We start from the raw sequence: 102570 nt of genomic DNA on the forward strand, positions 1-102570 counted from the left end.
AACCCCTATCCGTTATTAGGGGGCATTTTTCTCGAAAAAATACCCATTTTACAAAAATTTGAAAAAACGGACCCATTTTTAATGGTATTTTTGTTAAAAGTGGGCCCCATATAATATATGTTTAGGGATTTTTTGTGAAAAAGTCACCCATTAGAGCGGCACACCCCCGTATGGCCTAATATGTAAATACCCGACCCCCCCCCCCCCCCCTGGGTCGGTGTGCCTGGTTTGCCTATTTACCCGGCATGGCAGATAAGGAGAGAGGAAATGAGGAAGAGTGAGAGAGGGAGAGAGAGAGGGTGGAGAGAGAGGGGGATCGAAGGGAGATAGAGAAAAGGAGGGAAGGAGAGAGAGAGAGAGAGAGAGAGAGAGGGGGGGGGTAGAAGGGGAGAAGAAGAAGAAGAAGATAGGAAGAGGAAGAAGAAGAGGAAGAGGAAGAATGAAGAAGAAGAAGAAGAAAAGAAAAAAGACAAAAAGAAGAGAGAACGGAGAACGGAGAGGGGAAAGGGGAGAATTCGAGTTCAAGACGAAGTGGGGGCGAAAGAGAAGCATTGGTACCGGGACTGGTACAAACAGGAATCACACCTTATGTTTACCCATTCATGTTTGTATAGGGCCTATATTAAACGAATGGCTTCTAATCGATCATGACTTGAAAAAGTGTTATAGAAATCTGTAACATAACAAGTTTTATGATGAATTATGATTCAATAATACATCGATTTTTTTTCTTGGTAAACATACCTACTCTGCACTCAACATCACCTTATTTTCTATTAATTGCCTCAACCCCCCCCCCCCCCTCTCTCTCTCTCTTCTCTCTCATAATACTAAAATTCATATGAAGAAGATCTAATACAATTTTTGAAAATGAAGGTTCGTCATTTTAAAACCAATTGAAGTCACGAAGAGATATGTCCAAACATGATCCTAAATGAGAAGAGTAACAAAAGTCAAATATATTTCAGGATTGTGGTCGGATGTACGTATTCTTGCCAACCAAAATATTGACAATGACGGATCCTAAGTTTGACCAAATTAACCAACATAATTTGTCATTTAGATCAAAGATCCTGATTAGACACACTTCTATTAATGGCAAAGGACAGAATTAATATAATTAATTCTTAACATTGTACAATAACTCAGTTTTTCTTTTGTTTGTTTTGGTTGTTAACGAATTCAGGAGCTAAACCAAAAATTACAATTTTCTTCTCTTTGCTCTAAACATTCTTTAGTCAATTACTAAAATCTGCTCAAATTTAAAGCTTTGATATTCAAGCTGATAATTCACCCCCCCCCCCCCCCAAAAAAAAAAATCCATCAAAATTTAACTTTTGCAATTCACACCCTCTTGTCAACACATCCATGCTACAGAATGAAGAAGGTAACAAAAATAACAGAGACTGCCACCCTTTATACTACATGTATAATACAATTGTTAGGGCGTTTTAAAAAGGGCATTTTCAATACCCAATGTATTTCCCATCAAAATCAAGTTTGGATAATATGTGAGATATCATTGTGAAGGTTTTACTTTTCAAAAGGGGTGATGCATTAGACCCTTCCAATTGCCAATAGGTCGTTTTTTAAGTCTTTGTGTTTTCTTTTGAATTACAGATTTAGAATAGTTGCAGTATTTGCAATTTCATACTTTATTAATACTATCATTTTTGTAATTAACTACTGCATTAAGGTTTCTTTTGGGAGAATTTAGGGTACCTATAAGGATATAAGTGAAATCAATTTCCCTTTTCTTCCTTTTTAAGTGGCCTACGGTATACATATATTGCATTAACATTTGTTAAAACCTTTCTCATTGCGCATGTCATATTATCATATTTTGTATGGGACCTATTCTTCACAAGCTTTGCATTTCATCAAGTTTCGTCAGCTTCCACTAAGGGCGTGTTTATGCTTAACTATACGTATACGTATACGTATGGTATTGGAGAATATGTAAAAATCAATTGCACATACAGATTAGAAATACATGTATACACAAACAAATCAACATCAGACACCATGTATAAAATATGTACACAAATCTTTATTTACAATGAGTTTGTTAGCTGGCAGAACTACAGCTAATAAGGCTGACATAAATAATTACAGCACTTTGAAAGCACATACATTTACATAATCACATGGATCATTATCACTTTCACTTTATCACTGGCATTCAATCATATATTTTTTTGGCCCAAGTTTCAGTTTTATCTAACTTCACGGATTGTAACATAACATGTATATCGTTGTGCCGCTGGCAGATGGTCCGAGCGCATTGCGTCATTCTGCGAAACGTGCAGGTGACTATTGCATTAAATAAAAGGCTGTTAGCATTAAAGTGCCTGTAACTCCATAATTATGTGCTCGAAAGTACCACAAAAAAACTTCTCAAATTAGTTAGTTACAATACATTCTGGCTTTTTTCTTTGTCAATAAACACAAAATTCCTGTCATGTTTAAATAAAATGGTACAAGAAGTATAGAGCCATCAATATTTTAGAAGCAAAGCAGAAATTTGCTTTATAACAGAGTCAACAGACATGTGTGCTAACGACATTCTGCTAGTTGCATGCAGATATTACATTGCAAAAATCTATTCTAATTTGCCTCCAATGCACTTAAATGAAATTCCACTGATAATAAGTTATTGAGTTTTCTTTGTGACCAAATGGATCGTAGAGAAATGTAGGCCAATTTGAAGCATTTTACTATAGACAAGGTGCATTGTACATCATGCCACAAGATAAATGTTTTATCTATGATAGGTAATCAATTTAAGTATTGTTGTAATCATGCATGCAACTCTGATCACGAGAAAATACAAGTGACACTGAACAACTCTCCAAATTGCGTACAACTTTTAGGCCTGTAATGAGTTATAATAAGATGAACATTAGGAAAGATTCATGCATTTTTAAAAGAAGACAGTAAGAAATCTGGGGCAATGTTGTTTTCTAGAGCTACATCATGACATACATGTTTATGTATCAAAATATTGTATATAACCATCAAGTGCAAATTTTCAATCTTGCTATTGAACCAGTTTCATATTTCAAAATTATTATCAATACTGTATTATCAACACTCAATATCATATACATTGTACATGAATATGTTAGAATTACTACAAGATACAAGTATATGTAGGTAACATTTGATCTCTTTTCACAGGAAAGTTATAAAATATGACTTTACATGAGTACATCACTGCATGTCAGCGAAGAATCCTCCATGTTCAACAGTGGAATGGCAGACATATCAACTCAATTTCTACCAAACTACACCAAATAAGTTAGATCTAAAAAGATACCTTATTACATGATCGATTTTATCATCTTTTTTTATTTGCTTGTGACATCAGTTAGATTTAGGGGCAGTGAAGATGGATTTAATGCCAGAGAAAATGTTTTCAACTGATGTTCTGAATATGCTCTTGCTATGATGTTAACAATGAAACCGTTGAAGCAAAACATTTTAGAAGAATTATTTAAGTTATAGAATTCATAAATATAGAATTTGATCAAAGAATAGGGGGGGATGATAAAATTAAATCATTAATCGATAGAAAATTGTGACTTTATTCTATCGTAAAGGAATATGTGAACCTAATATAGATTGTGCTTATATGTGATTTAAACATTGACAATATATAAAACACAACAAAATAGTTGGACAAAACTTCAATGCATGATATTCGATTGTACATATTAAAGACTGGGCATGAACATACTAACATACTTTGGGTCATCCTCATTGGTATACATTTGAACAATTTTCACAGAAAATATTTCTCCAAAAATGTCAATGAGCCAGCATTAAAACATAAATATTTTCTTTCAATTTATATTCAGACAACCTGCAATGTATCTAAAATAAAAAAAATCATTGTAATAAATGTATCACATAACGTAGCAAAAAACTTCCCAAGTCATACAAGAAGATGATTATTTTGCATTTGGTAATGTGTTGCCAAGTTTAGGAATTGAATGGTTAGTTGGTTTCTAGAACTATACAGTGTAACCTCAGCTCTTGTCTCTAATGCATGGTGTGTAATTTGTTGTAATAAAAAATTACATCACCGTAAAGAGGTCTTCTTTTTGTATTAAGAAGTTCAAGCAACACAAACACATCTTCAATGAATGGTTATGAGAATGAAAGTATTGATCGTCTATTCACTTGAGAAACACTCATTAGAACACCCCGCAAACTACCATATCATACAGGTATGTCGAGAGATATAAAGGCTTGCTCATGACATCTCACAAAGTGCCCTTCCAAACTAACATTTCTGACAGGGGTCTGGATTGCAATATTTTTGGTCTGTATGCATGAGCCCCCCGTGACATTTTCAGAATTTGGGGGTCTATCGAAATTCGGGACCATTCGGGACCAAAAAAATGCCCTTCCCGCTCGCTCTCAGGATACGGTACATCATGTATCAAGGTGGGCAAGACTGATGAAACAGTGATAGATGGAAATGACGAAGTGGATGGAGGGATAGAAGAAAGAGAGAACAGGTAGAGAAGAAGAGTAGAGGATGGATATCAACCCGATAGATCACTAGAATCAAATCTTTCTTGGTCATAGATCTCTCCTCGTACCATCCTGCCTCCGAACCATCTGCTGTTGAGCGAATCAGCTGCTTGCTCGGCTTCTGTTGGGCAGAAAAAGGAAATAAAACAAGAACCGATGAGATACAGTAAAGCTGATGAAATCTTGGAGTTAAGAGGGTAACTAAAAGCCCCACCGTACTACTTATATCTACATGTGCCCTCTATATAGCAACAATGCCGTATTTTTTTATTTTATTTTAATAGAGAGCTTATTTGATTACATAACAACCTGTCAGTGACCCATGCAGGGAGGTCTAAGCCCTCCTGGCCAAATTAGTGCGGTGGGGCTTTCAATAACTTTCCAAGTTATTTAAAGCCCCACCGCACTAATTTGGAAAAAAGCCTCTCATGAAACAGTAAACGATATCTTATGAGAACAAAATAAGATCAAGTTATTTGGATAGATTTCATGTCTGCAGGAGAAACCAAAATTGAAAACACAAAGATTCCAATCATTACTCGGAAGTGTTCAAAATCAAATTAATATTATAAATATCTTGTGTTCCTACTAACCTTATTAGTTGAATTGGTGCTAATTTCATCCTTTTTTTCCATCCATGTTTAAAAATGGAACTAAGATTACGTATTTATAGTAAACTAAGATAATATATCTCTTCTTTTCATTATTAGGACTACGATTAGATTTGTGGCACAGATATGAGCAGAGAATATAAGAAGGCAATCAAAGTTATGGAGGAACAATATCCTTTATTGATTTTTTATTTCTGTATAATTATGCCACTGGATATGAATTTCGAAGCAATATCAACAATGTATGTTGGAAACAACATGTGGTGACCAAACTGTTTAGATTTAAGCAGTTTTACTATACACAACAAACACCACACATCAAGTCGGTCAGATAATGTGTGGTCAATCTTTGTTTTGGTACAAGGGTCACTATTTTCTACATCGCTCGCTTTATCTTGTTCAAACACGACTAGGAAGTTTAGTCATGGTCACCGGGTAACACTAAAGGACACTGCGGAACTGATAGCACACAGGGGGATCTGACGCAATGTTTACAAACAAACTGAAACCTACATACATTATCAATGGAAGTGTATGTGTAGTATTATGATAACTTATTAAGTGCATTCCACAGGGGCATGCATTCTCAAAGTGACCCTGTTCTTAAAGGAAAACAAACCAGGGCAGGTGAAGACATCTGATAAAGTAATGCCGTTTGATGAAGTAGGACAGTTCAACAGAGCTAAGTCAAATATCAACTCCAAAATGACTATACAAAATTTGATCAAAAGAGAACCTTTGTTATGCAAATGTTCTTCAATCTTTATAAAAACATTGACAACTTGTTCATAATAATCTAACACATTTCCGAAGCAGAAAACAATGCAGTGACGAGGGGGGGGGGGGGTCGAGAAACAGAGAATGTAATAGGGAAGGGGCTGGAATATCTTTTTGAACTTGGAGATAGGGCACACCTGTTCCATCAGTGGGGCATGTTAGGGGCATGTCCACAGGATTATCCTCTCTTTTAGGTTTGTTGATACTCATACCACATGGTGTAAAACAGTCTATTCTTAGATGCTATCTAATCTTCCGCAGCCATTGGCAAACACTAGTAACTCACTGGTAAATATCACTGCTAACATGCAAATGTTTGCATAGGGAGTGTTATTGATTCAGTCCAAAGAACAAAGATAATAACTAACTGATTAAGTGAAGTCCATTCATAAACTTTAAATCTCCCTGTATATAATATTTTGGTTCAGTCAATATTTCTATTTTGGGGTGAGAACCTCCAGAAGGTAGATGAAGTCATTGACCTTTGTACCCGACAATCTATTACAATTGCTTACTAATTTAGGTTTGCAAGTTAATCGTATAATAAAGGCAATAAGCACCAAAGCTGCAGTTAATATCTTCTTTGTTTGTTTCTTTTTAATGTCAAACCCTTGTTTAGTTTTTGCAAGCCCTGCAATAGTTTTTCTTTGCATATTCCTTTCATTTCGATAGATTGCAAGACAATGATGATTTTAAGCTGCAGGGGAGATTTTCCCCCTTCACTTAAATATCATATTAATGAAAGTTGAAAACATGTTCAAACATCTGGGCCCCGTCTTACAAAGAGTTACTACATCAATCGGAAGTCCTCTAATCAATCGCAAGTCTGCAGTCTCCTATCTCTTATGTACATAGTTGCGATTGATATTAACTCTTTGACAAAAAATCCAGAGTTTTCCTTCATGTTTAATACCAACTGTTGCATCTTTGCAAAGCGGATTTCAAGTGAATATCTTCTTGTAATTTTCTGTGTCCTAAACAAATTGAGGTTATACTTGATTTTTCATGTTTTTTTAATACTTACCATTACTTTATATAGGCTATGAAACATCCTTTCAATATTAGTATAAGCACAAAGCTCAGACAAAAAGCCATTTTGATATCAAAGATACACTCATCAGGTGTCCTAAGTAAAGCTAAGTCATCATAGCTGTGCAAAACCAATATGTTGTGAAGGTGTCATGGTTCATTCAATTGGCTCTCAATCCAAGGGGTGAGGTTTCAAATCCCAGCCCGGCACTAATGTCCTTTTGCAAGATATTAATCCAAATTTGCCACTTTCCACCCGGATGTTAAATAGTACCCAGTAGGATGTGAAAGTCATTGAAATTTGCTCAGTATTGTGAGCATCTGTAAAATGGCACCTTACTGGAATGCTAACAAGGGAGTGGAGAATGTGTATAGATTGTGAACAGGCAAGCCTGGATCCGATGACCTTGGTAAAAATCTATCTGTAAAGCGTTTAGAGACACGTAAAGACCATTTTCCTTGTCTCCCTTCAGGGGTCTTTATCAGGAGTGATAGTAAGGACAAAAAAAAAAAAGTTTTTTTCTTTTTCACAACCATCCCCCCCCCCCCCCTTTCGAGGGAGGAAATTGGGAAAAAATCAGGACAAATCAGGAAAATAGGGGTAAAATCAGGAAGAAAATAAATAAATGGGGTAATTATCAGGCCTTCTTCATAAACAGGTTTCACTTTAAAACTAAAAAAAGAAACTAAGATCACCCTATTCTTACCCGCTGGATCTGAGAATTCCACAAAGATTTTAACGATGACCTCTGCATCTTCCTCCTCTCCTTGCCTCTCCTGGTAGATGACCACCCTGTTGACTGTTCCAAATTTTCCACATTCTTCCGTCACCTCTCCTTCTAGTTCATCGTCTAGGTCCTCCACACCGACCATGTTGCGCAATACCATCACATGTGACTGCAATTAGAATACGTACAATGTTACTTAACTTTAACTTAAGTGACTCAGTGACATTGCCTCAGATTCTGAAACAGAATCCTGGATTCAGCTTATGCTGCAATCATAATTATAAACCTTTAGGTCAGTCAGGAATCCTATGACTTTTTACAAGTTGTCTGATTATCAAGATATTTATGATTGGAAATCAAAATTTCATTTTTCGTTTTCCTAACGATTTTTATAACACTACAGTCTATTGGGGAAAATGAGTATGTCAAAACCGGTCACTGAAAGATTTTTACTTTTTTTGAGGCACTTCATGATCATTTTGTTTAGGGCTTCAATATCACACCATATCACAGACACTGGTAACACGTAGGGCCATGCATCTCAGATTTAACATTGGTAAACGATGCCTTTAATCGTTTTAGCTTAAAGTAATAATTAATACTAATTTTCTACAGGTCTTTCATAAATCCAGCCAAAGGGTGTAAGCAGATTGCTCAGACAAAAAGCCATTTTCATATCAAAGATACACTCATAGGTGTCCTAAGTAAAGCTAAGTCATCATAGCACTGTACACCATTACCGGGGGGGGGGGGGGGGGGGGGGGGGAGGGGGTTTCAAAAAGATCATAAGTCGAACTTAAAGATAAAGCCCAGTTGTGGTAATGCGATTGCATTGTGAAAGAAAAGGTGTGGAATGGATCAGAAACAGTTGATCATGTAGCATGTAAGTATTGGTGTGCACTGCAAGGTTCTGGAGTCGTCAAAATCATAATAAATTTGGCCGAGTCTTGGTAAAGTAACAAGCACTGTACACAGAAAGCTATATATGGGACAACACACATGGTGTTGGGGCTAGTACTACCTTGATTTCCTTGTCATTCTATGCTCATTAGTCAGCCAGTATACATTTTCTTCCAAAATTGTTTGGCACATTTCATTTATTTGTAATTTTGAACATTCAGTGTAAGTTTCGTTTGATTCTGTGAGAATTAATTTTCTTTTTTTTTACCAGAACTGGAGTTTATCTTTAACTCTAATTTGTAGTCTTAAAATGAAATACATTCAAAAGCAAAAATTCAATTATTTTAAACTTTACATGAATTCCACATCAAGAACATAAAATCTCCTCGATAATAGAAATATGAATGATTTAAATCAACATTTTATGCCTTTTAAAATAACTTTTACAAAATATTTTCAGAGATACTAACAGCTTTCCATAATTGCCAAGTCCAAATTAGAGATAAGTTCAACTTAGGACCTTTTATACTCCCCTGAACTGCCTCTGTACAATCATCTGGGTGTATGAGAAATAATTCAGAGGAGTTAATTAATTTGAGACCTAAATTGCTACTTACATCTGATTTTCTGAGTAATTTCTGCATGACCATGTGCCTTGCGTTGCTGCCTGATATCGTCATGTTCTCCTGCTCGCTGATGGTCTGTGGAAGCTCCACGTCTTTGATCTCTGCCGGTTCCTCCTTGACTTGTTCAGCGATACCTGCTGCTGCGGCTGCTACAGCGGCCATCGCCGGAGCCATCAGGCCAGCCGTCAAGCCTGCCGTCATCCCAGGGGCGGTCGTGAGGACACCTGGAGCTGCTGTGGAGATAGGGAGCGTAGCAATTTGTGGTCTGACAGGTGTCACTCCTGAGAGGGAAATGCATATCACATGGATACAATATATTGATAGACTACGGAGACATGTTTTGGTAGCTGTCGTTTGAGTGCGCTAACCCTTTCGTGAAGAATAGCTTTATTTCTCCTTTTGTTTGCAACAGTGGCATAAGAAGATATAAAAGGGCAATAGACGTGTAGATGATTATCAAATCTACAGCATTTCTAATGCTTGTTTTCTCTATTACTCTGCAAAAGAGGGTCCTCAAAGGGAATCAGTTATTCAAAAGTTAACTATAGTATTTACCTTCAATAAGTGAGCAAATACTTTAAGAATGTTCCCTCACTCACCTCCACAATCCACTAGCCTCCAAACTCTCTTTCTCCCTCAACTTATCCCTTTTATACACCCTCCATCTTTTGTCTTTTTCCTGCCTCCCTCTCCCTCCTGCTTGTTCCCTTGATCACTCACTCTTCCCCCTCCCCCTTTCTCTCTCTCTCATCTTTTAATCCTTTCCTTTCCTATCCCTTGCTCAGCATATCAAAAGTTACCCAGGAGACCCTATGGTTCTTTTCACTGGATGATATTTAGAGGATTATTGTCATGCCACAGCGGAATCACAGAGATTATAAGACCCAGCACACTGCTTTAACGGTGCCTAGCCATCAGCTGTTTAAGTCCCCCCTAGGATGCAGATTGCTCAGACTCAAAGCCATTTTCATATCAAAGATACACTCATCGGTGTCCTAAGTAAAGCTAAGTCATCATAGCACACCGTAAAGCATGAACAACCATACTATTAATGCAATTACTGCTCGAAGTAGGCTCTCATAACATAATTTCCACTCACTGGTGCTAAACAAAAGCTAGGGTTCAACAATGACTGACATTCATAGGGTCTGATTATTATCATATCATATTTCATTCATTATCATCTATTTATTTATCCTTTTTTTTGGGGGGGGGGGGGGTGGGTCTAGAACTAAAATTGGGCAGGACATTTGCTCCAAGCCCTTAATAAAACAATTATTCCACTTCTTAATCAACCAGACACCTACATTTGCAATCAAACAATCTTAAAGGCTAGTTAGAGCTTGATTAATAATCAAAAGGTCAAACTCACCAGTGATAACTCCAGCCGCTGAACTAGCCATGACAGCATGGGGCATGCCGAGGATACCGACTTGAGGTGTGGCCAGTAGCCCTGGAGCTGCTGTCAAGGTGGTAGGGTTGATGAGGCTGGTAGGGGCTACACTCACCATGTTCATGTTCATGGCTGCTGGTGCAGTCACAGCGTCTAGGGCCTAATGCAGTCATCAAGAGAGGGAAATTACAAGTTATACGGGTAAAAAATAACCAGAATTAAATTAAAGCCCCTCCAAAGTGTTGGGAGCCCGAATTTGATGGCAAAATATCACTCAAATTGTATCATAATGGGCAAAAGGATGTCATTTAAGACACATTTCTGCAAAGATTTCCGCCAAAAAATATGTTTGAAGACAAATATTGATAAAAGAATTCATATGTGTGGGGCTCCCAACACTTTAGAGAGGCTTTAAATGTAGACAGCTGTACGGCATGGTCTTGAAATAAGCCACACAGTTTTTTTTTCTCAACAAAAAAGGCTCATGACTACCTCTTAATACATAGGATTCAGTTTACTTCAACACATATTTACAATGTGCTTGAACCCAAGTAATCACATCATTTTTACACTGTCTTTGATGGATCAAATTTTAACAGAATAGAATAGAATTCAATTGAGTTAAAAATACATTTTCAAATCATTGAATTGTCAATCTCTGAAACTTTCTTTACTAGAATCAACTTTCATCAAAAATTGGGCTACATTTTTTCCTTTCCAGTAGCACAGTATTAAATTCATCACTGAATTAAATTGCTTAGATATTTCCTGATCTAAAAGTACTAGCTTTTGTTTCATATCTATGCTATGATAATGCAAATGATGGTGTATGCACATTGCTCAGAAACAAAGCTTTTTTTCATATCAAAGATACACTCATAAGGTGTCCTAAGTAATAGCTAAGTCATCATAGCAGTGCATTACGACTCCCAACCATAATCCTTATTGTCCAAAAGATACAAATGTGGTTTTAAGGACAGGTGGCCTTCATGCACAGGTTGTTGCTAAAGCTACTATTAATGTATCATCCACATTACCTGTATCTTAGCTGTAGCAGCAGCTGCAGCAACGGCAGCAGCTGGAGGAAGACCAGAGCCCCCAAGTATCGTAGGAAAACCTGTCATCGTTGAAGGGGTAATAGCCTGTCAAAGAGAAGGATGAGCTCTTTTAGAGGTGAAAAATAATGAGCTTTCTCGTTCTTTTCACTCCCATGAGGATGAATACCAAAGAAGCACTTACCTATGAATAGACTTGCTCTTAAAGAACTTTCATATTTCAAGTGATAAGAAATTTGTTGACGACTTGAGATCAAATTCGGAGGCACATGTTCATGTAATCCCACATTAATTAACAGTTTTAGCTCAAAGTAATAATTAATACTAATTTTTTACAGGTCTTTGATAAATCTAGCCAAAGGGTGTACGCAGATTGCTCAGACAAAAAGCCATTTTCATATCAAAGATACACTCATAGGTGTCCTAAGTAAAGCTAAGTCATCATAGCACTGTACTGCATTACCAGAACTGCCTCTGTACTCATGCCTATTATGTTTACCTTTCCCCCAAAAAAATTGATTTGTCTTTTCTTCATATGATTCTGTTTTATCTTTTGTTTGTATTATAATTTGTGTGTTTTATTCAGTTCACAGACTTTCTGAAAAACAGCCCTGTAGGCTGAAGCAAGTTACCATGATTAAATAAATAAATGAAATGAAAGGAAACTAGATGGAATTCGACTGCGCGCAGTCGAAAATGATGCCTCCGTTATAGAGCAACTTTACAAACCAAAACAGAAAAAAAAAATTGAATTCACGTTCAATGGTAATCCATTGACAGGTTCTCAGAATATTGTGATTACAAGCAATTTCTCATATACATATATGACCCTTTGATCTTTGACCTCATGACCATAAAATCTACTCAGTTCATTGGCTCTGCAAGATGTTCTGAGTTAAATAGTAATCCATCTGTCAGTTCTAATGAGAATGCGTTCACAAGCTATTTTTGCATACATAATGGGCCCATGACCTTTGACCTTTGACCTTATGAACCAAGAATCTACTCAGTTCATTGGCTCTGCAAGTAACAAACATGACCTAATTTTGGCATGAATCCATCAATCGGTTCTTGAGATAACGCGATCACAAGCTGTTTTTGCATTCATAATGTGCGCTGTGGCCTTTGACCTTTGACCTACGTGCTCCAAAATCTAATCAGATTGTCTTCCTATGGTGATACACACTATCATTAAGTTTGAAGTTTAAATCTCCAGTGGTTCTTGAGATATTATGATAACAATCTCAATGTATGGAATTTCATAAGTTGACCTCTGTGACCCTTGACCTTTGACCTACGTGCTCCAAAATCTAATCAGATCGTCTTCCTATGGTGATACACACTATCACTAAGTTTGAAGTTTAAATCTCCAGTGGTTCTTGAGATATCATGATAACAATCTCAATGTATGGAATTTCATAAGTTGACCTCTGTGACCCTTGACCTTTGACATACGTGCTCCAAAATCTAATCAGATCGTCTTCCTATGGTGATACATACTATCCTTAAGTTTGAAGTTTAAATCTCAAATGGTTCTTGAGATATCGCGCTAACAAACTCAATACAAGGAATTTCATAAGTTGACCTCTGTGACCTGTGACCTTTGACCTACGTACTCCAAAATCTAATCAGATGGTCTTCCTATGGTGATAAATACTATTCCCGAGTCTTAAGTTTAAATCTTAAATGGTTCTTGAGATATTGTGATAACGGTCAAACGGGACGGACGGACGTACGGACGGACAACCCGAAAACATGATGCCTCCGGCACCACCTTCGGTGGCGGAGGCATAAAAACGAATTGGAACCCTAACCTCAATCCTCTGGCTTTGATAAAATAATACCCAGAGCAATTGTAGCTGGAGCAAATGGAAGAGCACCCACCCATCCAAAATAGGCTACATCATCAATTCTCAATTCCAATGGGCACTTACCCTTCCGACTCTGAGGAATTGGCCACCCAGATCAAAGAGGTTCATCGACGAGATGGCATCTGACGCTGACTGCATACTATCATATTCAATTATTCCATGACCCCTAAAGGAAGAGAGGAAGATGAAGGTGAAAATAACACTTAACACATTGCCTGGTGTCCCATGTATTAAGCCTATGGAAATGAATCCTTCAGTAGTTAAAGTATTGAAGGGATTGGGTATCTTTGCCTCAGATTCTAGACAAAACCTGGATTTAGCTCATGCTGCAATCATAATTATAAACTTTTAGGTCAGTCAGGAATCCCATGACTTTTACAAGCCGATTTTCTGAATGATTATGAAGATATATGTGATTGGAAATCGAAATTTAAAAAACACTAGTCTACAGGGGAAAATGAGTATGGTAAAACCGGTCACTCAAAGGTTTTTTAAAACTTTTTTGAGGCACTCCATGCTCACTTTGAAGCACAATTTTTTTAAGGCTTCAATATTACACCATTTCAGAGACACTGATAACACGTAGGGCCATGCATCTCAGATTTGTAACACTGGAAACATTGTTTAACGATGCCTTCAACCCTATTTTAACCGGGCTATTTCAGACCAGGTTTCACAGCCGATCGCCGCCAAAATTTGCATGCATGTCAAGTGAAGTGTATAGAATGCTGTGGTAATTTCATTTTTTTTGAAAAATTCACTCATTTGTGCAAATAAGGTCATAAAGTTCACAATTTTACCCATAAATCATATATTATTCATATTCAAGCATTCTTTTTCACAATATGTATTCGTTAGTCCATTTGGAATAATGCTACGACAAACAAAATTGGAAGAGTTAGGTTATCCCTTAGGTTATCTCTTGTTTTGATGTTTTATCTCTTTTTAGGGAAAATGATATTTCCATATGTTTTGTACACAAGTCACAAAAATGAGCGATTTCGGGCTGGCATGCAAAGACAAAATGTCACGTGACTTTGTAACTATACGACCGATTAAAATTGTTTTAAAAGATGAGAAAGACTCGAAAGAAAAAAGTCATGAAAGGAAAACTTGATATCTGCCGTGGTTCCAGAGAAGTCCAGAGAAGCTAAATTACAGGGGGCAAATTGACCCCCCCCCCCCCCCCCCCCCCCCCCCCCCGGTTAACATAAGGTTAAATGGCTTCCCCTGAATGCATCTTACACTATTCAGAAAAGGCAAGAGGATATTTCAATAACTCTGGTTGACACAAACTTATAAGTTACATTAGTGAATCCATATATTTCTGAAATTGTTATACACCAAGAAGGGGGAAGGTGTGAAATGATGGCATTAAATTAATGGTCTAGTTTGTCTGTAGGTCTAAAAGGAATGAAACATAAAACATCCATCAGCTAATTTATTGATAATCTGAAGAACATGAATACTTGAATAATTTAGTCAAAATCTGCTAATGATGCACGCTAAACAAAAATGTATTAAGTAAATACATATAAACCTGTTTATTATAATACATTGAAAAGAAGAGAGAAAGAAAGGGACTTACTTATGTTTTCCTCCTACAGAGTCTGATGGTAGACTACAGGATATAATTTTACCAAAGGCTTCAAATACACTGTACAAGAAAAAGGAGAGAAAATTGTTTCATTATGAGTTGATCAAAATTAAGAAAGTTCAGAACTGGGTGAAGGCTAATTTCCTCTAGTTCTTATTTCTAGGACTATAAAACATACCGGTAGACATGATAGTCAAAGCTTACAGAACAGCTTGGACCTAGGCATGTTCAAGCTTCATTACAACCCAAAATTGTACCTTCTTAATAATTCAATTCAATTCAATTCTCCACAAATGCAAAACATAGGGAGATACAAAAAATAAAATACATGCATACAATACAATAATAGAACATGTACATCATATATAAAACCACTCTAGTTGGAGCAATGTATGTTTTAAAAAGAAAAAAAAGGGGTAGTCAAAAATAAAAAAATGATTTATCGAGGACTATCTCTAATAATACAAAAAAAAATTAAAATTAAAACTTAAAAGTAAATATTAAGTAAAATTATGAGGTGGTACCAATAACAAGAAAGAAGAGGGAGAAAAAAAATAAAAGACAGGGAAAAAAATAATCAATGCAACAATTAACAAATTCCCCGAGTGCAAACATTAGCTCAAGAAAACTGAAGCACTTGGAAACAGTACTTTAATTAAGTAGTGCCTTTTCAGGCAGCCTTGCACATCGGAAATTGTATATTCTTTGCTTGCATATTCTTCTATGTCTGTTGTCATCACTTCCATTCTTTATAGTGCTGTGAATTTTGTAATGGAGGTTGGAGAATAAAGGAAAATATTGACAAGGGAGAACAACAAACCTTTTGATGTCCTCAGACGAGAGATCTGAATGAATGGATGTAATAAATATCCTAGGTTGGTGTTTGGCCTCTTCCATGATTGCATCTACAACCGGCTGTGCTTGAGGCATGTTGCTGGGTCGACCCACCTACAAAGACAAACAACCAAGATAACTGTTAGAGTCAATGGAGCAGTAGTAGGTTTCGGTACTTGGGATTATATTCATCATGGAGAATTTCTTGGACATTGGTTCACTTCATACGACTACTCTGCACAAGAGGGTCCTCAAAGGGAATCAGTTATTCAAAAGTAAACTAAAGTATTGACCTTCAATAAGTGAGCAAATACTTTAAGAACGTTTTCTCACAATCCCCTAGCCCCCGCCTCCTTCTCCCTCGTGCTTGTTCGCTTGCTGACTCACACTCTTCCCCTCTCCCTCTTTCTCTATCTCTCTCATCATTTAAGCTCTTTTCTTTCCTATCACATTGAAAGCTTCACAGGATGATATTTAAAGGATTATTGTCGGAATCACAGAGCTTATAAGACCCAGCACACCGCTTAACGGTGCCTCGCCATCAGCTGTTCTAAGTCCCCTCCTGGATGTAGATTGCTCAGACTCAAAGCCATTTTCATATCAAAGATACACTCATAGGTGTCCTAAGTAAAGCTAAGTCATCATAGCACACTGTAAAGCATTAACAACCATACTATAAATGCATTTTGTAATTTGTTGACAATTTTGTAGTTCTACTACCAAATGCAGATAAATCTAGTAAATTTAGTAAATATACTTGGTCTTGGCCAGTTTAGTACCATTGCCTCAGGGCCTGTGCCCCTTGGGAAAGTGTGCTACAGTCATCTCAACCCTATAGATTAAAATAGAGTCTCTCGCGAAAGTGCTGGTTTAATGCTTTTACATATTCTAAAGCAAATATAATTTTTGTTTGGCCTATAAAATTACATACAAAAGATAGTTTTAAAAGGGGAGGGGGGCATTTTTCCAAGGTGGATTGCGTTACTTCAATTGGTCCTCAAACCGTTACCTTGATGTTCCTGCCACCGATCATGACGCCATTCATCTGCTCCAGGGCCAGCTGGGCAGCCTCAGGCAGGTCGTACTCCACGAAAGCAAAGCCCTTGTGTTTCATGGTGATGGGATCCCAGGACATGTTAATGCTCTTGATAGGACCGAAGGGGTGGAAGGCTTGGCGGATCGTGTCCTCCTTGAGCTCAAAGCTGATGGAACCCACGTACACCCGGCACATCAGGGCAATGGCGCGCTGCCTCTGGGCCTGCATCTGAAGGTTCGACATTTGCTGCGGGATAAAGGAGAAAAGAAACAATAGAGTTTTATTTTATATTCAGAAGATAATATATTTTATATTTTAGATATTATATTAAAGATAAAGACCAGTTATGGTCATACGATTGCATTGTGAAAGAAACGTTATGAAATCGATCAGAAAAAGTTTATCATCTAGCATAGATGTACTGCAAGGTTCTGGAATCATCAAAATGATAAGAAATTTGGCCCAGTCTTCATAAAGTTACAAGCACTGTACACAGAAAGATGTATATGGGACTACACACACGTGCGCGACACATGCGTTTTTATCTCACACACACTAATAGATAAACTAATTTATCAAATATATCAATTAGAAGGCGGTTTCCCGGCAAAATTTTTATCATGTAACAATTCAAAACATGTTCTTTCACATGATTGGTAATAAGAGCTTCCATTTCATTTTTTGAAATTGGGCTGTTTCCAATACTGGTCTTTACCTTTAAGAGCAAGCACCATAAGCAAGTAGCCATCATCATTACAATCATAACTATATTTCTTTACCATTGATCCACACTGATTTAACTTTGCCTTGCAGGGTTATAGAGGTCTAATTTGTATGGCTAAGCAAGGGCAAAGGGCAAAGTGAAATTTTCCCTTTGCTGTTTCTTCTCTGAAGTTCCTTTCACTTAGCACATGTACCTCTAGCATAATTTAATGTTATAAAATATTTACAAAGCGGTTAGGTTTGAAGTTAGTTTAAGGGATAGGTATAATGATAGGTCCAGGGCTGTAGTGAAGGTCAATAATCATTGCTAGAATTGACCACCAAGCAATCATGATTCTTACCTGTTGCTGGTGCGCTAATGTCTGTTTGACCAGCACGCTCTTGATGCTCTGCTCCATGGCATACTTCTTAGACTTCATGACAGCCTCCTGCTGCTCCGCGCTCAGCTTGGGTAGCCCCATCATGGACGGCATCCCGGGCAACGCCAGCAGGGTCTCCTTCTTTGCACCAGGGCCAGCGAGCACCGGCCCCGTCTGCTCTGCAAACTGGAACTCAAAGCTCTGCAGCGATGGTGGTGGAGGCGGCGTGGAGGACTCCTCTTCGACTGCGAGGTCCATGAGGGAAGCTTCACCATGGAGGGAAAGGGATAACAGGAGAGTGTTAGAGACCTTCTTGTGAAGGAGAACATGATAGTATGCACTGTGTGGACATGCTTGCCACACCACTGCACACCATCAAGGGGTCATGCCCTTAAAAAAAAATCTACCCCCTCCCCCCTTTTTTTTTCTTCTTTCAAATTCAGCAAATTATTAGAATAGAATGAATCTTTTATCAAGTGTGAGAAAACTTAAAGGCTGAATGATATTTATCCGTTTTTCAGATGCAAACATAACTGGGTTTGAATATTCTATTCCCTTTCGTTTCTGCTTGGCAAAAATACACAAAATACTAATGAACAATCATTTCATTATTTAAATAGTTTTTCATCTCACAATTCATTTACGACCAAATTAGCTTCTCTATACATTGTTAGAGAGATAGAGCTTGCTTATCTAAAATTTCTCAATTAACCTTTGAACAACCAGTGATTATACCAAAAACAAAGAAATCCCATCTATTCAACAGAAAGAGGTCACAGCAGACAAAATACAGTAAAGGAAGTCATTTCAAATGCTTCTTTCATACCGACGCTTGCCACAAAGAAATGAAAGAGAGAACAATGGCATAGAGAACCGTGGCAAACGTCTATATGTAATCCACCATTCTATACAAACAGCACCGTTTGTTTACCACTAGAGTAGCGTTAAGGGGTGGTTGGAATCGATAGCTGAATGATGGGTTGCGGTGCAGCATCGGGTCGATATTTTTTTTTACATGGGATCGGTCGGACGGTCCGAAGAGCGCAGAGGTCAGCGACCTCACTGGCCATGGTGGATTGCTTGTGGGTCGGCCAAGGTCAGAGGTCATATGTTTACATACAACCTCATCACCTCCTTTTCACACATGCTGCTCTAGCTGAAGCTACATGGCATAAAATAAAGAATAAAAATGCAAAGAAAAAAATACAAAAGACAGGGAAGAAAAACCTTGAGTCAAATCCAACATCAGCAAAAGACAAAATATTTGCAGGAAAAGGGGATAATGCTTCCTATGTTTGGCTTGTATGGCTGGGCTTACAAAATGTCAAGGGGTCCAATTTTCAGTGATGGCACTTACATGTTAATGGACCAAGCACTTACAAATTCAAGAATCACCAATGCTACTCTTCATGGTACCTAATGTTTATTTATTTGCTAATTAGAAATTTTTACTGATCCAGTAATGGTAACATTCAAAATATGTTCTATGTGACATCTACATTCTGGTACAAATTCCAAATTAAGGTTCTCTGGTTTCTCAGAAAGTAAAATTGTATACAAATTTTGTCAATCTACATGCAGAAGGAATATGACAGCAATGTCAGATAACAAATGTATCATTTCTAAGAGTGGCTATTTGGGACTCGCAGATTGAACTGCTTCTTTCATTAAGTCTATCGGAAATCTCTTAAAAATTTGACCAGGGAACAGTGAGGCATATTAAACTGTAAGGGGATTCAAGATAATAAGCATCTTTGTTGCAAGTTCTGCTATCAAAGCAATTTCTATTGAGGGGGGATGTGGGAGAGGAGGAATAAAGAGAGTAAAAATGTGATGATGAGACATCTCGGTCGCTCAGTTCTGTTAGCTGCTCAGAAAGACAATGCGTCACTCCTTGCTGGTTTTGCTTTTATATGCAAATAAAAAAATGACCAAAAAACAAGAGAAGAAACACATAGGTTACGATACATAGGGCCTTTAAGCAGGCCAATAACCTTTCTTTAATTCACCTTCCACATCAACACACATTAGCTTCGAGATTAAGTAGAGATTTCTTACAAATGATGTTCCCGACATTAAAATGTTGGGAATAATTCCGACTTTACTGCCAATTTATATCCTGATTTTACGTCAACAAAGAGGTGTTTCTCCATCATATTGAACAACAATTGATGCACTTATAACATATCACATCATAGTATTCTCCAAACACTAATAATAGTGAAATCCTTAAAACTTAATTCAATTATCTTTTCCCCTCACTACAACTTTCAGATAATCCTTTGCAACTATGATTGTATAAATATATGACCTATAATATCTGAACATGCAGCAATAAAAACAAAGAAAAGTTGTGATAGCTTTTCTCCCTACTCTATCAAAATAGTTGTTTTACTTTTCATTTTCTTTAATGCACACATTTCAGAGTGCCTCATCGCACAGCCGCCTGCGTCAAGTGCACGGGAATAGCTGCAAACCTGGAAGAATAACGAACAAGGAAAGAAAAAAGAGAGAGAGAAAGAGCAGAGCATTTACAGTGGTCTAACATCCATTCATGCCATTTTCTTTCAAATCATTGGCATACTAACGTGTAGGTTTTACCTTTCATTAATCTGCATATACATGTAAGGGTGTGTGGGACAGTACAAGTTTATTATTTCAGGAGACACTTATCGAAATTGTTAAAAGTGAAGGAAGGGATGAATGAATTATGAAGGGTCTGCAGAAGAGGATAAAGCAAATAGAAAGACTGTGATAAATGGAGTATTCTACATGAAAGGAGAATGGATGGGCAATCTGTCCATGAAAAATACATATTGCCGCCCCACTATAACATTTTTTTTTTAAATAAAAAATAATAAATAATAAAAAAAATCAATTAAATAATTTTCAAGGAAACAATTTGAGAACTGGGATGCAAACACAAATAATGTTGGACTAACATGAGAAACAGGAGGGGTTATATCTATCAATTCAAATCTACATTGTTTCCTAACCTTATTCATGCACCATTCCCAAGTTTTTAAGAGGATGTGAGTGATTTTTTTTATCATAAAGTAAGTAAATCTGCCACCTTACAGCATTCCTAACAACAGTTATTTATACTACATGAGATTCTTGTATTCCACGATGTCGTTTCTGAGAATAAAACCCATTCAGTTCTGCTGCCATGACGATGCTTTACCAAAGCCTACGAAGAAGAAAACTCAAAAACAAAGAGAAACAAAACAAAAGACAAATATCAGAAGCGATTGAAATGATCGTATGAACATCAGATGTGTTTATGGTTAGCTAAGGAGTACTGGTCAAATGCAAGATGGAAAAATGTACGAAATCTTAGGAAGATGAAGTTTGCAAAAGCTTTCAAGGTGGTTCATGTCACATTTTGACCTCTACTACTGTACATGTAGTTGTTCCAACATAAAAGTTTCATCCTATCACATTAATGAGTTCTGTCTCCTGAATTTTTGCGCCACATGGTCGCACCAAAAAAACGATTAAAACTTTTAGTTCTAATTTTCAACATTTCGTTGATACAGTCTTTTTTTTAAGGGGTTGTCTACACACCAGTATTGAGCCACACATACACACACAGTCATACAACAGCAGAAAACGTTCAGAAAACGTTTGAAAGCAAAACTGAACCAAATGGTAAACAAAGAATTTCTCACCATCAGAACATGTTCTTTCATGACAGCACAACCAATGCACCTTGGAGTCATTGCTTTGATTTTCCATGTTCTTGTTAAAGCTATTAATCTCTCATTTTAACAGAAATAATATAACTTGGCATTCTGGTGGGTTAGCTACATTACTCAGAAATTTCTTGATGATAATCCCAGCTTTCAGATGGTGAAAAATTGCATGTTTACCACCCCATGTTTGCAAATTGACATGAAAAGTCACAATTTCATATGATCAGTTGCAACATTCAGAATAAACAATTACATGTGTAATGAAAAAAACTCGGCTTAAACTTTTGCAGAATGCAATGGATCAATCATTTAAGTGTAACATGGCAACAAAACTTGATATAACATTTCTTCCATAGAATTCATTATATCAATATTACAGTGTCGACTAATCCAGGAAATATATGTATAGAATGAAAGAGCAGTACAAATTAAATTCACTCAGTACTAGGCACGTGCACAACACACTCCATATCACTCCTGTAAACCCCTACACGTTTTTGGATTATTTTTCTCTGAGGACAAGTTTTCAGTGGAGTATACCTAGCCTCGTTTCAGATTTTGCAAACTTCATGTTCCTGCATATCAGGCAGAATATACCCACCAGGTTGTGTCTCCAATTCCAGCTTGATCTTCTTGGGGGATGGTTCTTGCATTTGGATCTCTTCCACATGGTTCTCTTCCATCAGGGCAACTGGCTCCTGTCAAAATAGAAATAATCAAAATAGATAAAAAGTTATAAGAAATAAATAGCCTTGAATTTAAATCAACCTCAAGAATCTATTTTATCAACAACAAAAATTGATCAAAGATGAAAGAACATTTATCCATTAAAGCCTGTCTGCACTAGTTTGGCCAGGGGGATTAGACCTCTCTGCAAGGTCGCTGACAGGTGGTTATCTCATCAAATCAGCTCTCAATTAACATAAGAAAAGGGGATCATGGGGACCAACAGGCACTGATTAGGCATTGTTTGCTATATAGAGGGCGCAAGTAGCTGTAAGTAGTCTAGTGCACTGGGGCTTTAAAAAGGCAATGTTTACTTTTCATTTAGCCTTAGGATAGGCGCGTGCTGGCGATGCGAAAAACGGATTCTGCGTAATAAAATATCCCTAATTCACCGTCTACTTTATGGGTTGTCCGTCTTCCCGAGGATTTATCGCTCCTAAACCAGTATGGTACCTGGTGAGGGAATGAGGATGGGGATGAATGAGGACAAATTGTGTCCACAAAAATAAGGATCGTCTGCATTTTTGTGGACTTTTTTTTTCATCAGCGCTCTGCAGGTTTTGGGTTTCCGACCACGCGCTGGCAATGCAAAAAAAGGATTCTGTGTAAGAAAATAACCCCAGTTCACCGTCTACTTTTATGGGTTGTCTGTCTTCATGAGGTTTTTTCGCCTAAATATGAAAAGTCTCTGTACAAAGTCAATCACGGAATCCGTTTCTCGCATCGCTACGCACGGATCGGAAATCAGAATCGTCCGCGTTTACGAAGACGATCCTTATTCTCGGGCCAGCCTATTCCCTCAACATGCAAATTCCAATTATGATTCCCCTTGTTTGTTCAATTTTCAAAGCACTTTCTCGATTCAAACCTGCTTGCATTTGCTGCAGCCGTCTGCAACCTGCCTTGGCCTGGATTGGGCCAGCATGCTGCACGCCAGTACCCACATGATGCACAGACACAGTCAGCACACTACACACACACACAGCGTTAGCCGTTTATACATTCACTCACAATGCCAAATCAATGGTAGTCCACGTATTTGAGAGAAATCGAAGACTCGACTCTCTCTACTCTAGTTAAATTCTTCTCATTTTCTTTCCTTTCCAAGGACTAATTTCCCTATTAAACCATCCTATGTTTATCTACATATTACGAAATATATATTTCAGGTCGATACTTACAGCATCTCCATTAGTTTCTGCCATTATGGTAGTCGTTCCCTCTTCGGTTTTGCATGAAATATGAACTGTACATCAAATTTATCGGGTACCCATTCGCTCGTCTAGCTGCATGCGTTATGCGTTCGTTCAGCTATCTAGCTTGGAATTAGTTTGGAAGCAGCGAATTTTCGTCTTTTAATTAATTGAATAGCGCCATCTCTTTGACCTCTGCTTTTAGGATTCTGTGTTGACGAATTTTGGCATTGCAAGTGACAAAGTCCGGGATTACTTATGGCAAATTCACAGGCAAGTATAATTTATTAATTATGTAAAATTGGCATACGTTCCTGTCTTTCCTGTGAAGGTACAAAGATCAACTTTATTAGAATATAAACAGGCTTGGGTGTCATTTCTTTAGGGTAAAATAGTTGTTGGACAAGTACCATTCGCCGGTTTATTTCGTTTGGTGCGTAGAAATCTATACCCGCAGTCCATGTACACGTTCAATGCCTGCATCTGTGACTGTGTGATAAGTGAGTGAAGTGCGATTGTGAATAAATGAATCGTGATAGATTGTGTAGTTAGACGGAGAGGAAGAATTGGACAGTTGAATTTTTTATTGCATTGACTGTGGCCTGGCTGGATAACTGTTACGCATTTGCACTTGTTCTGGAATGTTGCAAAAAGAAGGAGAAGTACTCCGAATTCCGAAGAGAAAAAAAAACCAGCAAAATTCCTTTTAATTAATCAGGGTCGCTGGTCCGAGAATGATGATCGTCCGCATAAACGAGGACATCATTGTAAACGTGGACAAATTGCGTCCTAAAAAATAGGGACCGTTCACATTTTTCGTGAACGTTTTTTTCTTCATCGACGCTCGTTGACGATCAGCCATGCACAAGAAGACGAAAGACTTGATGCATGGCTGATCATCAATGAAACGAAGTTAAGCCTTTTGTCCACTCTGTTTGTTGCTACAGCAGGCAGCCAGTGAAAAACAAATTTGTTTAATCAAATTATGGAAATGCAAGCATTACTTTAAACAAACAGAACTTTGTTATTCCTGGCTCATTTCTCCTGATTGAGGTGTCATATGAAAGGGCAGAAATGAACTTTCTAGAAATGTGATTTTCTCTTTGAAATTCAGATACCACCCACCAAGTGACTTTTTGGTACCCTCTCTTCAAATTGTATGTTATCTTTCATGCTCGAAATATGCATCATATGAGTTGCATCAAATGAAAGAGGAGGATCTAAGCTTTACAAATATGTGTCATTCATTAATTATAATTGTGATTAAGTTATGATAAAACATCAATAATTCTCGGTTTAGTTTTTCTGGGAGGCACTGTATAGGGCACATTCATACAGACTCTCAAAAGTTCAATCCGGACCGCCATCTATTCTACCATTATTCACCCTTCTCTCAAACTGTTCTTTTTATTTTCCCCCTTTTATTTAGGGTATAGCAATGGAGAACATCACCAGGCAACTCCAAGGCAAGGTCTTCATCCAGAGAGACTACTCAGAAGGCACAGGAGTCAAGTTCCAAACAAAGCTTCCTCAAGAACTCACAGATCGGGTAAGTACCATGTAAACCTGGGGGGTGTTTCACATAACTTGTCGTCAGTGACAAATGACAGTTTGTGTTATAAGCTACTGAAGTCCTTGCTTCTGATTGGTCATCAGCAGATTTGTCACTGATTTTTGTCATTTGTCATTGAAAACAGGCTGTGTGAAACAGGTCCCTGTTGTATGACATGTAGGCTCTGGCAACGATTACTTCGCGGTCAATATCCCACACTGCAAACTGAAGTCCCAACAGTGGACCGAATGCTATATCTCCTGTATCCTTAACCTTAACCCTAACCTTAACCCTAACCAAAAACTCAATTGCAAGTTGAGAATCTGTACTTCAGATATACGTGTATGTTTGTACTTTCATGGGAATTTGACACCATTCGCGTGACTACACAATAACGAGTGTTGTCAATTACCAGGATTAGCATTCAGATTTATGACCAACTGAACATGGTGACTGACTACAATCTCCCTTTAAATGTAAACCTTGCTTATGAATGACAATTCAAGTAGCAATTAGGAATAAGTGGATTGAAAAGGACCACTTTGAAAAAGTGTCAGGAATTGTTATTCACATATTTGAGACAAAATACTGGATACGTGCTTATGAAAGTTATGTAATCATTAATCATTTATGCACAAGCAGCGCACTCCATGATACACAGGTAGAAGTATGCTTTGAAAAGGGGAAACAAAGGCTATTTATGTAGCACCTCCATCGCTATAGGATTGATTATTTCAAAATGTACAAAGTGGGACCTCTTCATGTTTTGAAGATCTGTGGATATTCGGGGTCATTTGGGACATGTGCTAACCGTGAACTGGTCTAATTACCTATACTTTATTTTCTCCTTCCAACTCTCTAGATTGATCAAGCAAGATTTGAGTTCACGGTCAACAAACTGAATGAGTTTTACGCTGAGGCCGAGAGGTTAGGGGCCAGGACGTACTGTGAAAGCTGCCTAGCATGTTTGACTGCGTATACAGTACTGGTCTGTATGACTACACATTATGACAAGGTACAGTCTGAAATAAATCTTATCAATTTAATAATTTTGAAGCAGAAATTGCAGCATTTAGACAGGAATTGAGCAAGTTTGGGGAATGTTAATTTGTTTTTAAAACAATTTTTCTATTTCTCTTGTTATACAGCATCAAGTGTTCTTTCTTTTTTCTTATGAATACTTAGTTTTAATATTTTGTATGTGTATATGGTAGAATCCCCCCAAAAGAAAAGTTGATTTAAAAAAAAAATTAAAAAATGGATTTTGTACATGTAGGAGCGCTTATTGACATTTTCGTCTATTTGTAGCTTCAGGCCAACATGGTTATACAATAGAATGCATTCAGAGAAGAAACAAAATAGTAAACACCCAGGCTTCCCATGCACTGAATGAAATGTAAAATGTTAGTTTATTTTTTATAACCTAAAAAGTGTTTATTTTAATACAGTTCACATGTTTAAAGCTTAGCATTGCCTACTGCATGTAATTGCTACAATTTATTAACATTCCATTCAATATTTTATTTTTTCCTCTTGCAGTGTGTTAAAAAAGCAGGTCTGTTCATTCAGCAGCAGAACGATGAAATATATGCTCCACGAGGGTTGGTCATCACAGACCCGTTTACGAGGGGTCTCAGAGTTGTATCCTTTAAAGATTATTAAGTATATATATATATATAACATCATCTGCTAAGAGCCAGAAGGATGTTATCTCATATACTTTTGCAAAGAGTTGTGCCCTTCTGGCTCTCAGCATATATGTATAGGCCTCACCAACATATCAAATAACATGTTTAACAATATTTCATCGTGACTGTACCATGGACCAGTGATGGCCTGCAAGGCCTGATGGTAAAGTTGTTGCCAAGCAGTAGATGGCAGGTTCCAATCCCGCTGGTTAAAACAAATTATCCTGACTGGTTTTTAAATTATAGGAACAAGCACACGATCATTATTTACTGGGTAAAGACCAACTATTTCTTTAAAATTGAAATTACTCCCAGGAAGCCTAGCATTCAAATGTTTTTCTGTACTGGTTGTTAACAAATTGTAGTACATGTAGTTTCTTGAAAGAGGAAGTCTACTCGAGTATCATGTTAGCTTTGACAAAACCATAAAATAAGAAAGTTTGAGGAATATGTGATTAAGGATAAGATAGTTATGAAGTTATTATTGATTTAAAAAAAACAAGGAAGAGATTCTCTCTCTCTTAAAGATAGTTGTCAAATCGACTTTTAGAGCTATAGAGCCAGTAAGTAATAGTCTGATTTTCAGACCATTGTACTGAATGGTTGTACGTTTTATGCTGCGCAAAGTTTCAATCAGTTTAATTTTGGCTATTACAAGAAGTGGGTTATTGATGTAGACAAATGCTCATGTACTCTTTACAGCTCATTTTATGTATGTTATTACCAAAGAATAAAAAAAGCCAGTCAGTCGCTCAATAGTGTCTGACAATGAAGTCTAGCAAGTAAAAGGGTTTCCTTGCATAATTTGATGACATATTGACATATTCATAATTCCTGCAAAGTTCTACAGAATTTGATGTTGGCTGCAAAAGGGACATAGTATCTTTAAGAGTTCTTTTTCCTTAACTCATCTAATCCACTTCAGGTTGAGATCACAGTGTATGCGACCGACACATGATCACGGCACAGCCATGATGGTTCATGGTTTAATATCTCTTCCTGTGGGATGATCGTCATACAGGGCACAGAATACCAACATCTCTCGTGTATATAGCTCGACCAAGAAATTTTCATACACCTTTTTTTATGTAAATATAAATATGAATATAAATATAAATATCAGTAATGTTTGATCTCATTTGTGTGATAATGCTTTCAATATTTATTAATGCTTCAAATTTTTAAAACTATAGTCACTATAGTTTAATGGCCAAATCTGAATTTCAGTCAATGTAGGTCATATCGCTTGGTTTCTAGCATAATAATTTGTATTAGTGACATTCATAGTTTTACACCTGTAGAAAATTTGAAGTTAATCAGCCTTTTTGTAAAAAGGGGTGGGGGTGGTGTCATATCTTTTCATGATTACCGGTACTCTCAATATTCTAATATTCGAAAATTTTCAATGTACCTTTTAAACATGCCAGCTTAAATATGATAGAACTTCAAAGAAATTGATTTTTCTGAATTTCAGAAGGGTGCTCAATATAAGCTTTATTGCATGTACTCCCACTTTACAAACAAGTGAATGAAGACACCAATATCTGATAAAAACATACGTTCGCTGATATACCATTAACTTTAAGTGATGACATTTTTCAGATTTAAACTTTCTTGGTATATATCCTGTTACAGTCAGGACTCACTCATGTTCATAATGTTTAGGTATTTTTGCACTCTACAATGTATCGAGTATATCATTGATATCAATGTTGTCCACCATTGTCCTTTGTGTTTGTGTCTTTATCTTGTTTGTTTTGATTGAAATGTCTGTCTTTGTTTTCAGACATTTTACTTCTGTATATCTCAGCTGCTGCTTGTTTGTATGTGTACAAATTCTATTCTAATATATTTCCTTGTAAATTTAAATTAAAACTATGAATATACTGTTTAAGCCTCGGTCACAAATGCCATTACGAACTGCTACGAACGCCGTACCGACGATTTTCAGACAATGGAAATTCGGGAAGACAATGTAAAAACGGAGATTCATACGAAATTATCGTCCGTACGAACCTTTGTGACCATAGCATTACATAATTGTCTCATCATTGGCCATGTACATGTAGAAGTTTGATTAAAAAAAATATTAACATCCATGCATTTGCATACTTACTCTTTTCAATACCTCTACCAAGGCATAATCATAAGGTCAAAACTAAAGCATGTCATGTTCATGTAAATTCCTGGGTAGCCAGCCATTGTCATTAGACTTTTGAAATATGCTCCGTTTTGTTTTTCGCCACTTCAATGAAGCTAATAATAAAAATAATGATGATAATGTATGAGATTTGTAAGATGCCAATTCCACTTGAAAGCAGATGTCCAAGGCACATTAGCGAAAAAAGAAGAAAGAAAAAAATCCCTTTAAAATGATAGACTGCCATAAAATTGTACTGCTCAATGGTCCATAATTTTTGTTTTGCCTTGTTTTGTTTGTTTGTTTGCACGTCTGTTTTGTCATGAGAGAGCTAAATATTAGATATCCACTGAATTGTAGAGTTTTATTGATTATGGTTGGTTACGTTTTAAACTGCTCCTTTTGCTGTATGTTAGGGCAACACTTTGGTACAGGGTTCTGTAAATTTCATCAAAATGACTATGAAATGCTGTATGTATTTCTTATTCAAATTTTGTGACCTTCTTCAGAACTCTGCTGAAACCAAATTCTTATGAAGTCGTGTTTTGTAATGAAGAGTCACCAAGAGAAAATGTAATATGAAATTGACATCATGAATAATGTAATGTTTATAATACATGTATTTGGTAAACACTCAGTATTATTGGTTGGTTTGTTGCTTGACGTGACTACTAAGAAAGCATGTGTATGCTTGTATTAATTAAAGAATTATTGTATTAAAGTAAGCAACCAGGGGACCCACAGCTTCAAGTCCTCTCCAAGGCACTTAGTAATGAGGAATAATGCTTTATCAAATGTCACAATAACATCAAATTGGTTAGAACCTGCGACCCCCAGTTACGAGACCACTGCTTTACTGCTGTCTGTGCATTTTACTCAGATTTCTTTTTTCAGATTGCTGGCTTGTATCGTGTTATATTTTTGTAATTATTTTGTTCGTTCTTTGTATCTTGATGTTTTTGCAATTTGTGACCTTGACCATGAAAAACGTTTGTTTGATATTGATGAAAAGCAATTATAAAATATTGAGGGCCATAACTAAAAACTGTGATATTTTTATTTATTTATTTTTATTTATTTAAAATGGTTTATTTCATTAAAAAACATTCGCGGCCCGAGAGCCGAATTGCAGTTTCTTTTACAAGGTATACATCATTTCTTTTACAAGGTATACATATCTAATACATGCATGCATTTTGCATGCTTATGGTGATTTTTGCTACTTGCTGCATACTCTTCATAATTACATGTATCAATAGATTATTTTCATAATGTAACCAAATTCAATGCATGTTCATCTTTGTGAAGTTTCTCGATACAAATTATTTCATTTATCTGTTACCAATAATTGTATCTCAATATTTAGAATGCAATTTTCATACATTAGTTGTTGCTAGATGAGACAAACATTATGGCTTACCACACCTAACAACATGTGATATATATGCAATTTGCATTCTGACAACTGAGAAACAAATATTCTTAACAGGTGAATGAAATAATTCGTATTTAGGCACTTCACAAAGACGGTTGCAATTAAATTGGGTTACATTATGAAAGTGACCTGTTCATGGAAAGAGCTAGTAAAAGCTAAATACTGACTTTTGAAGAGTAAAAATAAGAATTTCCTTGGAGCTCTATCAATAGGTTAAATAACATTTTGTGAGGCACAAATGTTTTCCTAGACTGCCATTTTTCCATTGTATCATCTATTGAGGGCCAGAAGCATATTAACACTGTATATTGATATAAATTAATGCCCCTTCGGCTCTCGGCAGACTATTTTTACTGACAGTATTTGATGGTCTTTCCATTTTTGTACATAAAAAATTGCTAGAATATCATGTAAGTTCAAATAGATATGGACCCACATGTGTACCACCAGCACCCTCAAACCAGTATGGATACTGGATATGGTCACATTGAGTTTCAGATTTAACTCATGTTAAATTTAAAACGCTTTTAAAATGCTGTCAATGTGGGAGTTATGTTTCATTTTCTTCCTAAGATTTTTTGTGTGATTCCATAGGAGGTGAATAACGATTTTTAATTAATATTTTTTGTTTTGAACAAAAAGTCATGCAAAAAATTGAAAGGTGATGAAATGAAATTATGTGTATTGTGGATCAGATCAAGCCTATTTTGTAAAAGAGATATTATTTGTGTTTATATTGCTATAATCAAGTTCATGCGAATGTATTTATGATATAGTTTTTATGTCAAAAACAATAAAGATATCTAACAACACTGAAATCAAACGTTTTCCTATTCAATATATCATTTCATTTGTGGAATTTTATTTAGAAAAACAATTTAAATCATCATTCTCCAATGAAGGAAGCACACCTTAAGAAAAAACACTGTGATTTTCTGTGTGGATTTCAATTGGATGACAATAATACTAAAATGATACTTTGTATTTCCCCCATAACGCACCCCTAATCATATGGCTACTTGCCTATCAAAATGACCTGTTATAGTAGCTCCGTATGCATGAGTCATCGGCAAGTCGTGTCCTAAAAATAGAGCATTGCAAAGCATTTGATGCCTCTGTGTAATGACTCGTGATGCATACATGTAACATGATATTGATTCTTTGATGGGCTAGTGTGCTAGGATGAAAACCAAATTGTTGAGGTTGTAAATGATACTTTTAAATATCTGTTTCTCTCGCTCTCTCTCTTTCAGTCTCTTTTCATCTGTCTCCCTGTCCTCTCCTCTCCCTTTGTTCTCTCACTCTCTCTCTCTCTCTCTCTCTCTCTCACTCTCTCTCTCTCTCTTTCTCTCTCTCTCTCTCTTCTCCCCTAGCTACAGGGTATATGTATGCCATAACTTTTTTTTTTTCTTTCTTTCGTTCTTTATGTAAAAATGATAAAGATATAGGAGAACCCTTATCCTTTCGTGACACTGATAAAAAAGTGAAGGCAAAGTAAAAATGTAAAATTAATCGGGTAGAACCCCCCACCCCTTGCTCTATCTGTCTATTAAAATAAGATGCAATTGGTTTTTTTTTTTTACAGCCCCTATTAGGGATTTGCTCTCAAAAAAATGATTGCAGAATTTATCTGAAGCAGCAAGATGATTTATGAAAGTATGTCCAAAATTACCGATCAAAAGACTCTCATTTCATACACAACAATTGAGGTGTATAAAACACTGCCAGTTGCAAAATTCAAATTTTGAAGAAAAAAAAAATTAGTCATTTTGCTAATAATTAATATTTTGCCCCATACTTTTAGGAAAGTTTTCAATTTATAACTTTTTACAACATTTCAGCCCTTTTACAAGTTTTGACCCCATGCAAATCCCTGCAATGTCCTTTCAAATGAATCATTTCATTTTATATCCACAAAAATTGCATGCTACAAAAATATGGCAAATTTTGATAGAAAAAAAAAAATTGAATTTCAACCTCAACGTGTTGGCAATTAAGTATTTTAAAGCAAATTTTTCTTTTTTGAATTCCTAGAATCATACGCAATATCAAATGGATGGAATGTGTGCAGAAAGTTTTGCTCTTTCTACACATGCATCTGGCATATTGTTTTAGGGCCCTGAATTAAAAGTTATTTAGCCAAACAACAAACTGTGAAATGACGGTCGCAAAAGGGTTAACACCACATTTTCTGCTTCCCCCAAATAATATTTGTCACTGGAATATATAAGAAATCTGCATATAAAGACCACCTGCCTAAAGAGATCTCTTTTCATGTCTCCCTTGAGTGGTCTTTATAGACAGGTTTCACTGTATCATAGTTGATTCAGCACTAAAACAGTACGACAATACACCTGACGGTGGCCTGTACTGCAACTGAAGAAGAAGAATATGGTCTTACCTCGGTGTACCTTTGATAGCCTAGATAACATAGATAAATAAGAAGAAGCACTGTACTCCTTTTGAATTTCACTTGATCAATGATTTAATGTTCTTCCATAAATAATCAACTTCAATTTGTATCTACATTGGGGTCATGATAAATGTTCAAATTCACAACATTATTACGCACAAGAATAACATGACACATCACATACAGGTGAATGTACTACTGTAGTTCAAGAATCATCTTTGGAAACATGTATAAATCTAATCACATTCCACTGTCCTGGTAATTCATGATTTGCATTCTAAAATTTACTGACATTTCTCTTGCATGGTTTGAAACGATGACGACAAGCTTGCGATTTCAGGGCCCCTTGCAGAAATTTTTTTTTACCATTGATGGTAACTTTACCGCCAATATTAGCTACCATGGCAACATTACTCAACAGCTAATCAAATCAAAGTTTCCATGGAAGTTACCATCAATGGCAAGTTTGATGCCACAGGGCCCTGGAGATGGCAAGTTTTTGTCAATGCTACCTAAGCCTAAATTAACCCACATGTCTATTGAATGATATATGTGACAAAATTGGATGATTGTTTTACTAGACTGCTATTAAAGAAAGCATATGCCATAATGCCAGGTATATGCTTGTAAGTAAGCAGCCAGGGGACCAACGGCTTTAAGTCCTCTCCGAGAGACTTGGTAATGAGGATTAATGCCTCAATCAAAGGGCACAAGCTCATTGACTCGGTTTTGAGCCCGGAGCCTCCTAGTTAGGAGACTACTGCTCTACCAATTAGCCATCGTGCCTATTCTTTGGAATTTATCAAACCCCAATCCTAACCCCAACTTTAATGCATAAAATGTTGAACACAATAATTTGATTTAAAAGTATCTCTTTAAATTTCAATATCAACCATAGGATGAATTAGATTAAGTTAATATTTCTATTTTTTTTTAAATGTACATGTATAAACACATTTGGCTTCACTTTGAGTGCTTACATCAACTCCATGTATTGTGTTTGAGCATATACAACAAAAATTCATACATACAGTGAGTTCAAAGATATTTCACAACAAATTTGACTCCTGAAAATATAGGTTTAGTGATACCGCAAGTTTATAATGACCATGAAAGTGACATCCTAGATAAATGTTATTATTTATATGTATAATAAATAAATAAAGAGCTACAATGGGTCACACACGTTTCTTCTTAAATATATATACCAATTTTTAAGGAGAGCAACATCTTTTTTAAATATACATGTATTTATTAAATCTTAAGGAGAACAACATTTACAGTGTAAGATATTAAAAACTATGTATACTAATTAAGTAGTTAATTAAAACAGTAACAGCATATGCTTTAACAAAAATGACAAGTGAAGGACGTAAATGATCGATGACAAGCACAATCATAATAATCATTTTTGGTGTGGCTGTTTTAACAAATTTCAAATCACCTACGAAACAGATAAATAAAAAGTTTAACATGTATTTGAAGGAATTGCAACTTCTAATTAAAATATGTGTTTCTATATAACCTTCTTAACTTGATGTACAAAACATTTAACAAATATCAACCTAAAAGTTCTTAAAATGTTATATTCTTTATTTTAAGCTGATTAAAATGGACTGAATTATTAAATGTTGTAAGATGAACTCATGAAGAGGTATTGGAAATTCAAATACTGCGAAGTTCAACATGTTTGTTTATTTTTTTTTATTATCATAGTTTCTTTTTCTGCTCAGCAGAAACGAATTGGCAGCATTGAGAGGCATTCCTACAACTACATGTTTGCAACTGGCAAGACTAAAATGACAAGATAAAATCACAAACTTTTTCTTGTTTATTCACTAAATGCTTGAAATAACAAGACTTAGATAAACGGCACACAAGAGCATTTTTGTATACGTCTCTACCATACTCAGTACTGAATCAGCTTTCTGTATTTCACTTGGCTCTGGGTGACTTGAATACTTGAGTTTACTGTTAATACATTTCATCTGAATTTCTGCCTTATACATGTACTTGTACTTGTGCGAACAATCATAAAAGCAGTAGTTGTGCATAAATATATAATGTACAATTAACAACTAAATTATTCATACCCTTACCAAGTTTTTGTAATTGTTTAAGTATATGAAAATTGTATTTGTCCTGGGGGGTGTTTCATAAAGATGTTCGTAAGTTACGCACGACTTTACGCACGACTGGAACATGTTCTTGGGTGCTAATCAGATTCTCAATCATTTACATGTAGCACAAGAACATATCACCAGTCGTGCGTAAAGTCATGCGTAACTTACGAACAGCTTTATGAAACACCCCCCAGATTATGCTTCTGGAGAATTCAAGCTGACATCTAAAAGGTCCTAATTTAACCTTTCTAGCTTTCATTCTTGAGTTTAATACAAAAAACACCAGCAAACATCAAATTTACAAGGGGTATGAATAATTTAGTTGTTGACTTTAAATATAAATACATTCTTTAAAAAGATGGTTAAAATATTTCTTATGAATGATGTATAAAGTGCCATTCAAAATGATCCTGGGCAGCGTTTTAACTAACCGTCAAAAGTACAAACTGGTACAACAGTATAATAGTTTCCTCCCGAACAATGTAAGGGTACAGCCAACTCACAAAAAGAAATAATACGAAAATACTAACAAAAGAATGAAATAGCATATCTTCTGTCTAGATTAGCAACACGCCAAAAGTTTTCTGCAAATTTACCTGACAGAAATTAAGCAATGTCAAAATTTTGGCAATAGTCATGAAAGTCTAAGAGAATTTTGAGCTTTTTTTTTTTTAATAGCTGACATCTTTTGGGGGGACTTTCACATTTCATATATTTTCAAATATATTGCCTAGTCTATAGTATGTGATCACAACAGTGGTGTTTCCATGTGTTAGTATAAAGGGGAGGCCCTTCTGGGCAGTCAAACAACAAGGATATGCCAGCTTAAATCTATATATATGGTGGATAGGCTACTCATACATGATTGATAATTCAAAGTAACCTTTACTTTTTAACTGTATTTAGTTTACCGTAAAATTTTCTTCATTATTCATTTCCAGTCATTCAAATAACTGTTACGACTAATATACCGTATTGGTAATTGATGCCTTCATGTCTAGATTAAATATGCTTACGATAACCAGAAGATTCCACAGATTACCTAAAACTTTCTAAAAATCACTTTTTAACATCTCTATAAATCTTCCACATCCTTCATATACATTTTAACATGATACAAGTACAACATGTACACCAAATGTGAACTGCCACTCTATAAAAGACATTAAATGCATAATATTATGTTTCACTATGTACATGTATAGGATGTACAATTGTGTATTAATTTTTCTCCAAAATATATATCCTCTTGAACATAAACACATTAAAAAAATTGTATATTTAAAATCTGTAATTGGAGTCAAATCTTTGAAAGAGCATTATAATACATTCATTCTATTCTAGATTAAGTAATCTTTCTATACATAAAACAAGAAACAAATTCCACATATACAGTTAAGCTGATTTCTTTTTGCATAAAAATGGGGATTAATAGCAACAATTTTGATTTCCTACAATGTAGGTTTCCATAAAACTAGGTAGACCAATCATTCAACATCTAAAACTGACCCTACACTGATTGGTAAACAGTTCACTACATTTTAGAGATACAAAATATTACTTTTAGAGTTTTAGAAAATGTACATGAGAACATTATCCCCAAAATGGACATAACCTGCATAGGTTTCCTTTAAAAAAAACAAAAAACATTAATTTCTCTAATTAAATATTCAGCGGTAGTAATCATACATGTATGGTGTCAAATGAAGCTAACACTAATTGAAACATGATATACCATTTGTAATGAACATGAAGGGTGCTTACTAATACACATTAACACAGAGTTAAATTCCTTCTTGCTCTGAACAGACGATTCATTGAAATAGAGAGAGAGAGAGAGACTTGGCTTGACAAATGTTAAATTCCAACAACTCATTTACCAACTGTCACAATTATGCTAATAAAATGGATAAAACAACAAAGGCAACAAATCATTATTGCTTCAATGGCAAGAGTTATATTGTTACTGGTTGTAGAGAGTCAAAAACTCATTCACAAAGACAGAGTTGCAAGATTTAAAAAAAAAGTCTGATCTAAAAACAACTTTGCTATAAACATGTATACTGGATGATAAAATGATTAAAGAAACCACTTTTCAGATCAACTGGAAGGAATTTATGAAATAGAATTGAGAAATGTAGCCAAATAGCGATTTGTCCAATTACAAAAATTACAGTCAAGGCCCCTCGGCCCAGCGGTGGCAAGAAGAGGAACAGGAAAAGGAAGAAGATTCTACGATTCCAACGATTCCAACAGCCTATCATTCTTAAAATATCTGCTTACAGCACACCTTTATAGCATTACTCCTCACCAAATATCTGAAAAGCCATTATATCTTCCACTTTTTGTGCTACAGTTAGAACATATTCCAAAGTTATTACAAACAAATGTGCAGCAATTGAATGCATACATGTATCAGTCAGTGAGATGATTGGTAATTATAGATGTGCATCAATTGAATGCATACCAGTCAGTGAAATGATTGGTGATTATAGATGTGCATCAATTGAATGCATACCAGTCAGTGAAATGATTGGTGATTACAGATGTGCCTCAATTGAATGCATCCAGTCAGTGAAATGATTGGTGATTACAGATGTGCATCAATTGAATGCATCCAGTCAGTGAGATGATTGGTGATTACAGATGTGCATCAACCAAATATGAATACAACACTGTATTTACATGCACACCTGGGTACAGGCCTGTAATGTCACCATCCAAAAGACGCGACAGAAGGACATTTTGTAGGTAAATCAGTAAGTCCCCTTTTGGACCCCCTTATCTTCACCTGGTTTTTCATTCAAGCCTCATATAGACTGTTATTCATCTGGTGTGTTCTTCCCACAAGCAGCGGTTAACTCATTCGATCTGACCCGATATTCAATTACACTCATCTGTGTTACACAAAACTGTACAGTGATATTCAAAGGATTAAGCAAATGATGCCTTTGGATAATTTAATAATGCTTAGAACCCTAACAAAAGTGACATTAAATGGTCTTCCCAGCATCATACAACTCCACATACCGATACAATGAAAAACCAGGAAAATTTTGCAAATTTTGAAATGTTTGTTAATTATGCGAGTGGTTCAAATTGACAAATTCACAAAAGTTTTGTGCCATAACCTTAATGATTCAAAACGGACATCAACACTGAATTCATTGAAGTCACAAACGTTTCTCATCTTAACCTTGCTCTCTTTTACAAATCACAAAAGTTTCAGTCTTACAGTACAGATTGCTAGCATGTGTAAACTGCATGAAATTTTCATTACTTCAGCTGATCTGACAAATGTTTAACGAAGATGAATATCAAAAAGATATCAACAGATTTTAATATCTTCAAATTTTCAATTTGTTTTAATATGGATTACATGACTGTGTACATTACTTTCCAGCCAATAGCCATTGAATACCATTTTCCCCCTATCATATGTACCACTTAACAATACTGAAGATTAAAGGTGACTTCAATACCCAAGTTATATTTACAGTGTATTTCATAGAGAGTTAAGTACATATTTCCCAGTCAAGAGATACGTAACCCTATAAATATTCTAAAGACTACTAGCATATTATATAGTCAAACCTGCTTTAGTGACCACATGTCTTGTGCTTTCTTTTGGCAGAGATTTTCATTGAAACCTGTATATAAAGACTACCTGCAGCCTGCCTGTGGAGACTACATCACCTCGGAGCATTCTTTCATATTGACACATTATATAACGTGTGAGTCAAAAAAAAGTTTACACCTAGAAAATTGCTAATTATTTTTAAGATCATTTATGAACAGTAAATATTATACATCTTATGAAAGAGTGTTTTATCCCAAATCATTTGGTATCATTTTTGTGTGGTATGTGTTCACACTTGGATGAACAGGAGGCATTGTTTGCGAGAGTGCAAAAATCGACTTGCGCCAAAGTTGCTCATGTGATGTTTGAATAAAACAATTCGGATTGGAGAATTAAATCGGTTTTTGCAGATCCAAATAACATCCCTAACAAAATTAATCATGCCACACATATCAAATATAGAATATCAAATATCAAAGAACATTTGTGCACATGTGTGTGTGGGTGTGTGACTTTGCTTCTGCAAAAAGCATATGCAATGCATTTCATTTGGTACATTCAATTCATTCTCTCACTCCGCTAATCCAAACATGCTGTAGGCATCACTTTGGCGCAAGTCGATTTTTGCAATCTCGCAAACAATGTCCCCTGTTCATCCAAGCGTGAAAATATACCACACAAAAATGATACCAAACGATTTTGGGTAAAACACTCTTCCATAAGATGTATAATAATTTACTGTTCATAGATGAGTTTTAAAATAATTAGCAATTTTCTAGGTGTAATTTTTTTTTTGACTCACATGGTATATGCCTTCCAAAGAATTACAAGTTTCATGTACAACTAGTCTGCTGAGAGCAACAAGGGCATTCACCCCCATGTAAGTTAAATAATGTGAATTAATGCCTTTCTAGCTCTGAGGAGATGAATTATTTGTCCCTAACCCTGGTTCATAATCAAAGCTGTATAAATCTTGTCTTGCATTCCCTTCTCATCTTCATCTCCATCTGCATCTGTTCTTTCTGCTGCTCCGCCCGAAGGTTTCCGGACCGGTTAAAGTTCATCGAGCCCAAGGTACGGAACCTGAGAGCAATCTTACTGATGGTCGCTTGAGCGCCTTCCCTTCCAATACTGTCAGTCTCTGTCTTCTCGGTCGACGTAGTGCTCATGAAGCAATCCTGAAGCGAATTTTCGCTGTGAGCACGGTACTTCATTCGGAGGTTTTCAGCGAGGAGGTGATCATGGACGAAGTTTTCCGGAAGAGGGTTGACGGTCAAGTCCAAGGGACCGAAGTTATCATCGAGGGATGGTAATCGCACCACTGGATTAGAGAGCCGCTTCTGTGGAGATTGAGGGAGTGTCTCGTCCTTGTTTGTTAGATTTGAATCTCTTGTTATATTGGCATTCAATTCTTCAACCTGGCCATTAGAGTCTGCAAAGACTTTACTAGAAGCATCAGGTCCATCTGCAGCGTCCACTGGGGCTTGTGTTCTTACCCGTCCTAAGGTGCTGTACTTCCTACTCTGATCTTCACCATCTGACAACAATCTTCCTCTCCTCACCCTCTCTTCGTTGGCATTGGCAATCATGTTAGCATTATCAGCAGCATCACGGTGGTAGTTCTTTCGAGGCGTTATTCTTCGTAGGTTCAGACTTCTCATGTTTCGTTCCTGATCAACAGCCAGTACGCCGCATGTCGTCAGGATGATCTCTCCATCGTGAGAAACCACGCTGTTGTTATGAGGATCATCTTCTGGGTCCACATCAGCATTTCCTCCCAGGATTTCCAGACAGGCTCCCAAGCTCAGTCCGTCAAACGACGTGTCATCGCTAGACGATGAATCAAGCAGGATCTCATCGTCACTGTCATCGATGCCATCTAGTTCATCCTGGCTCTCCTCATCCTCAGCTAAAGCACGGTTCTCCATCCCGATGCTTTCCGTCTGCGGATTGGACTGCCTCTTCCGTAAGCGTACCTTCTTCAGCGGGTTCAGATTGGAGACCTTGTCGCCCATGGACTGGAAGTATCTGCTCATGACCTGTGCTCTGATTGGCTTGATAAGCTGACGGCTGCTGGGCTGATCAGAAGGGCTCTGCTCACCACCCTGGTTGCCACCTTTGCGCTTGGCAAGGACCGATTCTGGAACAAACTTGTCCTGTAACCACATGGTGAAACGTTTCTGGGACGTGAGACGGATTACCTCTTGGGAGACCCTGCTCTTTTTCCTGGTGAACACAGACAAGTAGAAACAGGTATGATTAGAATGCACACAGTCTGAAAAATGACAAACTGACAAGAGATTGCAGACGCCCATAACACCACAACCAATAACAACTTCATTTCTAAAACTTTTATACTTCAGATTGTAAGCAAGATTGACAAGTCATACAAAAGACCAAGTGCAGGCTTTACTCAAGGATTCGTCATCTACATGTAGAACTGTTGATTCTCCATTCAATTTTTTTGAACGTCTGCATTGACCAAGAGAAAATTTTAGATGGCAATGGGAAACGGCACTAAACCTATTGCTAGCAGGTCTTAAGGGGAGTGGGATTCTTAATTTTATGACGGCAATGGAAAAATGGAAATGAATACTCACTTTTCCATCTTGTCCTCAACAACCTTCAGTCCCAGATTATTAGCTGCTCTGGCCTTTGCAAGGGCTTCTACAAGAGCATGAAGGATATCTGAAATTAAAAGTGATATAGAAAAAAAGGAATTTAGAAAATTAAATCAAAGATTGGAATAAACAACAAATAAAAAAAAAGTGCACAAAAACTTGACTGCAGTGTACATAAGTTCCAAGTAAGGAAGCAAGACATACGATTAAGTGAGATATACTGTCTCAAAAACAGAAGAGTAGGCAAAAGAGAAATGCTGTGTAGACATTACATAAGAGAAGAAAACATAGATAGTCTATCCAAAAAACAAATATGAAATTGTGTTGGATTATACACATATGAGGGATATATGTTTTCTAATTCAGAACCCTTGTTATTTGTTTGCTGCGGTACTAACCTTCAGCTGCTTCCTTTGACTGACTAGGCAGTGCTTTCAGAGTGCTGAAGTAACCATCCTGACCCTGAACAGAATGATAGATGCGCACGCAGCGCTGTTTGGCATGGGAGAAGAACGTCGTTGCTGATCCTGACAAAGAGCAATCATAGAATCATTGTTAGGAGAAATTAAACTGAAGGTAATCAAATCAACATGGTCAAACCTGTCTATACAGACCACCTAAGGGAGACAGGAAAAGTGGTCTTTGTGTTCAGGTTCCTTTTATAGTACATGTTTCAATGAGAAACCATTTTCAAAGGAAAAAAATGTGGACTTTGTAGAGAGGTGGTCTTTCTATACAGGTGGTCACTATAAAAGCAGGTTTGACTGTACATGCAGCTCTAATGCTGTAAACAAAGCACTATTAACAAAAACAAAAACTAATGCAAGAATTTCAATAAATTGTTTAGTCAATATTTCTCAGCTCAGCTGTTTTCATTATAATCAGATGTTGGATCACAATGTTGGATAAAATAAAAATCTGAATAATTCCTGAGGGAGTTTCCAAGGACAACAATGTATTTCAATATCAATATATCTTTGTTTTGCAAAAGTGACACGTGCTAGCCTTTGGTATCTTCAAGACTGTGGGTGTACATGTATTTTTGCATGAATATCTTCTATATCCCACTTTTTATGAACAAAGGATTTTAAAAAAATCTAGGGGCTGGTTCTCCAAACCGTCATAAGTGTAACTTCTTAGACATCCCATTGAAACCTGTGTTATGAAATTAACACGCGTTTCTACGGGATGTCCACAAACTATAACTTATGACGGTTACAAGAAACTGGCTCCAGATGGATGTCAAAGAAAACGAGAATCAGAGAAGTACTTATTTACCTATGCCCACAGCAGTCATTGCATCTATTGGTATCCTTTCATACTGGGTGATCTTCTCTGCCTCATCATCATAGCTGAAAAAAAGATAAAGATAGTTGGTAACTAATGGAAAGTACAGTAAAAACTGTGTATAAAGACCATCCAAGGGAGTCAAGAAGAGTGGTGGCCTTCAAAGACAGGTGGTCCTCATGTACAGGATACTCAAAGGGCAATCCAACCCTTGTAATTAATTCATTTGTATGAATGCAGAAAAATAAAGCATAATGACAAAAGTTTGAAATATACAGTGAATAGTTTAAAAAAAAAAAGGAAAACAAAGTTGAAAAATAAGTAGTTATCTTGACTTTTCAATCATGAGGTTGTACCTGTAGGTGCAGCTCCCAGCTCAATGCCATTGCCCGAGGACAAGCCACTTCATCTACAATTGCTTTTCAAATTATATCCCTTAAATTGGGTGGGGAAGGTGCCTTGAGTGTTATAGAAGGTGTTTTGCAATAATAAAGCAGTGTTGCAATAGCTTTTAACAGTAACAAAAGCCAAAAAAAAAATTACATTTGATGACAATTTTAGGATTACTTTCTCCCGGTCCTCTGCTTGTGTCGAACCCTGATCACATGCTTCTACAACTCTCTAGTTCTCTGAAATCTAAAGTAAATCCTAAATTACCAATGATAATAAAAATAGCTACATTTATAATACGCACAAACCCATCCAAGGGGATGCTCAAGGCACCTACAAAGGACTATTATCACCCTGGTTTAGCCCAGCTGCCCTAAGGCACTAACAGTGTTGTAAATAGATATAATTCACATGATAAAACTAGATGATACATGTAAAGTCAAACCTGTCTATAAAGGCCACTCAAGTAAAAACAGAAAAAGTGACCACTGTAGACAGATGGTCTTTCTAGACAGGTTCTACAACACACATTTCTCTCTAAAGGGAGACAAAATACTTGGCCACTATAGACAGGTGGCCTTTATAAAGAGGTAGCCACTAAGACAGGTTAGAATGTACCTACCTTGCAATGTAGTAAGCCTTCTCTGATATGATCAGAATGATGTCCCTGTCATCCTCACCACTGTCATCAAGATCCCTGTATTTAAAGGAAAAGTATTAATATTCTAAGAGCATAAAATGGAATTTTGAAAAAAATTATAGTTGATACTTTGATGGCTTTAACAATACCGACAGTAGTATAGGTCTTCTACATAACCCAAGAAATAGTCGATGAGAATTGAAATTATAAAACTTTGAACATAGAAAAATTTATTTGGATGACGCTTGTAACTTGCTTGAATTGTAAATGATCGAAGCTTTAATAACAGGAATTCAGAGCCAAGCATTCCAAGTTCATCTTAACTTCTTTCTTTATTAGGATTGTATGAAGTTTTAATTTCATTATAGAAAATCTTATTTTTAGTAAGGCTCAGTAGGATGTCAGTTCTATACAAACAAATATAAATGCTGAATAATAGTCAATGAGAGCCCAACATCTAAGATTCATCTTTCCTTCATTCTTTAAGAGGTTGTGCTACAGATTCATACATGAAAGTGATGAGAAACGGGGAGGATATCTGACACCAGTGGAAAGCATTGAGGCCACGCTCTGCTACCAGGCAAAACCTACCTTTGTTCTCTAATTAATGGTGTTTTCGCATCGGCGCGACGTCGTTATTGTTGAAACAGTGAGCAATTGCTTGCTGATGGCAAGCTATGGCTTTGAGCATAAGCAAAAGGTTATTAATGCGGATTCAAACAAATGCTACTATTAATGCATTCGGCACAATGTATTAATTTTCACCTACCCTGAGTCACAATCAATAAGCACCCAGCCTCCTAGATTCATCTTGGCTTCATTCTTTGGTAGTAGTAACCTGGAGCATTGTTGAATCCTCTGTTTGATATCTTCCTCATCCACACCATCCCACACATCTTTACCCATCTCAGCGGATGCCTTCTGCTCATCAATCAATGTGAGATCCTCTTGGATCTCCTGGTTCCCCAACATCAAATCTGTGGGCAACAAAGCAAAATTATTCTTATAAATCAAGACTGAAAACTCATTTGATCATGTAGTATATATATCACAGCATTTACGAGCTCTTGCAGCGCAGTTGAATATACCACATAGTTATTGCGCTTTACAAATAAATATATTATTATTATTTATTATCATTATACCGAAGAGAAACAGAAAAAGTGGCCATTGTAGACAGGTGGCCTCTCTAGACAGGTTCTACAACACACATTTCTTTGAGAAAAACAAAATACATAACCACTATACACAGGTGGCCTTTTAGAGAGGTGGCCCTTGACCCTTTGCTTATGGAAACCTGGTGGTCTCTGTGTTAAGCCTATGGGACCTATAAAATTCAGTAGTCAACGGTTTAAGACAGGTTTGATCGTACTCAATAATGCAGCAAAATCAACTGTACTTTCAACAGATTTGCTTAATCTCTGCCTAGAGGTTTCATGACTTTTCAATTTCATCCTAAAGTCTTGCCCATCCTAATTCAGATTGAGTAATGATGTTAACACGTGTATGTAATCATATTTTGGACATTTGGTTTGAATTCTCCCCCAAGAATTGAGAATTCATTCCTTCCTATTGAGCACTAGCTCACTGTCTTGGTTTCAAGATCAAGACCTCCCAGCTTTAAGACAAGTGCTCCATTTTACTAAACAACTAAATCTTCTGGTTGATATTACTGCAAGTTCAACACATTACATTCATTCACTATCCAGTTACAAACAGAAATGGCAAATAATTCAATTCAATTTAGCTTATTCATTTCCATAAGAATCACATTAAACAAACACATATATTTGAAAATAGTACTGTAAATAACATAAAAATCTTTCACTAGACTATACATAAGTACATTCAAATATTAAACTATAATGGAAAAAGAGAAGTTATAAAAACCCAAATAAATGAGTTCGTTGAGATATCTCATGAGCTTGTCAAGATATTAAAAAATAAAATAAATATTGAAATATGAAGACAGATGGAACTGACCTATTGCCACTTGTCTGAAGGCATCCTTTAGCTGGTTCTGCACGTATCTGCTCGCTGAGTTGTACCCATCTTTCATGAGCCCTGTTAACTTCCTCTCTCCTGTCCTGGTGTAGTCTCCCTTGAGAGCGGCGGTCCCAGCATACTGCCGGCTGACGATGTCCCCGTTGTTGGCCCACATGTCCTGGTAGATTGTCTTGATGCTGGGGACGAGTCTTTGCTCAGGAAGCAGCAGTCCCAGCTTGCGTAGCTGTTGAGGTAACATCAGTATTGTTATGAACGGTGGTACTATAAATGCGACAGTACACTATGTGACTTTAAAGCCCCTCTGCACTAGTTTGGCCAGTAGGGATTAAACATTCATGCATGGTCACCGACAGGTGATCAAATAAGCTCTCAATTAAATAAAGAAAAAGGGAATGGGGACCAATGGTCACCGATTAGGCATTGTTTGTTACCTGTGTTCTGAGCACCACCCTGGCTAGAGCCGTCTGAACCACATTGGTCCCGTCAAGACAGTCCATGCCTCTCTACAAGTACCAACCTGTGTTCTGAGCACCACCCTGGCTAGAGGCGTCTGAACCACATTGGTCCTGTCCAGACAGTCCATGCAGTTCATCCTGAACACACCTCTCTGCAAGTACCTACCTGTGTTCTGAGCACCACCCTGGCTAGAGCCGTCTGAACCACATTGGTCCTGTCCAGACAGTCCATGCAGTTCACCCTCAACACACCTCTCTACAAGTACCTACCTGTGTTCTGAGCACCACCCTGGCTAGAGCTGTCTGAACCACATTGGTCCTGTCCAAACAATCCATGCAGTTCACCCTGAACACACCTCTCTACAAGTACCTACCTGTGTTCTGAGCACCACCCTGGCTAGAGCTGTCTGAACCACATTGGTCCTGTCCAATTAGTCCATGGAGTTCACCCTGAACACACCTCTCTACAAGTACCTACCTGTGTTCTGAGCACCACCCTGGCTAGAGCTGTCTGAACCACATTGGTCCTGTCCAAACAGTCCATGCAGTTCACCCTGAACACACCTCTCTGCTCCAGGATCACTCCCTCAGCGTCGGCCCTGGGTGGGGGACAAACACATTTCATGATCAAGAACATATTTTGGGCATATTATGCAAACCAGCGAAATTGGACATAGAATCAACCTTTCTACATCTACTTCAAACAACACTCATAACATTTTTTCCTTTCATTTTTGATATTGCAATAATCTGTTGAAATATTTATTAAACTGTAACTGGTTATCAACCAAAGTATCTTTAAGGTACATTTAGTTTAAAGACACCTCCTCAAATCAGGTTTCTGGAAGACTACACATGTATCTATTGTCTCATCACACATTATCCTTAAAAAATGTATGTCTCGTCTCATACATTTTTGGAAGATCTGAAGAATTAATTTGCTTAATCAACCTCTCCAGTAAATAATTCAATTTTCTCATTGCTTTTAATGTGATGGCTACATATACATGCTGTCTGTTTGGAGCCAGAAGGGTGTTAACTCATATACTTTAACACAGAGTTAATGCCCTTCTAGCTCTGAACAGGGGATGCGTTCATTATGCAGCAAAGTATTATACATAACTTTTCACTTTGCACCTGTTTAATAACTGTCTAATAATATCTCATAAAAAATTAGTTTCACTCCCGTATAGGTGTTGTGAGTTTCATATCACCAATCTAATTAAATAAAAGAATTCATCTTTATTGGGGGCTTACCACTACACTATATGGTTTCAAGATATATGAAACCTAGGGAGTGTTTCACAAAGACTAAGATAGACTTAAGTTGGACTTGAACTATGGCAGGCCATTCATGCCCTTAGAAAGTCTTGAACCAGATGTAACATAAGAGGAAAAAACCCTTAGAAATTATGAACTTTAGATAATATTGTTTCCTTCAATAATAAACTATAAAAAAATGTAAATTCTGTAGATTCGTGACCATGATTTTTTACATCCCTCGAGAAACCAATCCCCGAAATGGATAGAGGAACTAGTGGCATTAACAGCCTGCCATAGTTAAAGTTAAAGACCAGTTTTGGAAATGCCTCCCTCTCAAAAAATGAAATGGAAGCTCTTATTACCAATCATGTGAAAGAATTTGTTTTGACTAATACGTAATGATAGAAATTTTGATGAGAAACCGCCTACTAATCGATATATTTACTAAAATATTATATCTATTTGGACCTGATAGATATCGCGCACGTGTCACGTAGTCCCATATACATCTTTCTGTGTACAGTGCTTGTAACTTTACCAAGACTGGGCCAAATTTCTTATCATTTTGATGATTCCAGAACCTTGCAGTACACACCAGTACTTATATGCTAGATGATCAACCTTTTCTGATCGATTCCACACGTTTCTTTCACAATGCAATCGCATGACCATAACTGGTCTTTATCTTTAAGTCGATCTTTAATCTTTGTGAAACACTCCCCTGGTGTCCACTTACCAGCAATATCTCATTTCCTTGATGACGTCTCGGATGCTCTCAAGAAGAACAGACACTTTATCAAAACGTAGGCCTCGACTGCATGATAGAAACAAATGTGAGGTATTACTTACAATAATTCAATACTCTTGTCCCGTTAAGGAGACTTTTCTATCAAATCCATTCTAACGATGACCTGTGTATATGATTAAGAAAGACAACAAAATGTTGAGAAATTTGCAACCACAAGTTGATTAGACCACTTTTCTTATTTCTTGTTTCCCTTGCTCATTCTTTCCTGATGGAATCGGTCAACTATTCAAATTTCACACACCATCAGTGAGTAAATACCACTTAGTTTCTTTCGTGTGGCTCTCATACACTCATCTGGCAGCATATGATTTTGTGGTTGTAACAAGTCCAAACCAGTCCAAAACCAGTACTAACCAGTATTCATGGAAGTCAAATGTGATGTAGGTCACACCATCAGTACGTAAATACCACTTAGTTTCTTTTGTGGGGTACTCATACGCTCATCTGGCAGCATATGATTTTGCGGTTGAAACCAGTTGAAACCAGTTCAAACCAGTACTAACCAGTATTCATGAAAGTCAAATGTGATGTAGGTTAGCTTGGGGCTGTCATACAGTAGAACATGCTTCATGAAGGCTGAGCCTACGATAGCCTCTCTGCCGGCCTGTTCGATGAGACTGATGATTGCTACATGACGGTATCGCTGCAGGTCCTCCTCAAAGTGCGTCTTGAAAGCTTCCTGGCTCTCATCATCATCTACAATCAGAAAGAAATATGTTTGAATGTAATATTATTATATCATTTTTAAATTATCATTTTTGTCTTGTAACTATAGCCTCGCTGCCTGCTTGTTCAATCAGACTGATAATGGCTACTTGAGGATATTGCTTCAAGTCCTCCTCAAGGTATCTTTGAAAGCCTCCTGGGTTTTATCATCATCAACAGTAAAAGAAAATTTCATCTAAGGTTAATGAGTTAATGAGTTAAAGAGTTTTTTAGTAATTACTGGAAGGGAATCGTCTTTCTTCCGAAAATCAAAACATACTGGAATATGCATGATCCCTTCAGCTTCACATACAATGTGCCATTGACTTATACAGCCAAGTCAGTCTTCATGATTACTTCTAGGAAGAAAAAAATAGTTTTGTAGAACCTGCTTAGAAAGGCCACCTGGCAACCTGTCTATAGTGGCAACTATTTCTGTTTTGCTGGTTTGAACTTAGAGCCTATCTGCACTACTTTGGCCAGGAGGCATTAGACCTCCCTGCATGGTCACTAACAGGCAGTTATCTCTTCAAATCAGCTCTCAATCAACATAAGAAAAAGGGGACCATGGGTGACCAATGGTTACCGCTTAGGTATTGTTTGCTATATAGAGGGCGCAAGCAGCTCCAAGTAGTGCAGTCCCGCTTTAATAGACAGGTTTGACTGTACTTAATTTGCATGAGATTACAGCGACCTACCTCTATCGATTCTTGGAGGAGGTTTGTACTTGATGCCGGGCTGGCTCCAGAAGACCGGTACTGACCCTCGGACTTGGACGAAGGACACCGAGTGTTCTGCAGTCTGTAGGATCTGCTCCGTCTCCACATAGTTAGCACACGCCCCACTCTCATCTATTCCTCTTCTCCTGTATCGGGTTCCTTAAAGATGCAAGCAAAAGAAAGAACAATATCAATTTGTTACAAGTTGTATAATGGAATACCATACAAATGGTGGACCTCAGTAATCATGTTTCCAACCCATCACTCTGCTCCATCCATCTATCTATTGCTACCACCTTCTATTTTTTTCTCATGAAAAGCCATATTTGCCTTTTGACCAAGCTGCTTTTATGAACACCCTAACTTTCTCTTCTCCTTCTTTGATGTGAGTGACACGACCAAGAACCCTACCAAAAAAGGGTTTTCATTTGAATTAGCTACTCACATATCAAGAAAATTGGTGATGCCCACATGGAGCTGAGAAACTGAACATTATACTAAAAATATCTTGTTCTATACACTTTGGTGAAGAATTTTGTAGATTAATGGGCAAGAATACAATCAATCTCTCACAATAACTGAAGTTATTTCTTGGGATGAGGTTTACTTTAATTAAAGCCTATCTGCACTAGTTTAGCTAGGAGGGGTTAGACCCTCCTGAGTGGTCACCGACAAGCAGTTATCTCATCAAATCAGCTCTCAATTAACATAAGAAAAAGGGGACATTGGGGACCAATGGGTACCACTTAGGCATTGTTTGCTATATAGAGGGCGCAGGTAGCTACAAGTGGTGCAGTGGGGCTTTAATTTGACTCACCTGCTCTGAACTTGCTTCTCCTAGAGATGAGCATGAGGTTGAATTTGATGTCCGAGTCATCGCTGTCTGCACCGCTGCCTCCGCTCTGGGCTCCTTCCTCTGGAGCAAATGTCATGCGACACTCCCGAATCTGAACACATCCCTGGACAATGGGGATGATCCATGGCCTTGCTAGCTCTTTGTTCTGTGTGGAAAAAAAGAAGATATAATGATAATAATTTAATAAAAGGTAGATTCTTATATAATACTCAAAAAGGTCTCTATGCGCTTTCTAAATACGTTCACTAGTAAAAGCATTTGAAGGCAATCCAACCCTTCTTGTTCATTTGCATGAAAGCAGAAAAGTAAGATAAACAGAATGGTAAAAGTTTGAAATAAATCCAACCAATAATAAGTTGGGAATGTTTACAATTTGAGACAGCCCTTTAAATTCAGCATAACAAAAGGATTATTCCCATAAAAATGCTCTTCAATTAAAAAATAAACACAGAAAAAGTTCATTCTGGTATACATTTGGGCTACATGTTAATTACTTCCTTGCCTCTTATGATAATTGCTTTTCAAATAGTTTGACATTTCTCATGTCATTTTGCGTGTCCATGAAAATTCTCTTTAATAAATAAATTATATACTCTGGTAGATATATACTTCATTCTGATGCAGATAATGAAATAAATGTACAGTTACACTTCCTATAATATTTACAAGTGCATTTACATTATTTCCTTATTGCTCGGGTTTACTAATTTTGCTGTAATCTTGCTGAAACTAATGACACCTCTTGAGGACACATGAGGATTTTAATAACTCTGAATGAAAAGATGAATGTACTTTACATGTAATAAGTGTGTGGTACATTGTGCTAGTAAATTCTTTTAACAGCAACCTTTACCACTGTAAGTTTCACTATTGGTATCTCCATACCCAATCACATATAGTAATGGTTTAAAGCAGGACTGTACTACTTGAAGCTACTGGCACCCTCTATAAATATAGCAAACAATGCCTAAGCGGTATACCCGTTGGTCCCCCACAATTCCTTTTTCTTATCTTAATTGAGAGATGATTTGATGAGATATAGCCACCTGTCAGTGACCTTGCAGGGAGTTCTAATCCGGCCACCTGGCCAAACTAGAGCAGACAGGCTTTCAAGTAAATTGTTAAACATTTAACTCTGCATATGAAGTCTAATGTGTGGGACCACACAAAAATAGTTTGACTTTAATAGGAAAAATTAATTTTAATTGTGCAACTTATGTATAATTAAGTGTATTTTATATTTTCTTAATCTAACCTTTAATGTTTGTATAGTCAAAGAGAGTGAGAGAGGGGGAGAGAAAAATTCCTAGGAAGATCAAATAATAATTTATAAAATAAATAATGTGGAGTCAGGTAGTGCGGTGTAATACATGTATATGTAACATAGTATAGTGTTAATTTTACATACTATACTGTAGGGTATGTAGAATAAAAGTATGAACATTGTCAGCACCCAGCAATCTTGAGAGTTTTCATCTTCAAGGAACGTGTGTTTCACCATCACCTGACAGAAGAATGTCATCTATTTAAAGACTTTGATTAATTAATTTCCTCAGGATCAATGACATCCTGTTTCCACCATATTGAATCGTCACTCTCATGCTTCCTTGTGTCCTTATATTCTCCAAGCATTAAAGGTACTATGTCCCATTTGCAGGCGAAAAAAATGAAAAGGCTAAATTCCAACGGCATTTGAAAGATAATACTAATTTAGAACTTTCCTTAAAAAAGGGGGCTTGAAAATGTCTTAAAGTGGGAAAATAACGACTATTAGTTGTCAAATTGACTTAGGAGCTATAGAGCCAGTAAGTAATAGTCTGATTTTCAGACCATTGTACCAAATGGTCCTACGTTTTATGCTGCCAATGATTCAATCAGTTTAATTTTGGCCATTACGAGAAGTGGGTTATTGATGTAGACAAATGCTCATGTACCCTTTTCAGCTCATTTGATGTATGTTATTACCAAAGAAGAAAAAAGGCAGTCAGTCACTCAAGAGTGTCTGAAAGTGAAGTCTAGCAAGTAAACAGGTTTCCTTGCATAATTTGAATATTAGGACACGGCTAACGTTTAAATTTCACAGATAGGACATACAAGACATATTCATAATTCCTGCAAAGTTCTACAGAATTTGATGTTGGCTGCAAAAGGGACATAGTATCTTTAATGTGGCTCGGTAACATTGTTGAAGGTTGATGAAAAAAATTGTGTAATTTTTGCATGAAATGTTACTTATTATATTCTTTCTACTGGATTAACTCTCTAACATGCAAACATTCCTGAAATAATTCTCAAACCAAAAAGATATGTATGTTTTTCTTTTAAGGCATCACTGTGCTACACCCTCTAACAGTAAATTCTCCCAACCATTTTTGAATTTTCCCAACCGTTTTCCCATGGAAATAAGACATAAGACAGGCTTTTAAAAATCTTACAACACTTAAATGTCTGGAATGGTATATAGAACCAATTCATTACTTTGTGACGATGACGATTACATACACCTAGAAGGAGATTCAAGGCATTGATCAGATCCGTTTTTTCCAATCTTTATCATTAATAATGGTCTGTTTTCACTCAAACTTTCAGATTATATTTAGTTGTACATCTAACATTGAAGTCACTACCTTAAGCTCATCTGAACAATGTTACCAAGTACCTTTAAGAGGTAATGTACATGTACATGGTGGTTGGGCTTTTGAAAAGCGAGACTTTGATACTTCTTTGTCTGGCAAATACTAGACAAGATTTTCCCAACACTTGAAAATGCAATTATGATGCTTTTACATAGGCTTATGGTTTAAGTGGGATCCAATCTAAAACTCTTTATATTTTTAATCATCTTATTCAATTGCCAATATAAACAAGTTCCATGCAGTGAAATTAAAAAATGTATCAAAGCAAAAAATAGTGGACAACGTGTTTGAACATTCAATGAACTGTCCTGCATGTGAAAGTGTTTTGTAAAAATGTGTACAGATATATGAGTACGTTCAGGGGTCTGTTTGCATACGGCTACTTTGTTTTCACTCCCACGTGACTTTTGATTTACATACTTCTAAACTATATATTCTTATTAATATATTTTAGCCCCAGAATTTTTATATTTCGGGAGGGGGGGGGGGGGGGGGGAGGGGTTTAAAACATCATGTATGACCATGGCCTAATATGGAAGGTTCAAACATCTATTGTTCTGTAAAGAGATAATCACCTGGGTATCTAAGATATCCTGAAGCATGTGCTGGTTCCAGAAGAACCTTTCATCATAACCTGCTCCTTTATGGGTGTGATGCCTCTGGATCGAGTTTGTCAGGTCACCTGTAGGACTGTAGTAAAACCAGTCTGTTGGAGAAGAAGAAAATATATCAAATGAACAGACGGTTTATATAATTACGTATTCAAATTTTATGTATGCTTTTTAAACAAAGGTTGTTCTTGACTACCTGAAAGCTTGCCCAAGGCTTTCCCGACATAGCAACATGTAATATATGCAGACTGGATTATAAGTATTGTAGTTTATTAACTGATAACAGGTTAATGGAATAACTCGACACTAGGTCCCCAGGAAAGAAATATCCATGAATTTGAATATGTTAGTAAGCCGGTCTTTTCTCCTTTGTGCTCAAAATAACACAATCTAATCGTAATACAAAGTGTTGATGTCGGAAAAAGAGTTAAGAAATAGATTTCCAAAATTTTCTTATTTTCAAATATGAATTAATCGAAACACTTTAAAAACAGTTGTAATCAAATTTCATAAAGTTAATAGCAAATGCATCTGCAGTAGTAATTAAGTTTGATTCAGCATATGAATGAAGTACATTGTACATACTTCATGCAAAATAGAACAAAATTGGATGCATTGATGCCCTACCGGTACTTAAATTATGGTATTATTGTTTGGGGTAATACATACGATTCTTATCTTCATAGAATACTTCTTCTACAAAAAAAAGCTATGCGTGTTATTTGTAACACTTCCTGGAGATCTCATACTGACGTTTTATTTGTTGAAAATAATGTGTTGAAAATAAATGATTTATATCGTTATAACCTCGGACAGTTTTATGTACCAGTTAAATAACAATACGCTACCCTCAGCCTTCAATTTAATGTTCATCAAAAATAAAACTAAACACAAATACCCTATGCGCCAATCTGACGAATTTCATCTGCCATTAACTAGAACTTTACTTGCTAAATCCATATTCACTTACGCAGGCCCGATGCTATGGACCATTCTTGATGTTAGCATCAAGAATGCTCCCAGTTTAAATTCTTTTAAATTCACAATAAAAAAATCCTTTTTGCGTAATTATCAAGCGTTAGCTCTCCCTCTTTAAATTTATTTAACTCAATAAAATACATTTGTATATTTTGATTCATTTTGTACTGGCCATCCGTATTCCAGTCGGTCCGTGTTGTGTTGTGTGTGTTATAGGTAAGAGCCCTGCCCTCCCTCGTTCCTTGTCTCCCTTCTTTCCCTGTCCCTTTCACTCCTTCTATGTTATGTCTATTTGGTTTATGTATTTGTGCGTTCTTTTATTATTGATGTACTATTTTTGCAACTGTAAGTTATAGGGGGCTGCAATCTACAAGCCCAGCTTTTCAGCAGTCCCCTCCATGACCAACCTGTGTTATATGCCTGTTGTACACTGTGGACCAATTACAAATATATTGTTAAGTTTCATTGTTTTACTATGTACAATGCAATCCCATGTACTTTATTTATTTTGTTGGAAATGGAAATAAAAAAATAAAAAAATAAAAAAACAAACTGCAGTATGTACTGGACACATGGACATGTAGAATGTATAATATTCCTCCAAAGTCCAAAGTCCAAAGTTGTATCAACATAACTCACATTCAAAATATGTTGTTATAAATTAATGAATAATTAATTTCAAATCTCATGAATATAACAAAAATCAATATGCATATTAAATCACATTAAAGCATTACAAAATATGTCATAGGAATGCACCTTATAACATTGCATGAGTTCTTTGAAAAATCAAAAAGGCTACATGTTAAATTGGGTTGCAAAAATTACAGCAAATAGCTATTGAAACAAATGAAGTTTCTCAAACTATCTGTCTATCTGAAGTGATGAAAATATCTGTCTTGGGCAAAGGACAACTTCTTTAGAAGCCTACATTTGTGTAACAAATACTAACCCTAAGCCCTACACACATGTAATACATGTACAATAAACAGGTTCTACCAATCTCTCCAATGAAACCCATCTACCCCCCCCCCCCCCTCTCCCCAAAAATAAAAAATACAAAAAAATAACTAAATAAATAAAAAATAAATAAAATAATAATAATTACAGAATTATTTGCATACAATCAATACTAACAAGAGGAGTATCATTTTTTTTTGTCACCTTTTAATGATGGGAATAAAAATCCTTGAAAGGAATGGTTATTTTGAAGTGATGTATTCAACATGTATCTATTTTGTATAAATATTATCTTACATATGGTTATATTGAAGTGAGGTAATCGATACTATCTCTTTTTTTATAAATGTACATGAAATAAATGGTTATATTGAAGTAATGTACTAACAGCGTATCTATCTTTTTAAAATATATATATCATCATCCATATTTTACAGGTTTTATTTTTTCAGATCCTTTGAATGTGACCATCCCACTTGTGAGAATACAAGTGAAACATGAAATGAAATATGCCATATAGTACATATTCATTGACAAGATATATCACTTTCGTATCATCTTACCTCTTTGGGATAAGAGCTTCATAAAGAAAGAGAAAGTGATGCAACCTCTACATGTACTTTTGTTAACCCTCTTAAATACTGGTAGAAATTTATGTAAACACCTCAAAAATGTTTGATCAATTACTTACTTCACTTTGTTCAGTATTATTAGACAATTATGTTTATTCCTCTTTAAAATGATACCATATCCATTATCATTTTGTACCCATGGAATGAGCACTACATCGGAATAAGGGGCAGAGTAAAAAGTGAAAAGTTTCAAAATGCACTGGTGAGCAGTGGTATTGTTTATATGCAGTGCACTGAACAGCAGCCCAGTACTCTTCTAAGAAATAAGATTGCACAAGAACAGTGCATTTTGCAACTTTACCCTTTTTACCCACCCTATATTTGATGTACATTGTAATGCACATTCCATGGGTGCAAAATCGTAACAAATGGGGTATAATGTTAAAAGAGGAATAAACACACTTTCTAACGACACTAAACAAAGTGATAATTATACCATGAGAAGAGAGATGTAATCAATCAAACTTGAGTTTCAAAACTTTTTTGAGGGATTTGCAATACGTACATCTATCCCTATTCTTTGAATCCGACCTGCAACATGAGAGAATTGTAAATCCCCTAATGAAGTGTGTCATTCAATACATGATTTCAAAAAAGAAAAGAAGACATACCAGATGCCTTGGCAAATTGTCAAAAGTGAACTTGCCTTTCGGTTTTTCCCACTCAAGTTTACGTTCTGAGAAAGTCCCAGCAACGCCCCTTAAGAACTTTCTGTGCAACTATTCCTCTTGATCACAAAAACATCTTAGACATTTTCTATGACAAAGTGGCAAGTTACTCACGTTTTAATAATTGAGATTACACAAAAGTTCAATTGAAGAAAAAAAAGTATTAAAATGAAAAATGACCAAAATGAAAGCTCACGTCATGAGGTTAAAGCAATTTTTTAGCATTAAATAATTGTTACCTTCCTGTAAAATGAATACACATGATTTCTGGTCAGCTAAGAGTAAGACTATAAGCTCTAGTTAAATTTCAGCTTAATTCTTAAGGTTAATCCACTTTGAAAATAATCTAACGCTCATCTAATACTCAATTTTTTTTAAAAGTCACAAATCCATTAAATCTTCTACAGATTTTCATTTTCAGGTAAATTTCATATTGAAATGCAGCAAATATCATGAATAAACTTTCGATCGTATGTTTTTCCAGGTCTTCATATTGTGATCTCAACATTGAAATCATGAGATATTTTAATTTAAAGTAGATTTGTTAAAAATCCAAACATCTGTGGTTATAGCATTTCCTGCCAAAACTGAACAGAAATGCAATACAATACATAGCTATTTATATAAATTTCATGCTAAGTTTTTAAGATAGGTCCCAACCCACATTTATCTTTGACATGCTGGGAGACACAATTAAGAGAACAGCAAATGAATTTGAAAAATCCAATCTACAAAATGGCAAATACATGCACCGTTGATTAAAATGTTATGAATTATTGATGTTGCCGAATGATTGTTCCTGTTGCCCTTTCAACATCGAGGGCAATACAAAAGGGAACAAAAATGGGCACAGCGCAGCCTTTCTACATCAGCTGTCAAAACCAGCCATGACTTTCTCCAAAGATACCTCATTTCTGCTCAAGGGACTTTGATGAGATGTGGAGCAATATCAAGGATGGGATAAGGTCGTCCAACTTGATTAAACTCAGGCTGTTCCTTCACCAAACCCACATTCAGACTACCAACATTTATCATATGGCTATATATACAAGAATCGTATAAAAATGTAGTTATACAGTCAAACCTACTTTAACGACCACCTGTCTGCAAAGACCACATTTTTTGTTTTCCTTGAAAATGGTTTCTCATTGAAAAATGTACTAAAGGAACCTGTACATAAAGATCACTTGCCCATAAAGACCACTTTTCTTGTCTCCATTGGGTGGTCTTTACAGACAGGTTTCACTGTATATATATATATATATATATACAATAAATAATTACATTTTTCCAGTCTGAACATCGCATAAAGAAACGTGTAACAAAAACGTTATAACAGAATGCAAGTTTGAGCATCGTTTCAAATGAAAACTTGATAAATCATCTGGGTCACGCTCTAGTCATGACATTGTATCGTACAAATGTTGTATACCGGGTAACTGGATGGGGCTAAGCGTGAGTGAACACCAATGATTGGCCAGCTGTTATGTACACTGACCTTGTCAAAATTAGTTTCTTTGTAGGACATTTCTTTGAACATTTCTTTATATGAGGTTTCTTTATACAACTTTCATATAAATTTCCTTTAGTGTGAACGGGTTACAAAAAAAACATGCCTCCTTGCACAATAAAGATGGGAGGTGTTTACACAGAATCGAGGCTATTTACCCTGTGGATTACTGCCCTTCCATCTCTCTCCAGTGCAATCCAAATGGGAAAATGCTCCTCATTATTTCGAGGACTTGCATGTCTCGAACAGTCGAGTGTCGCTAGTGCGTGTGACGTAGAAACATGCTTCATTAAAGTTGGAAGCTAGAGCTGAGCTAGAAAACAGACTGCTTCATGTACATGAGGGACACACCCACTCATTATGTTGGAAACATTAACTACAAATCCAGAACAACATGAAGGTGTAGTGAATAGGAAGGCTGGGGTTTTAAACTCCCCCCTCTTTGGCCCGAATTCACAAAGAAGGTTCGTCGACAAACCTTGGTTTTTGTATGTCATATGACGCGTTTTACACATTTTTTACAAACCTGGTTTGTAAAGAACAAAAGGAGGTTTGGCGAAACAAAAGGAGGTTTGACCTCAAACCTTGGTCTGAGCTCAAACCTTGCTTTGTGAATTTGGGCCATTGAGTTTATTTTTTATTTTTTTGTACTTAAATGATCTAAAGACTTACAGCACTATCTTCAAGCTTCAATTTTCTCATTTGATACTATGGAGAAAATAAATTCCCCCTCCCTCCCCCCAAAAATGTATGACCCACTTTCTCATTTAGAGAGACTGAAAAAAGGAATACCGGTAGCTATCTCACACCCCCCCCCCCTCCACCCCCTCCTCCCCACCAATGACCAAATTTTGTTAAGTTACATGTAGCTAGTAAAATGCATGATTCTGTAGATCTGAGAGGCTTTTGGGCTATAAACAAGTACCGGGATGTGTCTGTGGTTGATTTTTTTTCTTCTTCAATAACATCATCTGCAGAGAACACGAAAAGCATGAACTTTGAGTTAAAAGGTTATGATTATGAGTTCATGACTCCTTCTGGCTCCATACAGATGCTATTGATCTGTCTATCAACAAATGCTTTCACAGTAATGCACACATTTGCGTATATACAGTCATATACACAGGGTGATAAAGTCTAGCCGGTCTGTCTGTTTTGCCATTATTGACTGATGATGATGAATCATCCTGTGTAATAACGTCATTCATAAGGTGTCCAATTTGATGTATGAATGGTGATCAATAAACATTTACTCTGCACGTACAGTGTACATGTACTCATGTAGTAATATTTCACAAGCCTCGGAACGGACCATTTCAGAAATACCGTATATATCATACACGGATGACATTTTGCATTATTATTACAATAACTGTAGTTTACAGGTTATTACTTTCTATGTTGTTTTGTTTTTCTTTGTCTTTAGGTTATTGATTTCATGTTTTGCTGCTAGCGGTAGGTCGTTATCACCTTTGCATATATATATATACATGTATATTTGGTAAACAATTATGTAAAAGACAAGGATTTCTCTCTTTATCAAATACTAAAAGAGAGAATGGAATGTGTTCTACATACATGTATCTAATTTGAGTAGTTCGTACCAAGTACATTCAAATGTTTTAAGTCTTTGGCATTTTTATGGTAACATCTAACATTTAGCATTTTTACATGTACGCCCTTCTGCAAGCCAAAAAAGGATATATTCTGTCCTTTTTATCTGATTCAGTGAGAAAAAAGTGAAAAAATGGAATTGAATTGAACTGAACTGAACTGGGGACAAATGGCAAGCTACACCCAGGCTATAGACCTTTAAGCAAGCATCAAGCCTTGCACAAGTCATTACTCTGAGGATGTGCTCTCCTCATTAAATCTACATGATGACTCACTGAACTGTACTGTGTATACCGAGTCTTTACTGACACCTGTAAAATATTATCTCTTACACTTAAAAGAGAATTTATAGCTCAGGGAAGATAGGGGGAGGGGTCACATTTAGTCAACTACAGTATACATGCTATTTAAAGGAGAAAACTGTTTCTTCTCAAAACAAAAACAAAATCAAAGTTTGTGAGTTCAAATCTTTGCCCTCGCTCATCATCATCATCATCATCATCATCATCATCATCATCATCATCATCATCTTCACCATCATCACCATCATCACCACCACCACCTCTACAATCATAATCGTCAGAAAATGTGCATACACAGTATTATATATGTCACCTATACATCATTCCTATATGTGCTATAGTACCAGCAAAGTGCAAACACTTTCAAGGTATTTTTTAAAGTGTTTACTTTACAATTACGATAAAAATATTTTTTCAAAGCTCCGGTGAGGTCCACAAAACTAGATCTTTCTCAATTTGAATAGCAAAAATCAAGAATGAACCCTGTGAAACTGAATTCTGAACAGACAGACTGCAGTGATGAAAATGTTTCAACTTCTCAAATTAGACATATCTCTTCAAACTGACCTACATGTATGTGTACTTGCACTTTAAAATTCAGCTTACCGGACTCTGTAAACATGCGATTCAGCTCCTCCAGAATCCGCCTCTCAAGTTTCTCCCGCTCCTTTACCTCTTTCTGAAACAAACAGGAATACAAAATGAAACAGATCACGGATCTGAGAAAAGATAGGGTGTGGGGAAACTGATAAAGGTTCAATCACATATGCCACAGTATTAAGCCTACCGGTACGCTGTCCATTTCTGTGATTTGTTTTCTTTTTCTCTTGTAAACTTGATGTTTTTTGTAACTCAAGAATGAAAGGTGTACCTACGAACTGTAGTTGAATTAGGGCCTTTGTTGAATACTGCTAGATGTAAGCTTTTAATTTGTCACATTCTCAAGAAACATAAATCGAGACAAATCGATTTTTCACATACCGGTACTTAAAAATTACAAAACTTGGTTAGGGTATGATGATTTAGTTTCGAACTGTGTGATGATTAAGTTTCAAACTGTATGTATCTATGTACAAACATCCTGTGATGAAATTAATTTCATACAAATTTTATTTATTTCATTTATTCTTTTTGTGTCACAGATCTCTTCAGTGTTACAAAAAAAATCTTAATCACGGGCTAAAGCTGAAGATCAAAAGTTTTTTCATTTTAATATCTTCCTCTCTTCATTACCTGTATACATATAAGAGGAAATGACCTAAATTACACTGTAACAAATTTCTTTAATACCCCGTTCGCCCCAAGTTGCATGGCAAATCAACTAAATGAAGAAAGAAAGCGGGAGTGCGGTGCTGCAATTGGCAAAGTAATCAAACAAGATTGGAGAAAAAGCGGAGAAGTGATCCGCATGAATATTGCATTCTCGCGTATGATAGGGGTTGATGGAAATTACATTTACGTTAATAATGCAAAAGCCACTGGGGATAATTGAATTGGTGCATGTATAATTTGTGTTAGGTATATTACATTCGTGTAAGGATGCACGGATCTTACATTCGTTACAAAAAGCACAGCATTCCGATATGCTCTCTTTGGCGATGCTCAATGCTGACATGATTTACACAGGTATCTGGGGGGCATTTCACAAAACTTGTGATCAGTGACAAATGACAGTTTTTGTTATAAGCTACTGAAATCCTTGCCTCTGATTGGTTATCAGCAGATTTGTCACTGATTTTGTTCATTTGTCATTGAAAAAAGGCTTTGTGAAACGGCCCCTGTATTTAAAAAATACATCGCATCCTGTAAATCAAATTGGTTAATTAACTGCATCTAACTCAATTATTCTCCTCATGCATTGAAGTAATAAATCATACCTGCGCTATCTCTCTAACTGTACTAAGTCCATGATGACAGCACTCCAATTAACATGTTTTTCAGGCAAAACAATATATCATGTCATACCTCTCGTAAAGATGATGTTTTTCTTAGTTTTTCGTAACTCAAGAATGAAAGGTCGACTGGCTGAATTAGGGCCTTTGCTGAATACTTTAAGATGTAAGCTTTAATAGGTCACACTCTCACGACACTTCAATTGGGGCAAATTCATTTTTCACATACCGGTACCCTACTTAAATATTACAAAAGTTGGTTTATTAGGCTATGAATAATTTAGTTGTTGACTGTACATGTATGTGCATTTTAATGTTGGTGCCAGTATAATTAAGATTTTGAGCAAGTTTTTCTTTGCATCATTAGGTAAACATTTTTCTAGTCCAAACAAAAAAAAACTGTAAGAGAATTCTTATCATATATGTTTTACTGATATATCAAACAACATGACTTTAAGATATTTCTGTCGATATGTAGTTTAAAATGTGGTTTCAGGATAAATACAATTCTGTGTATATTGAAATATTCTAGCTCATTACTTACCCACATAATCATACCTGATATTACCAGTATACCCCATTTATTAACTTTAAATGACTAGAGAATATTGCTTTCCATCTGGTATTGTTTTTAATAGATAATGAATATATAGATTTTAGTAATTTATTATAAGAATTATTCTGGTTACTACTAGTTATTTAGAGCCAGTTCATTCTTCTGCATGTTTGTTTAATTTTCTTTCTTTCTTTCATTTTACCAAATATTCATTTCTTTATGATTTCCTAGCATTACAAATTTCAAATAAGTATGCTTCCATTTCTTGAATAATTAATAAATAGTTAAAAAAAAATAAACAAGTGAAATTCAATACTGAAATTACCTTTTTGACCTGTGCCACTGACTTGATGCTATTCCATGTTTTGGCAAGTGATTTCTGTTGACCTTCTGCTGGACCTAGTATCAAGTTAGCCTTCTGACGGATCCCAAAGTGGTGCTTATCACATCTCTGAAACAAGAAATATAAAAAGAAATACATGATAAAACACAGGATAGAGAAGTTCTAAACATTTGAAACAACTATATTGTAACAATCCATTGAATAAGTTTTAAAACCTTGTTTTAATTTTTTTATTCATTTAAAAAATTTTTTTTTTACTTGTTCAGTTCGAAAATTCTAGGTGAATTCTTATGATTTTAAAATTCACAAGTAATATGAAGAAAGACAAAATTTCCTTATAAAAAATGACCTAAGAGCTACCTTCTATGTCATTCTGTACCAAAGTATATGAAATTTAATACTTCATAAATTTGATGAATGGTTTAATGGAAACCCACATGTTTTGAAAGTAACTCATATTTCTTAATATATCATATCGTGAATTTAAAGATTTTAAAAATAAAAATGTGTATAATATTCTTTAATATTCAAATGAGAAAACTATCTGGAAATGTCAGTCTGCAATGCTTGGAGTTGATTGAATATAACACCTACTTTCATTCCAAGTTTTGTTCTTTTACTTTATTACAATTATCAAAAGTATTTAAATGTTCTGAATCAGTGTCTTATATTACATTCTCTTTTGTTAATGCTGTTTCTACCATCTTAAAAAAATCCTGCTGTTCTAAGTCACTCCACAGGCCCAAACTGCCTTTTAAAATAAAATGCACACCCACATACAAATTTGTACCAATCTATATGCCGTCATGAAATATGATGAATCCACTCAATCATCATACATAATCTTTATGCCTTTGATAAGAAATATCACAAGTATCACCACAGCTTTTATTTTTTGCCAAAATATACAATAATTTCAGATGGGATCTATCTTGATAAGCACTGTGGGATAAATAAAGATGTATGAGCTGCCTGCATAATTCATCCAATGCATACAGACTTAATGTGAGTGCATTGAGGATGACTAATATGTGCTGCATGGTATATGTATGAAGACATCTATCATCATTTTGAAATACATTATTCAAAGTTGAAGGACTGTTTATCATCTACATAGATCTTGGAGATATGCAGTAGTTAAAGAGAAATCCAACCATGATATTCTAGAGGAAAGCGGAAAAATCAAAGAAGTAAACTGGTGAAAGTTTGAATGAAATCAGACCCAAAAATATGAGAGTTGAGAACTTTTGAAAGATGCAATCCCTGGAGGTATGGGCTCTTCAAATTGGCAGAATCGGTAATGTCTCTCTTATGTATTGATGGACAATATGATTTTTTGTTTCTCTTTAAAGGACATATAATGGTATGCTACCCACTTTATATTTTGACTAGTGCCCCAAGGGAGAAGGCACTTAAAAGCAAAACAGAAATTTATGTTATTTTTGTACACTACAAACATGAGAGTTATCGCGACTACCTCGAAATCCACTGAATGAACTGCCAACTTGAGATTCACATAGACTTAGTGATCTCATATTTCAAACATTCATAACTTTCTTATTATCCGTCCAATTTATATCAAACTCTTGCTTTTATATTTCTCTTATTCATACAAATGAACTTATTACAACGGTTGGATTGCCCTTTAAGTAGTCCCTGGGATGTACATTCTGCATAACTTTCCAATATAACTATTTATGTGCATGAATATTCTGTCGCCCACGGCTGAGTGTTTGTATATGAATGTACCTCAGTGACTCAGCTGCACACAAATGAATTCATACATGCAGTTCATCATTCAATCCTACCTTCTTTGTGCTTGATACAAGACATTTTAAGTGAAGATGAAACAAGATCGCAAATACTTTTGAAAAATCAATCCAAAGGAATTTTAATAGCCTAACTATAGTGCGTCACCTACTGAAAAGTGTGTACATGACAATAGTGTATTACGTACATTGTAATCCAAACATGGTTTCTATGGGATGCATGCACAATAGGGTATTGAAATTGCCCTTGAGTACACTTTTGTGAAAAATAGTTGCGATCATGTTATAAGTGCTTTGCCAATTTGAATATTACAGTGCACTGCCATGGCTTTGACCCAAAGCCTTCTTATCTTTAAGTGTTTAAACTATTGGACTAGCTAAGTATAAACCTTCAACAACTTTTTTAAATTCATTCACTGCATGTCAAAGGACAATATGCAGGGAAGAGATTATTTCTTGCTCATTTACCTTACATATGGTAAAAACATAAATACGAGCACATATGGAATATGGAACATCTTGGAGTGGATGACATGTTAATGAACCATATGTTTGCATTCAAGCAAAGTACATGTACTTTTTCCCCTCTATCTCAGTACTCCACAATACCTCTCACTTTGAGGGCTTTGAGTTCTTGCCATTTTTAAAATGACACCAGTCTGGTGACAGCCAAACTCTCCACATGAGATAACTTTTTTCTAATGTTTAGCTTCTATTTAAATGAATGTACTTTTAAAAGAAGATATCTTTTCATAAGACTAAAAAATGTGTGCAAAATGAAATATCACTACTAGAATAAAAAGTCCAGACTCTTACAAAGTGAAAACATCATGGGAATACGTACATGCAGCCCGTGAGACTGGGATATGAGGTTAGTTTCAATTTCTTGTGGTAGCTGAACTGTTAAAGAGCCAAGATATAATTCACACATGTATCAGTACTATGACACAAACTTTTGCGACAACTGCTCCATAGTTTTGTACACTAACCAAGTTCCTACAAACTATCTCCCACTTTGAGAGCTTTGAGTTCAGTCTTGCCATTCTCACAATGACACCTGTCCGATGACATTCAAACTCTCCAGGTGAAAATCGTGAGATAACTGCTTTCCAATGTTTAGCTAGAAATGAATGTACTTTTAAAAGAAGATATCTTTTCATTAGACTAAAAAATGTGTGAGAAATGAAATACCACTACTAGAATAAAAAGTACAGACTCTTGCCCAGTGAAAACATCATGGAAATAGACATCTCAGCTCCACAAATCACAAATATCAATTGTATAACACATGGTCTTAAGACAATTGCTCCACAATTATCCACACTAACCAAATACCCAACATTAAACGAGCAGCCTTTTCACACACAGCTAAAATTCATCGTATCTAGAGATGATTAGAATCATTCAACAGTTTTAAACATGTTTATAGACAAAATTTCCCAGTGTGAACATCGTTTATACGATGTTGGGACAGATACGAAGTCGCGATCCATACGCCCCTAAAAGCAGGCTGCAGATACGAAGTTCGTATCTAGAGAGCTTGACATTTTGTGTGTGAAAGGAAATTCGTGTTTAAACGTGTTTAAACTGGATGGAGCGTGCGCTTTGATTGATATGACATGACCTTCAATGCGCAATGGCACTACTGCGCATTTTACGAGCAGTAGTTAATCAGGAAACTATGAACGATCGCAACGAAATTTCTGTGTGTGAAAGGCTCGTGATTAGTTTAAACACGTTTCAAAAACGTTTATACTAATCATGTTTATAGAATTTTAGCTGTGTGTGAAAAGGCTGCTTGTCCAAACACTCCATCTCAGACTCACTCTAAGTTTAACCTCAAAACAAATTGTGACCCTAATTAACCCTGATACTATACTTTTGACAAAATAATTACCAGAGCAATTGTAGCTGGAGCAAAATGTCGGATCGTCACAATCTTGCAAGATTTCGTAAGCGACATGTTGCATTTGATTGTCTCATGAACTTTGTGATAATCAATTGTTGAGATGATTCAACAATTGAACATATATTATAAGTGGATGTTCAGGATACATGTATATTTTAGCAAAATATATTTCATTTGGCAAATTTTTCATACAGGCTTATTTTGCCTTCTAACGCAATAGGAAAATTTTGAGCTTTTGGAATCCATGTCAGTCCTGCGGAAATCATCCCCCTTAGTGACGGAAATCTATGAGTTCAAGCTTAAGGACTGTAACACAATAACACAAATCTTTTCTACCACAAGATACAGGTAATAATTATGTGAATATCATTATTGATTATTCACGTAGGCCCCGAAAGGTTAGCCCCTAGCTCAAGCTGCCATGTGAACTCAACCTCGGCGGCTAGGTGGACTTCTCAGGGGTTCGTTTTACGTCACCACGCAATTTGAGATATTCTACGGAGTGCGGCTAAAAATAGAAAGTGCAGTTGACGGCCGACTGCAACAGGCAGTGATGAACTTGTTTACGTGCGCTTCATGAACATCCAGATTGGAGCACCTTTTCAATAAAAATGCAATATTTGGTTCGTTTTTATTAGCTCTGTGAATTTCTTTGTTTCAGGCATGATGATAGTATTGGCTTCTCTTGTAGGAAGCCATACATGTTCATGTAGGAAGAGAGAGAGAGAAGGTATTTGGAGAGGGAGTGGGTATATGTAGTATAGGTACCACATACATGTAGGTTAATTGTGTCAAGATGTACATGTATGTACTACAGCAAAGGGTATGATATAGCATTTCTGTAGCATTCCTAAAGCCAACCACTTCAGAGAAAAACATATAAATAGTAATGTATTTTTATATACATAAAACATAAAATAAAACTTCAAACCTTTAAAACAAAAAATGGAAAGTTTTAATCTGACCAAACACCCAAGTTCAATGCTATAAAAAATACCTCCAATGGCATGATTAACATAAAGTTTTTGATAATGTTAGAATAAAAGGTCAATGCTTGTAGATGCAAGTGCATTTTATTTCACCCTCATTCATATTCAGTTACAACAAAATTAAAAGAAGAATGTAACATGGTTAGTTCTAAATATACATGATGCATTGCATAATATATGTGTACAAGAATCAAAGCAAGATAATCAAAACAACTTAATTACGGTAGCCTAATCCCTACTTCAAACTAAATGAGATAATGGTCATGGATACATGTACAGTACATGTATGGTACATTTTGTTTTTAGAAACAATTGTCATTGGCTCAAAGATCAATGTATAAAAGTTAAAGCTAATCTTGAGCTCTGGAATGGGCATCGTATGTCGAGAGAACATGGCTATAATTCATTCTGGATTGTTTATCCTGCAGTAGATTGATTGTTAAAACCACTAAAATAAAAACAACCTCACAAAAACTTGCTAAAAAATAATCTTCAATAAAAACAACAACTTTCATTTGCACATACTGCAGCTGTGTTAAGCACAGGGTGTCGGGCATCTATATTACTAATATGCAAAATCGCCGCGGGGGGTCCAGAACGGGGCAAAACGGTTCCTCAAAAACGTCTTTCCTCGACCGCGCCCGCCTCCCTTGGGGCGCGGGGACGGCGGCACAATTATACGAGGCCTGTCTCCCGTAACCCGCGTGTCACGTCGACCCCGCGATCGACGTCCATGCTGTTAAACGCGTTTTCGGGGTGCCGGGGAGGACGGGCGGACGAGAGCACGGCGGGCTTGGTGGATTGCAAGGAGGCGACAAACCCGTGAGAGCGAGTTGGCAAGGGGTGCACCCGCCCTCTGTCTAATTATCAAAGAGAGACAAAGAGAGACACGATGAACGAGAATCCACTCGGTGAAGCAAATCCTATTGTTATGGGTGCGGCGTACTTTGAGTTAGGCCTCTTGCTATAGGATACGCTTTGTAGCATGTGAGAGAAATACACATTAACAGATGACTCACCCGGGTGAGGGGATGTAAGAAATGCACGCTCTCACGGGTTGGGCTTACCCGTGTTATGCGTCTTTTTATATGATATGCTTTGTAGGCCAGCCGGACCTGCTGCGTGTACGAACGTACGTGTATAATGTATGCAATGATTCTACGCTCACCGTCACACGCACAGCTCAGTCGCTTCGTCTTTGATTCTATGATGATTGCCGTGATTTATATATAGTTTACGTGAATAGAGGTATGCAAGCAGGGTTACTTTGGTATTATCCTGTTCATGTTTACTGAATTTTGAAAATCATTCTTCAAAGTAAAGTTTTCACAAGAAATTCATCGTATCGTAACTGACAGTTCAGTTGCAAGCTAGCTGCCGTGAGGCACGGGCAGTGCAGTGCGCCACTGCTGCCGAGCACTGTCGGAACTGTGACTGTGTGTGAGGTGAGGTGAGCTGAGCTGAGCTATTATAGAGTAGACTCGACAACATTTTGAAATTGCTCTTATTGCCCCTATTTCAATATAGTTTCGTGACTATAGAGGTATGAAACCCGAGCTTAGATTGTGATTATTCTGTCCATGTATAGTTGTATGCTGAATTTCGATAATCATTTTTCAAAGTAAAGTTTTCACAAGAAAATCAGACGGTCGTTTAAAAACATAGCCATTGATTGGCATTGTCTATAGCTGGATAGAATACTTTTACTATGATACAGTTCCTTCATCAAATCAATGCATTAAAACGGGTATTACGGTGCGCCATTCATGGTCAAACAGCGTTATAAAAATCGTCTAGATTCTAGGCCTAGATAGACCTGATATAAAAATAATCAAATTTTATTTTCGATAGCACATAGGGTCTAGGCCTCTTTCTATTTACCCCCCCCCCCCTCCCCTGCCCTCCCCCTAGAATCCCGTGGATTTTCCACGGGTCCTGCTAGTACTTTATAATTACCTCAATTTCCTTGTATCTGTCTATGCTCATTACTCAGCTCCTACACATGTTTTAGCTACCAAAATCGTTTGCCACATGTCATTTAGTTGTAATCTTGAACATTCAGTGTAAGTTTTGTTGGATTCTGTGAAAATTTATTTTCTATCATTACCAGTTCACTCCAGCTTATCTTTAATACCATTCTGGGCTTTCTGGCTCTCAATGTTAATTCAAACAAAATTAAAGATCTTCTGAGTTGCTTTTGTTTTGAATGTTAGGCTTCCTGGGAGTAATTTCAATTTTTGTAAAGAAATATTTAGCTTGTCAGCAAAGTCAGATTTTGTTGTTGAACCATTGGGATTTGAACCTACCATCTTCTGCTTGCTGGGAAGCAACTCTACCACCAGGCCATCACTGGTCAATGGCGCATTCACAATGAGCTGGAAACAAATACCGCAGCTCTCCTAACTTATTAATATTCATCAGTCCACCATGGGGACAATAGCTTTGAATGATAGGCTACCTGGGAGTAATTTCAATTTTTGTTGTTTACAGAAGCTCTGCTTGGCTTTGCTATAATATTTATTTATTTATTGCTATTTTGGAGCAGAATAAATTACTGCTCCCATCTAATCTTTTCCCACTGGTCTGTACATTCAGGGAGGTGAAAGAAAGAAGGCGAAACTCTTGTAATTTATTCAAACGCATTCATGAGTTCTAAAGCATAAAAATGGGATGTGTAACATTCCACTTGGCTTTGAAGTTCCATGCTCCGCACCGCGCTTCCACTGCGGGGACTTTCAGAAGCCAGGCACCAGTTTTACATTTATTACAAAATATTAAATTACCGGCAAAATTGAAGTGTAAATCAAAAACTTTATATGGGGATTTTATCGGATCAAACAAATTTTCAAATTTAGAACTCCGTCCTTCCTATAATTTGTGTGCCAGAGTTAGTAAAAGAAAAATTACATCCTGACAAAAACTCAATATTTTAGGATGATCCGCTAATTTGTGCATGCTTTAATGTCCTGTTATTTGATCTATGATTTACAATCTTCAACAACATTAAGTTTGCTAATGCGTGTTTTCGCGTGCTTTTTTGTATTTTTGAAGTTAAAAGAGGATGAAATTACACGAGTTTGTGTTCGCTTGTTCTACTCTTTACACACTCAACAATGGATGATAAATCATTGGAAGGGACAGCGAACAGTTGCTGTGATACCATTTTCTGATGTAGGAATTCTAAATCCTGAATTTTCATGCCCTCTTTTATCTCACCACCTGGTCAACAGTTGCAGATTAGCGCATAACTTTTCGGCGGCTTGGAGCATGGGGTCAAAGGAGAGCGGCTTGATTCCAGTCCTTCTCTATCAGGTCCCTGGTACATTTATGTGTATAATGCATACTGGTTAGATAATTAGATTGTTTTCTCTCCTTACTGCAACAGGGAAAAACCAAAATCCCCAACCTGCCCCCTGTGTGGAGAGAGTGAGGAAGATGTCATCCACTTCATCAGGAAAGATTCAACTTCGTGAGGAAACTCAACCACCTAAGGACAGAGTTAAACTCCTCCTCCGACCCTAACCACCTCAACCCTCTGGAATTCACAGCTCTTGTCCTCTTTCCTCAACCTGAGCTCTCCTCTCCTACCAAGTTACTCTACCACCTCCCTGCTCTTCCCTTGCAACTATTGCCTTACAATACATCCAACAAGTTCATCCTACTGTACCACCTAAGCTCTCTGACGCTCTCCCCTCACCTATCACTACACTCTCTCTACCAATTTCAGTGATTCCACTAGTCTACTGCCTGGCCTGTTTCTGTGTCGCGCACCCAATCAGCTGAGAAAATAACACACCCTCAACTATTAAACGGAGACAGTCCTTGCCTTTCTTTCTCACCTTCACTGAGTATTTTCGGGGAACACGCGATCTTTTTGGGATGCATGTAAGGAAGAAGGACATTATGGACATAGTTGATTGAAAAATAAAAAAATATAAATATGGACAGAATCTGGAGTCCTGGGGGTGTTTCACAAAGATCTTAAGTTGAACTTATCTCTAAGTTGGACTTAAGCCATTTTATGGAAATATTTTGTAAAAGTTATTTTAAAAGACATGAAATTTGATTCAAATGAAATCATTCATACTTTCTATTATCAAGGAGATTTCATGTTCTTGATGTGGAATTTATGAAAAGTCTAAAAAAAAATTGCTTTTGAATACATTTTATTTTAAGGCTACAAACGGCTCTCCATAATATCTAAGTCCAAATAGAGTTAAGTTCAACTTGTGATCTTTGTGAAACACCCCCCTGGACTATGAGTATGATCCTACCAGACCCTTGCAGTGGTAAACCGCTGGTCTCTGAGTCCAGCAAAGGAAGAACAAAAAGAAGCAAAGGATGTCAATTAATTATAGAATGACGTACAGATAGCTGTTTATCCTCAGAGTGATAGTCAAGGACTTGACACCTGACAAGTGCTCCAATTACCAGGTAATTCTTTTCAAATACCCCCCTCCCTCCTGAGATGCAATAAACATATCAATCATTAGTCTCATTGCCTTGATAAGTGTGTATTTCAAGCTGTGATTTCAAAGTTTCTGTAATTAGAGTTATAAAGCAATGAATAGCTCAACTGATGCGTATCATCTTCTTTTTGTAAGCTTCAAGTGTGAACAAAAATTCTCATGTACTGCATTAGTTGTAAAATTTGTTAAAGATTCATTTACAAATTTATCATCAAAAACATTGCCTGTCAAGTAACGACAAAGTCAATGAATATCTTGGCTGAACATATATTCTTTTCTTGCAAGATGACATTATAATTTCAATGGGCGGAATGGATCAAAGGCTCTCAGGGATCTATGTAAACGCTGTAAATAACCCTTTTTAGGTATGCTCAGCACACAAAAAAACTTACATGCACATGGCTGCAATGCTCATCATGAATTCATGGTACAGTAGCTTAAATAAGTATTGAAAAATGAATGTCTGCAGAATTTTGCCACAGTCGGATATATGCAAGTATATGTGAGTCACTTGGGGCATGAAGTTCCATTACTATCATTTTTTTTAAAACCTACTTTTTCTGCTTTCTTTTTAGGTAAATACTCCAACTGGTATACCAATTTATCCCAGTATAAGTGCTTCCACAGTTTGGGGGGGGGGGGGGGGCTTCTGAAGTACCATACTTTAAAGTTTCAATTGAACTACTTCTGAAGTGCCCTGATTTAGACTACAGTCAATTTATACTGCTATAAGTACCGGTCTAAGAGGTATTACTCCATAAATGGATTAGAATGAGTGAGTGACACTGTGTGATTAGCCAAGTTCATGGCCCTGAATTACATCGTAGGCATCCACCCTCTCACTTTCTCTATCACTCCCTCTCTCTCTCTCTCTCTCTCTCCCTCCCTCCCTCCCTCCCTCCCTCTCTCTCTCTCTCCATGTCATTACACTAAGCCATTTCACTGTACTGAGGCTATTTCTAGCTAAACGCAAGGACTCGAAGGCTGATGATAATATTAGATTTGATTCCATTTACCTCTTTGGTAATCCTATTTGAGTTGTACATGTAGGAAAGTGAGGTTCAGGATGAGTTCAGATAAAACAGCTGACTGTGAAGTGATTGATGTAAACAAGGCTGTGTCATCTCAGGCTCACAGCTTTGCACTTTTAACCATTAGACCACCGAATTCTCATATTCCCCATAGGTTTAATACAGGGACCACACAGTTCTAGTAGATAATGGGTTAATGTACATTGTAGCACATTGCACAGCAGTAGTCACAACAAAGTCATTGTATATAGCCCAATAATCAAACGATAATATGTGTTTGTTGTATTGTTTTTTTCTTTTTTTGTTGTTCATGAATATCATGAATATCAGGAATACATTATTGAAAATATCCGTCTTCTGTTAACTCGACAGTTCAACAAATATTTGTATCTTGAGTAGCCAATTTCATTCATATGTTATAAATATAAATTACCTTCAATATATGTTTGTTAATTTATTGCAAATGAAAATCAATAAAATCCATGTGGAGGGAAAAAGTATGAAAAAAAAAATGTACGGCAGCATCTTTGTGATGTTATTCATCGTAAACACTGCCCTGAATAGAGGAAATGAATAGACTACCGTAGTAGAGTATGATTTATTGGAATTTTGGAAATACCAGCATATATTTGGTTACCAACCTAGCTAACTGTATTTGACATGAAGTGCCACATACTGTACATGTACAGTACGTGGACTTTGGCAAGTGATGTTTATGTTTTGAAAAAGAGTGGGGGAAAAAATAATACAAAACATGCACGGTTGAAGAAACTGAGCCCGATCACTCATCACAAAAAAATGTGACCGTTAGTTTTCCTTTCAAAGAGACCTTAAATGGCCCATTTGCTAATGGAATTGAATAAATAGAGACAAATTCAACAAACAAAGCAGTGAAAAAAGGGTAATAAAAATTGGATGAAAAATAAGAAATTTAAGGAATTTTAAAGTTCAGCATAATTTCATGAAACAGTGTTAAGTATCACATACATGTAGGCTGTATACAAATTAGTGAGTTGATGATGTCATCCCCTCACTTTTTCTATCTGTTTGTTCATGAATTTAACAAAAATATCCCTTTTCTGCTCTGGGAATGTAAAACATGGCTTGAATCCTCATGGAAAATATGTGCAAAATCACCATTACTGTACCCTATTGTCATTGTAAAGGGGAAAAATTATACAGGTGTGTCCAAAAAATAAGCAAAACTTGAAAATTCATGAACAAAAATTATTCATTCCATTCTACCGATTTTATTTGTCAAATTTTTCATTATTTATTCTATTCAACTTGAAAATGGGTCGGACTTGCCCTCTAATTCCTTTAAATAACAAAAGATTTGAATAGTAACAATACAAAACTTTCATTAGTATATCCAAATTGACACCATGAGATGAACGCATCTTAAAAGTCCCTTTGAAGGGGCAATTCTATTTGATGCAATGTGACATTTTAGGATTTTAGATTTTGAAAGGAAAAGGTTTTTTGAAATCGTTGCTCTTGATGAATTCATACTCATCGAACCCAACTTTTCTTTGTTTTACCTCAGAATACAAAATGGAATTCAAGGGTGTATACATACAGTGCTAAATGTAGTAGGAGTAGCTGTGAATGTGTTGACATTTAATCAAGGGGAATATCATTCTCTGCATGCCCTGCACACAAGACCATGAAGGACAATATTTTCATATCACTTTAAAGGTGTTTGATTGAGGAGTTCAATCATTTGGAATCTCTCTAAAATACCAAGTGAGTGCCAATTAGGAGAAGGAGGATTGTCCCAGACGGTGATTGCCATGTGAGAGTTGTGACTTTATACATTGATTAATTGCATAAGCTTGATTGAGACAGTGGGTGAAGTCTTCTAAGGGCTACATACAGTACATGGGTAAATATGGAAGAGCTTCTGATGATAGCAAAGTGTGGGTTGCATGGCCCTCCCCATTTTCAATATTTTTTATAAATGACGTATCGGTAGTCTACTGCTCAGACCCTGCACCGGATTTCTGAAACAGCTTTGTACACAGGCAGAGGGCCAATGTACACTGTATGTCGTTCATAAACCCTATTGGATTTGTGAAGAGCTAAAAGTACACGTATATAAGTATAGAGTTCAGAAAGGGCATAAGTTTTAACCACCAAGGGTCTCTGCTCGTAGACTAGATTAGACTGGCGAAGGGATATGTCTCTTCCGATTCCTCATCACCAAGGGTTTTGCATGCTCGATATGACAATGATACCCAGACCACAAGACTCAAGAGAGGTGGAGTCCTTGAGATGAAACATGAGATGGTGAGATGGAGATGAATGGTCTCATCAATCATGTCAAGTACTAGCTAGTCAATCCGAGCAGGAACACTGATAAAATTAAGGCTTCAGAGTATCTCATAGAGCCAGCATATCATGTATGGTCTTTTCAAATAATAATGTACAACAGTGATATACAAGTATACATGAAACATCAGAGAGGGCCATAGGGGCACATACCCCCTGGCAATGAATGATGAAACATAGGAGGGGGAAGAAACGATGGAAAGGGAAATAAAACATGCAAAGAAGATAAAAGGCCCCCTTCCACACCCTCGCATAATTGATGGCCTAGTTCATTTACATATGTAGCAAGACCAGTGATCCCCCATCACTGCTACCCACCCCTGATGATACAAGTGCCTGCTACAGTGCTAGTATAGCTACAGTATTTTATAGTAAAGTGAAACGCATGTTAGGGCAAGTGTTCTGAAGACCAACATGCCTCTGCCCCAGAGGACAAATAAGAAGATACTGTACTGTACAAGTAAATGAAATCCATATACTTGATAAAACAAAGATAAAAAACTGAAAAGAGAAACTGAGAGTGACCTTTTTAGTGTGAAAAATCTCAATAAATTGGCCCAAATTCACAAAGGAGGTTTGTTGACAAACTTAGGTTTATGTGCGTCATTTGATGTTTTGATGCGTTTCAGACCAAGGTTCAGACAAAACTTGGTCTGAAATGTGTCAAATTTTGTTATATGAGGCATATAAACCTAGGTTTGTCTACCGGTACAACTACAAACCTCCTTTGTGAATTCGGACCATTGTGTCGGACCAATGTAAATAGAGGCAGTATACCCTGTACATGTACATGTATATTGCCTAAATTATTAAGTCCCAGGTCTTTTTTCGATGTGCTTCAGGAAATATTTGAAGTTGGGCTCTTGAGCAGTTACAATGTACTTCTCCACTCTATGCTGACATTCACTATGTGTTTCCAATTTGGCTCCGAGCTGGACAGATACTGTTCACAAAGCTCGTCTAATGGAAGCAATTTGCCACAGTTTTTTTGCCGTGACATTTACCAAAGAGCAATTTTGGTTAGAAAGTCTTTTATCGTAAATTGGATGATTAAACGCTTTTGGAGAATCTAGATTCGAGGCAGAACCTAGGGTGGCTGGTCATACAGATAGGTAGGAATATGCTAAAAGGTTTAGAGGGTAGAATCTATTTTATGTTCTCTCAAACATGTGCATGGACATTTTTTCCACTCCAAGCTTTCATGACACTTGCATTTAACCACTGCAGCGATACATGTGCTTTCACTTTTACAAGTAAGAAAGGATGTTATCCTCTACCAATTTACTGAATGATAGTTCTGTTTTGCTGGATACTTTCCTATATGTTCTTCCCATATTTTATAGAAGGTACAGGCCGAAAATGCAAGTAATGCAGTAAACATTGCGCATATGTAATATTTGTTTTCATCAGAGTTTTAAAAAAAGGAATTATAGCAAAAAGCCAACACAAAAAGAATTGATAAAAACAGTAGAGTGCCAAATAGCATTCAATTTCAGGAGCTGCATAATAGTTATCAATGCATGTATCATACCTCAATTTCGATATCTGGATGTCCATTTTGTGAGAGTGGTAAAACGGCAATGCGAGTGATGCAGTAGACGTCATGTCCCTTGGGCAGCTGACCCACCAGACGATGGCTCCGGATGAGAAGCAGTCTCCATTCCGACTCTGAAACAAAATCATGACAAAACATCAGAATGATTAGGTCTGCTTTCTCAAAAGGCCCGTCTTCACTATCTCGAGATTGCCAAATATCCAGCTATTTGAACTATCCCGATCGCAAACTATCCAGCTAATTTGTGTCTTCATCAGCCCAAAGTTGCAATTAGCGGGATATTTGGTCGGGATTGTCATCCTAAGATATCTAGTTTGCAAAATATCCCACTATTTCCCACCGAAGACTCGCACTATGCGCGAACGCTGAGCAAATATCTCGAGCTAATTTCTCAAGGTCGAGTTTCAAGTTTCGAGGTCGAATCTCGAGCTGATGAAAACACGATTTGTAACTTCGGGATTATTTCCCAAATCAGAAATAGCGGACTATTTGGCAATCTCGAGATGATGAAGACGCACCTAAAGTACTAGCATTCGTTTCCCTTCTCAGATATCATTATGGGGTTGCAAAACAAACAAAAAACAGAGTGATTTCTTTTGCACGCTACATGCATTACCTTTCTGTACTAGGGCAGAAAGGCTCAACACCGAATTGTTTGTTCAGTCTCCATTTCGACTCTGCAATATAAGATCATAATAACAAGAGAACACTTGGAATGCTTCTCTTTGCACCAGCATGAATTTCTATTCTCCATCTTACATACATGTACAGTGCATATGTCTAGTATTGTCTACATATACATGTAAACATTTCGAACACTTGATAGTGTCGAGCCATGCAAAAAAAGAATATAAAGTTACTCTTTTTTGTTGCTGCAGTGTTGTATTTTACTTCTTTAATTGAGGCACATTTTCATTTCATCACTTCATAAGCACTTTCTTCCTCTAATCCTTCTCAACCTGGAACAGGGCCAAGTTACATAAAGCTTTAATATAAAAAACAAGTTGCAATAACTGTTACATTTGAGTGGCTGAGAGCGAATCTGTTACAGGAATGTGATACCTTTGATTGATAACATGTTTTGTGAAACAGGGCCTAGCCCTAGATACATGTAGGATACATTCTTCATCCCTTCCTCCATCTCACATGCTTGGACTCATTTTCATCACAGAATTGTAACACAGTTTTGATCCTACAAACATGGTGCCTACAGGATTTTTTGTATTTATTCATTCCATCACTGCACAGCTATCGGATGTTCCATCAGGATGACTGCTTCATATTTCAATTTATTTTTTGTCTTCTAAAGCCCTACACATACATGTACATATATATTGTATATTGCTGAGCCACAAATAATTGCATTTACATTGTACACTGGTGGCCATAAAGTTGGAATAAATTTATGATGTACCTGGATCTCTTCTTGAAGTGATTGTAAGAATATGATTTATTCTAATCTAGATAGATAAAGTTTTACATCTTTTCAGAACTTTATTTAGCAATCACTGTCACTCTTTATAATTAGATTGATCAATAAAATTTTGGGAAGATAATCTCACTATCACTTCATAAAAAAGGTAACAAAAAACGATTCCGTGTATTTCAATTAAGATATTTGTTTGCTGATCTACATGCAGACCACTTCAAAATAAACTGGATGATAAGTGATGTCATGTACATGTACATGTAAGTTTCTTTTAACAAATTAAGTCCATGGGCGGTGTCATATAGAAAAATCCCTTGAAAGGGGGAATTTTCTTGCTTCGTTAGACGATTTTTAATGGGATAATTGGGGACAGACAGCAATTAAGAGGATAACTAAAATCCAGACTTTTGGTCTCTGTGTAACACCGCCTCATGAGCACTTAATATAAGCTTTAATAAAATAATGGTACAACAAAGTGGAAATACAAATGAATTACATCAAAATATTGTTATCTCATGCAGATATGAAAGTACTGGTTGAAAATGCAGTTTGAAATTCTTCTTGAATACATGTTATATTTCTATTTTGGTAATTAAAACTTCTTATACAAATACATACATGTACTGTTTTCTTACTTTTTGAATAGCATTTGCACTGGGGGAACGTACAATGTACAGTGAATGTACAGGTATATTCAAAACAATTTGTATTTACATTGACTCAAAATCCCATTGAACGAGTTGATGGTATGACATTTCTTGGTGTTTATATTTATAAGAACCTGCATTGGAAAAGTCAAAAAGACAGTCTCAATCAAGTGTTGTTTAAAAATTGTGGTATAAAAATGCAAGTCATCTCATGTATGACCTCTCAAACACTCCATATTCTGTAAAATACATTACTTTTGCCATACTTAAAATTATGGAAATATTTCATGGGGTAGGGCCTCTTCCACAACTTTGAACTGTACATTCATTCTGCAGAAGAAGGTAATGCGATTTCTCACACAACTTGATTTCTGTGCACCCCTTCTTTTTAAATGTTTAAATCTTGTATGAATCCCTGACATTGTTAAATACCAAACAGCTACATGTACCATGTATATTCATGTTCAATTGCCACAAGACTGTTCTTTGAACAATTTTACACATCTGAGCAAAATAGCAGATAACATATATTATATACCTCACTTAAGTAATCCAGCCATCTGATTGGTCGAAATTGCATTCATAAACTTCAACTGTTCCTGTAAAATTCCCGGTAACCATGCATAAAACATTTAATATTTTTAATAACCATGGTTATTAAAAAAATAGGTCAGCCTCCATGGTTACCCCATAGGTTTACATGTTAAAAAATGGTTTGAGCGATCGAGGATACCGTATGTGTGCGAAGGATTGGTCGGTAATTTCAATACAATTGAATCTCGATCGATCTTACCGACAATTTTATCTCGCATTGTTGACATGAAGACGAAAATAAACTTCCAAAAACAAAAAAACAACATCTGCCGATAGATCTTGATCTAAGTTCGTGCCAATATGCATTGCAAAAGTAAAAGAAGGGTGCTTTTGCGAAGCATTCATCACGCCGAAGCCGGTTTCAATCCATTTTAATGTATATATTGTACAAAACTGCCAAGCATGTGAACAGCGCGCGATGGCCGAGTGGTGTAAGGCGTTGGTGTAAGATTCATCACTCATTGTACGCAAGAGTTCGACTCTCACCTTCGACAAAAAAAAAAAGTATTTTTTATTTTTTATTTTTTAGTCTATTTTTTTTCGGCATATAAAAGTATTAATGACTGCTTTAATATTCGAGAAATAGTTGTTTTTATACGCTCTCGGGAAGGTTACAATTGGGCTATTCCCCTCGGCACGCCTCGGGTAATAGCACAATTCTAACCTTCCCTTGAGCGTATAAAAACAACTATTTCTCTCAAAGCAGTCATTAATACTATACTATTTCTATTTTGGTAATTAAAACTTCCTACACATATAGTACAAACACTGTACATGTACTTGTACTGTACATACAATGTATTTCTCTTACCTATTTGAAGCATTTCCACTGCGCCAGGAGTGTCATTTTTGGCAGACATATTGGCGCATTATAAATGTTCACTATCATTATAACAAGGTAAATTTAAATAATGTTTCCTTGCAGTGGAAAGGCAAAATTATTGGGAATTTAGCTGACCAATGAATAGTTAAATCCCCTCCATTTAGTGATACAGTCAAACTTGCTTTAGTGACCACCTGTCTAAAAAGACCACATTTGTTGTTTCCCTTGAAAGGAACCTGTACATAAAGACCACCTGCCTATAAAGACCCCTTTTCTTGTCTCCCTTGGGTGGTGGTCTGTATAGACAGGTTTCACTGTACTGTAGAAGAACAAAATCTTCTGCAATCAGCCAAAGATATGAACATACCACTGGTCTCTCTCTCTCACTTGTAGCTCTTCAAATAATGCACTCCAGACTGATCTTCCCATGCAGACGTCACATAAAAGGGCATGTTTCCATGACAACAGACATGAGGTTTCAAAAATTACTTTCTCTTTAGTTGTACTATTGCCTCAGGGCAGATAAGAAATTGAATGTGAATATGTACAGCTGCACAGCCTGCACTGTATTACCACTGTATATACATGTATGTTCATGTATGTTCATGTATCATGTATCATGTGAAAATCAAATTTCCCCCATTTTCCCCCTTATTAAGTATGCAAGTTTGGTTTCTCGCATTATGGAATTCTGCTGTGTTTATTTTTACAATAATCCAAACATGTAACATGTGCTTTTGTTCTTTTGTGCTGTCTACCGGTACTACAAAGTCTACATTGTATGTACATGTATCTTCCTTAGTCTAAAAAACAGCTACTGTACACATAAATGTACTACATGTGCAACCTACATGTACCACACAAAAAGGCAGGTTCAATCATTCTATAAGGTGGTAAAATCTCAACAAAAAACAAAGTAGAAATTACTTGAATTATTGTTCAATAATGACACAAAATGGATAGGCTGATTGAAACTTGAAAAATCATTACTTTCTGTTTTATTTCTTGCATTTTCATGTTTTACTTACCCCTGAATATTGGGCAAGAGAACACAGTGTACATGTACATGTACAGTACATTGAGTGATTTCAAGTTGGGTGTTTAAGGCTAGTGTTAGTGTTTAATAAACACTAACACCAGCCTAAACACCGAAATGGAAATCAGCTGGTGTTAAGGCTTTGACCTCTGAATATCGTCAACTTCCGGTAGCTAGTGTTATCGCTTTTGCAAAATTGTCGTCTGCTGAACCGACCTTTGTGGCTGGTGTTAATATTTTACGTACAAATATCCTATTCACTAACACTAGCCCCTAGGGATTAAGCAAATTATGTTGATTTCCAGTTCGGTGTTAGTGTTGTATTCGCACACAGTCAACGCACGAACGACGCCAATTTATTGTCTGACGATCAAATAAGAATATGTGAAACAGGTAATTCATATATTCTTATGTGTAAAATGAGTTATTTTATAAGACCAGAGAAATAGGTGTAAATTTATTCTGTACTTTTCATGATATCTTTAGTTTTGATGTACTATTTTTAAATCATCGTCGTGAAATCAAGTATGTGGTGACGTCACAGCTGGTCATGTTAAGCTATCGATTTTGATATCGGTATCGGGCTCTTAATTTCATCAGTAAATTTTCTGCTCGATTTAAGAGCTCTTGACTGCTCTAAACACTAACACTGACACTAACACCCAACTTGAAATCACTCATTGTAATTAAAACAAATTATGAAAAAAAAAAATACCGGTAATCATAACAATATCACTTACTTTTAAACTACACTGTATTGTATGGATAAAGTAGAGAGGGTTGCATAATCTTAAAATGTTTCATAACATATTAAACAGTAGGCCCTATGGTGTTGAGCAGTGTATGTATTGTGGTGTGTACCGGTATTCAGGCGTCCAAACGTGTGATGAAATTCATTAAAACACATAATGTACATGTAATAAACATGCGGTGTAAATGTCTGGTTGACAAAAGAAGAATAGAATACTAAATGTATTTATTAACATAAATATTGAGCTCTTCCTGTCAATAAATATGTTCATCTCATACAATGTCACAAGAGCAATGGTTCTCATGATCGCAAATTTACACTCGCTCATTCCAGGCTGTAAAATCAATTAACTCTCATCAGTGACGTACAATATTCATGCCAGGCAAGAGTGCAGTTAAGCTACTAAAATAGGGATGATTCTAAATCAATAGATTTATCACTGACAGTTCTAATGGATAATGCATGCTACAGCTCTTTGTGCCTGCTTCCATATTAAAGGTGCCATTCAGCATTTTTTACAATAGTTTAAGTGTATCAATCTATCATATCAAATGTATTTGAAAACATTTTGTGGTATGGAAATTTAATTGAAAAAATGATGAGCATACAAATGTACATGTACAGCTACATGTATGTAGTAGATAAAAGTTGTTTTTTCTTTCTAGAGGTGTCATGGTCGAGTGGATATGTCAAAGGACTGTGGATCACAAGGGCCGCAGCACTTGTCTTTTGGCAAGACATTAATCTATATCTGCCACACTTGACCCAGGTGAGGTACATGGGTACCTGGCAGGAGTTAATTCCTTGAAATGCTAGAGCGCCGTAATGGCAGCCATGCTAAAGCCAAGGTAATAATTTCCAAATTTGGAAGCGCATAGATTAGAGAGGTTTGAATGTGATACAAGAGCCAAATATTATTATCATTATTACAATCTCTATTGAACTTCTGTTCTGCAAACACTCTTCTTACACAGCCTGGAAAGTCATTTTTAAAATATAATGATCAGGGTAAACCATAACAACCTTTCAGTTGAAAATGTACTGGGTACATGTACACTTATAATCCTATTCATTGTTTTTACCATGATCAAGGAATGAAGGAAAGGGAATATAAACAAAGATGTTGTACATCAGAATATTAAGCTATAAATGTGACATTGCACCAGGGTTTTGAGAGCAGTACTCTCCTTTCATTTATTAGCAGTTGGCTGTTCACCCTGGCTAATCTTACCCAGTCTCTCACTTACTCAGGATCCCGCTGTGCACTAATTGATGACAGCTAGTGCCTGCAGACAGCATGCCGAAAGCTGGACATGTAGGTAATAATGCCGGGCGCTCCTGATTTATCATTTAAATAAAGTGAGGAAGCCGCTTGCTTCCACTGTGGGTTAGGCAGCAGAAAGCTTTTCATTTTGCATGTACACTGTACATGTAGCTCGGGCTTTAATATCAAGGGCCTGGAGGGTTGCTCCAATATTAAGTGCACAGTGCCCAAGAGAGGCTATTCGATAGCCACAAGCATTTCCAAGAAAATGCCCATGAGATACATACAGGTGTTCATGAATACAGTATGCAAGTGCATTGCTAACTCAAATGTGCAAGTATTCTATCTACAGCCATTTTACTTGCAAAGAGAGGTTTGGTGATCACTCTGCAATGATAGCAGTGCTTTTTATATGGTGCAAAGATTTGTGCACATAAACACTGGGTATGCAACTACATGTAGGTGTTGAGAGATTATTCAATGACCCTAGGTTTAGAATTAGAAGTTTATTTCATTTTATCATTTGATTCATAATGTAAATTCATAAGCGCAGAAACTTGTATAGATACAAATATACACTGTACATACATGTATATATGCTGCCCCATAAGCTCCTGAGGTAGTATCCTTGAAAGTACTACCATTATTTTATGCATATAAAGATGTGGGGTTTTTTACAGTGGAGTTTGATTTAAAAGTTATTTTGGTGAATTCCTAGTCTTTACATTTCATTTCTATTGGTAAATTATCAAAGCTTTTCGGCCACTAAATCCATTGATCACTCTTAAAATCCCAATTGATCATTGTATTCTTAAGAACCCTGAGAATCTGAGGCCCAGACTTTATTTCACACTCTATTAATCTCATAGTGAGTTGATGAGCATAGGCTTGAATGATCAGCTTTATCAAAGTGGTGTTGGCTCAGACATGGGCAGATCCAGGGTTTTGTAAGAAAGAGGGGTCACAACTCTCAAGTAAACTCAGAATAAAGCCATTTCGTAATGGAACCAAATGTAATGCATGCCTTTGTGAAGTGCCTCGATACAAATTATTGCATTCATCTGTTATAATTGTACATCAATAGTCAGAATGCAAACTGCAAAAAATTAGTGGTTGTCAGGTAGAACAAACATTATAGCTTGCTTGCCTTAAATTGTACCTAACAATACACACATGTACTGTAAATGCATTAAATATGCATTCTGACAATTGAAATTTATTTATTACTTCTATCAATCAGAGAAAACAAGAGCAAGTGTTTGGCTGACATGTCAACAATAACATGTACCTGTACATGTATGTGTACAAACATATTGTATACAGTGTACAGATATCACATGATAGGTTTGGACCAAAATTGCTCAGTGACTTGAAGTAAAGCCATTGAAAAAGAAAAGCAGGTAAATAAATGAATGCCCTCGTATATATGTTTTCAGTATTTTCATTCTCCTGTTATGCGTTGCCTCTGAATACAGCTGTCCAAAATATCCTCATTATATTAATTTTCCTTTCTTCTTTTTTTTTCTCTCCTGATTCTTGTATTAAATAGGACTAAAAGCATATGCGTTGTACGGATCTACATGTACATTGTAGTAATAAATGCCAACAATATGTTACACATTTTTCTATCAAACTGAAGTCATTGACATATTAATTTTTTCATTAAATTAAAATTTTTGCAATGTAATATGTACGTGACTAAATCCATATTGTTTCAATATCCATAGCTCAATCATTCACGGCCGGGGCATCGACTCACCACTTGGAAACTAGAACCAAACTAGCGGCTTTGGACTCGGAGGAAAACTTGTCTGTCATTTTAAAAACGACATTGCTACTATTATTTGTGACAAGTTCACAAGCACAAATCGGCAACTTCAGGAAAATAAATAACATGGCGGCCATGTACACATGTACATGTGTATCTGACTGTATGCCTGGACGTGTACACAACTACCTACATGTAATTACACGCTTATGCACAGCCGTCATATATCTGATTATAAAAAATAGGAAATTTATGATTTTTTTTTTTACATATATTGGCAACACTGTGACATATCTTGCAAGCTCCTCTTCAATTTGCTATGCATACATGTAGACCATTACAATGTATACGCTTCTGCCATGAAGGTTTCTGCCATGGGTCTGTTATGCACTATTGGAGACCATTTGGATAGCCTATACGCAAATGTGATCTTTTGATGGGCTGATTAGATTTTTGTTTCATGATTTCTATTGGATGAGACGAATGACATTGTTATCTTTCCTTTCATACTAAACTTTCTATGATTTACGTTTTCGGCAGTTTGTTTTGCTGCACTGTTTCACAAGAGCCGTGTTTAGTGCCATTCTGTAACCTGATCCCGCATTCAGGATGAGAAAAAAGGTACATGTAGGATGATTGGTTAACATGTGAATTTGGTTTTGGTGAAATTTCATCAAAATCTATGGATGAGAAATATGTATTTTTTTATGAGGAATGTTAAATTTCATTGCAAAAATGACGGCCCGGTCACAACTTTTGTTTTAAAATGAGATCACAACTTTTGTTTTAAAAAAAAGGAAAGCAAAGCAATTAAATACATGATTTCGAGGCGTTTAAAACTGGCATAACTTTCTTATTACTGGGGCTATTAGGATGAATGAGGCATCAAATAAAAGGTCTTATCAAGCTCTGTTTGATGGCATAAATCAAGAGCTTGAATTCTGAGATTTAATTTTTTTTGTAACATACATGTACATGTAGTGCGTCCCAGAAACCGAGAATTATCAATGTTTTATCATAGCTTTATCATAGCTTAATCACAATTGTAATTAATAACTGACAAATTTGTAAAGCTTAGATCCTCCTCTTTCATTTGATGCAACTCATATGATGCAAATTTTAGGCATGAGTGATTAAAATCAATTTAAGAGAGGGAACCAAAAAGTCATTTGGCGGACAGTATCTGAATTTCAAAGAGAAAATCACATTTCTAGAAAGTTCAGTTTCTGCCCTTTCATATGACACCTCAATCAGGAAAAATTAGCAAGGAATAACTAAGTTCTGTTTGTATGCTTGCATTTCCATAATTTGATTAAACGAATTGGTTTTCACTGGCTGCCTGACGTAGCAACAAATGGAAGTGACTAAAGACTTAACTCTGTTTCGTTGACGATCAGCCATAGACGAAAGACTTCATGCATGCTTCTATTAAAATCAAATTCATATCAGAGTGGATTTGCCCTTTAAGGGACATGGGTAATGTTGACTCTACATACCTGGATGAATGCGTAGTTTGCCGATCACTCCAAACACTTTACCCAGACAGACAGGATTCCAAGCATTACCAAGGGCTGACCCTGTCAAAATAATGGTGAGAAAAGAGATCTTATGAGACATTAAAAGTAGACAGAAGCAAGCTGACTTTGTACTGTAACTGCATAGGAACTTAAAATACTGTCTTTATTATGACATTTCTGACTTTCCAATCAAAATTAAATGTATACATAAATTGACTTGAATTAAGAAAATGTTCATGTATGAGACTAATTTGATAAATTTTAAAAAATCTGATAAATAGTAAAATAATTAATTTGTATCTTGTTTCGAACAGAATAATTTCCTCTTCATCACATTTCAATTAGAAATGGATTGCCATTGGATCTACATACAATGTATGTACACAGAAATAACTGTCTCTTATGGGAAATTGTTTAATGAAACTGACATCTACAATGTAGGTGGACAGGTAGTTTACTACAAGTAGAGTACCAATGTCATTTACTCCAGGGAGCTGCGCCGCGAGTTACAGTGTCATGAGAAACAAATAAGGGAGATCTATGTGAGTTGGTCTAGGCTAGGCTAGCTGTTCGTTCATTTAGGTCATGTTTTTGGATGGTGACGTTAAAGGTCTGTCATCAGACATCATTAATAATTGATACACATCTGTAAAAGACAATTACCATACATTGTGAGGTGGTGCTTTAATATATCAATTTACATGTACAGTACATGTACCGTATGTCTTATGAACAGGCAAATGGCAGGCCAGGTGGTCTTTCAGGAGACAAAAACTGGTCATTGGCTTGTAAAGTTAAGTCTTCTTGGCGCTTGTTCAGAAGTCTATCCAGACTTTGACCAGAACTCTGGCGTGAAGATAATGTACCCTACTAATCGTTCAAATAATGGTCATGATTTAAAAGTCGTGTTTCGTGTCAATTTTCTTTTCTTTTTTTTTTCTTTCTAAAAAAGAAGACTTATCATATACACTTTGTCTTTCTCAAGACTAGATATAAGAAAATACTTTTTTAGCAATAGTGTCGTGGAGCTATGGAACGGTCTCCCAGAAAACGTTGTGGCAGCTGGGTCGGTCAACTCATTTAAGAATAGACTTGATAGTCACTGGTCAAAGAATGCAAGCCTTCTGTATGAGCTGGTCTAGGTGTTGTCTGTTGTCTCATGTTATAACACAATCTCCTCCCTCTACACATACATGTAGCAGTAACCATGGAAGAATCCTGGACCAATGAACAGGCTTAGACCTATCGTCTTTTAAAGTAAGTAAGTAGATCTAAGTAAAAATGGTGAAAAACGATCCCAAATTGAAAATTGAAAAATCATTCAGACACCCTACTATTACATATTAGTAGAGTAAAGGAGGGGGTTTTCGGCCACTTAAGACAAAATCCTATTTTTTGGACTCTCTTTACTTCCTATTTATTATCATTTCTTGTTCAAATAATGAAGCAAATATTATTATTATTTAAACAAAAAAGAATCCTAGAAAAAAAATTATGAAATGCCATGACAATATTCATTTCAATTTTCACTGTTTCGCAAACAGTCATCGACCTAGTGAGACAGTTTACGGTCGCATGCACATAGTCAATAGTAAGCTCGCACGCGCACTGTGCGTTTCCCCGCTGATCTATAGCTATAGCACTAGCGGGCAAAGCAGGTATCCCACGCCGGACTTGGAGCTCGCCATGCCGAAAACTACCTCTGCGGTGATCGGAAATTGGAATCTGAATTAGACAGAGATATCGTGTGTGCGCTGCAGTGTCCAGCTGCATTAATTTAATACATGCGATGAGATACTTTTGAGCATGTGACTCACACAAAATCGGGCTCTAAATCAGAAAAATACTTGAAATAAAGCTCATTTTATGGTACCCATATTCTTTAAAGATACTTGATTTTTCAGATTCAGGTAGCGGGACCGTCGATTACATCGCTAAAATGTGATATTTAAGGATATATTTTCCATTGCAAATGTGGTTCTTCAGTGACTCTGGCATGCTATTATGCGATGTATTTTTAAAGGGATTTTACCATGCATCCAACGGACCAGCCGAAAACTGTTGACGGTCGATTAACCCCCTCCTTCACTCACTCCAGCAAAGCATAGAGAGTCAATGCTAATGCGTATTGACCTCTAGCACTGCATACATGCTGTGAGGCAGGGACCTAGAAGTCTATACACAAATATACACACTACACAATATCGCATAGACTCTACACAATCATGTCGATGCAGCTGTAAGCAAAGTTTGACACTAGACTTACAATTTTAATTTTTAAATTATTCTTTTTAATATCAGTAAGTTGAAAAAATGTATTTTACTGCTATTTAGGTGTCATCAATTGTCACTAAAGTACCGATTTTGAGTGAAATCAGTTGAGTTTTGTACAGTGGTGTTTGAAATGTTGTGAATCAAAACAAAAAGCACAGCTTTTACTACACAGCCAGGATAGTGATGCTCCTATGTTAGACCGAAAGCTTCAGTCTCTATACCGTCGGTTGTTCCACTGAGACTACGTCTGGCTCCACTAGACCTCCGGTTATAGAGACAGAACGATCGCCTATGCCAGCCTATGTTGAAGATATCACGGCTAGATTTTAGCCGTTAGGCCCCTCCCACAAACATGAACAAACTTGCCACGGCCGTATTGTTATGCCCCCAAAATCCCCCAAAATGTCATTTTACCTCGTGCATATCCAATTTTACATTAGGCCTAGGCTATAATACATCGGTTCCACTTACTAACTTGATTGAAATAATCCGTTTAATGGTCCCTTTTAACGAAATTATGGGTCAAAATCGACATGCCGTCAATCTCATCCCTTCTAGTCTACGCCGAAGGCAAAATGATAATGAAGGAAAAACTGTGCGCCATCTACACGTTCGTAATGGCGTTATCACAGTTTTTCCTTCATAATCATTTTTGCCTTCGGCGTAGACTAGAAGGGATGAGATTGACGGCAGCGAGAGTTTAACACGGCTTGCAAGATTTTCAACATGGATGTCGATTTTGACCCATAATTTCCTTAAAAGGGACCATTAAACGGATTATTTCAATCAAGTTAGTAAGTGGAACCGATGTATTATAGCCTAGGGTAGAGTACCCAGTATTCGGTCACTTAAGGGGAAATCACTAATATTTTGAATTCTTACCTCTTTCATTGGGCAATCTACCCATCAAAAGAAAAGAAATTTATTCCTCTAACAGGATTTTATAGTCACTGAAAATATAGAATAACGATAAGCAAAAGACTTCCGAAAGAAGACGGAGCATTTTTCTGCCCAGAATTCGGTCGCGCCGACTAGAATTCGGTCACGCGATTTGTGCGTGGTATCTCCGTTGCAAAGGAGCGTAGCGTATTTGCGCACTATTTTCACACAATTGCGCGATAAAGCACTGCATGTCAATGCGTTGACCGAATACTGGCTGAGCGATACCGCATGGCAAGGGTATCGTATAAATACCTCTTGCACATCTGCAAGTGCGTCATTTGCAAATTCGATGCGACGAAGCGAACACGGAAGTGATTCTCTTCACACACATACTAAATTCATTGTGACAGCACACGTAGTTGTTTCGCAATAGACTTCTACATATGGCTATGCATGTTAGCGCATGTGCTAAGAGAACGCGAAAGTGCGGAAAGTTGTGGGACACTGACCAATTTCGAGCTAAGTTGGAGATCTTTCCGGGGCCCTAAATCTGATTTAATTTTGAGAGTTAAGAAAAGTTGTTCAGCTGCCTGATTTGTGCAAGTTTCGTGGCTCATAAATTATTTTTTAAATTGTTACAGCTGTTGAAACGGCTGTCTGACCGAATACTGGGAATAGACCGAATACTGTGCGCGCTACCCTAGACCTAATGTAAAATTGGATATGCACGAGGTAAAATGACATTTTGGGGGATTTTGGGGGCATAACAATACGGCCGTGGCAAGTTTGTTCATGTTTGTGGGAGGGGCCTAACGGCTAAAATCTAGCCGTGATATCTTCAACATAGGCTGGCATAGGCGATCGTTCAGTCTCTATAACCGGAGGTCTAGTGGAGCCAGACGTAGTCTCAGTGGAACAACCGACGGTATAGAGACTGAAGCTTTCGGTCTACTCCTATGTGTAGGGTGTCTGAACGATTTTTCAATTTTCAATTTGGGATCGTTTTTCACCATTTTTGTTTGATATTTGAATAAAAAGTGTAATCAGAATAATACATTTCAAATTTGAAGCTTCACCGATGTTTCAATCAAAAGATACAGCCCCTCCAAAATGCTGGTATATTCATATCATTTTGGTCAAAATCGACGAAAAAGACGTCCACGCAGAGTGATGTTGTTTTGCTAAATTTAGCCAAACAGCTGTATCGCGCGATATGCAAGCGTATGCATATCGTACGCATGCTGCTAAGCCAATGCGCGACTTGCAAGCTTGAGCTACGCTGTCTCCGCGACACGTGCCATTGACTAGTATGGTTAGCGTTCGTCGCACAAAAAACCCGGAAGTGAATGCACGTTATAGTCAATGGCAATATCGCGGAGATGTCTCCGCGATATTGCCATTGACTATAACGTGTATTCACTTCCGGGGTTTATGGTGCGAACAGCCATCCATACTTTCATTCACTATAAGCGCACATGTTACGCGATGTAACCATGGTTTGGACTGAGCGGAGCTCACGCCTCCCTAATTAGCTGATTCCAAAAATGTGGGAAGGGTATTTTTAAACTGTTGGGGCGAGTGATCTCTTGGGGCTAGCGAAAAAATAATTGCATACATATTTTCCTTACGTCTAGCCGGACATAAGCCCGGGGGGCGCAGCTCAGGAAAGTGGCAAATTTTGGAGCTAGGATGCAAACAACATTTAAATCGCTGTTTTGACCAAGATATTTTTAGAATTTCGGGGGTGCGCCCCTTTGGGGAATATGGAGAAAAACCTGCTCTTTCATATGACACCTCATTTATTGAGTTTTACCTTCAGGATCACAAGCCCCAAAGGTTTGAATTTCAATTTTTTTTCATAAAATCATTGACCAATTTTCATGGTCGCGCAATGCACGTAGACTGCATAGGGATGCGTGCAATCTCTATGGGAAGTATTTTAGCACACAACATCGGGTGCGCGATCAGACACCCTACTATGTGTGCCTTCACTCTAGTTCCAGGTCAAAATCTGGATAGACTTCTGAACTAGCACTACCTTCTTTGTTAATTTTGGCAAATATGTGTCTTTCTTGTATCTATCCTTCTTTATAATCGAGGGTCTAAGTTACTGTCACACTCACACCGGCATATTGCCTGCACAAAACTCTGCCACTGCATTGACACTGCCACTGCCAGTCCCACTGCACTGGCAATGCGATGGCATTTCCCTCGCCCCGCTCTTTACTTTACCTGGTTGTGGAACTAATTTTCCGTCCACTCGACTGCACCACAAGCTGGAGTCCTTATCCTGGATAATATAGTTATCCTCTGCTTGGTATAATTCCATAATTCACTCCTTATCGATCAGATTTGCACGAAACATAAGTGACATGATGATCATCAAAGTTAACGATGAAGGTGTCACACACTAGCCTGCCGGTGAACTCTTCTCGTTCATGTTTACAAAATGAACTCCCCTTCTGCTAAAACGGATAAAAATCGGCAATCTCGGATAACCGGCAAATGTATTTGAACTGAGCATGCCTAAAGAGAGGGGGCGCCGTTTAATTACAGACTCTGAGGCACTGACCGTACCTCTACTTGCAGACATGTTTTACCAAAATCAATGAACAAAGGAATCCAATTATTTATTTTTTTAAATCTCATTTTCAATTAAGACTTCCTTAGTCAGTAAAGGTCTAATGAGAAATTTAGGGGCTACCACCTCCCAATAGGACACTTTTGGTGTCAGCCCCATTCCTCGATTTACCAGCTCTATAAACTATCATGTCTTAAAATGGGTACTGCGCCCTAATTCATATTTTTTCTGATGACCTCCAACGGCCATGAGACATGCAGGCCTATCTAGCTACATGCAGATACAACAATATTTTACAAATTCTAGGCTACAGGGAAGTGGATTATGATGTGGTAGACCAAAAAATAAGTTCATTTTGTTTGGGAATGTGTTCCGGCGATAGCCTGGTTTCAACGAAAAAGTAAAAACTGAGATATTCTTTACATAATTCCTCCAATCACTGAAGCGGATCATTTTTCTATCTAATTTTTAAAGCTGAGATTGTATTTTTATACTAGTCTCCAATCTGTCCTCTGAGTTTTTTTGTAACTGAGAACAATTTAAAGACATATCTGTGTTCAAATTATCCACTCTCTCAAGTCTCTATTTCTACCAAATTCTCTCTCTCTCTCTCACTACCCTTGATCTCCATCTCTTTTCCCCATCTCCCATCATATCTCCCCCAGAGGCGGTTCTCCCGGGGGGGGCAGGGGGGGCACAGTGCCCCCCCCACTTTTTCAGATACCCCAAAAGTGCCCCTTTTTACATAGGAAAAGTGCCCCTTTTATTTTGTAAGAAGTGCCCCTTTTACATAGGAAAAGTGCCCCTTTTACTTTGACAAGTGCCCCTATTACTAAATAAAAGTGCCCCTTCCCCCTTTTCACCTCTGACGAGTGCCCTTTTTATTTTTGACACGTGCCCCTTTTCCTTCGACATGTTCCCATTTTCCTTTGCAATAAGTGTCCATTTTCCATTCTCATAAATCTTGAAATTATCTTTAATAAGTGCCCTTTTTAATCTCTAGTAAGTGCCTCTTTTCAGGTACGAGAAGTGCCCCTTTTCACTTTTGATAAGTGCCCCCTTCACCTCTGATAATTGCCCTATTCAAAACTGAGAGGTGCTCCTTTTACTTTGACAACTGCCCCTTTTTTCCTTTGTAAGAAGTGCCCCTTCTCCTTTTAATAACTACCCCTTTTTTAAACTCGGATGAGCACACCTTTAATTTTAACATGTGCCCCTTTTTTTCTTCTAATAAGTGCCCCTTTTCCTTATGATAAGTGCCCCCATTAAAAAGAGAGAGCTCCTTCCCCTTCTCATAACTACCGCTTTCCCTTTCTAATAAGTGCCCCTTTTCCTTATGATAAGTGCCCCCATTAAATAGAAAAAGCTCCCTCCCCTTCTCATAACGGCCCTTTTTTAAAATTTGAACGGTGCCCCCTTTTCATTCAACAAATGCACATTTTCCTTTATTATAAGTGCCCCTTTTACATTTTCATAAGTGCCCCTTTTCATATCTGGTCAGTGCCTCTTTTCACCTCTGATAATTCCCTTTTTAATAATGATACGTGCCCCTTTTCCTTTCTAATAAGGGACCTGTCCCCTTTTCACCTCTTATAAATGCCCCTATCAAAATCTGATGGGTGCCCTTTTTCCGTCAACAAATGCCTATTTCCCATTTTCGTAAACGCCTCTTTTTCATCAGGTGAGTGCCTCTTTTCAGGTGAAAAAAATGCCTCATGTTCACCTCTTATAATTATCCTTTGTACTTTGACACGTGCTCCTTTTCTTTTCTAATAAGTGTCTTATCCCTTTCGATAATTGTCCCCTTTTCATGAAATCATTAAACATGCCCCTTATTTAAAGCGACTAAGAGCAATTTCCCCCAAAGTTCGCTCGCTGCGCTCGCTCGCATTTAAAGATGATATAATTATGTTAGTTATCAAAGGTCTTTTCAGTCTTCCGTTAAGAGAATGTGCTTATAACCCCATCACGATTGGCTTTTTTCCTCTTTATAAGATGTAATTTTTCGCACTGCGACCTCGCAGATCTTTAAAATTTTTCTCGCTCGCTTCGCTCGCTCGTAAATGCATATTCAGACATCCCACCCAACTGTAAAGTATGATGCTTAAGCGATATCTTGTATGATGTATGAAGAGAAACAAATATTGAAATCATCCCTGATAATGTAATCACAATGCAGGGGTATGTACCAATGTCTAAAAAATTGTATATTTTCGCTTTCAGATTTCCCACTGTAGGTGCCCTTTTTTCTTCAGAAAGTGCCCTTTTTTGTTGGTGCCCCCCCACTTTGGAAGTCGCTCGACCGCCCCTGATCTCCCCCCCCCCACTCTCCTTCTCTCTCTCTCTTGTTGTCTCTCTCTCTCATATCTCTCTTATATCTCTCTCTCCCTGTCCGTCTCTCTCTCTCTCTCTCTTCGTCTTCCAGTAATGTCTCTCCTAGCTTTCATATCAGACAAAGATATCAGAGATGCAGAAGGTATACTTAAATCTTTCTTTTTTTATTCAATTTAGAACCATGACTAATATGCACATCAATATAGGCCATTTCTGTCATGTACACAACATTTATGCATATTCATTGAAATGTTGATTATAACCTTCCATGACCTGGTATGAATAAACATATGAATAAAGAGTGGCCTACTAAAGGGGATACTGACTAAACACTGTTTTGTTTACAAACATTTCAAGGCTCCGACTTGCAGGCCGAGGTTTAAAACCAGCTGGCTGATCTCACATTCACATTCATATTCATATTGTCCGAACCTCGCAAGTCTTCTCATTCTATTATATCCCAAATTGGCCACTCGATATTCAAATTTGCACCTTCTTTTTCATCTTTATATATCAAATTGAAATCCAACTATCACATACATCTAGAAATCTTGATGTGCATCCCCTCTTCCTTTTTTCTTCTTCTTTTTTTCTGTCTTTTTCCCCTTTTACCAATATTTTTTCCTCCATATTTGTATTACTATGTATCCTTTGAGGGTAGTCATGCTATCAAGCTTTGCTTACTTTTTCAACCCTCCTGTTTGATGTTTTTGATTGGTTACAGCCAGCCTTACTTTATTCCACATATATTCTTTTATCATGTGTAAATTTGCAATGTAAAAATTTGTAAAAATGCAAAAGAAAAAGAAAATCAAACAGAAATAAATAAATCATATCAAATAAAATCAAAATATGCCTTACTGAAGCGCTTCTATACAAATTATTTCATTCACCTGTTACAAATAAATGTAGCTTAATAGTCAGAATTCAAATTGCATGCATTCGTTGTTGCTAGGTAGGACAAAAATGATGGCATATTTGTTATATAAAATTGTGGGTATTTGCAAAACTTTTGGAGTTCTTAGTTATATACTTTCAAGTTGCCTTCGTGTTGGATGCATGCAGTTAAGACAATGAAAACAATGGGTAACACGTAGAGAACTATATAGAAGAGAAGCGCGCGTCTATTCAATTTTGCACGCGTTATATCATGCAAAGTTAGGTTGTTATATTGCACAGTCGTGCAAATATAACAGAATGTTGAGTGTCGCGTGACACCATTTCAGCTAATGTGATACAAATACACCATCATCAAACTACAACTAGCACATTCTTTTGTCTCCTTTGTACATCAAAATGTTGAAATATCTAAGGCACTGCAAACTTCATTTCATTAATTCATGATCATCTAATAGACATAGAAAGACCTGCTTACATCTTTTTTGCATGACATAATTCAGTATAAACTCACAGATCTGAGCGATTCACATATTGTCTATTATGAAAATCAGAGTGGATTATGAAAATGACATCACTTAATCAGAAGAGGATGGTGATCAAAAGGCAAGGTAACGGAATGCTCAAAAGAATACTATTTATGTTTGTATCTTATAAGCCAACCAGGAATGCAAACTTGGTAAAATATAAAACATATTGACAAGGCAAGTATATACAACTTCAAAATATACATGTATCATACGATTGCATAATCATAATCATAATGATGCGAAGAAAAGCCTGGAACATGATCATCAACATTATTGAAATCCAGTACTGAATATATACAATTAGAATAAACATGGTACAATTTTATCAGCATATTAACATGTACACTGGAATGATGTAAAGAAATTGGATTATTTATATAGTACTGGTGAATATAGTTCAACATGTACAATAAAAAATCCTCGTCAAATTAAATATTACACTGATAAGTCAGGCATGTCACATTGACAAAAGACAAGACAAGTATCTTAATATTATAGCAGTATTTACGGAGTGATGTAAAGAAAATCCAGGAAATATTAATTACCCGAACTGGATTTATCATGTAGTACTGGTGGATGTAAATGTAGTTATGAAATGTATAATAAACAATAATCCATGTCAAATTAAATAGTTCACTAAATCAGGCATGTTACATTGACAAAAGAGACATGTATCTCACAATTATAGCAGCATATTTACATATACACTGGAATGATGCGAAGAAAGTCCTGGAAAATATTTCCTCAAATGGATTTTAAAAACTAGAACTGGATGTATATCTAAATTTACAATCAACAATCCATGTCAGATAAAATGTTGCACTGATAATTAAGTCAGGCCTATGACATTACACCCTTACCAGACAAAGTTAGTTCTCAAGTATACCGAGTTCTATCAAGTTCGCTGACATGATAACTAGAGCAATATGGCTCTTAACATCTGGGTCATTTCTGGTAACAAATTCACAATGAAGTTAATTTATATTCTACTTAATATCATTTTTATTGAACATGTGCAATGAAATTGACATACAAGATACAGTGACCTCGCTTTGTGAAAGTTAAGTGGTATTTCATACATTGCATGCAAATCACTGATAACATCAAAGAATGGACAGGTCTCACATATTCAGAAGCCAAAAGATTAGCGCAGGATAGAAACAAATGGAGAAAGACGGCAAGAAGATGTGCAGATGTGGTTGCCAATCGCCAGCAACTGACAGTGGCAGCCAGGTACATGGTGGTAGCATGCTAAACATGTACTTTACAAAATGGTAAAAGTCTACAATACACATATGGGTAATTCCATAAATTAGTGACCCACTTTGTGACATTTTTGGGGCCCAAGTTACATATCGAACCCACACGTATTTGTGGCTCTGAGCAAAGATTTAAATAGTGGAGTATGATTGTTAAGTGATTCTAGGTATCGATGCAATACTATATGCTTGGAAATCACTTTACGATTTCACTACAATATGTAAGTCATAACTCAGAGCCACAAATATGTGTGGGTTCCTTATGTAACAAGGACACCAATTCCCCAATTTATGGAATTACCCATATATTTGATACATGCACAACAAAAACTGTACGTCTAATGCACTAACATCCTTGAGAAAGCATTAAACCACGTTTGCCACTCTCCACCCAGGTACAAATGTACCCGATATGCCAAAGCGTTACATATTTGGCCACCGCCTAGGATCAGGTTTAGCACTATTTCAGAAGTCACCGTTAATAACATTATAACTACTAGTCCCTGGTGTTGTCACCTTCTATTCACAGGCATAATGCATGATCATAGCCCAGTAAAAAATGACCCCCTATTTAGAGTATTTCAAAAACATTTTCCACACAACATGATCGACCCCTTCCTGCATAAAACAGGTACACAATGGGCTCCTGATACTACTATGTTTTGGATTTGTTGAGTACACATTCACAAAATGTATTTTATTATTGCATCACTTTCTACAAGGCCATTCGCATGTTCTTTTTCTTGTAAAATTGATACACTAACACCGAAAAGTGGATTGTACTCATCAAGGTGAAAAAGAAGAAAACAGCCTTTTTAGAAGTATTCAATCGTCTGCAAACATTGCCAAAAATTACCCTCTTTAACCCCAAATTACTTGCTATCTGTCCAGGGCTCAAAACCAACAGGCTAGCCGGGACACGTGAACACCCAACATCTAAGTCCGGACCGCCCAAATTTGGAAGATTTTACTTAGGGCTCATGCATACAGACTGTAAAAAGTTATATCTGGACCTCTTTTCCATAAGAAAGTTAGTGTGGAGCCCTGTATCATACATACACAAAGTCAAGATGAAGTGTTAACACAGGAACACTGTCTTACGCCTACCCATACAACTAGACTTCCTACTTTGCTTGCTTCTCTGGAATTTCAGGATCATCCTGTGGAACTCTTGACTGAGTACAAGGGGGGCTTGCCTCTTGCAAGGCCTGCTTCGACAAAAATATCAAGAACACAACAGAAAGAAGAAAAAAAATCTAAAAATCTATGGTTGAAGTTAAAACAACATACAGTAGGGAATCTGTTTAATAAAGCTGTTACTGAATATTTAGTTTTGTTAAATGAGAAATCTTCAATTGTTTTTAAGGCACACAGTATCACTTTATCACATGCTCCCTGCTCAGGTATATATCATCATTATATATTTTCTTAGAATTCCATTAGAAGCTCTTTAAAGGATCATGCTGTTAATCGAAATTTCATTTTCTAAAATCACATTTACTGAACTGACCTTTGCAAGCCTTTTAAGAGCGTGACGAAATGAGTCCAAGTCATAAGTAAGTCCATTGAACCTGAAGTTTCCCTTCTTGATCTGAGGAAAACAACCCTGTAGCATATAACAGCAACATTGCTTGTAAACATTGTACATGTATCAGTTTCAAGTAAGTGGATCTATTTCATTCCGGCATGTAATCTATTTTCTTGGGGAATATACACTCAAGAGCTACAGTAACATCTTATAAACAAAATGAAACTTTCATTTTGTTTATAAGTAGAAAAAAGAAGTATGGAGAATTTTAAAAAGCTAGAGTTAGAAAAAAATTGCACAAAAGATTTACAAACATTTCAAAAAGAAAATGATCCAATACATATTGTAATTCCATTCAAACTGTAATATTAATTATAGTTATAACTGCAGTAGTACTGGTAGCAGTATCCACTATAGCAGTAGTAAATGAATTATTATATTGACATCAAGAAAAACTACCTGTTCAGACAAATCTTTATACTTTTTCTCATACTACAGTGTATTAGGAGATCAGAGAGCAGCTACAGAGAACAGAAGAGCATTACTTCTATGATTCAACCCTAAAAGAGCTTGGGTGGGTGAAATCTGCCTCCTTTCCTGTAAGCAATGTGTTTGAGAATAATTCATTTTCAAGATCTGTCCTGACTAAATCGCCTAGAATTTTGTGCATCTTTGATACTAAATTTATAGAATTTAACCAATAGTTACTGTGAAGGCCCCGGTCCAAGGTCATACAAATTAGGTACCTATTTCCTGGAAGTGGATGGTGATGAAAAATAAGCCGTTATAACTAATATGAAATAAATCAACACACAAGTACATACACACAGATTGGTAAATTATCCAATTTGACATTATATTTATCTGTGTTTGGCGATGTTTGGTACTAATATCCTGCCTCTAAATGTAAAAATCTGGTGTAAAAGTCAAAATAGAATATGTGAGCCACCATTTTGATTCATGCAGGATGAAAGAATCATGATAAAAAACAATAATGTTTGAATAATGAAATGACTTTCCAAATAATTATTTTAAGACAATTTTTTCTTTTCTTATTCTAACCACCACATGCTTATTTGAAAAGTTGATATTTACTTTGTAATCATAACAAGTTTCAATATTCATCTCTGTTGCAACGCAAGCTCGGACTATACGGAAGGAACGCCCAGTACACTGTATTAGCTGTAATATGTGCCAAAATAAACCCAAGCAAATATATGTCATCGTCATCGTACCAAGATATCATTCAAAACTATGAAAAATATCAAAGAAGATAACTACTCAAAATTACCATTAAGGTAAGCATTCCAAGAAATGCCACAGAAATAGTGATATTCAAGGAGTTACTGGGTACGTTTTTATTGAAATAGTCCTGCTGCTCATCTATTGTTAGTGCTAATCACTATGCTTGAATCCACAGCTATACTTCTTTTAAAGGGATAGTTGAGTTCTGTTTTCAGACCACAAATGCCTTCAAAGTGCATGATTATTGCTCTTATTCATATCTATGACATTTCTAGTGCCCTTTTAGAACCTAAAATTGCTATGAAGGTAATTTTAGACCCCAAAATGTGTGAAATTTAGCCAATACGATCCTACCAATTCAGCTCCACTATAAAAAAAATATGGTGACCGTTAATTAATCATTTGATTAAAAATAACAATACATGGGCCGGCTGGTTGTGCGTAATATAACCAACACAAAAATGCCAACAAAAAAGCCAACATCGGCATTGGCTGAAATACAACATAAAAGGCGCAATTTCGTTTTTTCAACGGCTTTTTCAAATTATCTAATATTTGTGGTCGTACACAAGTATTAGAAATCGTTATATTTATGGATATTTCAGCCGTCTCTGAACCGATTTTGATCAAACAAAGATGATTTTGTCATTTAAATTGTATGTTCTTTCAAATTTGACACTCAGTTTTTCATTATCTCACAAAAAAATATGTTGTGTAGCGCCCTCTGCAACAGAACTCAACTATCCCTTTAACCGCAGAGGACAGTAGAGTGGGTTCTAGTGTAGTGATCGAGATGAACAGTTCATGTGTAAGAACCTCCCAGCAGGCCCATTCCGATAAAAATGTACCTAGCCATTTCTTGGACGACTATTGAATACTTTAAATAGTTCAAGTCTGTTTACAAAATATTGAGTAGTTGTTGTCTTTCTCATTAGGCTCTCAGATATAGTTTTGATCATATACCTCATGTCTAGATTCTAGGCCTATGATTGGTCAAATTTGCATGTCAAATTCACTTTGGACTACCGGGCGGTATAGTGAAAAATATATTATTATTACTTATACTACGCTTTTCCCATAAGGAAATTTTGTTTGGTGTACATGTTTGATATGGTCCTGGACACGCGCCCGCGTATCTAAATTCACATAGCTACATGCGCGCGTACAAAGACATAACTATGCCCGGCCAATATTTTTCACCATACCGTCCAGCAGTTCGTAGTGAAATTCATGCCCGCAAATTTGACCAATCAGATGCCTAGAATCTAGACATGCAGTATATAAAAGTAAATATATTAGGTTTTAAAAGAAACACAAGTTATTTCGACTAAAAAGAAAAGCACTAAACCTTACCAAACATGAATGAAAATAAGTTCATATGAGATATATTCTGAGATTTGCCAAGGTATATATATATATGCATGTATATTCAAAGGTAATTTGGCTACTACAATGACATTCAAGCATATTAATCTGAAAATTCAAAGCTAACAACAGTAATAGATATACACTGTATCAGATGTTTTCAGACGCATCTACATGTGCACAATGAAATCATTACTGCTCTTTCTTTTTTACTTTCAATGACCCTCTCCATGACATTTAAATTAGAACGCACATACCTGTAAGGGTGATGAACTTGCTTTCAATGTAGAGTAGAACATGTCACTAAGATTCATATCAAGTGTCAGGTCAGTCAGCTTTGGCATAGAACACAGTGCCTCTGCTAGGTGATGTGATTCAGCTGGTGTTAGATATTCCACATCATCAAGCTTGAGAGTCTGGACCTGCATTGTTTTTTAATATAGTCAAGTAACTCATCTATACGTGCATACATTTTTTTTAATACTAATTCCTCACTGTATTCTTACATTTCACACCAATTCCATTAATTACATAGTTTTTTAACAAAAATAAATGAATAGATTTAGTTTGAAACTCATTTCTTGTCTATCAAAAAAAAGGACATACTTAAGTTTCTATGCAGAGGAGTGTTTAGTATAAGTGATTTTGTTTACACATTATATTACTGGTATGTATTCTTTATGGGGCTTCCGACCTGTTTGCATTGATAAACTT

General features: G+C 36.5%; 5 protein-coding genes across 9 annotated transcripts; 1 reads left to right on the forward strand and 4 right to left on the reverse strand.

The window, feature by feature from the left end:
• Positions 1-2030: 2030 nt before the first annotated feature.
• Positions 2031-23804, reverse strand: LOC580419 (poly(U)-binding-splicing factor PUF60). 5 transcript variants are annotated; one of them, XM_030992869.1, is made up of 13 exons: positions 22378-22474; positions 20477-20558; positions 19013-19243; positions 18064-18347; positions 16973-17245; positions 15950-16077; positions 15121-15189; positions 13596-13698; positions 11644-11748; positions 10586-10766; positions 9205-9494; positions 7667-7856; positions 4481-4663 (listed from the first exon to the last, which is right to left on the reverse strand). In XM_030992869.1, exons 4-13 carry the CDS (start codon positions 18337-18339, stop codon positions 4554-4556), a joined length of 1725 nt encoding a protein of 574 aa, XP_030848729.1. In that variant the 5' UTR covers positions 18340-18347; positions 19013-19243; positions 20477-20558; positions 22378-22474; the 3' UTR covers positions 4481-4553. The 5 variants fall into 5 exon arrangements, with proteins under 5 accessions (XP_011674556.1, XP_030848729.1, XP_003726279.1 ...); XM_011676254.2 differs by lacking the exons at positions 19013-19243; positions 20477-20558 and adding an exon at positions 23684-23804 and having other exon boundaries at positions 2031-4663; XM_003726231.3 differs by lacking the exons at positions 19013-19243; positions 20477-20558 and adding an exon at positions 23684-23804 and having other exon boundaries at positions 9205-9446.
• Positions 23805-23863: 59 nt separating this feature from the next.
• LOC580484 (golgin subfamily A member 7) lies at positions 23864-31323 on the forward strand. The gene is made up of 5 exons (XM_030992883.1): positions 23864-23968; positions 25125-25244; positions 26110-26262; positions 26787-26888; positions 27861-31323. Exons 1-5 carry the CDS (start codon positions 23954-23956, stop codon positions 27891-27893), a joined length of 423 nt encoding a protein of 140 aa, XP_030848743.1. The 5' UTR covers positions 23864-23953; the 3' UTR covers positions 27894-31323.
• A 7927-nt stretch (positions 31324-39250) lies between these two features.
• On the reverse strand, positions 39251-46278 carry LOC115927259 (phosphatidylinositide phosphatase SAC2-like). Its single transcript, XM_030992894.1, has 8 exons — positions 46089-46278; positions 45548-45794; positions 44334-44541; positions 43547-43621; positions 42526-42599; positions 41646-41774; positions 41227-41314; positions 39251-40852 (listed from the first exon to the last, which is right to left on the reverse strand). The coding sequence occupies exons 1-8, from the start codon at positions 46161-46163 to the stop codon at positions 39583-39585; spliced, it is 2166 nt and encodes a 721-aa protein (XP_030848754.1). The 5' UTR covers positions 46164-46278; the 3' UTR covers positions 39251-39582.
• Positions 46279-48006: 1728 nt separating this feature from the next.
• Positions 48007-92585, reverse strand: LOC100893290 (phosphatidylinositide phosphatase SAC2). The gene is made up of 10 exons (XM_030992904.1): positions 92350-92585; positions 86941-87021; positions 77109-77245; positions 63062-63187; positions 60895-60967; positions 53589-53719; positions 50339-50522; positions 49501-49680; positions 48601-48793; positions 48007-48103 (listed from the first exon to the last, which is right to left on the reverse strand). The coding sequence occupies exons 1-10, from the start codon at positions 92444-92446 to the stop codon at positions 48022-48024; spliced, it is 1284 nt and encodes a 427-aa protein (XP_030848764.1). The 5' UTR covers positions 92447-92585; the 3' UTR covers positions 48007-48021.
• A 5120-nt stretch (positions 92586-97705) lies between these two features.
• Positions 97706-102284, reverse strand: LOC105444135. The gene is made up of 3 exons (XM_030992537.1): positions 102114-102284; positions 99229-99324; positions 97706-98926 (listed from the first exon to the last, which is right to left on the reverse strand). The coding sequence occupies exons 1-3, from the start codon at positions 102282-102284 to the stop codon at positions 98843-98845; spliced, it is 351 nt and encodes a 116-aa protein (XP_030848397.1). The 3' UTR covers positions 97706-98842.
• Positions 102285-102570: the final 286 nt, after the last annotated feature.

Source organism: Strongylocentrotus purpuratus, unplaced genomic scaffold (genome assembly GCF_000002235.5).
Source record: "Strongylocentrotus purpuratus isolate Spur 01 unplaced genomic scaffold, Spur_5.0 spur5_contig_847, whole genome shotgun sequence".
In the NCBI taxonomy this organism is placed as follows: domain Eukaryota; kingdom Metazoa; phylum Echinodermata; class Echinoidea; order Camarodonta; family Strongylocentrotidae; genus Strongylocentrotus; species Strongylocentrotus purpuratus.

Bases quoted from the DNA above. Each gene is read 5' to 3' on its own strand.
- LOC100893290 (XM_030992904.1), bottom strand. From the start codon at position 92,446: ATGGAATTATACCAAGCAGAGGATAACTATATTATCCAGGATAAGGAC. The intron at 87,022-92,349 runs GTAAAGTAAAGA...TTATTTTGACAG, and splicing joins AAAATTAGTTCCACAACCAG to GGTCAGCCCTTGGTAATGCT. The intron at 49,681-50,338 runs GTGAGTCAAATT...TGCATCTTTAAG, and splicing joins GAGAAGCAAGTTCAGAGCAG to GAACCCGATACAGGAGAAGA.
- LOC105444135 (XM_030992537.1), bottom strand. From the start codon at position 102,284: ATGCAGGTCCAGACTCTCAAGCTTGATGATGTGGAATATCTAACACCA. The intron at 99,325-102,113 runs GTATGTGCGTTC...TATATGCTACAG, and splicing joins CAAGTTCATCACCCTTACAG to GGTTGTTTTCCTCAGATCAA. The intron at 98,927-99,228 runs GTCAGTTCAGTA...TTGTCGAAGCAG, and splicing joins CTCTTAAAAGGCTTGCAAAG to GCCTTGCAAGAGGCAAGCCC.
- LOC580484 (XM_030992883.1), top strand. The intron at 25,245-26,109 runs GTAAGTACCATG...CCAACTCTCTAG, and splicing joins CTCAAGAACTCACAGATCGG to ATTGATCAAGCAAGATTTGA. The intron at 26,889-27,860 runs GTATCCTTTAAA...AATCCACTTCAG, and splicing joins TTACGAGGGGTCTCAGAGTT to GTTGAGATCACAGTGTATGC.
- LOC115927259 (XM_030992894.1), bottom strand. From the start codon at position 46,163: ATGAACTGCATGGACTGTCTGGACAGGACCAATGTGGTTCAGACGCCT. The intron at 45,795-46,088 runs GTTGGTACTTGT...TTACCTCAACAG, and splicing joins GGGTGGTGCTCAGAACACAG to CTACGCAAGCTGGGACTGCT. The intron at 44,542-45,547 runs GTCAGTTCCATC...TGTTGCCCACAG, and splicing joins CTTCAGACAAGTGGCAATAG to ATTTGATGTTGGGGAACCAG.
- LOC580419 (XM_011676254.2), bottom strand. From the start codon at position 23,707: ATGGCAGAAACTAATGGAGATGCT. The intron at 18,348-22,377 runs GTGGGTATATTC...TCCATGGTGAAG, and splicing joins GGAATTGGAGACACAACCTG to CTTCCCTCATGGACCTCGCA. The intron at 10,767-11,643 runs GTAATGTGGATG...TGACTGCATTAG, and splicing joins CTGCTACAGCTAAGATACAG to GCCCTAGACGCTGTGACTGC.